The sequence below is a fragment of the Rhodamnia argentea genome, chromosome 1 (genome assembly GCF_020921035.1).
Source record: "Rhodamnia argentea isolate NSW1041297 chromosome 1, ASM2092103v1, whole genome shotgun sequence".
In the NCBI taxonomy this organism is placed as follows: domain Eukaryota; kingdom Viridiplantae; phylum Streptophyta; class Magnoliopsida; order Myrtales; family Myrtaceae; genus Rhodamnia; species Rhodamnia argentea.
Genome location: NC_063150.1, coordinates 5678231 through 5818572, shown reverse-complemented (window position 1 = coordinate 5818572; position 140342 = coordinate 5678231). Strand labels below are relative to the sequence as shown.

The window sequence follows — 140342 nt, the reverse complement described above, 5'->3', positions numbered from 1 at the left end:
AAAAAGGTGGAATCATCAGTAATCTAGGAATACAAGTATAACCCCTCATTTTCCCATTCGTGACCTCCGCCATGACAATTAACAATAAAGCTTACAAAGGACTAGGACATAAAGGTTCATAGGAAATATGGATCAACAATTTGTTTTGGCGTTTTCAGGATGAGTAGCTTTTTCTTCGATCATTACTTATGAATATCCTCCTTAAGTGCTTTGTAGAAAGCTGCACAGTTTCTTATTTTACTTCTAAGCAAAGTATGTTCAGTTGCTCTTATTTATTCATGACATTCTTTCTGGTTGCCATTTACAGAAACCTGGTGGCATAATCGCTCTTCTTGATGAAGCCTGGTGAGTAATATCATGGAAAAATATCCACTGCAACCATTTTATTATGCGCTGTGACATAGATCAATGTGGTAACGTGGAAGACTAGCAATCCTTGTTTAATTTTTTGACTCTTTCTGCGGTTTGAATGTGCAAAATTTGTATTTGTAGTATGTTTCCCAGATCAACGCATGAAACCTTTGCTCAGAAGCTTTATCAGACATTTAAGAACCATAAACGCTTCAGCAAGCCCAAATTGTCACAGACTGACTTTACAATTTGTCATTATGCTGGAGATGTGAGTATGGTCTATTCTTTGGTTTATTAGAGTAATATCTCTTTAAGTTGTAGAATCAGCAGAGAAAACTGAAAATTCATGGGACTTAAAGAACAGACATTGCTGATCTCATGTTGCAGGTAACCTATCAGACTGAACTTTTTTTGGACAAGAACAAAGACTATGTTATTGCAGAACATCAAGCGCTCCTGAGTGCTTCTCAATGTTCTTTTGTTTCTGGATTATTTCCACCTTTGGCTGAGGAGTCTTCCAATAAGTCAAAGTTCTCGTCAATAGGATCTCGATTCAAGGTTGATGTTTGCTTTATCTCTTATGCCTGATTGTGGACTTCATCGTTTGTTATGTCTTACTAATAGCGTCCTTATTGACTCATGCAGCAACAATTACAAGCATTGCTTGAAACTTTGAGTGCTACCGAGCCACATTATATACGATGTGTAAAGCCAAATAATCTTCTTAAGCCAGCCATTTTTGAGAGTAAAAATGTTCTACAGCAACTGCGTTGTGGGGTAGTACTTTTACTAGAATTCAGTTGCCTTGGCACAAGTTTAGTTGCCTCAAACTAATCTGCTGCTATTCTGAATTCTTTCCAACTATTTTTTCTCTCTCTCAATATTGCACTTTAGGGTGTTATGGAGGCCATTAGGATAAGTTGTGCTGGATATCCAACAAGACGGCCCTTTTTTGAATTTGTGGACCGATTTGGGATTCTTGCTCCTCAAGTTCTTGACCGCAGGTAACTTGAATCTTTTTGTAACTTGTTGTTTATGACTTATCACTGTGCCTCTTGAACTGATCTGTTAGCGGTGACAGTTCCGAAGAGGTTACCATCTGCAAGAGGCTTTTGGAGGAAGTGGGATTAAAGGGCTATCAGGTATGGAGTAATAGATATTCAAAATTGCTTCCAGAACTTGATGGCGCAGTGGAATGTTTCTTTACATTCTTGTTCAGGAGATCACATTCCCTTGAGGATTCTTTGCAGGATTTATTGCTTTCATCCTTGGTTTTCCCCTCTATGTGGTGTTCTCCTAAGACAGGATACTTGCTGATTTTTTTAGCCAAACTTAGAAACCTTTTGGCAATTTAATCTATACCAGCATGTATAAACAAAAGCTATGTTTTCATCTATCATTAGTGTTCAATTTCTTTTTTTATACAAACGTATGTCTTGTTCGGCATTGTGTCAAAAGAGTTGCATGAAGTGACCAGTGCTTCTTATTCTATTGAAATAGTACATGTATGCATTCTGTTCTTGTCTAAGCACGATGATGCTGCATCATCTGAGGTAATCATGCTTCCTTAGTGATTTTGCATAGTTTCTGTTATTCAGAGAGCAATCGTGTATATATAGATATAACACAAGAGAAATTAGGGAACAACAGAAGAGAGGCTGAATGGCAACCTGAGGAAAGTGGAGGCCATGTACGTGATGTAAAATTGGTATAAGCAGCAGCCTACATGTGTTTGCGTGACAAGTTATCATTATCATTCAAGTGACTGATGAGAGTCATTTGTCTTTTTGTGACTTTTTATTTCTCTAAGGACAACACAATGGCCTCACTCATGTAGATCAGTTTGCAGCCATAAATTAAGATCACTTACTATTTCTAATGGGGAAATGCGATGCGTCTCTTGCAATGATTTTTTATGCGCTGGATAAAAATTTGGGACGTGAACTAAGATATAATTTGCATTTGCAGATTGGTAAAACAAAAGTATTTCTCAGAGCTGGTCAAATGGCAGAATTAGATGCTAGTAGGACTGAGGTCTTAGGGAGATCGGCAAGTATCATTCAGAGACAAACGCGTTCTTATTTGGCAAGGCGAAGTTTTGTCTTGCTTCGAAAGTCTACGATGCTTATTCAAGCTGTTTGCCGAGGTATATGCTCAGTTGGTGTCAATAATTGTCTCTTTTACTTAGGGGAGTCTGTATTTCGGTCATGTCACATACTAAACATGGGAACTGGTTGAGTATTTGATGCCTGAAGTTTCTTCTTTTGCCAATTTCAGGACAACTTGCACGTCAAGCATATGAGAGTATGCGACGTGAAGCTGCTTGCCTCAGAATTCAGAAAGATTTGCGTATGCATATTGCTAGAAAAGCATACAAGGACTTGTATTCCTCAGCCATATGTATACAGACAGGCTTACGTGGGATGGCTTCTCGATGCGAGCTACGACTGAGAAAGCAAATCAAAGCTGCCATCGTTATTCAGGTAGGTGTCCATTTTTCATCCACAGGGGTTTGCAATCCTTTTGCCAGTCCAAGCTTTTGCTTCAACCAAGGAGTTCGGAGCAATTATTCTCTGTGCTACTATTCGTGTCATCTGTTTTCCTTGTAAAAGGTTTTAAATAATGATATATTTTTTTTTTGCTTAACCTACAGATCTATATGGTATGCCATACATCTCTTTTCTGTTTGATATAACTTTGGAAAAATCTCTCTGTTTTTTTTCCCAGAGTCATTGTCGCAAGTACTTGGCACGGGTCCAATATTTGGATACTAAAAAAGCAGCAATTACAACTCAGTGTGCATGGAGAAGGAAAGTTGCTCGTGGAGAACTGCGGAAGCTTAAGATGGTGATTTGTCTTCTTTCTTGTTGTGACCTTTTTCAGATCGTTTGGTACATTGTTAGTTGAAATCCAGTTAGACTTGTTCGTCTGATTGTAATATCTGTTGTATAAGTCATGATAGCAATTTTATTTTTGCCAATTGTCCACAAAAGAATATCGATACAGTGTAGTAAGTGCAATTTTTCAGGAAAAAAGGTACATTGAATTAGTAGGAAAATCTTATTTTGGAAGTTGATGAAAGAGATAGGCAGGAGTGGATAGAATGGTGGTATTTGTGTGGGAAAATAAATCACCAAGGATAGTGAAAAGTGTGCCAAATAATGACGTTATCACTTGCTTGTTCTGTTATCACTGTTGTATGTTTGACTTGTCAAATTCTTGGACTCATTTTCAATGTTGGACTTTTGATAAACAGTTGAAGTTGCCTTGCATTCCTTGCCTATGCTTCTTTTCTAGTTGTGTGGTCTTTCTGAAAATTTGGAGACCATGCCTGTCCTTTTCAGTCTAGTAATAGTTTCTTTCCTGTATTTACACAGGCCGCCAGGGAAACTGGAGCTCTTCAAGCCGCCAAAAATAAGTTAGAAAAGCAAGTGGAAGAACTTACGTGGAGATTACAACTGGAGAAACGCATGAGAGTAAGTTCCATGGCATTCTATGCTTAAGGTCTCTGTTAGCTATGGTATAACTTTTAGTTTTGGATTTTATTTGCTGAAATCAAGGTCCGATAGTGTTATTGCTGTTTCATTTGCGTGGAGAGCAAGGCTATACATGTGCCTCTCATTGATCGAAGGTCTTCCTTCACAGCATAAGGACTGGGTTTGGCTGTCTCATTTCAAATGCATGCGAGATTAAGGCCTTGGACAAATATAAGAGGCATCTCATAACCTTGGTGTGACTTGGCAATTTATTTAGCAAGAGGCCACTGAAAGTACTTGATTATTTTGTGAGTTTTAGTCATTGAAAAGTTACTTGATAACTAGTTAGTTATTTATTGCTACGTTTGGAAACTTTCATATCTTGTTGGTTTGCGGCTTAAAAACAGAGATATTTGTTGAGAAGCAGTAACAAGTTTCTCAGGCAATTATTCATGGCGTATACTTATCGTATAAGTTCTAAGGGTGTGCTTTTTTGGGGGAAAATTTCATGATAAAGGAAAGCATTTTTCAAGAAATCATATTTCAGGAAAAAGTTTTCCCCTTTTCAAGTTAGGGAATTCATTTTCCTAACTTTAAGCATGCCTAGTTTCTTTGACCGTAAGTGGTTTTTTGTCAATTGGTCATTTTCAGCAAACCAAACGCGTGAAAGTCCAGAAAGCTATTTTTCGGAAAATTCTTTCGCTCAAACAAACACTCCCTAATTTCTTATTCGTTTTGCTAAAATTTTGCAGGCTGATTTAGAAGAGTCAAAGAATCAAGAAAATGCAAAACTGCAGTCTGCTTTGAATGACATACAACTTCAATTCAAGCAAACCAAAGAGTTGCTTTTAAGGGAACAAGAGGCTGCCAAAAGAGCAGCAGAGATAGTACCTGTTATCCAGGAGGTTCCAGTCATTGATCATCCAATGATGGAGAAGCTTTCGAGTGAAAACGAAAAACTCAAGGTAAGATAGTTGGAGCAGTATCTGCATGTTCACCATCATCTACTTATGAGAGTCATAAAATGTTAATATGCTCGTAAGAGGTCCTATCTTTTATATAGGGAATTGCCTTTTCCATAAACTGCAGGGTTTGGTCAATTCTCTGGAAAAGAAAATTGATGATACTGAGAAAAAGTATGAGGAGACAAAAAAGATTAGTGAAGAAAGACTGAAGCAAGCTCTGGACGCAGAGTCAAAGATAGTTAAGATGAAGACGGATATGCAAAGGTTCTTTTCATCTTGCTTGCTATGGTTGCTATCCATGTTAAAAATGGATGATGCCATGTTAAACCAGTCAATTGGTTTCCAGTTTTCTTCTTTTTCCTCTTTAGGATTTCTCCTTAGTTCTCATGTCAGAGACATTTTCTTCTTCCTATCTGTAGGCTTGTCGAGAAAATCTCGGACATGGAATCTGAGAACCAAATACTTCGGCAACAAACATTGCTGAACTCACCTGTGAAAAAGCTGTCGGAGAACTCACCAGTGACATTATCTCAGGTTAACATGCATAACAAAATTTTGTGCATTGTGATTCTCTCTCTCTCTCTCTCTCTCTCACACACTGCGATCTTTAAATTGCAGATGTTGGAAAATGGCCACCATGTAATTGAGGAGGATGGAACAAATGTAATAAAGCTCAACTTTACCATCTCTACTCATTGTTCTGGATGTGCATAACTGTATCTCACTTGGTGTATCTGTTTTCAAAATCTTTATAAGCAGGAACCACAGAGTGCGACACCTGTGAAGAAGTATGGTACAGAATCGGACAGCAAATTTAGGAGATCCCATATTGAACGCCAACAGGTATGTTCCTGCGTAAATCAGGGCGTGCCTTTTCTGACGTTCCTTTCTTCCTGGTAAGCTTGTGTTTCTTTTTTGCTGATTTAATATCCTGAATTTGTAGGAGAACATCGATGCTCTTATTAACTGTGTTGTGAAGAACATTGGCTTCAGCCAGGGGAAGCCTATAGCAGCATTTACGATTTATAAGTCTCTACTCCACTGGAAGTCCTTTGAAGCTGAAAGGACTAGTGTATTTGATCGACTCATTCAGATGATTGGTTCTGCAATTGAGGTAATCCAAATGAAATCATCCATAACTGGGTCTCAGTAATGAGAATCCTCAAGGCAATCAACATAGCATAAGATTATCTCTCCGAGCCTTTCTAATGTACTTCGAAAATGTTATGAAAAACGCTACTTCATCTGTTCACGTTGGAAGTTACATCCGATGCATACACTATTTGTTTACTAGAAGATGCAATTAGTACTCTGCTAGCTTCATTCAATGCTGTTTTCACCAGTTCCGTTGATTTTCATTGACTTGTTTGTTGATTGCTTTTTTGAGTAAGTTTAGCTGGTGATTCTGCCTATTGTCCAGTTAGCTGAATTTTTTGCTCATATTAGTTGTTTTTTATTTTTTAAGTCAACTTTAAGTTCAAACTGTCATAATCGTCGTACATATATTATAAGGGTAGAAAATGATATGATTTTAGACCTATATCAATCTAAATTTACACTTTCTTTTGCCATGTAAATTCAGAAATCTAAATTTGGTTTGAGACTAAACAATTTAAATCACAGAGAGTACTGGTGAAATAAAAATTGTAAACAGGTCAGAAGTTTGAGTTAATGGAAACCTGCTATGAAAGAAAGAAATAACGAGAAGCTGTTGACAAATGCTTTATGTGAATGAAATTTTATTATGCACAAAGGAAATACTAATTTAGGTCATTCTTTGTTTTTTCCTAAATTTATCGTTTAAAGAAACTTCCGGGGATATATCATTATTAATCGATTTTGTATGACTATCTGATTTAAATTGATTTTTCTCTTTCATCTTCAGGAATTTTTAGAAATTAAGACAGCGACAATGTGTTTCTTATTTTTTTTTGAACTGGCAGAGCGAAGATAGCAATGATCATATGGCCTATTGGTTATCAAATACGTCCACACTGTTGTTCTTGCTCCAACGAAGTCTGAAGGCCGCTGGATCTACTAGTTCCACCAATCATCGGAAGCCTCCTGCTCCAACTTCGTTGTTTGGGAGGATGACCATGGTACGTGTTGGATTTCAAGCGCCCCATTAGTTTTTAAGTATTCTATAACATTGCGATGCATAGTTCTCTGAATCTCCATAATCTCCGTGTATTATTAAAAATCGGACATTTTATGCTCAGGGATTTCGTTCATCCCCTTCTTCTGCAAACCTTGCCGCTGCTGCAGCAGCTGCAACAGTGCGCCAAGTCGAGGCGAAATACCCAGCTTTGCTTTTTAAGCAACAGCTCACAGCTTACGTGGAGAAAATTTACGGAATTATTAGAGACAACTTGAAGAAAGACCTTGGGTCTTTACTTTCCCTTTGTATCCAGGTATATCCAAATGACTTCCTTGTTCCAATGTAAATCTTATTTAAGGCAAGATGGTCTTATGTACATTTGTGCTGCCTGGCTTCCTTTGCTGTTATGCATGCTTTTCTATGTTATTCCCTGCAGAAATAATTAACTGCTTCACAGTTTTTCACTCTTTTTGAAAGGATGATCCTTGCCCGTTCATATATTGCACTTATGATTAAGGTTTATTATGACAGCTAAGATTTGTTCGCTGGTCTCTGTTCATTAAAAAGCTCTTCCGTTTTATTCGGATGAGGAAGAGATAAAAAAACTAATTATCAGGCAATGCACCCCAGTTGAAGATTGTTGTAGATGAGAATGGATCATACCATACTCTTCTGTTATACTTCACTTATACAACCAGACTGCAATTGTTGTAACCTTTCGCATGTAGTTTGATTGTACAATTGCTTGATAGAATTTTACCATAGTTTGAGTTGGAATGACAAAATGCATATCACCACCGTGCAATACCAAACCAAATACGATGAGTAGTGGGGTCCTGAGCTTATCAATAGTTCAGTGGTTTTATGGTGAAGTGTTCAGTTGGATGCAGTTTGGTATTTTCGTAGGTGATTCCACTGATTTAATTTATGCCTTTAGCCAAATTTACTCAGGAAATTGGAATAGAGAAATTCATTCAAAACCTATGCTTACACAGGAATTTGTTCCCCTTATTTTTCGTAAAATGTTGCTTGCTTTATGTGTGTATACTCTCCTTTTCCTGAGAGGACTGTGTGAGTTGCTGAGCTTGCAAGCGTTGGAATCCTAAACTGGTCGCCATAAGTCCTCTGGTGGCCAAGATTTTTTTTTAGCTTTTACCTTTTCTTTTGCAACATTTTGCATTGTTGCCAGAGATGCATATATATATATATATATATATATATATATTAAGTATGTTTCTTGTATTCTGATTTATATTAACTGATGCTGACATATTCATGCTGCACTTTAGGCACCACGAACGTCTAAAGGAAGCGTACTGCGATCTGGACGGTCCTTTGGCAAGGATTCTCCTTTGGGTCACTGGCAGAGCATCATTGAGTGCTTGAACACTCTTCTCTGTACTCTGAAAGAGAATTTTGTATGTCACTTCATGTCCCGTTTACTGTTCTCTGCCACATGAAGTTTGGTGCACCTTTTTGTATGCTTATAATTTATTGCTTTTAGGTGCCTCCAATTCTGGTTCAAAAGATTTTCTCCCAGACATTTTCATATATCAACGTGCAACTATTCAATAGGTAAACTTTTTCCTTTCTCGTTTATTATTGGGGGATCAGGGGGTCCTAATCAGTGTACTTGGCCTATGAAATTTCAGTCTTCTTCTACGCCGTGAGTGTTGTACTTTTAGCAATGGGGAATATGTCAAAGCTGGATTAGCTGAGTTGGAGTTGTGGTGCTGCCAAGCAAAAGAAGAGGTAATTGTGTACCATTATTTTTTATTTTATTTTATTTTATCTTGCAATGAATTTTTTCATTGTCCTCTTTGTGAAGTTTTCTTTCTGTGTAAACTTACTAATTACAGTTTGGTATCACTAATTGCAGTATGCAGGCTCGTCCTGGGAAGAACTTAAACACATTAGACAGGCTGTAGGATTCTTGGTAACTTTCGATCTCTCTAAAACACATTTTTTATATGATCCATGTTATTGTCTTTCCTTTTGGGTTGTGTTGTTAACTTTCTGTGGAGAAGGCATGCTTGCTGTTTCTGGTTTAGGTTTAAAGACTTAAATAAAAAATGCCTAAACCATACTTGGACTTGCTTTCCAGTTGAGTCTGCAGAACTGACATAGCATCTGTTTTTTAACTTCCATTACCATGCATATCTACTTATAACGTCTGTCATTCTTGTTGAGGAATAAAATAATTATTAATGAAGTGTGAAGGGGAATCTCAGGTAGGTATTTTGTCATCCATGGATTGGCTCTGTCATCTAGATGTCTGTACTACTTGGTAATCATACTATTCTTTGGAGTACTCGTCTGCTTCTTTCTCATCTAATTATTTGCCTGCAATGCAACTTTATCCACAGGTTATACATCAGAAGTATAGGATTTCTTATGATGAAATCATCAACGATCTATGCCCGGTAACTCTCTCTCAACAACACGAACACAACCCCTAAACAAACCAAACACCCCCCCCCCCCAAAAAAAAAAAAAAAAAAAAAAGGCACGCTTCGTGAGCACGTGTGCCTTTGAATGTCCTGTGACTTCCAAGGCAAATTTATGGCAAATAACTGGAAAAACTTTGTTTGCCTTGATTAGAGTTGGTATATGAATTCCATAACCTGCAAAACTACTTGCATCCCTCGCTTGTCCTCTTTGCCGGGTTTTTCATATAGATAGTGCACACTCACTCGATCTCTCTTTAAATCTGTTGGTTCGCTGCTTGTTCAGGTGTTGAGTGTACAGCAGCTGTACAGAATATGTACACTTTACTGGGATGATAGCTACAATACCAAAAGCGTGTCTCCTGAAGTAAGTACTATCACGATGGGTTACATTTCGAATGCCATGTTGTAGTTCTTTAGCTAAACCCAAGAATCGCCTAATGTGTCATACAGGTAATTTCCAGCATGAGAGTACTGATGACCGAAGATTCCAACAGTGCCGTGAGCAGTTCGTTTTTGTTGGACGATAATTCTAGGTGAGATTGACTTCAGCACAATGTGCTCTCATTTCTATAAGTTCAATAAATTACAATTAATGCGGTTAAAGAAAGTTTTAAGAAACGACAGCCTCATTTCTGGATGTGAAAACATAAATTCAGAAGCTACCCTCCCTGTTAAAAAAGTAGCACGTCTCCTCCAATAGTGACAATTCCTTTTATTTTCTGCTTTCTAAATAAGCCATTGCTGTGGTCGACTAATTAATTCATTTAAATGCAGCATTCCTTTCTCGGTTGATGAACTTTCCAATGCACTCCAAGAAAAGGATTTCGAAGACGTGAAGCCTGCGGAGGAGCTTCTGGAAATTCCAGCCTTCCAATTTTTGCACCTGTAAAAGGATCCTCATAGCATTCATCCTTGGATTTTCTCGTCGGCATTCCATGGTGCTTTCAAAATATTCCGGCAAAGTAATGGCGATTGTAAATTTTTTTTTTTGTTCCTTATCTACTTTGGGGGCGTCTAATTCTTGCCCTGCATCATACCCTGCCGACATGTTATTTATTTATTTGTTAATTACATCCTACTTGTAAAATGTGCATAGTTGGAAAACGGCAGGGTTATAGTTTTTGATTGAGTTTGTTTTTGGTTTCCTTTTTTTTTCTTTTGGGGTATTTCCACCATTCTTGCTAGAAGTAATATGGCAAATTTGTATATGGGTCATTTGTTTGGTGGTTTGAGTAATTGCACTCTCCACCTAGACTTTGTTGTACCAAAGTTAAAGCACAAACCGAAGATATCAATGAGAATTTGGTTGTGGTTATGTTTTATTACAGCTACTTGCATTATACACAGCAATTAGAGATTATATATGAATTGTGATTGGCAGCGTGCGCGTGCACGCGCGAAATAGAGGATTTCATTCTCTTACACTAGTGAGATTGAATCGTGCCGACTTGAATCACTAGATTTCACAATCACAGATCTTCAACATTCAGAGGGGATATCGTTGAGCTCCATAATGGATATTGCCAAGAAATATCTCTATCTCTTCGGTCTCATGTACATTGTCCTTGGTTCCACTCTTTGATTGCAGCAGCTGGAATCGACTCTTGAAAGCCATTGAATGCTCGATTTTGCAAGCATCTAAAAGTCGAGATTCGAAAATAAATGACGCGTTTTCTACAATCCCACGAGGAATTCACATGGTCAGATTTGGAGCGGACGTGGAGGTGCTGATCAGGAAGCTATGGTTGGGGAACACGATCGGCTAGTTGGCGGCAATGACAACCTGTGCTCCGAGGTGACAACAACCGGGCAGTGGTTGAAGGCGATGAGGATTGACGGTCAAAGTTGTGGGCTTTCCAGTGGCCGGCGAGGCTATCCACCTTTTTTTTTTTTTTTTCCCACAAAGATAAGAATCCTATTCACCTTTATCTCACTACCGACATGTGAATTTTTTGATCCCGTAATATCATTTTTTCAACTAGTCATTTCCTATCTTGAGCAACAAAAACACCATATAGGATAAAATTTATTACATCCTGACTTTTATCCCGGTCACAAGATAGGTACACAATGTCTTTCGTGAGAGTAATAAATGCCTCATTTTGAAGCAAAGCCCAAACCAAATCCCTCCGACTAAGTAAAACCATTGTGCTTCCCATCCCACTCCAACATCACCAATACAAGTCTCTCACCAACGTCTTCGGGACCAGAATTTTTCATTAATCTTTAGGACCCCCAATGGACCACCCGCCCATGAAAAATTTGTCAAACCAGTACAACTGTGATCTCTCTTAAATCTTGAGGATCAATTTGCAACTCTCGCATGGTCCAACAGGCCACGACAGCCCGCCACCTGGCGCCGCGGCTGCTGGCCGACACGTGCGGGAGGTACGGATGAGTGGATAGGCCTTCGTGGTTGGGGAATGGGATTGGGCCTCGGATTTCGACGGGCCCCCACGTGGGAGCCCGTCGGTGTTCACCTGAACATTCTTCAACTTTGGTCCAGGGGGTTGGTGACTTCAATGGCTGTTTTTTTTATTCAATCGCTTTAGGTCCCCCACTCGTTGGGGCGCCAATGGATGCGTAGGAGACTGAATGCTTCTCAGCCACACACGAATTTGACAGTCTCATCAGTCGACCGTCTTCAAAATTCTCTTCTGGCCGACAATTTAAGGTGGGAAGAGCATGTTTCAAGGTAAAACTTGCAATCGGGCCGGTGAGAAACTTGTCCGATCCCAAATTTCAATGCATGAAGGGTTTGTTTCGGGTTATGATAAATTGAAAAACCTATTCAGACGGGGAGGTGAAACTTGAAACCTAGATCCTGTAGCAAGTTCTTGTGTTTTTCTTGATATATGTCTTCGCACAATCTTACGATATTTTATGACGTCCTATTATGAATATATAATTTGGAATCACTAGTCTAAGTTTTTATTTCCGGTCCCCGACCACCGTTCGTCGTCTGCTGCCCTCTGATTGCCAACCTCTAGTCCCCGGCTACGGGTCTCTAGTGCCCAAAGGTCGTTCCCCAGTCGTCGGCCATCTACTGGTTGCCGTTAGCCGGTCTTCGATCCTCGATCCCCAGCTGCCATTCGCCCGCCGCCAATCTTCGGTTGCCGTTCACGCGTTGCCGGTCGCCCAATTGTTGAAATTTTATGTTGTTATCAAATGAATTTCTGCTTTAGGAATAGAAATTTGTGTTGTTCTCAAATGCGTGTGTTTGCTCGAAACTTGTCCAAGCAAATAAAAATACAAAAATCTATTCGGGAAGAGAATGGTTGTCATTTGCATCCTAAAAATGACGATCCATTACAATTGTGGAATTAAGAATACAAGTGAAACTTAGATATAACTTGAAACGGACCCCTGGAGCTTGTAATAGCATAAGTCCAAGTTATTTATGGTACGTTTTAAGTTCTAAAAAATGAGGAACCCGTTACGATAGACAAGTTTCATATTCCGGATGAAATCTATACGGAACTCGAATGTGCTTATCATTTTTAACTTTGTCTCGTCTGCAATCGGGGCTTGGCAATTTCTATGAGTTTCTCCCTTTTCTTCACCGCGATAACGCGAGACTCGGATTTCCGCTCTTTCCTCCCCTTTCCCGAAAGGTGAGAGAGAGAGACGCCAATAGGCCTATAATCTCCCGGCGGGTGCTTCTTAGCTCCGGACGGCTCTGACGGATTGGGCTACGAAGATGAGAAAAAAGCTCGTCGACGTGGACATTTTACGAAAGGGATTCACGATGGAAAACGTTAAGCTCTTCTTGAAATCTGTGTGCCCCCGAATTCTCGATGTTAATTGTTCGATAGTCTTTCTCGCTCTTCAAATGCCACGTGGCCATCCCTAGCCAAGCAAGTCACGTGGAGATGGAGATTAATCTTGCGACTATTGAAAGGTTGATGGAAATTGATTGTCTTCGTTTCGCTATCTTTTTGGAACGGCTTCTTTCAAATTAAGACGACCGCAATGCAGCCAACCCAATCCCCAGATTGTATTCTCGGACTACTTAACTCAAGAGATAGAAAGTTGTCAGTGTTTATCAGAACTGGTCCTTAGTCGGGGTTTCCCGATTCTAGGGTGGGGATCGCTCACCCGGAAACAGATCACCCCTAGCTGAAGCTCATCCCATTTAGGAGCCCACAAAAAAAAAAAAAAAAAAAATTCATCCCATTGTATAAAACGAAATACAAAAGCGTACAAAATGACGCGGTCACTTCCACGAAAGTCGCATTCGTATCTCAGTCGGCACCAAAGTCATCAGACAAAAAAAGAAGTAATAAGAAAGACAAGTCACAGCCACATCATTCTCAAGATTTGTCTTCACTTGGGTCGATGGCGAAGCAGTGGGCGAGTCTCTCGCTCTCAAGTCCCCTTCGCACAGACCGGTGAGAGGAGGATTTCGAACGTATCTCTGTCTCCCTCTCTCTCTGATATTATCTCCGATCATCATCATCTTCTTGCTCGTGCAATGTGTGGTTACCATCCAAGATGAATGCGGCGGGAGCGAGTCGGACCGTTGAGTGAGTTGAACGAATGGGTGATGAAGAAGAAGTTTAAGTTGCATTTGATCTTCAGTTTGTGGTTGACTTTCAGAATGTATTATTGAGTGCGTCTTTGACTTCCCCATATATAATCCAGAGACGTTAGATGAAGATCTCCAGCAGCATCCGCCTCGACGTGCCCTGTTGTAGCAAGCAATTGCATGCATGCATGCATTCACCAGGGTTACATCGGCTCCTTTGGCACAAGTGGTACTTCTCGGAGATTTCGTCGGTCCTTCCTTGATTTTTGGACTTTGGGATCGTCCGATTTCGTGTACGTATGTGCTCATGAAAGCAATCTGTACTTGGGCGGTCCTAAGATCTTCGATATTAGGTAGGTGTTCGAATCGAAAATGTATACAAACCCTTTTGATCATTCTCTCTTTTTAAAGATAATATGGGGTACGATCCTAATCAATTTATTGTTTCGAGGGTAATTAGCACAGTAACCCGTCGTCATGAGTCCATATTGTAAATTCAAGCTCCTTAGGATAGGAATCCGACCCTCCACAAAAAAAAAAAAAAACCCAACCATGAAAAATAAAAATAAAAAATGTCATACACCCGCGTTCTTAACAAAAATGTGTCCAATTTCGAATGGAAGGAGAATTATATTAAAGTAGCTACAAATAATGTCATCGAAATCATCCAAGTTTTGACCTTGACACGCGTGCGCCCGCCTACGTGCACATTCGCCAAAGGTGGCGGTGGTCGTCTTGGCGGCAGTTGCCAGTGATGTTGCTAGAGTCGAGATAACAAGTTATGACAATCGATATGCAATCTTTATAAAAATTGAGGGTATTTTGACAAACACAATATGTTAAGGTAATTTTGCTTAATTGGACCATTTTCTTGTTTAGTCGCCGATATCTCAACTACTTAGGAGGGTTCAACAAATTGAACAATGAAAAACACCCTAAATGAAGAGGATCTTAATTTTTGTCACAAAGTATCCAATCAATCTAATATTCTGGTTTTTTTCTAGATGTTCACGTCGAGACAGAAAACTCTCATCCTCAAATGCAAAACTCGTCGTATTCTATTCTTTTCGGTTAAAATTAAGAGTAGAATTTCTTTGGCTTGATTAGCAATGATCACTGGCATCTGTTTCTGTTTGGCCGCGAATGAAAAAATTTGTGGAGATGCGTGTTGAACGCAAACCATGAGATTGCCATTAACGGCTTATAAAAGGTTCGGTGTTGACACCTAAATTGTTTGCCCGAATATCATTTTTTTTTTTTATGTTCTTTTATGTTTTTCCTCCATTCATACATTGAACTTTTCGGTCTTGCATCTTGTAAGTATTTAGTAGTGTTTCATTCTTGCTTATATGCAGTCCGAGCAGCGGGCAAGCGCTACCTAGCGAGAAGATTATCCATGCCCCGCTTAACAATCCGTTCAACCCCTTTGACGCCCAGCTCGGGAAGGTCGCTACAGTTGGTCAAGGGATGCAAATTTTAACTGTTGCACATGTTAGCTGTTTGGTTAATCAAACTTAAAGCGAAAAGCATCATTTGACCACATCAATTTGATTTCTTGCTAAAGTTTTTCTCATTCGTTACATTAATCTCACTCCAAGTCGCAATTGTCTCGTCTGCCATTTCCATGTGGTCCGATCTTGTTTATCCAATCTCTCTCTCTCTCTCTCTCTCTCTCTCTCTCTCTCTCTCTCGTTTGACTGGATATTCTGTGGTCAAACTTGCTCCATGAAGCTGAGTATCACATTATACAAAATGTGCACTAAACATGTGATCTCATTGAACTCCTGCAGTTTTTACAGTTGACAAAGTTATTCAGGCTTCTCATCCACATCATTAATATTAATAAGAAATGAGAAGAGACAGCAACATTAAATTTCTTGTCAATTAATTCCATAGAGTTGGAATAAGATATGGTCAAATTTTGTCAGCAGCGTGGCACAAGGTTTCCTCACGTTCATTACATCATTGCAATGAATGAGCAGCCGCTCAAATCACATGCTCACATAGGAAGATAAATCTGCAACGAGATGGAAATCTCTTTCAAACAAATAAAAAATTGAAACAAAAATCAAATAATTAACCATAATTCTAGTCTTGTCGTGCTATCATTTTCGTGACAGAATCGCTAACGTGGCACAGCCGGTGCTAACGTAGATAATTTTTAATAATATTTTTTAAAATCTTTAAAAAAATCCTAAACATATTGCAATTATGACAATTCAATCATAAACCTTTTACATTTGTATAAATTTAGTCCATCCGGCCACTTTTGACCGGGAATCCCTAACGAGGACAATTCTTAATAATATTTTAACGTTTTTTTTTTAATTTTTTACTTTTATTTATTTTTCTTTCTCTTTCTTTTTATTTTCTCCCCTTTCTTCTTCCTCGAGCAAGTCTTCGGCCTCGCCCAGCCAATTGTAATAGGTTTAGGACTGAATTAGCATAAATACAAAAGATTTAGGACTGAACTATAAAAAAAAATTACAACCGATTGAGCACAATTGCAATATGTTTAGGGCATTTTTGGTAATCCTCCATAGCCTTTTTTTGCATCTTATATGAAGTGAAGTCCATATAAAAGACATTATTTGCTGCAAGCAAGAATGCAGGTGGCTAAGGACACAACAAAATGTCCCTTGGTGAATTTAACATGCATCATGTACATATTTATTTGTTTATTTATTGAGATTATAGAGGTTCATGCTCTTGGGACACGATTCGCTTGAATGAACTCGAATTTAAAACAAGGCTTTCTTCTTCCGGGAAACGAGACTTCGGTCGTGGAAGCAATTGACCTAATTAGTTAATTAACCTATGTGACATCACTAATTCCTCACTCCACGATTGTGATAAATCCTCCGACCCCGGCAAAAACCGGCCTTAGGTAATGCCTCTCATGCGTGCCTAAACGCCTTAAACTCCAAGTCAACGCGTCGGTAAACATAGGGAAGAAGATATTAATACATCATTGTTAGTAAGTAAAATAAATTAAGGGTCTTGTTAATAAGTGCCGATAATAACTTAGAATTAAAACCGAGTAATTTTCAATATAGGTATGTCACGAATTTAAAAGAAAATAAGTTTCGGAACATGATCAATACTTTTGTCAAGCAACTTTCGGGCACACATTTTTAGGTAAAGTCTGTGAAATATTAAATCAATTTTCCTGGGAAAATAAACCATCAGACATTGGGCCCTAATCTCGTCTCAGTTTTCCGAGGTAAGTGACTCTTTGGGAAACGAAATGAAGGGAGGGGGGAAGCGGGAAAGAGAGAGAGAGGGACGACGCTTTTCTCATACGGCTGCTCCACATTTTCTCGGGAAAACTGAATGACGCGAAACGAGAATGTGCTCGTGGCTTGATGAAAATGTGGGCTGGTGCGTGAATCTTTTTCTTGGCCGAAAGAACAAGAACACCTAACAAAACATGTGTATTCCGAGACGCGTCATCGTTGTTTTCTTAAAACTCCATCATCTATTAATTAAATGCGCGTCATCCATAATGTCTTCGTGCATGGACCTAATCATTTTTAGAGCTCTGTTTGGTACTAATACCATTCTCTAGCAGTCCATTGTGATGAATTCCGCAGCGAAGTTTTTCTATTTTTACGAGAAAAGTCGCACACGATAATTCTCGACGCCGTACCCAATGTCCAGTCAAGTCCAATAAACATTCGAAAGACAGGAAAATTTAGTCAATTGATGCTCCGAAAATCTGTGGAGGCTTTTGTTGATGTGTTTTTTTTTTTTTTGGGCATATGTGACGCGAGCATGGTAATGTTCAACTTGTTAAAAAGTTCGATAAAGAAAGTTCATAGTTGAATTTTCTCGAGTTTTATTTTTCGAAAATATTATTCTTTTTTTATTATTAATTATTGCATGATGAGTGGTTAAGGAAACTCCCTAATATATCATCTTAATTGTGGGAAAAATCAAGTAATGGATGAGAAAATCTCTCTCTCGGTCCCCACTGGGATGTCGGAAGACTCAAATTTGCGTGTGGATGCGTGAAAATGCAAAGAATTCTGCTACCGCCACGGAAGGGCGGCACCTAGGATAAAGACAAGTCTACTTATTAAAATAAACTATTTTATTAGTTTGAGATGCACATTAAATTAAATTAAACTGAACAAAAAAGCTGCCAGGTGCAATGATCCTTCACGTGGTCTCTGGATGATCACTAGCTTATAATATAATCAAATAGATTAAGATGACTTCAGACAGGAATTAAATGCATCAAACTGAATTACCGACCTCATTAACAGAACATGGCCGTTGGAAGCTGGTCTACATTAATTAATGTCGGGAATGAAAATATTCACTAAGTTCATAACGTCATCCATATGATTATTCACGTCACGCACTCTCCCGTTAAGACACCCTTTGAAACAGTTATTTATTCATTCTTTTCTTAACCTTAGGAGAGGTTTTTGAAGGCACGGAGTGGAGCATCCACGATGCATCTTCAACGCTTTGAGTTTAGTGAGCTCGCATGATTCGACCGCGCTTATTCGATGGCCGAAAGCAAGGCGATTTTTGCCTTTGCACAACACTTAACATGGTTATTCCTTTCGGTATCTTAAAAAATATCAATCATCGATAAAAATCTAATTTTTGTATAATCAATAGTCGAAAGTTATCGAGACATCGAGAGAAGCATTGTGCAGGTGAAAGAACCTTGTATACGGTAGACATAATGTCAAACGATTCTCGTTCACAGCCGTTCGACCGATCAAATGATTAGAGAAGGAGTCAATCACACTAATTGTGACTAGCTAAGATTCTTATGCATAAGCTAGATTTCCACTCTCTCATGAGGTCTTTAGTGGAAGTGGAGGGACCATAATAGTTTCGGTTTGTTCACGATAACTTTCAGGGTAAGCATTCGCTTTACAAAGTTTGCAAGCAATTTTGAACTTATTTGGAGTTAGGATTCGACGGTGCGTTTATTTCATGAAAAACAAATGATTTGGAAACAACATTTTCTTGAAAAATAATTGTTTATGTTGCTTGAAATATATTGCCAATGTAAAATGTATTGACAACAATTTATATTTAAAAATTTTTGGCAAAAAGACACCTGGAATAACAATATTTTGTGTAGGTGCTCACTTTGGTGCCAATTTTTTTTTTTTATCACTTAAGTGCCAAATCAGAAAAAATAGCAATCACTTTAGTGCCAACAACGAGATGTTCTAGCCAAACAGTACATGTGGCATTATTTATTAATTTTTTAATATCATGTTGAATTTTTTTAAAAAAGTCAGTCCAAATGGCGTCCACATGGCAATTTTTCAAAAAAAAAATTGTCCTCGTGGAATAGTTTTTACAAAATAAGCTAAAATATTTTTTTAAAAAATAAATTAAATTTTAAAAAATGCTAAATAACTAAAAAATAAAAAAAAAAAGAGAGGAAAATGGTAGGTTGCAGCGGTGAGGGCTTGGACTTGTAAGCCCTCGCTGCAGCTGCCCACCATAGCTATAAATGAGTGGAGGATGGCTAACGGGGGTTACCGAGTGGGTGGTGGGGCCTCGCCCGGGTTGGCGGGGCTTTGCCTTTGCATATCTAGGCGAGGCTCAACGTCTCCTAATTTTGCAAGGTCTAGCCTCGCCGTGGCTAACCTTGCTTAGCCGAGACCGGGCATCACCCTTGCTAGGGTTGACGAGGCTTGGCCGTAGCTAAACCTCGCAGAACCGGGTGAGGTTGAGCCTTGCCCATATCTATGATGGCGAGGTGCCGCCGACCTCGGCGCGGCCTCACTTGCGTGAAGCAAGGGTTGCTAGCCATCTCCCACCCCTTCACCAGCCATCGTCGGTGATGGTAGGCAACAGCGGTGAGAGCTTCCAAGCCCTCGTGCTTGCAGCAACAAAACATTTTTTATTTTTTAGCTTATTTTTTAGTTTTTTTAATTTTTTAAAATTTTGGCTTTTTTTTTAATTGCTCACTTGGATCTTTCGGGCAAGCTATATAGATGCTACTTCAGATTTTCGGTGAAGTTCACAAGGATTGGCACTGAAATAACCGTTTTTCAAAAAAATTGCCATTGAAGTGATAAAAAAAATGTTGACACCAAGTGGGCGCCGTACACTCATATTGTCACGCTAAGTGTCCTTTTGTCAAAAATTTTCTTGGGTGATGAAATTGTCTTTTGTTAATTCATTCATTTTTATAAGCAATACAAACAATCATATTTAGGAAAATATTTTTCAAATCATTCATTTATCGCAAAACAAATGGAGGCTAGAATTGTTTTTTTTTATTGGGTGGAAAATGCCACAAGCGTCATAATTTTTATACGACACTCACTTTTATGTCATAATTTTTTAATCGATCAATTACGTGTCATAATTCTCTAAAAAAACATTCGTCACAAGTATCATGAAATGCTAGGATTTCCGGCAAGGGAAATCGCCGAATGTAACTCAAATTAGTGTTCTTAAAAAAATTAAGATACTCAAGTGATCCGTTGAAAAGTTATAACATCAAAATTAGCGTCATACAAAAATTATGGTTGTGATATTTTGTGGGGCCATTACTTCTTGTTCTAAGCTTTTACAATATTTGGCGGTTGCCCCACAAAATTTCACATGGTATCGTAGTAAGAGGTTTTGAGTTCAAATCTTTTCAGGCATCTATTTGCCTCATCAATAAAATATTTTCACGCTTAGTACTAAACAAAAAGACCATATTAAGCGTGAGGGGGAGTGTGAGGGTAATTAAAAATTACATTACGCCTTCATCTAACAGCTTAATTAGAACAGTTGGTTGTAGCCCCACCAAATTTCACATAATATCGGAACATGAAGTCATGAGTTTACTCTAGGCTGCTATTTGCCTCCCCAACTAAAAACATCTACGCTTAGGACCAGGGAAAAGACCAGACTAAGCGTGAATGGGAGTGTTCTAATATTTAAATTATAAATCGGGGTGTTATTGTATTTAAATTATAAATCACGCATTCGCCTAACAACTTAAACTTTTAGAACACGTAAGTATCTCTATATCTCTCAAAATCAAGTACCTGCTATGTTATGGAATCAAAGAAGTATAGAGTAGAATAAGTGAAATGAAAGAATACCCTACATTTTGGTAAGGCGTTTAATTACTACAATAATAAATGTATATGAATGAAAAATGCATGTCCACCCATAGGCTAAAATGGAATCGAAATCTCAAATAGAGATAACATGTTGGGTACAATATTCCAAAATCCATGAAATAAAGAAAAGGATAATTAGGGTTTTCCAAATAGGGAAGAGAGGTGTTGACACAAAATACTTAAAAATTACAAAATTTTACTAGCATAACTAGTAACTATGAAAATAACAACAAGTTATGGGCCACAAATTTTTAAAAGATTGTGGCTCATAATATGCTGTCAATCTTACAAGTAGAAAAAAAAATGTCACATAAGTGTATTCCAAAATTATATGAGTGTATAAACATGTTGCAATGTATGCCCTGGCTACTCCAAGAAAAGTTGAACTTGGCTAAGGAAACTTAGACTATGACTCTCTCTCTCTCTCTCTCTCTCTCTCTCTCTCTCTCTCTCTCTCTCTCTCTCTAAATAGGCTCAAGGTTAACGGATGGTGATCGGTGGTCGGGGTCAGAGCTAGCAACCCCCTCTGAGTGTTATTATAAGAGCCTCATACTTGTTTGGAATATTAGGTTTGAGCTATAGCTACTTTTCACCACCAATGGTCTGAAAATTCGAGATTGGCGAGCCTGTCATCGCAGCTCTCTAGTAGTCACGAAGAGAAAATCATGTTTAAATGGCTTGTGTGGGGCTGTATTTTCGTCCAAGCCTCCCGGATTGGAGGAAATTTCGTCCAACCGGGCACATGGAGGGCATTCATGAAAAGTTTGGTCATCCTCTTGTCACTCTTACTCGCATAACACTTCCTTAGTATCCTATTATGTCTTTGTCATTTGCCCTAAAAAGCAGCAAACTTCAATCACGTTCTTCGACTAAACGTAGAGCACATCAAACAGAAGTTAATATAAAGATACTCAAAGCAGAAACAGTTGTTTACTACTTCTTTTTTGTTTGTCTTATTCTTCTTTTTCCACGTATTCACTAAAGAGCAAGAGCAATATAATGAATATCTAGTTTAGTTTACCAAAGTTTGCATTTCGATCTCATTTCATTTTAGACTCTGTTTATTTCATAGAAAATGAATGAATTGAAAAACATTTCCCTAATAATGATCATATTTCTATCACTCGAAATAAATAATTAATGAAAAATATTTTCCTTATCGATAACAATTGTGTCTAAACATTTTTATAGACAATAAAAATATTTCACGTTCATTCATTTTTATAATCAATACAAGCGATCACTTTTTTAAAAAATATATTTTAAATCATTCCTACAAAACAAACAAAGCCTTGGCGCTTATTCATACTGACCATCCATCCATACTATGATAATGGCCACTTAGGCACCATGTTTTCTCATTATCCAAAATGCACAAGCAACAAACGTCAACTGAGCAGTTGACGTTTGTCATGTACATCAAATCCCTTCAAGTTACGGCACCTCTCACTTGCGAGGCTTAACCTCGTCAGATCTGGGTTGGCGCCCCATCACAATTGTAGTTCTTCGCGATTCCCATGGAAAGAGTGATTTAGATACATCCGTGCGGATTAGTCGAATCGAATCGAAACTCTCGGTATTATAAAGAAAAACAACACGGTGCACCAAATGATAATCACTTTCTGCTAAAAGTGAAAGTTGGCATCTGAGAGTTTCAGCCTAAAGCTAGCAATCATGCAGATTATAAAATCAAAGTACTTTCTCGAACTTTTCTCTTGCGCATGACTTAGAGAAACTCATTATAGATTTCACAAAAAAGGTTCCACATTACTTTCTTTAATTATTTATTAGTTGCACCAATCTATATATTATACAGTTATTATATATATCACAAAACGCGATTTTGCTTCGTAGGGGAGCAGGTACCGCCGACCACAGAAAGAGATAAAGGTTGGCCATCAAGGAAAGCCCTAGGACCTTGCCTTAAAGCAATTTGGGTAGAGGAAGAAAAAAATAAAGCAAAACAATAAAAATAAAAAGATAGACCAGAGTCACCAGACTATATCATTCTTGTATTGCATGGGCAAAAAGTAAGAGGACGATTCTCTCTCAACGAAGGGGAATGATGGTATGATGGGCCGAGAGCGATGAGAAAAATTACTATATTTACATATCTCGTTTGACTGCTGACGTGACGGATATAACTAACTGTATATAATAGTACATACAGACGTGGGATGCATTATTTTTAACTCGAATCGAATTTGTGTTTTGCTGCTCTTTGATGTAAACATGTATGTTCTATCTATTAGAGTGGGTATGAATTACAATACTTCCTTTATATATTGGTAATTTTAGTTCGTGCTTCCAGTACTTATGATTCGATTATTTATAACAATACTATAAATATCGATCGATGGGTTACAAAATATACGCATTACTAACACTCAGTTTAAGTTAAATTTGCATACGATTGAGGTCCATGACTTGTAACCTACCAATCAGATGCATATTAAGAGAAAGTTTTCTCCAATCATGCGCAAAAGATAATATAAATTCCTATCATAATTGTCAGTTATTCATATATTAATATCTTGTGTATCAGTCTCGTAGAGTCGGTAACGCGTGAGGTTTATATACTAAGAATAAAGGGACCGGCTTTAATCGATTTTTAGATAACCCAAGAGGGATATAACTAGCTATTCGAAAAGGAGAGATACTAGAAAATGTGATGCAAAGGGCATTCTCATCATTACGAAAAAAGCTTGAAAGCTTCCACGCAGAGCCTCCCAAGCTAGCTGTGTGGAGAAGTGCAAGGCTGGAGGGAGGCTGCAAGTGCAAGGAGGATGATTGAAAAGGGCACATACCACCACCATCATCAAGATCGTTTGCATGGGGAAGTGACTGAGTTCCACCAATCTCTCTCCTAACCATTTCTGTAATTTTCCATTTGTATCTTTGCCTCTCTCTTTTTTTATGTAAAAGTTGGCATGGAGTGAAAAGCAAGCTTGTGGAATCATAACCCTATCTTACTACTACAACATACCCAATACCTAAAACCCTAATAATATAATACAAGCCAAAGAGCCAATAACTCATCTCTCTCTCTCTCTCTCTCCACGAAAAGCAGAGACTCCACGAATGATCTCTAGGTTACATGCACATGCCTCCCTTTCCCTCCCTCTCCCTTCCCATGAAATTCCCCCTCAAAAGTACCAAACTTTGGCTGGGTGTGGGGCATGTACCCATCATATTTCCAACTCAAGAAAACTCTCTCTCGTCCATAGTATCGAAGTAGTACTTGGCATGGCCACATCTGAGAGTATCTCACCAAGTACAAGAAAGGCTGGTGTAATGGAGATTTATATTCCTAATTAATCTCCTAAGCATGATGATCGTCCGAGAGAAAGCTCCTGATCCCCCTTTTCAGATGATCCAAGGACACTTGTCGCGACGTGGGTCGATTTCCTTTGAATCCAATTGGAATGTAGCATCTTTCATGTAGCTTTCAGTTGGCGAAAACAAAAGGTTTAGGTTGTTTGCTTTTTATGGGGAGGTTCATGGTCCAAAACTTGGTAATCATACCCTATCATATTCCCCATTAGGATACTTAGTGGATTGCCTATGTAAGGCGCTATTAGAAGTTAACTAATGTCAATAGGCGGTGAGCCTCTCTTTTGTGTGGAAATAAAGTAGGGAATTTCCACTTCTAACTGCTGCTTATGACTTCTCCTCTAGATTTTGAAAAATGAAAAATATATCTTAGATTTCAAATGGTTATCGAAAAAGTTGTATGCGACTCTGCTTATCAATATTCAAAAGTTTGAAATGTCGCGTGTTAAATGAAAATTAAAGTGTCAATGCTGTAGAATTTTACTTAAAAACAATACCACACCGTGAACTTTTCGATTGAATCATCATTAATTGAGGCACATATATTATTGAGGTGTGGTTCATACTCCTTATTGACATGAAGCATGCGAAGTATTAATCAAGTTGTAGTGCTAAAAAAAGTTGAAAAACAAGCGAATAATTCATATTTTTTTCCAAGGTAGTGAGTGCAAAAACGTGTGAATGGTGTACAACTGAGTTGTGTCTACAGAAACATGTGAAGTATTCACCAAGTGAGAGAATGTTGGTGTGTGGTCCACACCCATCATCGATGGGAAGGCACGGGGAGTTCTACTCCACAGTGAGTGGGCGGGGATCCAAGGGGGCGTGGGGGCAACGCCCCCGAGCCATTATATATGGCTTTTATAGTTTGAGCCCATAATTTTCATTTGTAGTTTCTGCTTTGGTTCATGAATAACTACTACTATATAGTATCTATTTTTCTTGTAATTGAGGAATGTAATAAAGAGGTACATGGTGCTAATTATAGTGAAATCATCTGTTGGATGTTTTTTTAATTTAAGGGTGAACTAGATAAACTTTTTATCGATTTTCTTTTCTTGCTTTTATGCTTTACTTCATTTATATTTGTGCGCCGAATCCTAACAGATATGATGAGGATAATGAACACTGAAAATTAAAATACTGGAGATGAAATTAACTATTCTTACAGCAGAGAGGACACTGAGCTCGAAGAAGCAAAGGTAGCTCTAACGCTTAGAAAATTGGACGAAGCTCTGGCTGCTAATGAGTGCTAGCCTTTTTTCCCGCAGTAAAGCAGATTCTCTTCTCAATTGAAGCTGCGAGCAGAATCCAGCGAAACTTATAATCAGAATAAAATAATTTCGGAGAAATTTTGTGGGGTCGACACATGGCACTAGAAGGGTGTGAAACCGGGTTGGCGGAATGGGCTTTGTGGGCCTGACCCGGGCCCCACACGAGTCACAATCCCGAGGCTTTGAAGGCTCTCTGTGGGGGCTCTCCGGAAGTCAGAAATGCAACTTGGTTCAGTCCACGTGGGCTCATCGCCACTCCATCCGAGTCAGCAAATCCGCATGCCACGTGGACATCAAATTGCAGATATTTTCCTTTGGTCTTCTGCTAGCATGACAGTGTAACAGTGAAATGCTCAGCATAAGATCAGAGGTAGATCCATCTAAAATTGCAAAATATTTTTTGTCATTCATAACGCTTGTCGTTGAGATTGCACCGTTATACCGTTATACTGTCGGGTTTTCAAATTCATTTCCTTTGTTTTCGTTATTTGTTTGTTATGTTTTCCTTAGAAAAAAAGGAAAGAAGAGGAAATTTTCAGGGCCTTGTAAGAGTCATATGAGGAATGAGGGTTGGCTTTCCTAACTCCCTAATTCTGCCTTGCTTGACCATTTTTAGCAAAATTTGTGCATTAAAAGGACTTGTCTTCATTCTAGCAACACTTGTAGTTGGGACACTACTTTTGATTCTTGATGTTTCTCAGCAACTGAACATTCAGCAACTATAATTGGGGATAATTGGAGGTAAAGCTAAGATTTGTCACCCCAAAAATGATTTCTTGGATACTCTGAAGAAATCATTTTCCTATAGGAGTGACAAAATGTGATTTATTGTATACACTAACTGCAATAGGATGAGAAGATACCGAAGCTCGAGACACGGTGCGAACTGTGATGTCCCCGTCTTGCACATATCGGTTATGGTCGTCCATGTTTCGATGGAGCGTCTCGTGTACTAGAATGCTAATGCACCGAGCAGATGGACCAATGAGGTAACGCGCGAAGTCAGTCTTACAGGAGAATCAGATCGTGACCTGTATATGATGCACCTGTGTTTCTGAAAAGTTTTTGTAAAGGAATTGCTAAAGTTTCCATTCACATCCTCCTCTGATGATCATTATGGGACCTTTCCCGAGAAGAGAATAACCAAATATTCTAGTTCAAAATGCACATTTTCTTAAGCAGCATATGAACTTACGTGTTAGTGCCAAATAAAATAGTGGGTTGAAATGACTGAACAATAAAAATAACAAGAGAGAGAGAGAGAGAGAGAGAGAGACCCACTCCCAAGTGCTTTTCACTCCCCTTTAAGTCTCATCACATGGCAAACCTCAAGCCCAACCCCTATTTAAAGCCCCCATGATCACCGCCTCTTTTCTCCAATCCAAGTCACAAATCCTAAGTTCTTCAGAATTCCAAATTCAAGCTGCTCTCTCTCTCTCTCTCTCTCTCTCACACACACACACACACACACACACATCTTCATCAAACACCTTCAAGAAACTGCAATTCCCAGCATACCCACAATGGAAAATCTATTCCCTTTAGCGGACCGCGATGAGTCCTTCGCTCGGCGGTGCGTCTGGGTCAGTGGGCCTGTCATCGTCGGGGCTGGGCCTTCTGGCCTGGCCACGGCGGCCCTGCTCCGCGACCAGGGCGTCCCGTTCGTGGTGCTCGAGAAAACCGACTGCATTGCCTCGTTATGGCAAAAGCGCACCTACGACAGGCTCAAGCTCCACCTGCCTAAGCAGTTTTGCCAACTGCCGAAACTGCCGTTCCCTGAGGACTTTCCTGAGTACCCGACCAAGAGGCAGTTCATTGACTACCTCGAGGCGTACGCCAGGCGGTTCGACATAGACCCGCAGTTCAACGAGCGTGTGCAGTCCGCGAGGTACGATGAGACGAGCAGCCTGTGGCGTGTGCGGACTGTGTCCACGGTAGGGGGTGGCCGGGCCGAGGTCGAGTACATCTGCCGTTGGCTCGTCGTGGCCACGGGTGAGAACGCGGAGTGCGTGACGCCAGACTTTGAGGGCCTGGCGGAGTTTGGTGGGGATGTCATGCACGCCTGTGAGTACAAGTCCGGCGAGAAGTTTGCCGAGAAGAAGGTCCTGGTCGTGGGGTGTGGCAATTCCGGAATGGAAGTGTCTCTTGATCTGTGCAACCACAATGCATCGCCGTCCATGGTGGTTCGCGACTCGGTAAGCTACTACCACATGCTTGAGTTAGGATCACGTACTCTCAGATTTTTCTAAATTTCTAACTCTGAATCTCATGTTTCATGAACAGGTTCATGTTTTGCCAAGAGAAGTTCTAGGAAAATCCACATTTGAATTGGCTGTTCTGCTGATGAAATGGCTACCACTCTGGCTGGTTGATAAGCTGCTGCTTATCCTGGCTTGGTTGGTTATTGGCAACGTCCAAAAGTATGGGCTGACGAGGCCATCGGTGGGTCCAATGGAGCTCAAGAACACCAAGGGCAAGACCCCGGTTCTGGACATCGGCGCGCTAGCGAAGATCCGATCCATGGAAATCAAAGTCGTTCCCGGAATAAAGAAGTTCACGCGTAACCATGTCGAGCTTGTCAACGGCGAAAAGCATGAAGTCGACTCGGTGATTCTGGCCACAGGATACCGCAGCAATGTCCCTTCTTGGCTAAAGGTGAGAACAGCGCTCTTACTTCCTATACTGTAATCCTAAACCAGGCCAATAAAATTAAGTAGAAACTTCTTGAGAGACTTTAAGGAAATGAGGACTGATCAGGGTTATGGTCATGTGATGTGCAGGAAAACGAGTTCTTTTCCAAGGACGGCTTCCCGAAACCAACGTTCCCAAATGGCTGGAAGGGAAACTCGGGGCTATATGCAGTTGGGTTTACGAGGAGAGGGCTCTCCGGCGCGTCTTCGGACGCAGTTAAAATCGCGCAGGACATCGGCAAGGAGTGGAAGGAGGAGATGGGGCAGAAGAAAACGAGCACTCCTACCCACAGAAGATGCATCTCCCAATTCTGAACTGAAGGAACACTCAAAGACCCACCCACTTTTCGCATTATTCTCAGATGTACAAAATGAGTAGGGATGTTAACTTCTTTAGTTCAGTCTGAGAAACAAAAAAGAACAGACGTAGCACACGGACGAGCCCTCTCCGACCGGCCCAAGTTTTGGATCAGTTGGGCATTTTTGTAGCCGACGGGGATGACGAGGCTTCTTTTTTTTCCTCACTTTCGATCCGTTTTCGCCTTTTTTCCAGTTTTAGGACACAGCTCACTTACTCTGTATATTGTGTTTCAGCTAGTTGAATGAGAAAACGTCTTTCTTCTCGATCCATCTGTTTCTCTACAGTCTTCTCTTCTAATGCCACCATGAAAGGAACATAAGCGGGCCTTTTTCAGTTCATGGTCCAAAGAAGCAAAAAATTCTCTCATTGTGGGGCTCATCCAGTACAGATTGACAATGAATCCTAACGAAGTCGCAGTCAATCACTATCACTAGTCTCTGGGCAATATGTAGGGATCATATACTTGCATTCTGGTCATCATCGGAAGTTGCTCGCCGATTCTAGGAAACTCCAAATTTTTCGTCACATGGCTAATACTGAAAGGGGACAAAAGGGCGAAACTTTTCGCGGTTCTAAATGGTAACTTGTCGATAAAGCATTCCAGATTAAGTTATACAACTATCTACTCATTAACTAGTCAATTGATCCGCTTTTGTTGAACGAACAACCATGATTTTACTCTTGTGGAATGGCTTGATTTGAAGCTCTAACTGCTTTGGTTAACTTACACTTTGTCTTGTCATACTTGAACCAGTCGCTTTCTTGTTTGACGCAACGGTGGCTGCAGGTTTCTTTGTCCCCATGGACATTGCAGAATCTACCGAATCAAAATGCACGTCCACTCTGCTACAATAAATAGGTTGCAGCAATTGAACCCAAAGGCCTTCGCACAAGCAGACTGACTTGAACGAAAAGTTGCAGTACTAGCTTAAACCGGAAGTATAATTTAGATGAGCGTGTTCTATCGCGGTTGTGCTCTTCCGTGCTCGGAAATCAACAAATGCTCATATCTATTGATGATGTCCTCCATGGCGTGACACAACAAGCTTCGATGAGCATCAAAACAATGGTAATACACACCAAATAATTATCCTTGACAGCAGGGCCAGCTTTGCCTCTACCTGAAATCAGGACCAGGTCGGACTGTCCTTAGTAAAAAATCAAACCAGGCCAACCAAGATTTCACAGTGGGGTTGTGACAACTCCCAAAAGGATTGGTCGAGTGGTTAAATGTTTGATTTGGACACAGCATATTCTGTGTTCGAATCACAATATGTTTTCCACCTAAAATGATCTTGGGCTCGTGCCCATCACGTAAATGCACATGAATAAGGCGGTTTGTGTGCATTCATGGGGATAAATTAAGCCGAAAGTCCAGATAATTCAATGTTAACCCAAAAAAGACAAAGCTTTCCACTGTCAAATTTTGAAGCTTGTGGGTAGGATTCAGGAGAGTGGATGGAACATAACAAAGACCAAACAGCGACATAGCGACAGAAGAAGTGGAAGACAGAAGCCTCATAAGATTAGTTTTCAAATAGGAAGCGATCCCATTCTTCAATTCATTCTTATTTTTCAAACTCTCTGTGTTTATGTGGCTTCACAGAGACTTTGTTCCTCAGTATCCCTTCAAGATCTCCTTGGAACAGCCCACATGCACTCCATATGCTGCCCGCAGATTTGAAAAAACAAGTGATGGAAGGTAAAAAAAAAGGAAAGAGAAGAGAGACAAAACAAAGACAAAACGATACCAAGTCTACTGTCTCCATATGTCCCATTCTCTTGAACCAAAAAATCGGCGACCTCCAAAGTTTTTTCCTCAAAAATTGCAGGCAGACTGCCAATTTGCACTTGCAGCTCGTGTTGTGTCCTTTTGTCCTTTGTTTTTTTAGCACAGCTTACATGTTTCCAGACACCATATCCACTGTAGATGCAACTGAACACAACCTTCAGAGTCAGAGCACATTGTTTGGTTTCATTAACTGGTCACTATGAATCGATGAGTGACAACTTGGATGAATGGATAGAATGCAGACGCAGAGAACTCACCTGTTCAGCTCAGAGGATTTGCTTCAATTCCTTCACATAGACATTCCAGGATAACTTTGCCAAACAAGATCATGACCCCACATAGGCTTATTGAAATGGTACGTTGGTTTTGCTGGCAATTCCATTTCTCATGATTTCGACACGATTAGAGACATGGAAAATGAACGAGCGCGCGGTCTTTATACATTTCTTGTGCTTTCGGCATAGCTTGCGCCCGCTATCTCTATCCAACTGTTTTTAGCTCCCCACCTAGATGAACCTTACTCGTGCCGTCCACCGCGATAACTTTAGTTGATCACGCTGCCTTGCTGTGGCATGAAACCGACTAATAGCTTACATAGGACAGAGAGGCTCAGGTACACTTTCTTCAGTCCACACAGAGGAGGGAGTGAGGGAGGGAGAGAGAGAGAGCGGCATTATTGAGGACATTATCGCTGACACAAGAAACGTGTAGTCCAGTGACCATGGTATATGAGCCATCCTTCTGCAACAGCACAAGCAGCCCCAGGAACTGGGTCATGTCCGGAAGCATCTTAGAACAGATCATATCTGACTTCCAAGTCAGAAACCCTGTTGTCATTGCATCCTCAAACCACCAAACGAGCCGGCAATGGCTGAGCCATGGACAATGCGGTCAATAGAATCGATGGCGGACACTGCAGAAATGGATGTCACTTCCATAGTTCTAGGACACTTGGTTCCCACCAAATTAATACGGCTCGGGTTAAGCCCGTGTTTGGAAGATGGCTAAGCCTGTACAAAGGTTGGTTCATTTTCACGTCGATTGATATACCAAACTCGTGAACTCGATTTCAATATATCTAAATATGAGATACACCAAAATTGGTATACAAGAAATTTACACATCTTTTTTTTTTTGTTCGAATTTTTTTTACACATCTGTATAATTACAGCGTACGGTAATACTTACTAAGGTAATTATCGCGGATTACAGCCCATTGGACCAGAGAGGCTTTGGGCCCAACCTTGTATCTCCAAACTATTTGGTGTTGGGCTTAACCCAGAAAGACCAACCGTTCAATCGGTTGTGTAGTTGCACCACCGACTCTTCGCTTCAATCGAGCCGACCGAACTCGAGGAGCACAGAGGAGTCCGATTTCGATCACGGCAAGGCGACAATGTCGATCGCTACCCATCTTCCCAGATTCACCTCCATCGCTCTCGTCTCTCCTCACAAGACCCTCCTCGCCGCGTCTCTCGTCCCTCCCCACTCCGTTCACTTCTCGGTCGACCACGGTCGGGCTTCGGCCTTCAATGGGTCGCGAGCGCGGAGGGTGGCTTCCATTCAAGCGGCGTCTTCCGAGCCGTCTTCCTCGTCCCCGTCTTCGTTCGGGTCGCGGCTCGAGGAGACAGTGAGGAAGACCCTGGCTGAGAACGCCGTCGTAGTTTACTCTAAAACTTGGTGCTCGTGAGTATCGATGTCTTGCCCGCGATTGTATTCCTGTGGCTTTGTGAACTCGTTGAGAGAGAGAGAGAGAGATGGGTTGCGAATTTCGGGTGGTGAATTCGAAATTGAAATGGGTTTTGGTTTTTGGGTTGCCTTGAAGGTACTCGGCCGAGGTGAAATCGCTGTTCAAGAGGCTCGGTGTGGATCCTCTGGTAATTGAACTGGATGAATTAGGTTCGTCAACTTTGCCCTTTTCGTCCTTCAACATCGTATCTTAGTTTAGTGCATAGTTGCTGATTTGATTATGTGCGTCGGTCTGTTTGATGTTGCAGATGGCAGTTGTCTTCAAATGCCCCGAGTGTTTTTTCACTGTGACTTCATATGCCTATTTGCATTGATGTTCATACTAAGTTGTCTTCAAGAAGAGAATAGAAACTAGATTTTCTCATGATGTTGTAGGTGAGAGACATCATGGGAGGCTGTTGACATGCCATTTCAGTAATAGGAACAATTAAGTCACAGCTTGGTGCTGGAAAAGTTTGAATTTTTCTCTCTGTTTTTGGAGAAAGTGACTAGATAGATGCGTTCTCACCCGGGTAATTATAGTATCTCCGAGGCTTTTCTGTTTTTAGAACTAGACATGCGGAGCCCTTAGAAATTGACCCAAGAAAAAGGTACTCTTGACTAGTTCAGGCTTATCGGTTGAGAAGTATTTTAGTTTCTTTTTTTGTCAATATTGGGTGAGAACTTACGAAGCACAGGCTAAAACTTTTTTTGAATTCCATTTTGTTATATTACCATAGTTACGGTGTAAGGAGAGTCTAGCGCTAATGACTTCTCACATTTTCTACATGTGGATGATACACATCCCTTTGTAGTTTGGTTGGCTTTTTTCTGCTGCATTGGCTTTTCCTTTTATGATGATTCTGTCCAAGCTAATGCTTGCATGAAGCTGATGGTTTCAGTAAATGCGTTTTCCACACACAACTGTCCTAGCTGCCATGATAAGCATTGCATTCATAGTTCTTGTATTTCAAATCCAACTTTTGATGCTTGTACGGAGTACATGTTTCTCTTCAGCTGTCCCTGACAAAACATTTTTGTCTTTTTCTCGGAGAAGTGTCTTCCGTCTGTGGCTGATCAAATTTTTGCTTGATCCCAACACTATTTTGATATCATCAGGACCCCAGGGGCCACAACTGCAGAAGGCCTTGGAGAGGCTTACAGGGCAGCATACTGTTCCTAATGTTTTCATTGGTACGTAATGCTCCTCCACCAACTGTGGAGCAGTGAGACTCATTAAGTTCTCTTTAAAAACAAGAAATTTAGTCTGGGAGAGCTTCTTGACTGAACTTGGGAATGCAGTCACTGGCTATTACAAAGGAAAATCTCAACGGCTTGCTGTAGACTTGGCAATATGACTGCCAATGAGAATGGTCTGTCTCATAGTTTCTACCTCGTATGATGCGGAAAGATTTGACTGTCTCATGTCGTTTTTAGATTACTATCTTTTGTAGTTGGGAGATAGCCTGTTTGAAGTAGCCAAGACATGAATAAGTATATGCATTTACATATACACAAAATAGTATGATCGGAAGACAAAAGTCATCTCTTTATGCCATTCAACTTGTGAGCTTCAACAGATAGAGCTTCGAGCGTTCACAGTAATAAGCTTCTCATTACAGCGGCGACCTAAATTGAATTAGTAACTAGTTTGCTTAATTATAGGTCAGGGTGCCACTCAAGAAACTCATTTAAACACTATTGAGGAATGAACATAACTTTTTGTGTCCTGATGAAGTCTTTAATAATCTTACTGGTGTCGCGATCTTATTCTTCTTTATTAAGTGCTATTGAGATACTTTCTATCGTCATGTGCAGGGGGCAAACATATCGGTGGCTGTACAGGTATAACCCTTTCTAACCTTTGATTCCTTTGTTGCATGATGGTGCCTGGAGTTTAGTTTGTAAACCATCTTCTTTACCCAATTGTTGCTGTCTTCTCTCTAATTTCTAGTGATGTTCTTGTCGTGATGTCCATAAAACTTTTTATTAGATGTTATGGTTGCCTTCTCATTTATTTGTCTTTTTCCATCCTTCATTCTATGGAAATTGCTTAGACATTCGTAATCTTTGGGATTTTTTTGAGTCAGCAAAGTAATTCCTGAGTGTTCGGTCAAACATGAATAAGTTGATTGAATTAATGCTTGACCAAATTCCGTAGCATCTTTCGATGGTCAGGCAAATTTTACTATCGATATGGCACATAAATTTAGCAGGGAGTTGATTTCTCTGCTATTTCCTTGTTGTGATGCAGATACTGTGAAATTACATCGCAACGGAGAACTTGAACCTCTGTTGTCAGAGGCTAATGCTAAGAGCTAGCCTGCTTGATTATTCTTTCTGGAGAGATTCAACTCCCAGGGACAGGCTGTGGAAGACATTGTGTCATTAGTTTTGATCGATTTCTGATTGTCTCTCATCTACTTTTGTGCCGAAATGTCTATTATGTAGTGCTGAGGCTTGTTATTGCATGCGTACTGGATGCAAATTATCCGGTCATGCCAGCTCCGAGACGCTTAACCAAGCAGTGAATGGGGGTTTTTGTGTGACCAAAGGTGTACTGAAGATTAGAGTTGATATGGTTAAATTCTGAGACTGACCGTCCACTGGCGTTCTTTTTTGTTCACATTCTTGTTGATTGAATGGTACCAATTAACATCCTTGGCCGCTGCCAAAGTGCGGACGTGCAAGATAGCGGTGATTTCTTTGTTTTGGCTAGTTGCCACTCCATTTCCGGAACTGTGGACCCTCGATTTGCCTGAATTGGTTGTCTTGTGGTTCCTCATTTTGCTGCAAAACCTTCCCCCCATCTCTCTCTCTCTCTCTCGATCGACCGGGGCAGAGCTCTGCTTGCTACAGCATTGGCTCATAGCTTAATCACAACCACTCGAGGTCGACCAATCAGCTGGCCGAAATCTTGCTGGCAATTCCCCACGGCCCAAAATGACGCAGAGAGAGAGAGAGAGAGAGACCGGGGGGAGGGGGTGGGGGGGGAGGGGGAGGAGCAATGGGACGACATCGACTGAGTGGAGCAATGAAGCACAAGAAGTTGATTGGGGTGGGCGGGGGGGAGGGGGAGGAGCAATGGGACGACATCGACTGAGTGGAGCAATGAAGCACAAGAAGTTGATGCTGGCCATGGTGGAGCATTTAGATTGCTGAAGTTGTAGACTGGCCATGGCGGAGCAATCACCTAAACTAGAGCCTACAAGCATACCGAATGCCAAAATCTTGCTCTAATTCTAAACCAATACTGCTATGTGTATTAGGGGTGTGCAACTGGACCGGGTTTACCCGGAACCCGGATCGTCCCACTCGAAAAATAGGGTCGGGAATCGGTTTTTGCTCAAACCAGTCCGGGTTTCGGTTCCAAGTTTTGGGAACCGATTGAAACCGGTCCAGTTCCCGGTTCTAGGTGAAAGGGGTGTGCAACCGGACCGGGTTTACCCGGAACCCGGATCGGCCCACTCGAAAAATAGGGTCAGGAATTGGTTTTTGCTCAAACCGGTCCGGGTTTCGGTTCCAAGTTTTGGGAACTGATTGAAACCGGTCCAGTTCCCGGTTCTAGGTGAAAACCCACCTGGACTGGTTTTTAGTTACTTAAAAAAAAAAAAAAAAACCGTAATGTAGTGTCCAAATAACTATGATTTTGGTTTTATGCTCGTGGTGTTTGAGTTTTTATGGTGCTGGTTCATGCGCACTTAATGTGGTGTCTTTTAGCATGTTATTTGGATCCTACAATTTCAGTTCTTTTTTAATGGGTACAACGAAAATTGAAGTGTGATAGAAAGACTTGCACTATGTTAATTCAACGTTTTGGAGGATCATTGTTGCTTTTGGTGGATTACAACTTTAATTTTTTATATCGGGGTTTGTTGCTTTTGGTGGATCATACTATTATTTATTATTTTTTTTTTGGATTGTTGCTTTTGGTGTATTATAATTTTTGTTGCTCATTTCATCAATGCTCATATTATTTTGATGGAAAAAAAAAAAAAAAACAGGTTTTCGGGTAGATCCCGAAATCGGACTAAAAAATATAGTTGGTTCCAAAACAGGTTCCAAGACAAACATGGTCGGTTCTCGGTTCCAAAAATTGAAAACCGGTTATAACAAGGTCGGTTTCGGGGTCTAGGTCCGGACCCGGCCCACCTGGCCATGCTCACCCCTAATGTGTATGGTCAAGAGGTCAACCTCAACAAGCCGGGTCTCTTTATGGGGCCAAACTGCCCACAACAGTTACAAGAGAGCCTTGCAAACACTTTGAGAGCTACAGTGATGGGTAAAGCTGGAAAATACCTAGGAATACCATCCGATTGGGGGAATAAAAAAAACATATGTTCTCTTGGATCTCTGCAAAGGGTGAACATGAAATTGGAACGCTGGAAGGAGAATACGATTTCGAAGGCAGGGTAAGAGGTTTTAATTAAAATTGTGGTGCAAGCAATTCCTCGATATGCCATATCGATTTTTAAAATCCCGATATCCATATGTAAATAGTGAATTCAAAATTGGATTGCACTGGCGAAGATGGGAAGTTTTAACATCGAAGGAGGATAATTGGGGCTTGGGATTTAAAGTTCTCATTGCCTTTAACAAGGCAATGTTAGGCAAACGGGCGTGGAAACTAACTCGGAATCAAGAATCTCTATGGAGTAGAATACTTAAAGGGTTATATTTCCCAAATAGATCATTTTTACATGCTGACAGAGGCCCTAGACCATTCTCTTAAAGTATTTTATGTGGCGGAGAAACCATCTCGGACTCGGTGAAGTGGTCGATAGGCAATAGTTAGAATGTCGGCATTCGAGAGAATCACCGGCTCGGAAGAGGCATTATTGGGGGTCCGGCAAACAAGCAAGACCCTTCGAAATTTGCAAATCTTATGTCAAAGCAAGATGCTGAGTGGGAAGAAAGAACTCTTATACTTTTGTTTGAAGAGAAGCTTGTTAAGGAAATCCTGTCCATCCCACTAAATCAAACTCTCGAGAAAGATAAACTAATCTGGACTGAGAAGATAACATGGACATTTACTGTCAAAAGCGCATATAATGTACTCAGGGACAAAGAACCGAAACCCACATCAGATCAAGTCTCCACCTCTTTGCGAAGAACTATAATGAAATATGCGCGGTCAACTAATCTCTGTTGAATTTGAAGAGGAAAAAGAAAGGAAGGAAAAAAAAAAAAAATAGAGGGAGTCGGAAAGAGCTATCTATATACATGTCAAGCGTGGCAGCATGCTGGTCATTCGTGAACACCCGCCAGTCCCCCACATTTCTGTTTTTCTTAACAGGAAAAACGCAGGTCGCGAAGAAAATCAGAAAAAAGATTGTTTTTTTACTTTGTTGAAGTGATGGAGGTGGGAGAGTAGCCATGGCCATGGCTTCTGTTTCTCTTCACATTCATGGGCTCTCCGAGTTCCGGCGCTGGGCTCGCGATGTCACATGCCGTTCCCGAGACGCGCCTCCGTCGCTCTTCGCCGGAGCATTCCACGTCCGACTCCCCGCCTCCGCTGGGCGAGCTACGGGTCGCCGTTTCGTCACCTGCTTCGCCTCCAACAAACCCTCCCCGTCCCCCACCTCCTCCTCCCCTGCTGAAGCCAGGCTAGTCGTTGTACTCTCTTAAATTATCGTTAGTTTGCTTTCTCTTAAGTGGGGAGCGGTGATGTTTCTGGAGCTGGTGTCTGATTGCTGAAGTTGTAGGCTCTAGATTAGGCGGATTTCTGTTGAGGGGATGCATTGGATTTTGTTGATTGTAGGTTCGGATATATTTTCATAGTATGCAATACAGCTTGGAATGGTGTGCCAGTTAAGGTAAGCTGGTGTGGGGGGACAGAGGACTGCTTTATTGTTCATGGTAAACTGGAGAAGCAAAGCTGAACGATAGCCTCCAGTGGTGTCAATAGATGAATTCTATCATGTAGAGTTGGGTGTCAACGTGTTGCAGATTTAACTTTTGGAGAGTTTAGAGGATAGATGGGCACCAAATGTTTTCGGCAATTAAATACTGCCATTTTTGGCAGTATTTAATCTCAGTCAAAGCCTAGTTATGTTCGTTGGGAATCCAAATTTGCCTAGGGAAAGAGTCCGCTTCGTTTAGAATCTAATAGCACTGTCGTATTTGTGAAAAGGTTCTTGGTGCACTTGCAAACTTACAGTTGGTAAACTAAATTCTTTGATCATGGTGGTTGTTCTTTGATGTGACAAATATAGGGAATTGGGTTTAGCTGGTTGAATTTTCAGGTTTTAAATTTTCTTGAATGGCAAATCTAAAGATCTGAATTGCTGCATTACAGCAGCTAGTCGTTTTCCTTAGGCAGATAATATGCCGCTTTGTCCAGGTTCAGCATTTAAATGAGTGAAATCTTTGTGGTCACATGCGAGTGTCTATAATATCAATTGCTTGGAAGGGTCACCGGTACTATTAGAATGTCAAACTATATATAATGCCTGAATCTTGTTCTTTGTACATTATCTTGTCTCGTTAGTTAAATGCAATGTCCCCTCAATCGAATGCGACCAAGGAATTGGTCTATTGGCTTGCCAACTCTAGTGATTCCTCCTGACAAATAGTATTGCCTTCCTATCTAAGCACATACTCATATACATTTGGATTCGTGGAGTTAGCTATTTCATTTCAGATGCTCTTAGGTCATACTCGAGTACTTCCCTATTTGAGGTTTTCCTAATTGGTTTCGCACAATTCCAAAAGTACTAGCACAAAAGGAAAATATGTTGTTCGTATATTTGCATTTAATTCATATGGGTTATGTCTGTTGTCTGATGCAAAATATGTTCTATTCAGCTGAAAGGAGTTGTACGCTTGAAAGATTTAAAATCTGGCCAGTTGCTTCATCATCTCTTCTTTGCAGCAAGTTTCTTGACGTGATGCCTTCTCCATCAGTTTCTGCTTTGTAAGTCTCGCCACCTGGTACTCATAATTTGGTATTTGGTTTGTTTTCAGTTCAACAGCCAAGATTAGGAGTGAGGTCCTGTCTCCGTTCCGGACTGTGCGGATGTTCTTCTACCTTTCTTTCATTGCCAGTGGTGCTCTTGGAGGTTTGATTGCCATTACACAACTGATTGCTGCTCTGACAAACTCCACTAAAGCTGATGCAGTACCTGACATTGTCAAAGGTCTTCTCATAGACGTTGGGGCAGTTTCTATATTTGCATTTCTCTATTATCAGGAGAACAATGCAAAGAATGCACAGGTTGCTAGACTCACTAGAGAGGAAGGCCTTTCAAATCTGAAGCTACGTGTAGATGAAAGGAGAATCATTTCTCTAAGCTCTTTGAGAGGACTTGCTCGTCTTGTGATCTGTGCTGGCCCAGCTTCCTTTATTACAGAGTCCTTTAAGCTTAGTGAACCTTATACTGAGAGTCTCTTGGATCGAGGGGTGCTTGTAGTGCCTTTTGCCACAGATGGAAATTCACCTACTTTTGAGTTTGACGAGAGTGAGGAGATGAAAGAGATTACCAACAAAAGGAAGAAGCTTTGGCAGTTATCTCCTGTTTATGTCTCTGAGTGGACCAAGTAAGAGTATGATTTGGGTAAACATAAAAGAAAGTGTCACTACTCTCCGTTCCTCCCCCGGTCTCTGCCTATATCTCTCTGACTTCTTATATTCATTGATCCACAGGTGGTTAGATGATCAGAAGAAACTTGCTGGTGTTTCTCCTGATTCTCCAGTGTAAGTGGAGTCATGTTAATCAACAATTATTTTCTGATAGATTCAATAAGTATATAAGGTGACCTCAATTTGTGCAAAGCTTGCAACCAAGCCTTAGCGTTTATTCTGTTCTTTATTTTTCTCCATGTTTAATTATGTGAATTTTGCATAGTCAAATTGTTAAAGCTTGTTAAGGTTTGAAGTAGAAGATTCTGGTAAAGGAGGCATCTCATGTAGATTCACCGTATCAAGTGGCATGCATGCTTCACAGATAGTTGATCTACTTCAGAGAGTAAAAATTTTTAAACATCTGTGTGCTCATGTTCCTTTTGCAGGTATTTATCTCTACGCATGGATGGTCGTGTTCGCGGTAGTGGTGTTGGTTACCCTCCTTGGAATGCCTTTGTTGTCCAGCTCCCTCCTGTTAAGGGTATATGGTCTGGACTACTTGATGGCATGGACGGAAGGGTTCTTTAGCATGCATAGCAATGACAGATTCTTTTGTAGTTGAAGGATACTTTCCGTTTTGACGCTATAATTCCTTCCAACTCCAACTCTTCATACTGCATACATCAGGCGAGGTGATGAAGGTAGATAATAAGTGACACTAATCTCTGCGTTTAAACCTCAGCCAGTGTATCACACATTTGTGCAGCTATAAGTTTGCCTGTTCTGTTCGCGCTGCAAAATTGAGGCTGCCTCAAGAACATTTATAGAACAGACGATAGATGAATGAAGATCGTTCTTTTGCATGCTGGCTTGTTGTTCTCCCTCTCTTAGCATGTAATCGTGTATATTTACGAACTAATATCACAGTTTTTGCATCTTATATTGATGGGCATTGTTTAATTTATCTGTTGTACGAATATAATTCTCTTGATACCTATAGAATCTGTGTAATTTGTAATTTCCACATGGGAACAATTTCTCTCTGTTTCCTCATACAAGTTTTCTTCTACCAATTTCTGTTGATCTTTGTTTGCTTTATGTTGACAATTAGGTTAAGACAGTTTAGTTGTCCAAGGCCTGTTCTTTCTTAGATACTTACATGCCCCTTCATAAATCAAATTGAATTAGCGGATTTACATGGTCCTCTGAGATGCTAGAATATTGTTCCATCCTTTGGTCCGATTCTAAAATCATGGAACTTTTAGATTACATTTCCAGACTAGTACATGTAAACTCCTCTTAATTATGCTTTACCTCAATGACTTGTCTTCAATCAGTAGAATTTTCTTGGAGAGTACCGTCTAAAACTAAAGATGTGCTATAGTACCACAAGATCGCTGTTCACAGATTGAGTATATAGTCTAGGTAAATTTATTCAAGATGGTATTCTATTCTGTCTTTAACTTCAATGCCTCAAATTCAGTGATTTAAGACTATTATGGACTGATTTCCTGGGAAATGAAGTTGCTGAATATAAAATCCTTTATAATTTAACCTTCGGTCCCTTTAAGAAATGCCGTAGATTTGGGAGCTTGTGTCTTGAAATGTGGCTGATGGAGATGACTTATACTTAGCCAAGCTGCTATCCCTGCTTCTCTGCCATTAAGAATAACCTTCTCCAATTTGACTTGTTGATTGGTACTTGCTCTTTTCTAGATGTCAGTAGTCACTCACACAAGCTCTTCGTTCACTTAGGCCTCGGGTGAGGCGAACATTCCATATACGACTGTATTTCTAGCCATGCGTATTAACCAAGGAACTTGGAGCACATGGCGGTATCATATGATTGTCTGAAATTTACATGATTTTTCTTTAATCCATTTTCTGTTAGAAGAATGAACTGAACGCATCTTCATTGTGTTGGACGATTTAAGTAAAGATCATTCATCCTATGTACCTGATTGACATAGTTCACTGATATCTGCGTGACTAACTAGAGGAGGGAAAGGTTGCTTGTCACCACAGAAACTCAACGAGGAAGATTTGAAGCTTTGGTTTATGCTACCTAAGTGTTGTACATGCCATTTCAAGTTACTGACTGTCTGCACCTTGAGTTTTGACAGAGCAGGGAAAAAAGCTGGGACAACTGAAGAGAGGAGGGCATTGAGAAAATTCTAAGTTCTACATGCTACACCACGAGTACAAGGGTAAACCCGGCATGTGTTGAATTCCGAAGTGGTATGTCCATCATGTGGTTTCGCATTTGAAGTTGAACTCTTGCGAAGGAGAAAAATGATCATGTAAGGAAATGCTTGGGCATATGGTACAGACTACAGGACAAGTTGGGGAGACTGAAAATAGTTTGCAAGAACCACAACTGCAGCGACCTCATTGCTCATTAAATTTCTTGGATCTCATCCAATGCATAGTTGTTTGTAGATACATTTGCATAATTGACCTTGTTGAAACGAACCACGACCGGATAGCGTGTCTTCGGGTCCTGCTCGGATGAAACCGATATAGAAAATCAACAAAGTGGGTAATGGCGAAAGAAGATGCAGTAATGGGGATGATGAAGATGGATGTTACCTGGTCAACAGCAACTACAGAGCCAATTCCATTGTACCAGTATGACTCCTTCCTGAGAATCTTCACCTGTGGATGAAAATATGCGAAAGAAATGTTGAACTTGTCCTCGGAATAGCAGTAAAGTTTACTCTCTTATTTTTTCACGATGACTAGATACTTTCAAAAGCTGGAAATTTAATGCTTCTCTTATAGAATAGATGCAGAAGTGAGTATCTCCACCGACCATGTCAGTTATTAATGCTAGTTTTACTTCAACCAATATAGCGTACTCGTTTGCTCTTCGATCATCATTGATTCCCTTGGAGGATACACTTGAAGAATTAACTGAAAGAGTCTACTTTGTAATTTGTAATCAATACATAACCATGTGCTTTTTATATTAGTGATTTCAGGGAACAGAGCATGCTTGTACCTTGACTCAATCGTAGAATTGAATTGTAAGACTCACCTTGGTTCCTCTCTTGGGTCCAATTGGGGGCGGCTTGGCCTTTGGAGCTTCCACTGCTGCTGGAGCCGCAGTGGTTGTGGCCGGAGCCGCCCCTTCTTCCGCCGCTCTCACCACAAGCCTAGAAGGGTTATTGTTCTTTGCAAAGAAGACCATGTTGCTCTTAGCGGATGAGTTGCCATTGGTTGGGGTGTTGGGTGTGAGTACAAACCCAGAAGCAGCCGAAGCCATGCTGCAGCTAGCCATCCCTGTGCACGTGGGTATCTCTCTCACTCTCTTTATCTATCTTTCTCTGTGTGGCTGTCTCTGTCTGGATCAGGAGTTTGAGAAAACAAACGGCCGAGTAACAGAGGACCAAGATTGAGAAGGCTTTGAATGAAGTGGGGCTCGTGTGATCTTTGGGAAGAGAGAGAAACATCTCATCTTTTGATGATTCTCTTACCAAAATCTTTGCGGCCACTGGGGTTGTGCCACGTAGGCACCGTATCCTCTTTCTGTGGATAACATTGTTTCTAATCAGCCTTTGCACATCTGTGTCCACACATGCAAACAAGAGAGCTAATAAGTTCTTCGTGTCCCTAGTTCTGGAGGGATGGAGCTTACAAGATGAGCAGGGATGATAATCACATAACTTCTGTTGGTTCCATTGACTTAGTATCTTCTTTAACACAGTTTAATATAGGTTTCATCATTATGTCTAGAATCACCGTGTGGGTGTGGATTAAACTTTTGTTGGCCCGATAGTTTAATCGGGCCTCGGCCCACTTGTGATTTAATCGGACATTGCTCGGCGCGCACGCTCGGAACGGATCTGTACAGTGAGAACATCGATCTCGGGCCTTAAGCCAATCTGGCCGAGTTAATTTGCAATTTCTTCGACGCAAAATATCGGGCATATTGTAGCTTGTTTAGTCTTTCTACCGAAGTGTCAAACGCAATCCCAAGATGTGGCCGACCCGGGTCATGCGAGCCCGCATTTTGCATTCACTTTGACCTTTGGAGTAGCTCAACCACTCCACAGTTATCTTCACAACCCCATTAGTTAAAAATCGTGTGGTCGCGAGCCGTTTTCTTTTTCATTTAATTTTCGAGCAAAGCTGACATTAGCTATGAGAAGAAAATATATTTAATGACTGTTAAATTCTTTTTAATGACAAGTTAATCCAAGAAATTTGAGCTTATATACGCTGCAAAAAAGTCATCAATGACCCCGTTTCTTGGTGCTGCTTCGTCGTGCATGTGGGAATGCTTCCTGTCGTTCTCCCTCGTCAAACGAAGGATTTGACATAACAACGAAAGAGCCTCCTTAAACAAATTTCTATAAATTAGAGAGGAATGATTTAAGATTATTAGTGCGAGAAAATGGCAACATAATTTGTGGATTCTTGTCGTTCCGGGGATAAGGATTCTCGATGGGCTGAGGCTTTTGTCGTTTTGGTGGGGGGGGAGTAGCGTCGCGCGACTAGGAGGGAGGCCTAGGCTTTTGTCGTTTTGGTCGCCCACATAAGACAAAGCCGAGCAAAACGACAAAGCGCTTGGACATAAAACTAGTACGAAACTGCACGTCGTGCGTGGACGAGGAGTTGAGTTGTTAAGGATGTTTTAATAAGTTAAGTTAAATTAATTAATTGTTGGGGGTGGCTGCATTAGCTTGAGTTTGACGATGGATCGTGTGCGTTTTTTTTTTTTTAGGAAACATAAATAGTTTAAAAAATATTTTGATTATTTATAAAAATAATTCGACATAAGAGAAATTTACGGTGTCGTTGTCTGTTTTTTTGCACGACTCGATATTCTTCAGTAAATAATTGCAGGTTGAGTGGGTGAATGACGTCGAGTAAATAGGGTAAAAAGCTGGGGGAACGAAAAAGCGAAAATACAATAATTGTGCCTTTTACGCAAGTTGGACGTCGAGTCAGTGGACAAAAAGCAACACTCTTTCTTCTCTCTCTCTCTCTCTCTCTCTCTCTCTCCGCATCTGCATCCACCCGAAACGCAGTGCGCAGCAGATTGCAGCGGATCTCGGAAGCTGGTTCGGCTCCGCTCCGGCCGCATCCCCGCCGGGATGTCCTGTTCCGGCCACCGGAATCCACCGCTCCCTCTCTCAAGGTCTCTCTCTCTCTCTGTGGATAAAAAGTAGCTTCTCCATGCTGACGACCTCTATACCTTTCGATGCATTCCCGATCTCGCTTTTTTACCCCCTAAAAGCTGTCGTCTCCTTTCCCTGCGGCTGAATCTCTCTCTCTCTCTCTCTCTCTCTCTCTCTCTCTCTCTCTCGCTCTGCAGGCATTTGTATGATTTGTGGCTCAGTATGCGTATTGCTGGAACTGCAGTTTTTTTTTTCCAGTTGATTTTTTAGTACTCTTCTTCATGATTTACTTACTTTAGTTAGTTCCACCTGCCTGAGTCCCTTTCTTTGGCCTTGCCCTTTTTAATTTACAATGCAGGCGTGTGTCTTGACTTTATCTAACTTTACTGGCTGTGGCTGTTACTGTGTATTTTGACTTTGGCGAGGATTTTTGGGTTTAGGTCGAAATCTGCTGTTTTTTACACTGATTGCGTTGAATTTGGGGCTTTTGAGCGTCGTCCAGTGATGAAGGCAATGACCCTAGTGCTGGATAAGAGGCTTTCCCTGTTTTCTAAGTCAAGTAAACTGAAATGAATTTAGGTACTTTGAGGTTCTAATTGGGAAATGAAAGGTTTGTGTTAGTCTTTCTTGAATTGAAGCTGCTAGGAATTTGTCCAGGGCAAAATGCTGACTCTGTTGTGGTAGTACCCGAGATATGTTGAACATTTTAAAGCATGGATCGTCTCTATTTTCCCTATCGTCTCTTGTTACCAAGATAGGCCTTTGCTTGCTGGCCAAACAAAAAAAAAAAAAAAAAAAAAAAAAAGGGGAAAAAGTAATCTCTTTTACTGGGCCTCGCACTTTTGCAAATTTTCCTGTCTCTATTTTGAGGATCGCTGGAGTTGCCATTCTCCCAAGTTGAATACCTGTTTCTCCTGTCCCTTTTTTCTTTAATTGAGCGTCAATTCTCCATCCCATCGACCGTCAGCTTTGCTTTGACTTGCCTATGAAGCCGATCTTTCCCCTCTTCCTTTATCTCAGCACTCTTTCTGTGATTTTGGTCCATTTCATTCAATGGGTCATTTTGATTTGAATCCCTTCTTTCTTACACGATGATGTCACAGGCGCTGAAATGGATAGAGCTCGGAATAACAAAGCTCAAGGCACTGAGAGATTAGTTCCAGGATGCCTGGGAAGAATGGTGAACCTTTTTGATTTAAGCACGGGAGCAGCTTCGAAGAAGCTTCTCACATATAAACCACATTTTGATGGTGGGCATTGCACCTCTTGGCCTTTGTCAGATACTTATTGTGCTTTAGAACTTCAAGCACTGCCAATAATTGTGCTTCACTTAATCTCTGATTTTGTTGGATAGTTTTCCATCAGTACGAGTTTATTTTAGCTAGAATCATCTTTTTTTTTTTTGGCTTGAGTGAATTTTAATTTGTTTAAGTACTCTCTCATAAACCATAACATTACCTCCCTTCTAATGATTCTCTTTGTCTGTTGTATACATTACAGATTCTTCTATTTATACTTATCAACTCATGATTCACCCCTTTCTTGTTTTTTCCCCTTTGGTGGCTTCAATTAGGTGTTAAAGTTGGTAGATGCCTACTTCACGCCCCTTATTTTTGCTCACAGCCAAGTTCACATAGATTCCATCTAATCTGTCGTCTTCTGTCATGTTCATCCTTTCTGCTTTTCGTCTAATCTGTATCTTGGTAGATAACCATGTTTGACATAGAGTTGTCACTTTGCAGATCCTTCACTCACAAGGAGTCAACCAGATGTGCCAAGAATGTTAAGTCCATCTCGTCGAAATGACATGGAGGACAAAATGGTAACATGTTCAAATTTATTTTAGTTAGTTCGATTAGTATAATCTGATAGTAGAGATGGAAGATTATTCCCCCACTGCACCTGAAAAGGGAAAATAAAACATGCAACATACTCAGATGCATGTTCCACTCTTCATGTAGAGAGAGTAAGGCAACACCTTCCCCCAAAAACCAACCAACACAAAAGAAAAGAAAAGATGCAACATACACAACAAAGTATCCAAAATTATGTCCTTACTGATCCTGCATTTTCTGGGACTGCAGATCATCTCGAACTCGAGGAGAAGTTCACCTAACAAACAACCAAACTCCACGCCCATGAAGATGTTAATTGCACAAGAAATGTCTCGAGAAATGGAGTCTAAGCATTGTTCACCTAATGTGGTGGCGAAGTTGATGGGCCTTGATGGCCTTCCACGTCAAAATCCTGATTTACTTGCAGATGTAAGCCCGTTGAGAAACTACTCGTCACCTTGTTTAATTCCACAAGAAATACCATATCAAAGTTGGCTGCAAGAAGATACATTTGTGCACGAGCAGGATGCATCTTTTAAATGCCGAGAAATCGATGATTACAAAGACATTTTTGAAGTAGAAAAGATATCTCAGAAGACAAATTCTGCAAGAGAAATGTCACCACATATGGGAAAGTATGGTGGAAAAGGAAGAGAGAAGAGAAGGATGGTCATTCAGCAGAAGTTCATGGAAGCAAAATGCCAAGCAACTGACGAAAAACTTAACCAGTCGAAAGAGTTGCAAGATGCATTGGAGGTTTTGAATTCCAAGAGAGTGTTTTTGCTTGAATTTATTAAGGAACCCAATAATCTCTTTTCGAAGCATCTCCAGGAATTGGAGTCTACTTGTGCCCCTTCTGAGACAAAGCGCATCACTGTTCTTAGACCATCTAAGATGGTTGACAATGAGAAATATCCCATGACGAGAAAGAAGAATGAACATCTGGCAAAGAGAGCTGAGGTTTCCCAAGAGATTAGATGGGGTAAAAGTAGATCTGTTGGTTCCCCCGATTATGTCAGTCATAATGGCGCTGACCATGGTTCTCAACCAACTCGAATCGTGGTTTTGAAGCCTAGTCTTGGCCAAACTCATGAAATTGAGTCTACATCGCCATCTTCCATGATACCAAAAAAGTTGCCTGGCGAGAATTTCTTTGAGGAAGCTGAAGATGGTGATGTGCAATTATCAAGAGAAGTGGCCAAGGAGGTTACTCATAATGTCCGTGAAAGTATGAAGGGACACCGTAGAGATGAAACACTGCTATCTTCTGTTTTCTCGAATGGCTATAGTGGTGATGGCAGTTCATTTAATAAATCGGAATATGAGTTTCCACAACAGAATTGCAGTGATTCAGAAGTCTTGTCACCTGCTTCGAGGCATTCTTGGGACGGCATCAATAGGTATGATAGCCCCCTTTCGGCTTCTTCGTTGAGTTGTGCATCTTACTCGCCCGAATCAACAGTTTCAAGAGAAGCAAAAAAACGTCTCTCTGAAAGGTTTATGGCATCTAATAAGAATACTCGTGAAGAAAGACATATTCACAAAACCTCTGGCACCTTGGGTGAGATGCTTGCGCTTTCTGACACAAAGATGTCAACTAGAAGAGAGGAAGACGGCAACAATATTGAGCGGGAACCAAGGATGTCAGCTTCCTGCTTAAGGAATAAGTCGTCTGAAATCGAAGAAGTTGCCGAGTCACCAAAGAGTCTTCTGAGATCAAAATCTCTCCCTGTATCCTCAATGTTGTACAGTGATGCAATCAGAACTCGAACTTCAGATCCTGAGGCATCCAAAATGCATGTTCACAAGGAATCTAAGGAAAAAGGTCTGAGTTTGTCGTTCAAGGGAAGGGTTTCCAATTTTTTCTTATCTAGGAGGACAAGATTGGGCAAAGAAAAATCTGGTAAATGTGAATCTGCTGATGATTCTTGTGGTGTAAATGGTCCAGAATCTTCTATCTGTCCTCGTAGCAAGTCCAGCACCCATGCTTCTCAATATTTTGAAGAGAATCAAATTGAAGCTTCTGAAAATTCCGCTCGACGTGGACTTCTGAACAAAACTACTCGTCCCATGCAAACAGTGCAAAACGAAAACAGTATCTCTGAAGAGGTAGTTTAATTTTCCGTATTTGAGGGTAACTTAAGGTTTGCTTCAAATTTGACATTTATCTGCAGATTTTAAGTTCTATGCTGTATTTGCTTCAAATGAATGGTGATGTCTTCTATGTATGCGTCACACTCTAAGTAAAACCTTTAAACTGGCAATATTGCTCCTCTTGATAACTAATTAGTCTATAGGGTAACTTCTCATAGCCATGTCTTTGCTTTGTGTCTGGGTCCTCTGGCTTGTTCATATAAGAGCTTCCTATGGAATTTCGATGCTTTTGTTGAGATCACCCTAAGTTTTGTTGAATTGCGGTTATCAATTTGGTTGGACATTCGACTGCAGGTGGCTTATAACATGGTCGTGCTTTTTTACAACGTTTGCTTATCTTTGGGCTTTGAGCCAGACTCTGATCTGACGGATTGCACATCTTTTCTGCAGGTTGGATTGCCTGTATCAAAGCCTGTTCTGGGAAGTGTTGGTGAGAACCAGGACCAGCCAAGCCCAATATCAGTTTTAGAGCCATCTTTTGAAGAAGATGCTAGTATAATTTATGAATATCCTGGTAATGTAGCTTAAATTCTGTACAGATATACTAAAAGCATATAAGTAAAAAATTACTTATAATGTAGTCCCCCTGTGTTCTAATATTATTTCTCATTTATAACAGGGAAACAACTGCCGGTCCAGTCTCTTAAGTCTAATTTGATTGACAAGTCACCTCCTATTGGATCTATAGCCCGGTCTCTTTCCTGGGGAGATTATCCAGAAAGAGCATTTCTTTGTCTGTCAAAACCCTCCACGACTTATTCTGGTTCCAAGGAGGAAGAGGAAGATTGTTTCGGCTTCATTGAAAAGCTGTTAACTATACCTAGCCTAGATGGCACAGGGGAATCCTACTCCCATGTTTCAAGTTGGCATTCACCTCATAGCCCATTGGATCCATCACTGAGGGAAAAGTATGCAGATGTGGACAACGACGAACCTTTAAATGAGGCTAAGAGAAGGCAAAGAAGATCGAACAGGAAGCTCATATATGACTGTGTCAATGCAGCGATTGTAGACATTGCTGGCTTCGGGCCAGGGGAGTGCCTAGTAGACAGGTTCTGTTGTGGGCCTGGAGATTTGCTCATGGAGGAGAAATCATCTATCACGGCTGACATAATTTGGAGCCAGATTAAGGAGTGGTTTACTAAGGTCCGGAGTGTGTCCGGAGACGATGAGGACCACAACTGCGCGGTTGTGGAGAGTGCTGTGAAGGAAGAGTTTGTCGGGAAAGGTCGGCTTGGACTTTTCAGATTGGAAGTCGATAATTTAGGGAGGGACATAGAAGGGGCATTGCTGGAAGTGCTTGTGGCTGAGGCTCTTTCTGATTTGGTAGTTAGTGTCTGTTGAGTCTTTCATTCTCTTTTAAAAGTTAAGATTGGTGGGTAGCTCCAATGGCTTGAGCGTTCTGATATCTAACTGCGGCAGTCCTCGTTGGCCAATATGATTTATTTGATGGTGCAAATGTTTCGGTTAAGTCTGTATCCGACCATATGCCTACTTGCAAATATCAGCTTTTGGTGTGTCGGATACGAGAGACGGATACGGGCTTGCCTGAATTGCTGTGCTTTGTTTGCTCCCAACTGAACTGGGCTTCACAACACAAGCATTGAAGTCAAGAACAGATTATATTTGTCTCCTGCTTGTCTCAAGATCTTATATATCTATACACACGCATCTATATTGGGGATATGTTAGTCACTGGAATAAATCACATTTAACATTTGTGCTAAATGCTCGCTTAGATGAGGGTTAGTTTACCCGGTTGTTGTCTGGCAGTAATTCCCAGAGGAGGAAGTGAGTCCGTCGGTCAATGCTGGTTGGTAGCCTAAGATTAGAGGTGTCAAATGGGTGGATCGGACCGGGTTTGGGTTAGGTCGAATATGATTGGACCCATATTGATCCATTTAATCCGTTTTGACCTATTTTTACACAGTATAAATTTAATGATCCATACTTGACCAGGCCCATCCCCAACTCGTACCCAACCCATATTTCTTAAAAATTTCTATATTTAACTACATCATTAATACTTGTTCTAATAATTTGATAAAAAATAATATTGCTAAACACTTTTATGAAATACAAATTTAGTAAAATTTTAATTTTTTAAAGATAATTTTAATTTTAATTTTAATTTCTTTATTTTTTTTTCTTTTTTATTTTCTTTATTTTTTCCTTCTCCCTCCTCCGTCTGTAACTCGTCCCTTGACACCTAGCTTGTTATACTCCCCGTTCAACAAGAAGCTCTTCAAAGATGGCCAGTAGCAGAACACAAGCCGTTGCTCAATGGCCAGTGCCCACGTCCCTCACGCCGACTCATCCGCTTCCTAGCTCTCGACCCGCCTCACCATCTCATCGTTCATCCATCGAAGCACGCAGATCTTCATGCAACCCTGTGAAAGGAGGAGCCGCGACAAGTGCCCAAGGTTACAGCTTGTAGTGGCGTATAGATTTAGTACAGATTGGAGGCAGGAGTGCTGCGACGACGGATCGGCCGCCATCTTCTGGTGGTTTGATAATGCAGAGTGTTGATCGACCACGACGTCGCTGCCTTTGGCTCCAGAAGCGAAGATCTTCGTCTCGGGATCCTCGATGGGGAGGTCGAGGTTAATCGTACGGACGATGGGGGTGAATGTGGGCACGGTGGAAAGGGTGGCGTTAGGGTTTTTGCGGCGGTAGATATGGTCATGACGAGCGAGCGGACGGAGAAGAGAGAGGGACGTTCGTGAGAAATGAAAGAGACGAAGAGACTCACCTGTTTTGCTGGGCTAAATGGATCAAATATGGGTCAGAAGCAAACCCATTTTTGACTTGTTTTTCAGGTTTTCAATTTTTTATTAACCCACTTTAGCCCATTTTATAAAAAACGAGTTACCCATAAAGTATTGGGCCTCTCAAAACTAGGTTACAAAATGGGTACATGACCCATTTTGCCGGCTCTACCTAAGATGTGTACAAACAAAATTTGTTAAACATGAATTTATTAAGGTGAATGTCTTCTTTTAGTTGGATATCACAGATCTCTTCAGATTAAGGTCATATGGTAAGAGAAGAAATAAATATCGAGGATTCTAATAAATTACTTGAAATCGAGAAAATTCCAAAGTTCGTAAAAGATTCTAGATGAAAATTCAGTACATTGAACGGCGTGCGCAATGCAAAATGAGAAGGAAGAGCTCCAAATTATCATAACGATGGCCCCCACACTACCGACCGAATCGACATGTCAAATCTATCCAGAGCCACATGCTGACAAGGTATTGCCATCCCTCGGTACCTGCTGGGGTGACGGTCCATCCACCTTCTTGGAGGATATTTGTTTGCCAACAACAACATGGTAAACACAAAGACAGTAGGCAAAGGAACCAATGCCTAAAAAAACCAAGCGCCTTCCTGCTTCTTTGAATTTGCATCTCATGGATTCAGTCAAGTCACGATCTGCCTTGCGAATGGTAGCAACAGCTTCCATAATCTGAACATCGAGAATACATTTGGCTCAATTTCTCCAAATATAGAGCTTTATGGGAACTAGCAAATAAAATGGTCCAGAGAATTTGTCCCACTTTCCCGGGGAGGATAGAATGAGAACTTCACCAGTAGCTTCTCCAAGGTGGAATCCACCTCGTAGAAGGCAGAGAAATGCATCAAGCTCCCTTCCGAAACAAGGGTTTAGGGAAAAAGAAGGTTTCTGGCACAAGGGAGGAAGACTTGAGTCAACTTTTGAGTCCAATTATAAATCCTCATCTCCTATTAATACACGGACTCGAAGTTACTTAAACACTCAGGTTCAACTATATCACTTGTCTTAGTTGATCAGCCATACTATTACTTAAACTCTGTATGGAGCAATTTCAGGTGGGATTCAGATTCCTTACGACCGAGGAAGAACTTGTCAGTCATCACTTGACGAGCAAGGTACAAGGAAACATCGATAATTGCATCATCCCCGAGCTCGGGGATATCTATGCATTGGATCCTCGGGATTTACCTAGACTATATCCATGTGAATTTCATGCGCCTACTGTTTTTCTCTTTGACTTAGGCATGTGTTGTGTTTATTTGGGACATCGTAACAGTAATTATACATAGACAATAGGCATGTTGTTCATACACTATTTGCATTTATAATGTCTTGATAAGTTGTCCCAAGTCTTTGGCCATGTGTGAGTGGAGGAATATCGAATGTTCCATCAGATGGGTGGAACTGGTCCTTCTTCTGCCCTTCTCCTTACGTAGGCCAGAATAGCGAGCGCGTTATAAGGAAGACAAGGAGTGGTCAATGGAAGATCACTTGCCAGAGGGATGACATAAGAGCTCGACACACCGAGGTTTTAATAGGCAGCATGAGGATTTTGGTCTTTTACAAAGGTCGCGCCAAGACCGGATGGGTCATGCACGAATACCGCCTAAATCACGAACTTCTTAATGGATGCTCCTCAACCCTCCAGGTCCTCCATTTGAACTATCTAAGATTTCTCTTGTATTTTTCATGTGCGATAGTGCATTAGGCCAGCCGAAGAAAGTAGGATAATGGTTGTTTTGAGCTGTAATGTAATATCAGTAGCGCTCAACAGAATGAGCCAATTAACGTGGGTTGGTCCACTGGAACAACAGAGGACACAGATCAGGAGGTAAATAACTAAAGGGACGAAACCGCTTTTCTGGGTTTTGCTTCCCTAGTCTCACCTGTTTCGATCATACTGATGCTCCATCATGCACTGAGCATTAGCTGATTTCCGAGTAATTTGAGTCTTTTAACACGATTTTTTTTTCCCGACATCAGTCGTCGTTTCAAGCAACTATGGAATCTCTCCCTCCATATCAGACGCTCGACAACAACCTACCGGACTACGACTCGTATACCTCTTTCAATCTGCAGCACTACGCATACAGCGATAAGCCAGGTAGGGCGCACGTAGTAACTTCGGGTGCAAAATGATGTTTTTTATCAGTTGGTGAAACGCAAACAATCCTCATTAAACTGATGATCACCACGTTTTGTATAGAGCAATGATTTCTGGTGAGCCTTGGAACGTGAAGAATTACCGGCTTCGCTGGATATTGTTTTAGAAAATGAGTCAAGACTCTCCTCTCGAGCTCTTTAACATGGCAGAGTTTCCATGTGCTGTATTGAGTGTGTGTGAGAGCGTGCGCTTGTATATGTTTCAATTGTTGTACTGCGTATTCTGTAATGGGCTTGTGCCAATTAAATAGTTGGACTAAATTGCTGGTATGAAACTTCAGTTGATCGCGACATCGATCTTCCATTGCAACTGTTCGGGCATTTTCTGGCGATCCATGTCGGACTACGTTATATGTACTAGTTCGACTAGACACCTGGACGCTTTTTCTAAGCCGATTGGCCTAGCAATCTGGAAATATCCATCCATCAACATGTTGCAAAAGCTAATAATGTACTCACGCGCATTGACATCATTGCTCAAAGTATGCATTGACGTAAGTTCCCTAAAATTTTCTTCACTGAGGAAACACTTGAGCACCTTCACATCGTGGCCTTCTGCTTACATGCATGAGATTCTGGAGTTTTTTCTCCACAAAGAAATTGGAAGATTGTTCTATACGCTTTTTCCCAATCTTTTTAACCAGATAGCTACTATTAACAAAGTTAAATACGCGCAATGGACTTCGAAGAAGCTGTCGAAACCGTCGTCGTCTTGAGCTTACAGGAGCTTGCCTTGTTAAACAAGGCTAAAGAAAATTACTTGTTCTTTTCGTTTATGAACCGACCCAGTTTGGAAGTGTTTGGAGTCTACCCTCTCAACAAAAAGCCAAGCGAATGCATTGAGCAAGAAGCAACCTAGTAGTAGGACCAGCAATTGGGTCTCAATCAACTCAACTTCCAGAGGAAGTTAGTCAGACTTGAGAAACAAGTTGAAGGGAAAAAGAAAAAAAAAAGCAGGTGGAATCCAGCAAAAGGCCAGACAAGACAGGCATGACTCCAATTCAACGCGAGTGCAGTGTAAATTCCCATCTCTCTTCTCTCATAGATGTGGATACCAAAGCTCTCGTGCCAAAGTTCAGAAACTTCATCTCTTCTGTGTTTCTGGCACTGGGAACAGGAGGTAGGAACACCATACAATAAAGCTGTGGAGTCTTCGCCATGGGAGTTCGGAGCCGAAGGCCGCTATGGAAGAACTCGTCAATCATTACTTGAAACTGAAAGAACGTGCTGTGTATCGGCGGCCCGGTAACTCCCGGTGTTTTATGGAAACACGCGAGCACGGGTCATGCACGAATATCACCTAAAGCCGTTCGTCTGTCTTATGCTTCAGGAGGCCAGGTAATCGTTTTATTTTTCATCTTCCTTCTTAGTTCTGTTCTTGTACCCGTACAGTCCATGTTTTTTCACCAGTATTGAATTGCTCAGCTCCCAATGAGGACATTAGATTCTTGATCCTCACCACCTGAGCTTCACTGGGTAGAAAACACATTAGTTGTTGGCGATATTCGATGGTTAACAGTAGCGACAGCATAAGAAATTGATTTCTATGCCCTTCTTGGCTTTGTGGGCCAAGGTATAGACATTGAGTTCGTGATAATCAGATATCGCACTTTGTTGACCCTCTGCTGATTAAGATACAGTCGACGTGCATCTCAGCTCTGCGAGGAATCATTTGTTGGTGCCTTTTGCTACTGTCTCATAATAACTGATGTTGGGTTCTTCTTAAATCCTGAACAGAGAATTTGTTCTTGACCTGCTGAAAGGAATACAAGATGAGAAGGCTGATAATTGTGCCCATAGATATATGAGATGCCTCGACCAAGGCGGTTCTAAATTTTTCATGATGCATCAAAGGAGTCGATCCATGCTTCTCTAATACGTGATTGAAGATATGTCAACAAGGCGATCCAAGCACCGGAGACACTTGCGAAGTGCTACTTCGTTTCCACATGCCTATTGCGGAGCACAATGAGCATTCTGATAGAGTAAAAAAAACCTTCTTCCGTGTCAAGAGGGCATCTTCCCAGTTTTTTTTTATCTATGCTATTTATCACTCATCGATTATCTACCTGAATTAGCCCACAGTCTGCTAATCGATGTTTCATCTCCTCCAAGGATTATAAAGAAAGCATATATAAATCACAAGGTTCTAAGCTCAAACATTGATAAATGAAGACCCTTTTGCGAAATCACAGAATCAATCATATGTTCTTGGATGCTCATCTTTATTACCACAGTATGCCATAGTACCTTCTTTTCATCCCCTTTAAGCCATGAATATGCCTTATATTAGACTGATGACATATCAGACTAAATATGGTGCAGTCCTTGTGCTTTGCACTCGTTTTAGTAATGTCTGTTGCGTAGTATGTCTGCAATGTCCGGCAGAACCTTGACTTTACATTGCAATGCGACAGTGTCTGCAAAGTTGTGGGCATAGAACATCCCGACATCCGTCATATCCTCAACTTGACACTTCCAAATCGTGGTCGCTCAAAGGAGTAGTATCCAATGTCTGCAATGTTTTGGGCATAGAACATCCCGACGTCCGTCGTAACCTCAACTTGACACTCCCAAATCGTGATCGCTCAAAGGAGTAGTATCCTCCAAGCAGAGAGCGCCCTCCATGGGATTTTGAGCGAATAACAAGCCATAGAAGAGGAGGCGGAGCAGCCTCCTAACATCCTGCAGCCTTCAAAATGGAAGTTTCCTACTTCTAGAGTCGACAGCTGAGTGCGAGTTTATGATTCCTCTTTCTTGTCCTGCTCACTGTATTGTTGGATGCAATCTAAACCTTGTTTGCTTGGATGCTGCCGATGCAATGGATTGACGACGTACCTTGTGCTAAAAGAAAAGGCTCATATGCAACCCCAGCTTCGGTCTGGACTTATTCAAGATATTGTTTAAACATGGTGGCGGGCAAAGCAATGTCTAATTAGATCGTTGTGACCATGTACCACCTAGGCACTAAAGATCGTAACATCTCACAAAGATCCAAATTTTGGAAAAATCCAATAAATTCTCTCCCATCGATATGCACTTTTGTCACGCTCTGAAGCAACATCAAGCTCCCAAAAATGTAATCTGAAAGTAGGCTCGATCCATTGAGGCGAGAATCGAATGTTTCAAAGTTTATCAGCACCGTGAATCGGCTAAGCCCCGAACATGAGGGATGAGAGAGTTGATCCCATTGAAGGAACTTAAACACAGATAAATTTCCTTCAATCAAATAGACTTGTTCATGAGGAGAAATTTTCATTGCTGAATGGGCCTAAACCCTAACACAAAAGAAATAAGCAAAACATCATCCTCCACTTATATTTTCGTGCTAACTGCTACAACGAAGCACGTGAACTAATCTAATTGGATTAGGGATTAGAAATTTATTGAAAAACGAAATATAATGATTTTAAAAAATATATTTTATTAAAATCACATTGTCGAAGATTTTAATCTATAAAGACATAACAGAAAAATAAACGACAGCCCTAGATCTTTGACGAGTAGAATCGAAGTTTCTTTAGAAGGTCGACTCCAATCTCTCGTTTCTCCTCCGTTAAACAAATCATATGTTATAACCTCCTTAAATATTAAGACCAACAAAAACATAACTCTATAATGGAATTAAATCACGATAATATCTCCACCATTTTTTGGTGGTATCTATCACGATAATGCAAGGGGAACAATGGACACACAAATAAAAATAAAACAAGAACGATGAAATCCAATTCGGTGATATTGAATAATCTTTTGCTTAATAAAGAAGAATAATTCATAGAACTTATTAGGAAAGTGAAAGGGATGATAAAAGAGGTAAATTTTATAGAGTTCGGGATAACTCCAAACATATTAAATTAAAAAAAGAAACCAAAAAAATTTGGACCATTTCTCGATTTGTGCGTGTCATCCTTGCGCAGGGGCCATGCTAATCTTCTCTGTATCGTTCCAATTTTATCGGATGTCTCCGAAGAGACAATCTCTCTCGTCTCCCCTCGGAATATAAACTAAGGTGTGTGCGTGTTCATGTTCGATGTGGGACTCGTCCTAGCTTCTATATGTAAAATCGTGGGCCATTGGAGCTTTCACGAATTGTGTATTCATATTGGGGCCCACATTAATACACCCAAAGTTATTACATGTGGTCCAAGTAGCTTTTGCATTTAAAAAAAGATTCGACTTTGGCGTTGGGCTTAGCCCAACAAATAATCGAATTAAAAAAAAGGAAGATTCCAACTTAAATTGGACAATAAAATGCGAGGATTATTTGCTTGCAAACGGACATATGTAATCGCTTGGATAAGTTCGCCTTTCAGGTGCACTTGGATTTTAACTGTTTGATTTATTGCCATAAATGCATGGACTCTTAGACTTATTGCATGTTAGGAAATTAAGTCAACCTTGTTTTGCTTGGATGTTGCTGATGCAACGGCTTGACGACGGTACCTTGCGCACAAAGAAAAGGCTCGTATGCAACCCCCGTTTAAACATGTTGGTGGGCAAAGCAATGTCCAATTAGATCGTTGTAACCATGGACCGCCTAGGCACTAAGGATCACAACATCTCACAAAGATCCTAATCTTGGGAAAATCGAACAAGTTCTCTCCCATCGATACGCACTTTCGTCGCTCTCCGAAGCAACATCGAGCTCCTAGACACGTAATGCGAAAGTAAACTCGATACGTTTAGAAAAGAATCGGGATGTTTCGAAGTTTATCATCGTCATTCTTTAGCTAGCCCCGAACATGAGGGATGGGAGTGTTCATCCCATTGAAGGAACTCAAGCACGGATAAATTCCCTTCAATGAAACAGACTTGCTCGTGAGGTGAAGCTTTCAATGCTGAATGGGCCTAAACCCCGACTTAAAACGAAATAAGCAAACATAATCCTCCACTTACGTTTTTTTCGTGCTCACTGCTACAACAAAGCAAGTGAACTAATCTAATTGGATTAGAGATCAGAAAATCATTGAAACCAATGTAGAGATTCAAAATAATATTTTGATTAAAAACGCATTTTCGAAATGTTAATCTACAAAGATATGACGGGAAAATAAATGACAACCCTAGATCTCTAGTGAGAAGAGTCGAAGTTTCTTTAGAAGGTCGACTCCAGTCCCTCGTTATAACCTCCTTAAATATTAAGACCAATAAAAATGTAACTAGAATTAAACAAGTCATATGTTATAACCTCCTTTTACTTTTCTAATCAGTTCTATAATATCACGATCGTGCAAGGGAAACAATGGATACGCAAACAAAAATAAAACAAGAATGATGAAATCCAATTCCGTGATATTGGATAATCTTTTGATGTTCATTGAAGCTTAATAACTAAGAATAATCTGTAAAACTAATTAGAAAAGTGAAAGGGATGGCAACAACTGTATATGCATCAGATGAAAGGGATGGCAAAGAGGTAAATTTCAGAAATTCCGGATAACTCCTTTTTTATGCAAAATAAAAAAAAAATACACTAAGAAAGTATAAAAAAATTTGGACAATTTCTCGATTTGTGCGTGTCATCCTTGCGCAGGGGCCATGCTAATCTTCTCTGTATCGTTCCAATTTTATCGGATGTCTCCGAAAAGACAATCTCTCTTGTCTTCCCTGAGAATATAAACTAAGGTGTGTCCGTATTCATGTTCGATGTGGGACTCGTCCTAGCTTCTATATGTAAAATCGTGGGCCATTGGAGCTTTCACGAATTGTGTATTCATATTGGGGCCCACATTAATACACCCATAGTTAGGACATGTGGTCCAAGTAGCTTTTGCACTTAAAAAATGATTTGACTTTGGCGTTGGGAATAGCCCAACAAATAATCGAATTGAAAAATAGGAAGATTTGTTGCTATCAACATAAATTGAACAATAAAATGTAAGGATTATTTCCTTGTAAGCAGAGATATCTAATCGCTTGGATAAGTTTACCATTTTGGTATCCTTGGATTTAAGTGTTTGATTTATTACCATAAATGCATGGACTCTTAGACTTTGTTTGTTTCGCGAAAAACGAATGATTTGAAAAATATTTTTCAGAAAATGATTGTTTGTATCACTTAAAATAATTAGTCAATGAAAAATATTTTCATTGTTTACGACAATTTAAGTTATATATTTTCGTAAATAATGAAAATATTTTGTGTTCATTCATTTTCATAAGCGATACAAACGATAGCATTTTGAAAAATATTTTTTAAATCATTCAGTTTTTCGCGAAACAAATGGAGTCTTAGACTTGCCTGTTAGAAAATAAAGTCAACCATGTGTTGTGTGAATAGTTTTCTTTATGAAAGAAAACATAAGAGGTTACGAGTAATGGACTTTAATCGAGCTTTTTATGTAAATTTTTGTGATAAATTTACATTTCGTTAGTTTCCCTTAAATTGGATGAATACCATCAAAAACTCCAAACCGGTACATCAGTCAACTACCACGTGTCATCAAACTCAGCAATTTGATGGTAAAATTTAATGAAAACTAACGAAGCGTACATTTGTCATAGGTGTACCGATTTAGGATTTTTAATGATCAAAAGATTAGTTTGTGATAAATTTATCACATGTGTATTAATTTAAGATTTTTCGTGGTATTGACTCTTTTTTTTTTTTATAGTTTTCTTCTTTTTTCCAAAACTCATGCCTTCTCACTCTCTTATTATCAAACTTTTGATACCCTCGCGGGCCATGCCTTTTCATGGATGCTGTACCCACGACACCACTCTCTCCAATTGAATTCTCCACGACGAAGACAATTTTTAAAACATCTATGAAGCATCCGAAGAGACAAGTGATGATCAAACACTTTTGTCGTTTCTTTGCTAATTTCAACTCTCTCTCTCTCTCTCCTTTATAACTCTGAGGCAATAATTAATCAGCTATCTGGAGAACAACCGTCATGGCAACTCACCGCCATGGCCCTTAAAGCCGAGCTCCCTCACGTAGGAATCGAACTCATAACCATCGGCTCCTAAATAGAAAAATATGAAAACATTCTGGCAATTGGGTCAATTATTGTGGGTATTTCAAATCTCTCTTTATTTTGAAGAGGTCATGCAAGAGGAAAAAATGAAAAATTTCCCGGATGAAGAGATAAAAGAGTGACGGAGAATTATGATACTCGATTAGGATTTTGCAAATTTTGCTAAGGATCGCAATGCGCAAGCCTTTCCGCATGAAGGGCTTAATAAGGAAGAATAATCTATAGAACCGATTAGAAAAGCGAAAGGGATGACGATGAGTACACATGCATAAGGTACAAGGGATGGCGAAGCGGTAAAAATTTTAAAATTCGGGATAATTCCAAAACTTACAAAAAAAAAAAATTAACTGCCGTAAAAATTTTAAAATTCGGGATAATTCCAAAACTTACAAAAAACAATAAACTAGGAAAGAACAAAAACTGGATAATTCCCAAACTTACAAAAAAAATAAACTAAGAAAGAGTAAAAAAATTTGGACCATTTCTCGATTTGTGCGTGTCATCCTTGCGCAGGGGCCATGCTAATCTTCTCTGTATCGTTCCAATTTTATCGGATGTCTCCGAAGAGACAACCTCTCTTGTCTCCCCCGAGAATATAAACTGAGGTGTGTGCGTGTTCATGGTCGATGTGGGACTCGTCCTAGCTTCTATATGTAAAAAGCTGGGCCATCCAAGCTTTCCTGAATTTCTTTATTCGTATGGGGTCCACATTAATACACCCAAAGTTAGGACATGTGGTCCAAGTAGCTTTTGCATTTAAAAAAAAGATTTGACTTTAGCGTTGGGCTTGGCCCAACAAATAATCGAATTAAAAAAAATAGGAAGATTCTTTGCTATCAACGCAAATACAGTAAAATGCGGGGATTATTTGCTTGCAAACAGACAAATGGTTTGCAAAAGCAACGCGACCTCGTACGTCTCACTTGTACTTGGCTCCTAACCGGCTTAGTATAGATGTAATAATTAATGAACGAGAGGAATGATCATCTTGCATGTGATTGAAACACATTGACAATTAATTTCCACTGGATGAATACAATGAAGAGGGAAACTTATCAAAAAAAGTTTTAAACCTATTACACTTGTACCAATTTGGTTTTAAACATTTGAACTTGGCCAATTTACTCCTATTCCTTTTGACTATTTGTCAATCCAATTCTAAACCTTACAATTGTGCTAATTTAGTCATAAACCTTTAGATGATTTGTTAATTTAGCTCTTCCAACTAATTTCGGCTGGAAATCGTCGATGTGACGGTTTAGTCAATGCCAGCCATCTTACATGGTACTTCCATTGATATCTTGAAAATTTTTTGTCTTTAACTTTTTTTGCAATTTTTATTATCTTTTCCTTTTTCTTCTTTCCTTTCTCTTCACTCTATCTAATCCTCGCTCTTCTCTCACATTGTTTTGAACCCAAGCTCTCATTCGTTTCGTTTCGTTTTTTATTTTGTACCACGACACCACTCTCTCCAATTAAATTCTCCCGGATGAAGAAATTCTTTAAAACATGTATGATGCAATCGAAGAGACAAGTGATGATTAAGCACTTGATTGTTTCTTTGCTAATTTCGAATCTCTCTTTTATCCCTTTATAACCAGAGGCATTACCATGATTAAACAGCTATCTGGAGGGGGACCTGACATGGCAACTCGCTACCGTGGCCCTAAACTTAAAGCTGAGTTCTCTGGTGCAGGAATCGAACTCACAATCATGGGTTCCTAAATCAAAAGACACGAAAGTGTTCTTGCAATTGGGTCAATCACTGTGGATTTTTCGAATCTCTTTTTATTTTGAAGAGGTCATGTAAGAGGAAAAAGTAAGAACTGTCGCTGACGAAGAGATAAGAGAGCGGCCGAGAACAACGATACTTGATTGGGATTTAGCAAATCTTGCCAAGGATGCCAATGTGCACGCCTTTCCGCATGAAGTGGGTTTTCAAGGAGAAGAAGAATCCGAAAAGATACAAGTTGAGAGGCTCGAAAGCGAGATTGGTTGTCAAAGGCAATGGCCAATGGCCCGGGATCGACTACCGCGAGGGTTTGGCATCGGTTTAGCAACCTTAAAATCGATCATTCCACTTGCAGCTCAACATAAGATGATTTATCACACGGATGTAAAATGGGCATTCTTGTTAGGCATCTTAAATATACGAGAATTCCAATGTCGGGCAACGAACAGGATACGTAAGTAAGAAAGCGTTTAAAACTAGGAAGCACGGTCGTATTTCCAGGCCACTACTTTTCGTTTCTTCCTCCGGAGATGTTCTTGAAGATCATCCAGTGGATCATACTGCACAAGTAGATAAATTCACCATGATGAAGAAGAAAAATAGCAAAAGGACATAAATAATGAATTCACTAATATATGCATTCTTAAATTGCATTATTTTTTCTCTATGCGCGTAGGACATAGGAAGAGGACTGGTCATGGAGAGGTGGCCATTCCCTAACAATTTTTGTGGGCAGAGGACATAGAAGTTGCCTGTCTACTGTGAAACATGCCTTTGATCTGCAGAATTGCTGTTGCAATAGAAAAAGAAGTGAAGGAAACGAATTCCTATTTCTAAATGAAGAATGTGCGGAAAACATGTCCAAAGGAATCAAACTCGAACTACCGATCGTTAATGAATACATCACATTTTGGGACGTACCGTAATTGCCACAGATTAAGTATCCTTGCTATCTCGAGAGGTCTCTTGCTTCGATCAAGCATTGGAGAGTTGAGAGGAAAATGTTGATGTTTTTCTTTGTGTTCTTTTGTTTATGTCGATACCAAAATTGACAGACCGAACGAGAGAGAAATCGTGGACATATAAAAAATGTGATAATATCACATTTCAAATTGTTGATAACTGCCAAGCAGTTATCGATTGTGGGTAGGGGTTGTGGTTGCCTGCATGGGCAGACCACTATAATCCCCATGAAACCCAACAAGAAGCAATTTTAAAGATATCACAATCAAAAGATCTAATGAGCATGTGTCTAAGGATATTCTGCACGCGACTCCTACGCTTCATGAATCACTAAATGAGAGTAGATCCTCGCTTCTCCGTAAGTAGCAACCATTCAATTGCGAAGGAGATGTCAGTTTGCAAATGCAAAGTGCTAGTTACTTCGAGTTTATGCTTTTAGCAATTATTTACCTCTCTTGAGCATGCACTAAGTTAGTGTTGACGGTTGCGTTTATTTGAATCAGGTCGGGTTGCGTTTGCTTCTCCGCCCAATTAGCTCCAACATTGTTGTCGGGACTGCATGGTGCGTGCTCTCTCTTTGGTTTTGCTGAACGTAGCGATCACTCGCATCTACTGTCGACACGTAAGTGAAGATTTATGCCTAGAACCTGTTCTATTTGAATTTTGTTGGAGTTGTTAAGCATTTAGCCTGCCATTCTTGGAAACATTGATTGGAGTCTTTGACAACAACCATATGTTATGTGGTTGTGGAAATTCTTCGGTTGAGTAATAAAGCTCAGATGTTTCCCCCCCTTACAAATGTTAATTTCCCCAAGGGTGATGTCACTGATCTAGCTGCAAGTTCAAACAATGCACTGGTGGCATCTACTTCAAATGATTTCGTTATTCGAGTAGTAAGAAAGAATGGCTTCTTTAAAGTAGGACTTCCACCGGAGCCGTTAAGTGAAAAGTGCCGTGTTTACGGAGCTATGTAATTAGCAAGTTATATGGCTTTAACAGGATGTAAGATTTCATCTTACCCTTATATCCTTGTCTTTATTTGTAAAGCACTTTCGACCTTCACTTTGTTACTTTTTGATAGGCTAAAGTACACTACAAGTGTCAAAACTTGTGTACGGCGCTCACTTTAGCGCTAAAACTTTCAAAACGATCACTTAAGTGTCAATTTTTTTTAAAAAAACGATCACTTCAGTACTAACTCCGATTTGAGCTAACGTGGTTCGTCGGAAATCCGACATGGCCTATTTTTTTTTATTGATATTTGAGCTGACGTGGCTCATTGGAGTTGGTACTAAAGTAAGTGTTTTTCAAAAAAATTGACATTTAAGTGATTGTTTTTAAAAAAAAATTGGTACTTGTAGTGTACTTAAGCCTTTTTTGATGAGTCGTGAGCGGATTAATCTTTTGTAAGTTTCTGGTTTGTTGAATGGAATGGACTCAACTTCTAAAATCTCTTATAAGCAACATTTGAAACACCCCCCCTGCCCAAAAAAAAAAAAACTAACAGAGAGAGACCTAAAATGAGGAGTGAGAAACTGAACATCATTGGTGACATTGTCGCCACGGATTTGCACAGGCTACCACCACGGATCGGTCAACTTCTGCGAAGAGCTTTCCTGTAAATATAGCCATTGCTTCGGTGGTTCTATGAAGAAAAATGCCTTCTTTATTTGGACAGACATTGTCCCATCTTGCTGATATTAGTTGTGTAGAACAGAGTGCTTTTGTTAGGGGCCGTCAAATTCAAAATAATATACTCATTGTTCCGGAGGTGTTGCACCATCTCAGAGTTCTTGCAAGCAAGAAGAAGTTCCAAGCTGTGTTGAAGCTTGATACGCAAAAAGCGTATGATAGAAGAAAGCGGGACATTTAGAAGCTTGATTGGCGAATTGGGTAAATTGGGTGATGCAATGTGTCGCTACTGTTTCCTTTGGTGCAAAATTTAATGGGGAAACATTGCCCTATTTCAAACCTTCAGGAGGTATTCTCTAGGGAAATTCAATTTGTCCATGCTCGTTCATCTTGGTGGCAAATGTGTCGTCGTTTATGATTGAACGAGCTCTTGAAGATGGCACATTCCAGGGAATTAAGCTAACTAGATCTTGTCCCGTTTTGTCTCACCTTCTCTTTGCGGATGATTCAGTATTTTCCTTGGATGGAAAGATCAGTAAGTGCCAAAATATTACAGATATCTTGAATCGGTATTGTTTTGCTTATGGTCAGGCAATCGATTTGAATAAATTGGGAGTGTCCTTTTTTTTTTTTTTTTAAGTAAGGGTGTCCATTGAGCTTGAGAAATAGTATGGCAAACAATACGAGTTATTATTTTTAGAAAAATATTTTCCAAATTACCCATTTTTTGCGGAAAAAAAAAATTTGAGGGTTACTGTTGTCCTTTGTTTTCCTTTTCATTTATTTGCTTTTTTTTTTTTACCAGACTGAGCTCCTTCTCTTCACTCTATCTGATCCTTGATCTTCTCTCACATTTCTCTGATCCCAAGCTCTTTTTTCGTTTAGTTTTGGTTTGTTCTTTTTCCCTTTGCACTCTTCGTTTTTTTATTGGAGAACTTATGCCTCCGCTTTTTTTTTTCGTGAAAAATAACTTTCCGAATAACGTTTTTCGAATTTTTCGGCGTTTGATTTGCAAAAAATGAGCTAACCTAGGAAAATATTTTCTATCTATGGAAAAAAAAAAGGGTTAATACCATGAAAAATCCTAAACCGGTACATTTGTGACAAATTTACCCTAAAATATTTTTTTGACCACGAAAAACCCCAAACTGGTACACTTATGACAAATTTACCCCAAACTATTTTTTTGACCACCAAAAACCCTAAACTGGTATATACGTGACAAATTTACCATAAACTAATTCTTTTGACCACGAAATATCCCAAACTAGTACACCTGTGACAAATTTACTTGCAGTTAAATTGATTTAATATCACGAAAAATCTCAAATTGATAAAGTCGTGACAAACAGAGGGTCAAAACTCCATATTAGTATACCCGTCAATCGTCACGTGTCACCAAATTAGAAATTTGACAGTTAAATTTAACGAAAATTAACGAAGGGTAAATTTGTCACGGGTATACCAGGTTGGGGTTTTATGTGGTCAAAAAATAATTTGGGGTAAATTTATCACAAGTGTACCAGGTTGGGGTTTTTCGTGGTATTAACCCAAAAAAAAAAGCCTTTCAAAAGTGAGGAATTTTCTCTTCTCTTTCACACTTCCTTTCTTTATAATTATCTTTTTAACTTTCTTTTCATTATATTTTTTAAAAATTCAAAAATTTTATTTTTTTCTTTTCTTTTTCTTTTCTCCTTCTTCCTCCTTCCTCCTTCCTCCACACACCCCTCTTCTTCTGTCGACCGCAGACCGTAGCGACGGCCGGTCCCTCATCAATTGTCCATGACATAGGCTGTCGAGCCACGAGCTCGCCAAATCCAGGCCCTCCATTAGCTCGTCGAGTGTGCGTTTCATCTCCGCCGCATGGCAACCTTTCGATGACTGAAGAAGTCGATGTTGCGAAAACCCTAGACCGGCGAGGCTCGAGCTCCCCGGTATCTGCGATCTCGAGCCATGACGCGGGTCGACAAGCCACGAGCTTGCCAGATCCAAGCCTCGTCCATTAGCTTGTCGAGTGCGCGCTTCATCTCCGTCGCATGGTGACCTTTCAACTACTGAAGAAGAGGTGCTGCGAAAACCCTAGACCGGCAAGGCTCGAGCTCGCCGGCCCCGACGGAGCTCGAGGGCACCCGGATCTGTTGATCTTGAGGAAATATTTTTCGGGTCTTTTTCATAATTTAGCCAAACATCTGGAAACATTGTCATTTTCCTAAAAAATGATTTTTTAAAAAATAATTTTTAAAAATCTCACATTTTTCGTGAAACAAACATAATCTCGATCACTTCTCATCAAACTTCGATACCCTCGCGTGCCACGCGCTCGCGCTCCTTTCAAACTCGGCTCTCTTTTCCAAAACCATTAAAAAAGGGCCCCCGTCTTTGACTCTTCTCCTTTATTTAAGTAGACAATGGATGTCCTTTGGAAAATTCGTGGATATTGTGCCACAGTATCTATGAACATTTATGAGGCAACCGAAGAGACAAGTGATAATTAAACACTTCGTCGCCTCTTTGCTAAGTTCGAATCTCTCTGTTTTATTTTTAACTCGGAGATATCACCGTCATTAGCCACCTATTTAGAGGGAAACTGACTTTACAACTCAACGCCATGGCCCCCAACAACCCGCTTGGATCACCTGCCATAAAGACAGGTGACATATCCCCATCCCCACTCTCCATAATACTTTCTCCATATTTTCCCCCTATAAAAAGGGGATGGAGGGTGGGGATCCAATGTATCCTGTGCCTTTATGGCAGGGGATCCGGATCCCGAACGGTCCGGGATCGGCTACAACAAGGGGTTTTGCTTTGATCGTTCACTTGGCAACTATTAAATTGACCATTCTACGTGCAGCTCAACATAAGCCGATGATTTATCAAATGAACGTGAAATCGGCTTTCCCGTTAGGCATCTTAAATATACAAGAACTGAAATGTCGGGCCGACAAATGGATAATACTGCATGTGCAGATAAATTCACCGTGAAGGAAAAAAAAAATTAAAAGAGATAAATAATGAAATCATTAATATATCTATCCATAAATTGCATTATTTTACTCTGTGCGCGTAGGGCATAGGAGGAGGACTGGCAGAGATGAAGGTGGTTCGCTTGCATGCATATTAAATGAAGGTTGTCTCCAGCAACGTAATTTACTCTGACGATATTATTAATTGGCCGACATATGGGTTGGGTTTTGGCGAGCCATTTCCCAGCAAGTGCAGCATACACAATACATGTCAAGTAATCAGCTTGTACGTTATTTCAAAAAGTTTATTTTTAAACGTCCCTTCTGTTAATGGTTTCATTCTAGTCGAAAAAATTACCGCAAAAATCCTAAACTTATTATGCGCATGATAATTTAATCCTAAATCTTTTACATTTTTACTAAGTCAATCCATTTAGTCGGTCGGTGCTAACGTGGCACTCCGGTGCTAACGTGAACTTTTTTAAATATTATTTTAATATCTTAATATTTGCCGATCCTAAGTGTGGAGGAAAAAAAAACTAAAGAAAAGAAAACATAAAAGAAAAACATCATAAAAATTTCAAAAAATTACCAACATATTAAAAAAAAAAGTATAAGCTAGCACCGACTGGCCAAATAGACTGAATTAGCACAAATACAAAAAGTTTAAAACTAAATTGACAAAAAAAGAGATTTAGAACTGAATTGACATAATTACAATAGGTTTAGGGCTTTTTTGGTAATTCTCCTTATTCTAGTTATGAACATTATGACGTCGTAGAATAATATCTTGAAGGGAGGAGTTAAGTTTCTTGGGTTCCATTCGTTTCGGATTGGAATGATGATCATATCGGACCGACCTAGGACATAGTATCTGAGCTTCGTAGCTATACCCCGGTTTAACTATCTCCCTCCATTTAAATGGGTGATGGCAAAGTTGGTGGGGAAATAATTCAAAAGAGAAAGCTCGTCCATCGATTTGTATGTTATATGCACGTAGACATGGCCAAAATGGAATCGGAGCCTGGAACCGGCCCGTTAACCGGGCCCACGGTTCTGATTCCATAATTGTCGGAACCGGCCCGAAAGAAAAGAGCCGTTGGGCTTAGGAACCAACGGTTCCGAACCGGAACCGGCCACGTCTATATCACGTACACGTATTACTTCAATTCGAAGCCGGTGCAGTCACCTGGGTTATGAATGAGACGCAGCCCGCGAGAGGACATGTGAGCTGCTGAGGTTGTTTCAAATAATATGAATGGGGATTTTTTTTTTCTATAAGTAGTGCTTGGACTTGTCGTTCACAACAGGAAAGCTTGAGCACGAAGTCGTGCAAGCTAGTTTTAGGGTTTCGCCAGATAAGTGTAAGCAATAGTTTCATGGCATGGCTAGCCATGCATGACTGATCGTTGACTTGCGATAAGCTGATGAAATAGCATTTTTTTTTTTTTTTGTCTCACTCCTCTCTTCCATGCCCATGAGTGTGTGGTGCTCACGGTCACGGGGATTGAACCCAGGACCTGATACACTCCGGCCCATCCCCCAATCCCTTTACTAGCAAGTGCCGCATGTCTGTTGGCAATTTAATGGCATTCGAAGGTCTGAACTCATGGCGTGTTCTATTTGCTGCATTTGGAGTCTAGAAATCGATATCTTCATATTTTTCTAGGTGGTCCATCTTCATGTCTAGGAAGGCAAGTGTTGGGGTGTTGAGTGCAAGAAAGGGAAACCTACCGTGATGTTTAAATTGGTTGTGTGGTTAACTTTATCATGCATAGGAAAGCCAGAATGAGGAACACTCTTGAGGAACATTTTCTTTTTTTTTTTGGTGTAAAATGTAAGTATTATAGAGTAGACGTAACACAACAGCTTATGGGCATCCCCCAACATTAAAAATAGAGCTAATAGTTCACAAAGATGGAGGTATGGATTCTCCATATAGTAGCCAGTATGATATTTGTATGAGAATATCTCATTTTTTGGTTGAGTAAAGCTTTGCCTCTTACATTTTTATGCGCCTTAGCCAAGATAATGGGGATGTCAATTGATTTGTTCTAAAACCGTCTACGGTTGCACTCCATCCAAATGCAATATATGGTTGCTAGGAAAGATACCTTGAGGAGTCTTACGGCCTTACCCTTTGTTGCCCTAATCATCCATGGAAGTTCCTCATTCCATCCTTCTAATGAGGAAAAACGAGGAACTTCAATGGTTGATGAACATTATAATGTTGTTGATAGCTTTGACAATCTCTTTGATAGTCTCCAGCAAAATGTTTGCTATAAGCTATCTTCTGCAGATTTCAGTAAATGTATGTATAGGAAAGAGAATGCAATAAGAAGTACGCAGAAATTGGGGGAGTGATGGTAGAGTAATCTTGATGACAATTTGAAACTTAAGTTCCATGGGCTCGTAGCTAACTGGCTAGACTAATCCCCCTGCATGTTTTATTCTCAATGTGTACTAACTTATCCACTAATAAACATACGATGAAAGTTACAGACACATTACACTTTTCTCTTTCTGAGAATAAAGTCCTTCGCGCTTTTAAGTCCTGCCACATGCACCTTCACTCAAGTATCATATCTCCAAACCTACCTGATAAATGGACATCACCTAGCTCTAGCCTCTAGCTAGTATGTTATTTCCTATCGCTGGATGAATCACTCTTCCCAAATGTTTAAACCATTAGAGACGGACCAACAATGTATTTATAACACATGATTTAACACTTCTCCTAGTGCGTAGACGGTTGAACATGAAAATAGGCAAAATAACGAATATAACCTACATGAGAGAATTGAGAAAGAGCGTCAAGATTCGAATCCTTCACTTATGATGTCATATCATATAATCTTTTTTATATATATAAAATGTCAAGAGACGAACAAAGGATGAACTCATAGCATATGACTTAGAATTTAGGAGGGTCCTAAGAGATTGAGCCGACTAAGGACAAAGAGGAACGAAGTTTGGTGGTTTCATTTAATTTGAGAATGGAGCAACCTGCAAGTGACATTGTGGAATAGTGATTTGATAGTTTCTCCGTCCTCACAGTCTCAATCATGATAAGGACATATGCTATGCTACTTTCTTACTTTCCGGATGGAGAAGGATAGGTCGGAGGGTCATTTGCCTATGCGAACGTACCGATGATGCAGTAATGTCAGAACCATAAATAATCTGTAAAATTAGTTGTTCAATACGTTCTTTTTAATTATTGTGTTTTGTTCTACGTGTGCTGTAACGACCAGGTCTATGAGAGAGGGGAGTGGTCGCCAAAGCTCCGGGTAGACTTTTAGGATGACTTAAGAGGTAAGAATGAATCGATTTACACATCAAATAAGGGGAGAGCATGTCTAAAATATATATGCGAAGTTTGGAATTAACTCATGAAAATATCTTTTGACATAATGGCAAATTTATTTTGAAACTCTAAAGTGTACTATCTCAAATGACAAAACCGTGAGACTTAATATGGGATAGGTCAAGACGGACAATACCTCAAATAAATTTATCCAAGGATGTCACATGTGCACTGTTATTTTCATTCTTGTTCCTATTTTTAACCCAGTTGCCTAAATCTACAGTGATGAGTACATGTCAACTGTTAAGATAACTCCGCAAGCCCTCATTTTACCTGGGACAACACCTGCACATGCTCCCCCGTTGATAAGCATTAAGCATTAGTCTCTTCATGCTGTTGCTCCAATCCTTCCGCGTCTTCTCTTGCCTAAATGATTAATTGATTATGGTATCATGTGCACATATGTCGCCTTTTCCCATGTTAAAATTATCAGATCGAAGTGATATCCTTTACTCGGGAGTTTCGGTTTCGAGTCAGTAGATTCGGAGCTTGATCCACATTAGCCGACATCTCTTCGACGCGCCGTGCAATTTGAAATATTTCCCCATAATGATACCGGCTTAATGACCAAATGCTTTTCATATATCAACCGAATTTGAGCAACATGGCAAGAGAAAGCCCACCTAACAATCCTGCTCTTTCCTCCCAAGAATTCGAACCCATGAGCATGAAGTTGTGCCCACATCCTCCCACATGCCTGCAACCCATGACGGTGTGGACTACCCATGGAAACTGAGACCTTACAATCAAGCTATGGGATTTTGAGGAGAGAAATTTTCACAGGTCATCTTCCATTCAATGCAGGGCGTGCCTTTTTGGGCACTTTTTAGGTGGTGATCTTGGGCCATTTTCATTTAGTGCTGGTCCCATTCACTGTGGTGTGTTCTTATCTTTGGAGCCGGTCGAAGTTGATCGAGTCAACTCCTCCATTAGCGAGCCGAAAGATAAAAGATTATTTAGGCCGTTTCGTCACTTCCTGGGCAACAACAGGAAGTAAACTGTCGTACACTACCTCTCTGATACGATCCTTCAATACGATGAATATTCAGGAGAGTTGGAGATTAGGGTTTCCCTGTTCAATAATTTCCTTGTCTTGACTTGTCACATGCATCTTCCATCTTGGTGTTCTCTGACCACATTTTAGTGTATAAATTATCTATTGGCTCAAATCATCTAGACCCAAAAGCAGAATCGAATTGGATTGAAACATGACGTCGGCACCGTTAGCCTCCCGTCGGAATCAATAAAAGTCGGTATTTTCCTCCAATCATGTTTTGAAGAGAGGAATTTCCTTCGACCGAGCATGTCGTCTTGTTCAGGGTTTTCGCTTGGTTGCTAACATGGAGGTGATGCTTTGCTATGTCCTACAGAACAATAAATCATTTGTCTATGGTCCTACCATATGTTATTGGAGAGAAATTGTGTCTGATCGTGTGTTGATCCCAGCTACATGACAGCCCAAAAGATTGAGGAGACTAGAGCTGGCACGATATTAGTAGGCTCCGTACGTTGGTGACGTCAAATTTTTGTCGGTTTATTCCAAGATTAAATGTAAATTATGTGTTTGCAGCCTATGAGGAGACAAAGCGAAGTTTGATCCTTTAATCATATTTCATTAATCGAGCTAAATCCACAAGTTTATTTTATTTGATTTTATGTAATTATAATTTGAATGATCGAAATCGCCCATGCATGTCAATTCACAATATATATATATATATATATAAAATATTTGAAATAAATCTATTATAAATTCGAGTTCTGGACGTCGACTGACAATGGACCTAATAATAATTTTTGTTCTATAAATGGACTGGATGTTTAGTCATGGGGACGTGTCATTTGCACATGCACTCGGTCCGGCCAAGAAGATATATATTTCTGCGAAATAAGGGGAACCAAAAGAAAAAAAGAGAGAAAAGATTTTGTTGCCTTTTAATTACAGTGCCCTAAACAACCCCTTTGCCTCGTGGTCGGTCATCTATGATAATTACTATATAACTATGTGGAAGCTGCTAGCCTAGCATTACCGTCGATTATTTCTGATCACGCGATTTTCCAATTAAAGAGTTATTTATGTAAAAAAATGCGGTGATGATGTGTGAATATACGGTTGAGATTGTCTTGTTCCTCACAATACTGTCTGGGAAACATTTCCATAATTATAATGAGCCCTAACTTTCAATATGGGCTTTAGAAAGACCCATTTTCCTGCCATTAATGGTCAAAGATCGAGAAGCCTCCCAGAAAATATAAACCAAGACAAAATTGAATAAAGCTTTGCTTAAAAATCACATGATGATCAGATGGATCCTCCATAATCGGTAAAACCCTATAAAACCCCATGCACGCTTTCCTTCTCTTTCTCTCACACAGACACCAGAAAGAGAGAGAGAGAGAGAGAACTAAGTCCCCTTCCATGTCATCCTCCGTTATGTCTAGCCCTCGGCTTCGTTCGGTGATTGCTTCCCTGGCCATACTATACCTGAGCATTGCAGAGCCGCCACCTCGAGCGGAGGCAGCTCGAGCTTTCTTCGTGTTCGGGGACTCTCTCGTCGACAACGGCAACAACAACTACCTGGCCACCACCGCCCGCGCTGACTCCCCGCCGTACGGGATCGATTACCCGACCCACCGGCCAACCGGCCGCTTCTCCAACGGCCTCAACTTACCGGACATCATCAGTATGCCGATTTCTGTCTACTCTGTCACTATTGCTTCATGCTCCTAGATTTATGTAGTGTGGGGTTCTCCCCATTTTTTTTTGCAATGGCATGCATACTTACCAATAGCAAATCTAGTATGGGTTTCATGGTTACTAATTAGGTTCACCAAACAAAGTGTACTTGTTATTAGATTTGGACGGTCAATGAGAAGTTGTTATTGTCACTCAATAAAAGAAGCTTAAAGAGATTTGCTCTAGTTTCTTAAATGTGGTTCCTCAAAACAATGTGACAATTAGTTTGATCACAATAATCAATGAGAACTTGTGATGCCAATTAATAAAAGAGAAGCTCAAAGGAGAATATTTTCTTACTACATAATGACATAATTCCAAGTTTAATCATTGTTATGCTTGTCTAGTAATTTGACATGTAAGCAAATGGGATGTGTGTTCAGGTGAGCAGATGGGTTCAGAGGCAACGCTGCCGTACTTGAGCCCGGAGCTCACCGGAGAGAAGCTACTTGTCGGCGCCAACTTCGCGTCCGCCGGGATCGGGATCCTCAATGACACGGGCGTCCAGTTTGTATGGTTCTTTCTATCCCTAAAAGCAAAAGATCTTGGTCATGTGATGTTTCACCTAAGTTTTGCATTCTCTGTTTCTCTCTCTCCCCCTCCTTTTCCAGCATAACCAATTAATGAAGCAGTCCCCACAAGAAGAAGCAGGTAGACCTCCATTAAGATGGAGATCCAAAAATGGAACATAAAACTGTAGACGTTGATGAGGGTTTTAACGTATATGGACACTGGACAGTCAAATCATGAAACTATTTGTAATGGCGTAAATGAAGATGGATCGTACTGAAATTTGAAACCCCATAGTAGGGGCGTAGAGTGTTATATTGGGTGGTCAACAAGCTTTAATTTTAGATGTTGATGCCTGCAACTAACTCATTAGGAAACATTTAATGGCTGAAAGCAACATGATCATCATTATATAGGCCTATTATCATGAAGTGTTTCCTCAAGTCATAAGTTGAGAATGCAATGCCATTAGGGCACGAAAATAAATTCCGATTCAAAACCCGTTGTGCGAAAATTAATTCACGATACTATTATCAATAGTATCGCTAAAGAATAAGTGACAATGTGCAACAAGGATACATATAGTGCTCCCATGTACCTCACTTCCCCTTTTGAGTTCTCTGCCGGTGGGATCGGAGATAATGAAGATCGGTAATGTGAGAATTCGAACATCGCTATCTATATCTCATGCAAGACATATGTCAAAAAACAACCGAGAACGATCGATTGAAAAACGCCGGTTGGGGCCGTGATTGACTGGCACTTGGTGTTTGGTCAATTTTAGAAAAATATGTATTATAATTTATGAAATGCAATACAAAATTATTGTATTTCGCCAGTTGAGTTAGGTATTGCAATTTTTTCCTATCCGCCTTTTCGCCACCGCCAACTTTGTCCGCAAAAGATATGGATGAATTTGGAACTCACGATCTCATGTGATGCTTAATGTTGTCGGCTAATTGAAGCTAACGACTGATTTTTGAAATACTAAACTGTGATGTTCTTGTTGCAGTTCACCATCATAAGGATGTTCCAGCAGTTCGCGAATTTCCAACAGTACCAAGTGAGGCTGAGCGCGCTGATCGGAGCCGAGCAGGCGCAGCAGCGGGTGAACCAGGCGCTGGTGCTGATGACCCTCGGCGGCAACGACTTCGTCAACAACTACTTCCTCACCCCCTTCTCCCCGAGGCGGCGCCAGTTCTCCATCCAAGCCTTCTCCGACTACCTCATCTCCGAGTTCAGAAATATCCTCCGGGTAAATTCACCAGTCAATTAGTTATTCCTCTCTTCATCCTCTTCGATGATTTAGTGATCACCCTTAATGAAATTTCTTGGCCGAGTCATAGTAGGAGATGACAAATATTTGTGCTTAATGGGACACTAACATTTGCAGAGACTGTACGACTTGGGAGCCCGCCGAGTGCTGGTCACGGGGACCGGGCCGTTGGGCTGTGTTCCAGCCCAGTTAGCTTCGCAAGGAAGCCGGAATGGCGAGTGCGTGCCGGAGCCCCAGCGAGCCGCCGCCATATTCAACCCGGCGCTCGGCCGGATGCTCCAAGGACTGAACCAGGAGCTCGGATCTGACGTCTTTGTCATGGCCAACGCTTTCCAGATGAACATGGACTTCATCAACAACCCTCAACAATTTGGTTTTGCCTCCCTCCATACTCTAAATCTTTTACGACTCCTTAATCAGTTCGCGGCTTATTCATTCATGTGCCGCTAATCCTTAAGTTTCGGATCAGGTTTCGTTACGTCGAAAGTGGCGTGCTGCGGACAAGGGCCTTACAACGGGCTGGGAATATGTAACGTCCTCTCGAACCTGTGCCCCAACCGGAACATCTACGCATTCTGGGACCCATTCCACCCGACCGAGCGCGCGAACCGGATCATCGTCCGACAGATCATGACCGGCTCGACCGATTACATGAACCCCATGAACCTGAGCACCATTATGGCCTTGGACTCCAAGATCTGATTAAGTGAAGTCTCTCATCTAGTGATAATTACTTAGTTCGGAGCAATCAGACGACTCTCAAGTGTTTCATTCGAGTGTTTACCCATCAAATGTCAAGGTTAACGTTGTTTGTTGTGGTCCCGCTTTTATGTTGTCCTAAATTTGCCTCTCTTTCTAATGAGGCATTATACTGTAGCCTGTATTCGGAAGCATTATACTATACAATGCCCAGCTAATGTGGGATTATTCAGCTTCCTTACCATATATACAGTATCTGAGTCGAGATGATGGGAAAGCAAGTTAAAGCTTGCTCCATTCTTTATCATCAATATGTTCATCCTTGGAACTTGAATTGCTGAAAATGATAAAAGGATAGTGTACCAATTCCTGAAAGTGGGGATCCCCAAACTGATATGTTAGATGTCATTTCTGAATATTTATTTATGCAATTAAGTTCTTGAACTTGCTCGATTTGCACAATATTAGTTCTTTCGTGTGATAATTGGAAGCAAATGCTGATGTGGCAACTAGACGGAACGATTTTGATTCTTCCGTTCCCTAAAACAAAAAAGAATGAGAAACCTATTTAGTTAGTGCATAATTATGGCCCTAAAATTTTCTAATTATGTTCCCGAGAACAGTTTTGGAGTATAAACAAGAATTAAAAAAAGTTGATTTTCCGTTCCATAATCACTTTTGAAAAACAAGACGAATAAAGTGAGAAGGTTGTAACTTTGTTACGCCCTCTGTCGATCATTGCTGGTCACCGGAGAAAAAGGAAAATAAAAATAAAATACAAATACTTTTAAAAAAATAAAAAATAATAATTTTTTAGTAATAAAAAAATAATTTTTGAGAATAATGGAATAATAAAATAAAATAATATATTTTATAAAAATAATAATAATTATTTTTAAAATAAAAATAAAAATTTGAAAAGAAATTAAAAAATTTTCTCTAGATTTGTATTGCATTCTTAACAAATTATAAGAAATAAATATGCCATGATTTGGTTAAACATAGAATTGTTTAAGTAATACGAGTCGGATCGAGCATGAGTCTGGTTATATATAGAAGTGTTTGAGGAAAAATTTGTGGCAAAATTTCAAGTGCAAATTGCCTATTAAGCTTATGTTCTTTCTTATGGATCTTGCATATATTTTTATGCTCCACAAAATAAATAGACTAATTATGGATTATGCACAATATGTTTTCATTTTATTAGTGATGCTATATAGATTGATTTTGTAGTGCCAAGAGGTAATTGGGAGGAAGAACTGTTCCTAAGAATAGAAATTCCGTATAGTTATCAAATAGAAATTTTATGCGATTACCAAACGCGTTTTAATTCTTTAAAACTCGTGCGGGGAACAGAATCAAAATAAATCAACTCTGATTAGAATCACTTTTTCGGATCAGAATCGTTGTCATGCGAGCCCTAAGTGCTTACATTGATGGTTGTGTGTTGCCAATGTGGATTTTACAGATTTTGAAGATATTTAAAGAAAATAGACCTAAAGGTTTCTGAGAGATGAAAATCGAAAAATAAAATAAGAGAAAAACCATCTTTAGTTTACTCCAGCAAACAAATAGAGGGCATAATTAAATTGGTTTTATTCTCAGAACACAAATCAAATCGTCTCAGAAATTAAGATTGAAGATTTTACCAAATAAAAAACAAAAGAATAATAGCATAAATAGTTCCTTCACTATAGCTCAACGTGAAATGCCATCCATGAACTTTCAATTTACTCAATGTAGTCTATGAATCTTAGCTTGATATTCAATATAGTCTCTAAACTTTCGACATATTTAATGTGGTCCTCGTAGTATATGAAAATGTTCAATGTATCTCTTCAATTAGTTTAAAATCAAGAATAACATTGAATATTTTCAAATAGTCCAATGACTAAATCGAATATGTATTAAAAGTTCAAGATCCACAATAAATAAATTAAAAATTCATGGATCATATTATATATTAAGTTAAAGTTCATGAATTATATTAAATAAATTAAAAGTATCACATTGACTTGACTATTGAATCACAGTTTATGGATGATTGTGTCATTTTCCTAAAACCAAAAATTAAACTTTGAGCAAGAGCTCAACCTTTTTTTTTTTAGTGTTAATACCATGAAAAACCCCAAATTGATACATCTATGATAAATTTATCCCAAATTAATTTTTTCACTACGAAAAATCTTAAACTAGTACACGTGTAACAAATTTACCCCAAACTATTTTTTTGACCATAAAAAATCATAAACTGGTATATTTGTGACAAATTTACTTTAAACTAATTTTTTTAACCACAAAAAATCCCAAACTGATACGCCTATGACAAATTTACTTTCCATAAAATTGAGTTAATACCACGAAAAATTTCAAATTGATACACTTGTGACAAACAGAGGGTAAAAATCATAAACTGGTATACCCATTAATTATCACTTGTCATTCAACTCAATAATTTGACGATTAGATTTAACTAAAATTAACGTAAGGTAAATTTGTCACGGGTGTATTAGTTTGGGGTAAATTTGTCACAAGTGTACAGTTTGAAATATTTCGTGATATTAACCTTTTTTTTTTTTTTTTTAACGCTGCCCCAAGACGAAGACAAGTCGGGCCCGTAAAATTCACCCAAGCAGACGCCCGATTCCCTCCTCCTCGCCAGCTCCTTCGTTTCCCTCGAGCTCCAGCAGTCAAATCTCCACTCGCCTTCCTCCTCTTCGCCTCATCCCGAGGATCGATCTCCACCTTCTTCACGCCTGAAGCCATCGGTCATGAAGTTAGCTCCGTCTCTCGTCTCTCTCTCCTTGGAAGCGGTTCAAAACGAGCTTCTTCGAGGTAGTCTTCTCTTGCGATTCGGCAACCGCAGCTTCTGCCTGTCACTAACATTGAGGATTTTTCCTCCTTTTGATTCTGTGATTTCGCCACGAAAATCTCAGGGTACGATGTTCTGCCGGACGTCTACGAGCTTCCGGCGCACTTGTTCGACGCCCTGGTGGCTCGGTTGCCGCCGTTGAGCTTGCACAAGCTGCAAAACGAGATGTGAGTGGACTCGTCCTGTTTGCTCTGAGTCATTTCTTGGAGTCAATTTGTTTTGTGATGCCTATATCTGATAGTGTGTGTGATGTTTGGTTAGCGCATTTTTCCTTGAATTGAGGAGACTAACTAGTAACTACTGTGTGGTCGAGTAGGAAGTATGCAATCATTTGCCGCTGGCGCTTTTGATTACGAGATATCTGTCTGTTAATTTCTCGAGTCTTTCACCAATGGTGTTTTTCCTTTTCGACCGACCCTCTGTTTTACAAGTTGGCTCAAAGTTTTCTTTGAGCAGGCCAAAATGGAAGCGGGATGAGTATGATGCGGATGAGTGCTTCACAAATGGTAGAAAACGCACAAGGTTTGTAAGTCTGTCGTGCCTCAGTTTGAGTTTTATTAGAGAACGTTCATTGTTCGAGAGAAGATCTTTAATACGAGTTTATTATAATAGGCATGGAAGCTTCAACGATGCATGGAGGTCATTGTTTAAGCAGCGGTGGGCGGAGCTCGTTGACCAGATGGAACCAGCTGATTGGCAACAGGCATATTGGGAGGTGCACTTGCAGAAGTATGATGAATAGTTTTAAAATAGACGTTGGCTAATATTTTTCTTCCATCATTGTTCTGATTCTATTGTTCTTCTTGTTGCAAATCAGTTGCATAGATGACGCAGCGGAGGTTGCATTGCTTCCATCCTTCGATGTGAAATTAGGCGAAATAAGAATTTCGGGTAGATTTCCTAAGGTCCTTCGTTGAATTTCTCAATATTTCTTGTCAAACACAAAGCTCTAAAAATGAGAACATGAGTATGAGACAGGCTTTGATACATTATTCACAATGATACGTATCGGCCATCCATTAAAACTCTTTTTCTTGGCAGTATTTGTTTTCTTCTATATGGTTTCTTTGTTTTTCACAGATGCCATGTTGAAATTTATTGGTTATGAGTGGCAAAATGATTCTTCTACCTCCAAGTTCTCAAAGCTATATCAGCATTGCAAGCGTTTTGGACACTACATGAGGTAATTTCGTATAGATATGTGTCGGCATGATAGTATCACCTTTCTTATATAAGTGGCATGCTGCCGACTTCTCCTTCAGATTCTGTACTGGAATGTATAGTCAAATTGTTTTCCAGTGGAAGTGAGAAACTGTGTCTCTGTTTTATTGTTTTGTTGTTCTGCAGATCTCTGAGACTTCAAAATGTGCTATGCATTGAAGAAACTTGCGTAAGCTACTCCAAGATGTTATTCTTTTGTTTTGCTATCACTTTGAAAATCTGCCCTGTTGTGTAGGTAGATCTGCAAAGCATATGGAAGAGAATAGATTCCCGCACTAAACACGGGGTTTACATAAATATTATACTGCACTTACCATTGCTAACTGAATGCAATGCAGAGAAGCTAGATAACCTTTTATTGTTATGCATGAATTCGGTTGATGCTATGTTTGGTCTTTTTTTAATGTGGTCTGGGCAGATAAAAAATTGTTCTATGCATGCTCTATCTTTTTAAACTCCGGAATGTGTGTGAATCCAAAATGATTTTGGCCTGAATACATCCCAATTGCAAAGCAGTAAGCATCTGCAGTGAGTCAATAAATGGTGGTCTAGTGGCCAAAGTGTTGAAAAAATAAATGGTTGATATAATTTCGGTTTTTCTCTTTTTCAGCATCTGTTGAAGAATTCTAGATTGGAAAGCTTGGTACTTCGGTGGATCAGGACGAAGGATCATGTAAGTTACCCTTCCCTCCATTTCCCCTCTCCATACATGACTAAGGGCGGACACATCCATGGCCACCCACACGGTCTTAGAAATCCTTATGAGAAGAGCAGAGAATGGGAGACACAGTTAATATTTAAGTAGAAGGTAGTGCAAGGCTGGGATGCTGGAAAACCTTTTCGCATCTCTTTTGCTGATGATTTGGAAGTAAGCCAATTGAGATACCATGGCTAGGGAAGTAGTCATAGTCATTAAACATCATGACACTTTTTCAAATATAGATTTTTAAGCTCCTCTTTATGCTTTCAATTTCCGGTAGATTGCTTAATAAGGGCCTATTCGGGAGGATTTCACTCCTAGTCTCTACTTTGGACTATTAATCCAAATTTTGTTTGACAACAGAAGTCAATCAAAAAATATAATATATCATAACATAACACGGTTTGATCTGAACTTCCATTGTTTCTTTTGTGGTATTGTCGAAGCCACAATGTTATCAAATGTAAGCATAATACTTTCCCAACACTAATTTTACGAAAGGCCATTGCTAAAGCTAACAGTCACATTTTATGGTTAAAGCCTAAGAAAGCCATTATGCTTTCTTTAACTACCTGCTTCTAGATTGACCATCTCTTCACTCTCTCAAGCAGCTGCGCAATTAAGCCAGTGTAACTGAAGATTGAATATTTAAACTCTGCAACAATCTCATGGCATGATAGAGAGAGAATCTGCCTATTATTATTAGCTGTCAGTGCATTATTTTGCACAATCCACTGTTTTTGTTTCGTTGTGTTTACTTCTTGTAGGAGGAGCACGAGTAACAGACTATTGATGATATCAGCTATGATGGTAATAAAAAAATGAGAAGATTCTATTGAGATACTCCCAGGAGAAGCAGTGTAGATCTGCACTTTCTGCCAAAAGTGCTTCCTTGTGTTACCTGTACCATGTTCACCAGGAGAGAGTCTGGGGAACTGGCCAATGGGGTCAAACCAAGTTGTATAAATCAAGTATAGATGGCATAAAGTTCACTTGCACTTCTTAGCAGCTGATTACAAACAAAGACAGAATTTGACATGAACATGGGTAGTTGGGCTTAAATATAGGGAGTGCATGTGAGATGATGTCCAGAGTCAGGACTAAAACACTTGGATATCTTTCCTTTGGCCAAATACCAGAAAAAAGCATGAACTTATAGCCTCAGGACAAAAATAACCCCACTTTCCAGATGATCCGAAGAAAAGCACGAACTTTAGCTCGCGGGCAAAAAATATCCACGAACTTGTACCCTCAGGACAGAAATGATGCAGTGTAAGTTGGGTTTTGATCAAGTCTTTTTGGATAATAGAGAGACAGAATAAGTTTAGATGAAATTCGAGTTTACAAAGTCCCTAAGATTTTGCCTAAAATTGATATTGCAAATTAGGATTTTAGATCATTGTTTTTGAGCTAATTTGTGGAGTTTAAGCAAAATTATGAAGTTTAATTAGTGTTTCAAGTTTGCAATTTAGAGATTCAAATCATTGATTCCACAGCGAATCAAGCAAATAATTCTTGAATCGCATCAAAATGGCATCATTTTGGCTCGGCTGACATGTCATGTCACTGCCATTAGCCCCCTCAGATGCCAATATTCTTGGGACTGAAAAGTCAACTGTGGATAACGAAACTTCATGCTTTTCTTTGGGTTGATTAAAATGTTTGTTCTTGTCCTAGGTGTACACTCGTGGATATTTTTGTCCCTCGAGCAAAGTTCATTTTTTTTTTCTGGTCATTTCAAAAGTGGGGTTATTTTCCTCGAGGCTTCTAACTTATAACTGTTGCGTCCTTAGAGCATTTCTCTTACTGGAATGATGTATGTCAATTTCTGTCCACATTAAGCAAAATAGGTACCTTTTAGGGAATTTTCCGGTGGAGCATAAATGTTAGCCATAATACCATTTCTTTCACTTTGCTTCTGACCATGGACAAATAAATCAACTAAGCATTCTGCACATATTAATTAAATGCTTTGCCCTTATATTTCTGATATGAAAGTTTGTAAAATACGATTCTGCAGGTCCGTGCCTTATGCCAACTTCTGCTCCAGAATCGTGAAACATTAACATCACTTGAATTTATTCACTGCAAGCTTCCTTCAACTTTCGTCAATGCAATTTGTGCTTCTCTTCATGTTAAGGGTATGCAATCTCATGGAATAAAGCAGTTCTCTGTTCATGCGTCAAGCTTTCTCGACAGTAATACGGTCTTACCTTCTGAATTCTCGTCGTTTCTTTCATCTGGAAGGTAATTTTTGTTTGTGCTATTACCCGCTTCTGATTTCACATTATCTTACTTAGTCTCACATCAATTGCACACTTTTACATTACGGACACTGTTGTGTTCTGATTTTATTAAGCTCTATAAAGTAAAGATTTAAAAAATCCCCAAGAAGTTGTGAAACCGCATAGTACAAGAAATACCCGAGTATTCACTGTGGATGAATAACAACTGCATGCAGCATGATTTTCACGGCATAATAACTAAGAACTACATACTAAGTGCCTGAATCCAATATTGTTCCAAACCCTTTTTTGGTTCTTTCCTGGTGGGTGGGGGCAAAGTTGTCATTAATTTAGGAGCAGGAGCACATAATAGCATAAAACTGTTCCGTGAATTGAGGCTCAAGAAAAAGTATTCCAAGTTCTGAAAGTCACAAACTCATAAGTGCATAACGATAGACGAGGCAGATACTGTTCTGTCAGATGCTTAGTGATTGTTCGTGTCACCCAATAAATTTCACCCCTTGATTCCTGGCTTTGCTTTTGAAACTTTTGCTTTCAGGTGCTTGTATTCACTGAGATTTTGTGACGTCCGCCTGGACAGAAACTTTGCTGAGTTGGTATTTAATACACTTCTTGATGCTTCGTCTGACCTATCCATCCTCGATCTCTCTGACAATGAGGTGCATAGTTCACAAATTCTTCTTTCTGTTGTTTTTGTTTTTTAGGAAAAACACTAACTTCAAGATCAAATGTACTTTCCTTGCAGATAGCAGGATGGCTGTCTAGTTTCACCTGGAAATACAAAGGTAGCGCAATCTTATCTACAGGAGCTGCCAAATCATTGGCTTCATTACGCGTGCTCAATCTGAGGTATCACCCATTTTTCTTACTGGGATACAACATATGTTGAGCGGCAGAGACTAGGATGCAGAATAAATGGTTTTGGATAAACACCTGTACCCTTTTGTATTATTTTCCTCCTTGAGCTTGGGTTTAGCAGAGTGGATTTGGTGATTAATGGCTGCGATAAAGTCCTGGACAACGTATTCTTGTTGCAATTAATTGTAATATCAGTATCCTTGCATTCAGGGGAAATAATCTTCACAAAGAAGATGCAGACAATCTTAGACATGCTCTTGTTCACATGCCTGCCTTGCGGACACTGGATTTAAGTGAGAATCCTATTGGTGATGCTGGGCTTAGGTCAGTACAAGTGTTACTTCTTTACAAATAGCTAGTACTTCCTTTTGTTTATAGTATCTTGCCCTGCAGGCATCTACTTCCCTTTTTGGTCGAGGCATCTGGAAAAGGCTTTCCCTTGGCTGACTTGAGTCTGGAAAACTGCGAGCTTTCATCTAATGGGGTTATTGAATTCTTAAATACTCTATCCACCTTAGATAAATCACTTAGTTCTCTCTCTATTTCAGATAACAGGCTTGGCAGGTCCTTCCTCTAGCCTTACAACTACTCTTCATTCCTGGAGCTTATTCATTCTGGTTTATTGAATTTGGTCCTACGTCTCTTCAGCCATGTAGCAGAAGCCTTGGTAAAGTTAATGGGGACATCGGTTCAAGTACTTAACATAGGTGGTGTTGGATTGGGTTCTTCTGGCTTTCGAGAGCTACAGAAAGTGATGTCCAATTCTTTGAAGCTTGTCAAGATTGATATAAGGTTAACATTGAGCATGGGCTTTTTATTCAGCCTCTCTTATAGGACACTCACTATATTTAATTTAATTTGCTTGGTACAGTAAAAATCGCGGAGGGATCGAATCTGCCAAATTTTTGTCAAAGCTTATTGAATGCGCGCCAGAGCTTGTTGCAGTCAGTGCTGCATATAATCTTATGCCTCCAGAGTCCCTCACTGTCATATGCTCAGCATTGGAAGTTGCGAAAGGTATTTTCCTTTTTTTGGTTGAATTGAAAGGTATTTTCATTCCAGACATACCTTGTAAGTTCTTGAGTTGGTTCAATCGTCTTTTGGCTTATGTTGAGATTTTCGCTTGAGATGTAGACAGCCACGGATATAATTAGTGGCCATGTTTATCGTTATGAAGTGTTTGACATCCTTTGCTTTTCTGGCGACTCTGATTGTTGAAGCAATCTTCTTAGGTGGAAATCTTGTAGAGATGAGACACTCTGAATTTTTCACTCTAGTGAACTAGTGGTTAAATTTTAGCAATCACATGCTAAATTATGCCTTATACACTGTCTTATTCAACTTGTGTTATGTATTGTCTTTAATCTAATGTCTGTTCATATGTGGTGATATGATGACTTCACCATACACTTGCGACATAGGTAATCTTGGGCTCTTGGACTTGAGAGGAAATAATTTGGACAAACTTACCAATGATGCTAGCATACTTGTTGATCTTCAACGGGATGGAAAACTGAGTATAGTTTTTGAATCGTCACCGACACTAGATGCCCCTTATGATGATGAACCTTGACACTTTTGCTGTCTTGGGGCATTCGGAATGTGCAAGATCTTGTGATTCCACACAATTTGGTCTTGAAGATGAAACCTTTTCTCATTTCACGCCCTGCCAAATGTGACAATTGGGTAAAGAACTCCATGCATGTGTGATTAGTTTCTGTACTGGGCTTTTGCTTGTGATTCTATCTGCTATCCATGTGTCTATCTTTCCTTTCAGGTACTTTTGATTGCAGTTGAGAGTATATTGGTCTTCATAGACTGGGAGGTTACGAGTCTTGTCGACTGGCATTGTCGTTTAGTGCTGTACAGAGCCTTTTAAACTTACACCGTGTTTTTCCGGCCAATACCAGATTCTGGCAATTTTTTCTTCACTTATGGAGTATGATTAGCCTACGTGCATGTACAATCTCACCGGCATACATGCTTCTTCTTCAACCGTGAGTTGTAGCTGGACTATCTTAGCTTTGACCATCTTATCTGCTGTGGGAATATCTTTGGCACTTCTAACTCGGGATCTAGCAGGCGCCGATATGAAAACGCCGTCCAATTGCACTAATCCTGTAAGATTTCTCGATCAAGAATTGTCTGGCCTTCAGTGAACCCTTTGGAGTAGCCCAGTAGGAATCTCTTTCTGCTTTTAACAAATGTTATTACATTGGCCAACCATCGATTTGGTTTTTTTTTTTTTTTCAAAATCAGCCAACCTGTAAAGATCAACCTATTTCTTTCTCTACACAGTTTAGAAATTAAAAAAAGAATAAGAAAATTTGTTAAACGTCAGAATAGCAAAGGCCAGCATGATGAAGCAAAAGCGAAAGTGCGCATAAGCTCTCGCTCCCTTTTCTCCCTTTTGCCTTGAGCTTGTGTCCAAAAGGCAGTAGTTGGGATGGCTTTGTTATCAAGTTAAGGCCTCCTTTTGTTTATGATTCTCCAGCGAATGATCGCCCTCGTTCGATCCTTATCCTCTCTCCCCCAATCCCTCTCCCCGGCCCGTCACATAACATAATTCATGCAGTGACCCGTGAACTAACCTTCTTAGTTATTATAATCTGGTGCCGCATGTTTGTCACCATGATTAGGTTTATGCGCCATTTTTCGTCGTCCATTCGACTCCGATCCAAAGCGTCCCGGTCCCTTTTCTTCTTCTGATGGAGATGGCGACATAAATTAGGTACCATTCTTGTTAACCCCTCCTTTATTGTTAGCTGAGATTATCCATCTATGTCCAGATGAATTTTTGCCATCTTGCCTAATGATTCTATAAATGCAGCATTTGATCCCTTAAGATCTCAACTTCTCTGGAATTGATGATTAGAGTTTGGAAGCCATTTCCACACATACGAGTACTCCATTTTTTATTTTGCACTGCCTTGATAATCACGAGCTTACCTCATATGGTATACAAATGTTGCCATGTTTAATTTTTGAGTGGTGTCATTTAGGAAATTAATATTGAACCTGGTGATTTTGATTGACCTACCGATTGATTGACTGATCTAATAACAAACCCAAACAAAATTAGATTGGAAATACGTAGTTCGAAATTCATCATGAAATTTCTGCCGAATTAGGTCTTTTTTTTATGGATATGGTGCGGATTTAATTTTGTTTTTGCCTCACTGTGGGTAGATCCATTCAACGCGCTGTTCCGTAGTACCGCCGCTACCGCACCATCGCGTCCTAGTCGGTCGGGTCACCCAGACCCACCTCGCGCACGTGCTGAACCCGACGAGGTCGCCTTGGTCGGACTGACTGTGACTGACAGGGTCGCGCAGTGGCACATTTCGTAAATCATTCCCATGTCGGGGGCAATTTTATCCGCCCTCCCTCTCTTGCAGACACACACTGTCACACAGTCTCTGTCGCTGCTCCAAAGTAAGCGTCAGCGTCACTCAGAAAACTACTTTTTTTTCCTCCACTGTAACACTCGCCACCATCTCAAAACACCCCCCCCTTCTCTCTCTCTCTCTCTCTCTCTCTCCATCGGAGAACTCTGAACCAACAACCTCCGCTCGATCTGCTTTCTCTCTCCTCGTCGTACGGATCCCCACCGTCTTCTCCGGCGAAATGGAGGAGGCCTTGGAGCTCGCGCGCGCCAAGGACACGAAGGAGCGCTTGGCCGCCGTGGAGAGGCTCTACCAGCTCCTCGAGGCCTCCAGGAAGAGCCTCTCCGTCCCCGAGACGGCGTCACTCGTCGACTGCTGCTTGGATCTCCTCAAGGACAACAACTTCAGGGTTTGCGAGGGCTCGCTCCAGGCTCTGGCCTCCGCGGCCGTCCTCTCCGGCGAGCACTTGAAGCTGCACTTGAATGCGCTCGTCCCCACCGTCGTCGAGCGCCTCGGAGACGGCAAACAGCCTGTGAGGGATGCCGCCCGGAGGCTGCTGCTCACTCTCATGGAGGTAATTGTTCCGTTCGTTCGCTCGCGTGTGTGCTGTATCAAATGTGAGGCGGTGATGGGGGATGCGTGTGTGTTTGTTTTGTTGGAATGGTGATTGCTGGAGTGAAGATTCTGTGAAAATTCGGCAGGTTTTGGAGTGCGCAGTAATTTCTCGATTGAGGAAAAAAAATTCTTTGAAGTTCTCCCCTATTTTCTAAAATGTTGGTTCGTTCGTTAACAATCAGATGCCAATGGTGGATCTCCGTGCTGCTGATATTTGAGAATTATTGTTATCGTATTAGAAGTTTTAATTTGTAGCTTTGTGGAGTGGAGCTTTTAACTTTAAATATCGTGTCTGTGACCCTTGCTCACTCTCTTCTTTATGGCTGTTTAATAACCTGAAATGAAGTCAATGTACAAATCAAGTTTAGTTGACTTAGTTCTTAGACAGTTCAGATGTTTCAGGGTTTAATTTTGACCCAATTTTGCCTTTGGAGCTTCTTTTTAACTCTTTTGCGGTGTTTATTTTTTCCCTGTAAAGAGAGGATTTTTAAAGAATTTTTTAGGAGCACTGGGAGATCATTAGATGGGGATTCAAAGCAATCATCATGCGTTACTTCAGCTTCAATCTATGCAAAGAATGGAAACGACCTGTATACTTTTCAGGGTTCCTATGCCTGAATAGGATTTGCCAGGAGGAAACTTGAAACTGAGAACTGGTTCAGTTGGTTTTCAGTTAACCAATTTGTTTCTTATTATGTTCATGTTAATTCGAATGGGTTAATTAAATATCATTTCCTTTGCCCACTTCATCTATCATCCCTATTTCATGTGATATATATGTTGCAACAAAAATGACTCAATTTAGGCTAAACTGCTTAGATCTAATTTGTGCAGTTTCTATGACTGAAAACCTTAGATTAGCTGTGCCTGGTTTTTTGCTGACTACCAGCTTAAACCAGGGCGAAACAGATAGGACAACAAAGTATTTTTTCTAGCTCTTTTTTTTTTTTCTAAATTCTAGGAAATGAAAAGTGAAGTTCTTCCTTATTGTAGGAAATGCAAGGGAACTTTAATATTTCTTTCCTTCTTCCTAGTAAAATTTTTCATGTTCTGGTGCCTTTTAAACTCTAGTGATGTTTCACTTGTTTTTCTAGGTTTTGTCAAACTTGATCTTGGTTTTGCGTTTCCTGCAGGTTTCTTCGCCAACAATAATTGTTGAAAGGGCTGGGTCTTTTGCTTGGACTCACAAAAATTGGAGAGTCAGAGAAGAGTTTGCTCGGACTGTGACTTCTGCAATTGGTCTCTTTTCATCTACAGAGCTTCCTCTTCAGCGGGCCATCCTTCCGCCGGTATGCCCTTTGACTTGACTTAGTTGGAGAGTACTGAGATTTTTTCCTCCAAAATGGATTTGTTAATGCTTCCTTTCATTTCTAGATTTTGCAAATGTTGAACGACTCAAATCATGGTGTTAGAGAAGCAGCTATATCATGCATTGAGGTCAGTGGCATCCTTGACACATTACTCCCTCAAGCCTTGTAAGACCTTTATGTGGAGTTATCTTAATTTGCTAAGGAATCTCCTGTTTGACGTTATATTTCATTGTGTTTCTTGTGTAAAGTTGTTTATGGAAAGCATCATATAGTTCAAACTTCATACAATTAATGATTTTTGGTAGTTGTGGGAGTAAATTAGTGTGATTGGTAAACAGAAAATACTAAAACCAAGGTGTTTGCACGGAAAAATTCCTTATCTTGTAAATCCTTTGCTTCGGCCAGCTGTAATAGAGCGGATTCCATTTCACAGAACAGTAGTTGGATTTGCATTTGAATTATAATATTTTGTTGCCAAACTCAGTGATACGTTCATCACATCAACAAGCCTCAAATTGCTTGATCTCTGTCATAAGTAACCTCTACTGTGATGGCAACAATTTTTTCTTTTTCTGACATTAAGGAGAGACACACAATGCATCCGCTCTGGATGTTCCGTTCACCCAGAAGTTGTTTAATGATAAGAGAGGCTCTATCTGTATTACTTTGGTTTGGCTCGTATTATTATTAGATACCTGGTCAGTGCTTGTAGGTTTGCTCAAGGATCAAAATCGGTGTTGAATCACAAGTGAATGACAGTAGTCAAGACTCCTCTACCATGAAAGCTCACAATTGGTCATTAAACATATTGTTTTTCAATTTATAATCATCTCTTCTGTGATCCTGTGAGTAATGGTTCCTTTCTAAAATAAAGCCTGGTGCTGTTTGACATATTTTCTAATTCTTTGATATGAGAAGCAAAAGCTAAGTTTCAGCAGCTGTGATACTTGTTTTCTGATGTCACTGTCCAAAAGATAATTGATCCAACTTTTATTGAAAGGTTATATGGTTGTGTTTCACTTATAAGATGGGTGAGCCATGCTAGGGAAGCAGCATGCTTTGCCTGTTGAACTTGAAATGGCAGTTCTCTCTTCAGCTTTTTGATTTGGCTTTTAGCTGGTTGCTGGACCACATTCACTGAGAAGGCTGTTTTTTTTCCTCTGTTTCCAGGAGATGTATACACAGGCTGGGTCTCAGTTTCGTGATGAGCTTCAAAGGCATCATCTCCCTTCAGCAATGGTGAGTATGTGCGTGTTCTAATAAACAGGTTCTATCATTCTGCTGTCAATTGTGAACATTCTGATGAAGTGCACAAAAATTTGAGGGTTCCGATCTTTTCTTTTATGTGATTGGGTAACCCGTATTTTTGCTTTTCAGAGAAAGGAACTCTTTGCTGCCTCCTGATAAAAATTATGATTGCAGGTGAAAGAGATCAATGCAAGATTAGAGAAGCTCGAACCACAAATTCGTAGTTCAAATGGACTTACGGGTAATTTTGCTGCCATAGATACAAAGCCTACAAGTCATAACCCTAAACGAAATAGTCCCAGGGCAAAGAGTTCTACCAGGGATATGTCTCTATTCGGAGGTTAGCATCTTCACTATAATCCTTTCCAGCTATCTTTAAATAAAGTATATATATATTATAGTCCCCAAAGATATCTTTTCACCAAATATAAGGTAGAAGTAGAATGCTCTTCCATTCGATTGAATAATTTTTTTTGCCCTTTCCTTGAGAGGGGGTGGGGGTTGGATGTATTATGTTTTGACATTTTATTGGGAAAGTCAAGTGTATTTGTTAATATTGATGGACTTGTTCTTTGTGTTGTTCTGTACTTCTTTCTTCCAGTCCTACTCTGACCACGAAGCATTCAACAAAATTTGTAAGATGTGCTTCAGTTTAATGTTTCGGTGTTATCTTTTCTGTTCGGTGCAGCTGAAGGTGATGTCACCGTAAAACCTGTAGAACCAATTACAGTATACTCAGACAAAGAGCTGATAAGGGAATTTGAGAAGATTGCTTCTACCCTTGTGCCGGATAAAGATTGGTCAGTTCGCATTGCTGCCATGCAGAAAATCGAAGCACTAGTTCTTGGAGGTTTTTACTCGCCCCCTCTCTCACTCATGTGATTATTTCATTCTCAAAGACTTGAAATTTTATGTTAGTTTTTCAAAGAAACAGGTCTAGTTGCCACATTAGAAGTAGAACCCGTGCTTGCAACCTTGCTTGAAATGTTAGATCCATGCCAAATGTGACTGAGATGGGTATAGATCTGGTGGCACAGTGGTACCTCCTAAAAGGGTGCTTCAGATTTTTAAACGTGTTTAGTGAACACCTCAGAGCCAATGTTGCCCCCTCTTAGCTTCAGGGTGCTACAGTTTTAGGACATGTTTTCAAATGCATGCGCTGCACATCAGACTTCATTGCACAGCAACAACAGTAGTTGACAGATTCTATAACAATTCCCAAAAGAACTTATAAGTTTCCCTGTGAATATTTAGATGTCTGTTTGGATAATCTTTATCGAGATAAAACTGATTTAATCAACAATGTATTGGTGCAACCTTAGTTTAGTGTTATAACTCACAAATCTTAATACTGTATACACGTGTTCTTGTCCTATCCACTAGTTACCAATTTCAATGTTTTTATCATCTAAATCTTTCTTGTCCTTGACTTTGCTCATGAGTGCAACTATAGTGGTGGTATTATTTGCTGAGGCCTTATTAATGTACCATTTATCTTATCTACTGGCCTTTTCGCATCCAAAGCCATAGTAGTGGTGGTATTATTTGCTGAGGCCTTACAAACCATGTTTTAATGCTGAGTCTTTTTGTTATCATACCGTTACCAGGTGCTGCTGACTCCCCATGTTTCAAGGGACTTTTGAAGCAACTTGTGGGCCCTCTGAGCACACAATTGTCTGACAGAAGGTCCAGCATAGTGAAGCAGGTGCAACTTCATGGCTCAGTGCCTCCCTTTTTGTTTGTATTTTGCTTTTCTACCGTTGGTTCTCGAACTGTGCAATTAGAGGGCCCCAAGGCTGGTTCATGACTGGCGGATTGGCAAGCAGACTTGCTTTGGCTTTGATCTTAAGTTGGCCACCGAGGCGGCCCTTAATCTTGAAATTAAATCTGGGTAGAAAAAGGGACAAAGGCATTGTTTTTATTGAGATCTCCTACCTTAAATCCCATTCCTGTCTCTGTGTCATGTTTATAATAACCAATGACAGATTTACTTGGCATTTTTTTCTCCACATCTGTTGCTTGTAAAGCTTCTTACTTCTTCTATACTGTGGATTAAGGAAATAGTTGCCACAAATCTCTAGTGGTTGCCAACTTGCCAGAGCTTCACTTACATGTGCCAAGCAAACTGTTACTTTTCAGATTCATCAATTATTGGAGTTTAGCTAGTCTTGCCCCTGAAAACATGGGTAAAACAAGAGGACCTTATTTTGCTAGATCCCTAGTAAATTTTTTTCTGTAATCAAACATCCTAGCAAGTAATGAATATTAGTCTCTAGAAAAAATGTACTGTTTATTAGCCTCTATGGTTGTATTGTGTGCTTTGAAGGCTGGTTCTACTTTGCTAGATCACTAGTAAAATTGCTTCTCTGATCAAACATTGCTGCAAGTAATGTATTAAGTCTTCATAAAAAAAGACACTCTGTATAAGCCGCTTTTTGGTTGTGTTATGTGCTTTGAAGGCTTGCCACCTGCTATGCTTTTTATCCAAGGAGCTCCTGGGAGATTTTGAAGCGTGTGCCGAGTTGTTCATTCCAGTACACACTAAACTCTCTTTAATTTTGGTCTTTTCATTTTGACTCTACGTTTATTGATAATGTGTTATTCCCATCAGGTTCTTTTCAAGCTAGTTGTGATCACTGTCCTTGTTATTGCAGAGTCTGCTGATAATTGTATAAAAACGGTAAATCAACTCATCAGCATGTTTAAAAAAATTCTGATATTACTTCTAACTCAATAATTTTTCACAGTGAATGCTTTTACCTACAGATGTTGCGTAACTGCAAGGTTTCACGTGTGCTTCCTCGCTTAGCCGACGGTGCAAAGAATGACCGAAATGCAGTACTTCGTGCAAGGTGCTAAAAAACTCTCTATGTTAAGTGACTTTTTCTCATTGAACTCATTAGTGGCAGGCAACAATGCATATTGTTCTGTGCCCAATACAATTGTTACCTTTTTTACATTGTTTCTTTTACATTCGTTGAATGTCAGGTGTTGCGAGTATGCATTGTTGATATTGGAACAATGGCCTGATGCGCCAGAAATACATCGATCTGCTGATCTTTTTGAGGATCTTATAAGATGTTGTGTCGCCGATGCAATGAGTGAGGTAAAGCTTTTTGAATATCATTATGTATTTGAGCTTTTTCATTTCAGTTAAAATGTTAATTGATGTTTTAAATTTAATAGGTTCGATCCACAGCCAGGTTGTGCTACAGAATGTTTTCAAAAACTTGGCCAGAGCGCTCCCGCCGCCTGTTTTTATCTTTTGATCCTGTGATTCAGAGGGTAAATGCTTCTTATGAACATGGGTATCCTTGGCCTTTGTGTACCCTTTTTCCTCCATTTAGCTTTCTTTTAACCCTCCTTTGCAGATACTAAATGAAGAAGATGGTGGCTTGCACAGGCGACATGCTTCTCCTTCGATTCGTGAGAGAAGTGCACATATGTCGTCCGCTCATACCTCTGCTCATACAAGTTTACCTGGATATGGAACTTCTGCTATTGTTGCAATGGATAAAACGTCTAGTTTGTCCTCAGGGACTTCTCTTTCTTCAGGGCTGCTTTTGTCACAAACAAAAGCAGCTGGTAAAGGTGCTGAGCGTAGTCTTGAAAGTGTGTTACATTCAAGCAAAGAGAAGGTCAGTGCCATTGAAAGCATGCTTAGAGGCTTGGATGTATCTGATAAGCGCAATCCTTCTGCTCTTCGTTCATCTAGTCTGGATTTAGGTAAAGATGGACTCGAGTTATTTCTTCCCATCTTTTGAAGTAAATATTCTTAGTTTTTGGATGGATACTCTTGATGATTTGTAAGCAGTTGAAGTTGTCTCGTGTTGCCCCTAGTGCAGGAGTTGACCATCCCTCTTCTCGTGATCCGCCATCTCCACATGCAATTCCGGCTTCTAACCAGAGCTCTTTAGCCTCAGATTCATCTGCATCTGTTATCGGCAGGGGTAGCAACCGAAATGGTGGCTTGGGTTTATCCGATATCATTTCTCAAATTCAAGCTTCCAAGGATTCTGTCAAGTCATCCTATCGTGGTAATGCGGTAACTGAGACTTTGTCAGCATTTTCTGCCTATTCAGCAAGGAGAACTTCAGAGAAGCTGCATGAAAGGAGTTCAGTTGAGGAGAAAAGCGACATTAGGGAAGCTAGGCGATTGACAAATCTGCACATGGAGAGGCAATATATGGACACACCACACAGAGATGGAAGTTTAAGGGATTTACAGAGCAGTCATGTCCCCAACTTCCAGAGACCGCTTTCGAGAAAGGCTGTGGTGGGAAGAATGACTGCAAGCAGGAGGAGAAGCTTTGATGATAGCCAGCTAGCACTGAGTGATTTATCAAGTTATGTGGATGGTCCAGCATCTCTCAGCGATGCTCTTAGCGAGGGTCTTAGTCCAAGTTCTGACTGGTCTGCTAGAGTTGCTGCTTTTAGTTATATAAAGTCTCTGCTGCAGCAAGGACCAAGAGGTATTCAAGAAGTTATCCAAAACTTTGAGAAGGTCATGAAGCTATTTTTCCAGCATTTGGATGATCCACACCATAAAGTTGCACAGGCAGCTCTTTCCACTCTTGCTGACATCATTAAATCGTGCCGCAAACCCTTTGAGAGTTACATGGAAAGGATCGTACCACATGTTTTTTCGCGTTTAATTGACCCAAAAGAGTTAGTTCGGCAGCCTTGCTCAGCAACTCTAGAAATTTTGAGTAAATCATACAGTACAGATTCTCTACTACCTGCTTTGCTTCGATCACTCGATGAACAACGCTCTCCCAAGGCAAAATTGGCAGTGATAGAATTTGCCATCAATTCTTTTAACAAGCATGTGGCGAACTCTGAAGGTTCTGGTAATATTGGTATATTAAAACTATGGCTTGCTAAGTTGATTCCCCTAGCGCATGATAAAAATACAAAGCTCAAGGAAGCAGCTATTTCTTGTCTCATATCAATTTACTCCCACTATGATTCGACTGCATTTCTCAATTTTATCCTAAGTTTGTCTGTTGAGGAACAGAATTCCTTGAGACGAGCTCTTAAACAGTATACTCCTCGTATTGAAGTTGATCTGATGAACTATTTGCAAAGCAAGAGAGAGCGACAGCGTTCCAAGTCTGGTTATGATCCTTCTGATGTTGTCGGCTCATCATCTGAAGAAGGATATATTGGTCAGCAAAGGACGGCTAGTTTCTTTGGCAGGTATTCTGCTGGTTCCCTAGACAGTAATGGGGGCAGAAAGTGGAGTTCTATGCAAGATTCGTCCCTTCCTACTGGTGGGATTCATGTAGCATCTAATGAAACTCGTGATGACTTGTACCGTGACTTCTCTGATTCCAAGTCTGAAGATCTGAGCTGCACAATAAATCTCACTGACAATAATGTAGTTTCCCAGACTGGTCGGATTGAACATGTGTCTACCATGAGTCTGGAGGGCTTGTCCAGTCCCCAGGTGGACATCAATGTTATGAGCAGTTCTGACCTTGGAGCTGCTGAAAACTGCAGTCCTGATGGTGAGGCTTCAGCTGAGGTTGACCTTGACAATCGCAATTTTTCAGCTTCTAAGGGTAATGCATTGACAGATGAGCCGAGTATTCCCCAAATTCTACACATGGTAAGATATCATGTGGCTTGTAATGCTAACATGGTTGACTTTTTTAAAACAGTGCGATTAGAAGTGTGAAAAACAAATTCATTGAGGTTAATGAATCTAGAATCGTTCTTTTGTAGATCGGTAATGCCAATGATGATCTTTCATCTTCAAATAGAAGATCTGGACTTCAGCAACTAATTGCAATATCTCAGGCCAGTGATATTTCTATTTGGACAAAGGTATGCAATGACAAACCTCAGTCTCCCCCTTCTTTGCGAGCCTTATGCCTTGAATGTTCTTCCTTGTGCAGTACCCTAACATGGCATTGTAGTGATGTAGAAACTTGGTGCCAATTCTGTTACATTTTCTATGAAGTTTATATGATGCATGTCATTTATCAAAACTATGTAAAATGGTGTTAATTGAGAAAAGACCACTGGTTAAAGGGCAACTATTTCTTATTCGTTGAAAAAGACAATCTTGTTCGTTTTGGCCAGCTGATGATCCTGAACTTACGTACTCGTTATGTGTCAACCCAACAAAGTGTATCCGTTAGCTTTTCTTTCCTTGAAGTGGAATCTACCATTTTCCAGAAGTTATTAGGTCATATTTTTCTCTATTTATGTTAGTGGTTGAAGTTTTTTCCTTCGGGGAGGAGGACCTCATTTGTGAGTGTGTGGTTAGATTAATGTTGCAGCATGTTAGTCTCTATGATGACTTACGGTTACGTGGCTTTTATGCAGTATTTCAATCAAATTTTGACAATTGTACTTGAGGTGTTGGATGATTCTGACTCCCTCATCCGTGAACTTGGTCTTTTGTTGATCACTGAAATGCTCCAGAATCAGGTGCGTTGTGTATCATTTTGCTTTTAAAAATGTACCGTGCCTGTTAATTTTTGTTGAAACATTTCTTTTCACAGATGCTTGCATTTGTTTTTCTCATGCGTTGCATAATTTATATCTGGGGTAAATTCTACATTTCTCTTATGGTTCCAGAAAGACATGATGGAAGAGTCTATCGAGATTGTAATTGAAAAGCTGCTTCACGCTAATAAGGATGACGTGGCCAAGGTAATTTCTTTGACTAGTCTTTTCGACCATATATCTTTATAGTTCTGTTTGTATACATATATCTGGTGTCATTAGCTTTGTTTGTATCCACCTTTTATATTTTGTTTTTCCTCTTTTAGGTTTCAAATGAAGCTGAGCATTGCTTATCTGTCGTATTGTCCAAGTATGATCCCTTCAGATGTCTAAGTGTACGTCCCCTCCCCCTCCCTCCCTTCCTCCCTCTCTCTCTCTCTCTCTCTCTCTCTCTCTCATGCGCACGTTCACATTCAAATTCTGGTGCTCTTTTTTTTTTTTTTTTTCAGAAAAGTGGAGGTTGCTAGTGACTAATTTTTTAATTTGTTGGTGATATGATTTTTTGATGAGCAGGTTATTGTTCCATTGTTGGTCACTGAAGATGAGAAAATGCTTGTTACTTGCATAAATTGTTTGACAAAGGTACCTTGCTTTCTACTCTCAATCCGACTTTATATAGTACCTCCTCTCCTAAGCACCCCACCAACCTCCCAAGGAAGAGTAGACGAAAGAAACAAAGAATATAAGCAGAATTATTTGCTTATTGAATAGGATAATGTCGACACATGCTTATTATGCTGTCACCTGGGCTTATGTTGTTTCCTTCTATTGTAGCAACTCGTTGCAAAGTACATGTTCTTTTGGATGGTTACTTATGAAACAAACTTATCAATTGTAGACGTAATTAGGATTTAGGAGCAGTTATGATGTCCACAGACTGCTGGAACAGGTTCTTCCTTTGACTTTTTTTACCATCAGGGACTTTCTATGGCAATTTTGATCATCTATATTGTTTTCGAAGCATATTCACGTGAAAAAAGTGTATATGCTTCATCTTCAAAGTTGTCACTGGTTACTATTGCTTCAGTTTGACTAACTAGCAATTTAGTCATGTCAACTACCATGATAATCTCTAGACTGAGTGCCTTCTAAAGCTGTTTATATAGTCTTCCACCCTTGGATGGTCTTAGGCTGTACATTATCAAGATCCTTTCGTTCGGCCTAAAGGTCATCTTGTCTTTCGAAATGGGCCCTCTCCTTACATTTCGAAGACATTTAGCTTCCAATGCTCCTTAATTCTTATCTGATGGAAAACTTCCTCTTGTATATTCAGCTTGTGGGACGGCTATCACAAGAGGAGCTGATGGCCCAGTTACCATCATTTTTGCCTGCTCTTTTTGAAGCATTTGGGAACCAGAGTGCTGACGTTCGCAAGGTAGCATTTGTAATGCTTTTATGACTGTGTCTCTTAATACTGGGATAGTGGCTATTAAGATCGGTAGAAAGGAAAAATTAAGCATTGGATCTAGAGGGTCTCATCATTATTTGGCAAATATGTGGATTGGGAAGGATGAAAATAATCCGCAAATCCATATGCCTTGATTCTGAGCAACTGCGTCTAGGCTTGACTCATCTCTCTAGGATTGTATTCGAGTCTGTGATAGGTATAATCTCTGTGATCTGTAGCAGGAGTGAAGATCCTACTTCGAGCTTTTGCACTGTAATATGTGCTTCCAAATGTTTGCCTTCCTGCGAGTTTATGCTGTGTTGGTCCTTACTAATCTTGATGAATGTTATAGTTCTTGTAGATTATTGCTCTTTTTTGCTTGATGTGGAAGGGCACAGAATAAATATGGTGTTAAGTCAATTTCGGACACTGTTATATAAATATTTTTTATCATCATGACATCTCTAAGGTAGATGGTGTTTTGATTCTTTTTTCTCATTCCCATGCATTTTTTCACATAATTGAAGTTGTTGAGTAGATCACAACCTTCTACCGTAGCACTGTGTTTTACAATCTAAGCTTGGTTTTGTTTTCTATTGGTGCAGACTGTAGTTTTCTGTCTGGTAGATATATATATCATGCTTGGGAAGGCATTCTTGCCATACTTGGAAGGCCTCAACAGTACGCAATTGCGCTTGGTGACTATCTATGCTAATCGTATATCGCAAGCCAGGATGGGTACTGCAATAGACACTAATCATGTTTAGCTCTTTTTCCTTCTTTGGGTGGGAAAGACAGTGACCATGAGGTTCTATGGTTCATTGTCGTGTATTTTGTAAATTTGTGTGAAATGGGTTTTAGGTATATATATATTTTCGTACATATTGCTTTTGCTTTTGATATGTTTGGTTTCTTGTGAGTGATTGATTATGGTGGGAGAGAATTGTAATTTTTATTTGGAGAGCGACACTCGAAACATGAAAAATAAACGTGATTTTGGAGGAAATTGTTTCTACACCTATCTCCTGCCATGGATCTTTGTTTCTCGAGGGCTCTCCATGCAGCTCTGAGTTTAAGTTCTGGATTTGGACGTCGGCATTCGAACATAGTAACGGATAGAAGTTCTCTGATGTGGTTGCTTATTTATATCACTGAGGACATGTCATTTTAAATTCTATGCTGTTGCCATTTTCTGTCATTTGACAAGCGGAGGCTGCATAAAAGTCAAGTACTTCCAGTCCATGACTAGCTTAACAGACTCTTCATAAGATAAGGTCCTTCTCTGTCTTTTCTCTTTGGAGGCAAAGCATCGTTGGTAATGCTAAGCTAATCGTGGAGCTTTACACTAGTTGTGCCAACATCCCGACCTTTGCCCTTTGTTGTTCTTTGCACCAGTATAAAATCCTTCTTGAAGACTTTCTATGTTGGTGATTTGAGTTTCCCCGTGACGTTCAGGGGTCATCATGAACGCCAAACAGTCTGCAGCCTAAGGTTAAACACGACAAGGGTTCTGTGAATAAGCATTCTTTGTTTCCCATTGAGAAAATGGCTGTCTCTGAGTCCGCTAAATTCTTTGTTTGAGCCCTATCCTGCATTAACCCAAAAAAGATGAAATATTATGTTGTTCTACGTGTTGGGAGAATGCAGCGATACCTTTACTCGCCAAGTCAACATATTCAGTTGGATTCACCTTCATTCAAGAACTTAAACCTATGAGTTATGGGCCAATTAAATATATTAATTGTTGCACACCATATCAATTTTTTGATGTGGGACTTTTCTGACGCAATTTACACGCGTGTCCCGACACTACGTGGCTGATCAAAGAAGGACTTTTAGGAGCTTTGCCTCTCCATGAGAACCGAAAATAAGATTTTAGTACTAAATTTTTCAACTCAGTCTCAAAACCTATTAGTGAAAATGGCAAATAAGAACCAACCTTTCGTCTTAGTCCCTAAAATTTTCATAAACTGGATAAATCAGATGTTTCTCATCTTGTTATATAGTTCAAACAAATTTCCCAACACAAATCTAGACCACACATTCTATAATCATTTTATATATATATATTGCAATTTTGCTAGTTAATGCTGCGCAACCATGTGAATTTATGCAAATAAATGCATATGAGAACTCAAAAGACGATATATCCAAGTGCCAGTAGCTCAATGGACTAAAAGCATTGTTCCTTTCAGCACATAATGCTGCCAAAGAAAAAGAAAGGGAACCGCGAAGAAGAAGAATGAACGACCCACATTAGAATATCACAAGTGATGAAAAGGGTCAGTAAATTGTACGTAAGCCGCGCTCCACGTTCAGTTCATGTAACCCAAGTTCATTGTTCAGAAGAAATTAAAACAGAAAAAGAAAAAACTATAATCCTCCCGTCCGAGCTCTAAGATAGAAAATGGTGTGTTGGTTCACCCATAGTAATGTGGTGTATCGACGGGGTTTCAGATTTCAGACACATGACTATAATACTTCTATGGAATGTTCTGAGTCTTGACCTTATCTTATGTTACAGCAGAAAGGTCAAATAAACACCTTTCAGACATATAATCCTGTGTGTTTATTTCAAATACCACCAGTCTCCACAAAGTTAGCAACTACTGAACAGTAAAGTTCATAAGCCGACCGATGTTTTCCTCCTTGTTTTAAAAATCACTTGTGTACTGTCAATGAACAATAGTCTCCTTTTTGAGGTTTGTGACAGGGCTGAAAGAGATTTTAGGAAGAGAACAAGAGGAAAAAGAAGTTCTACACAACACAGCATGCATAGTCCTGATTTAGACATCAGAAATATGAATAGGCCAAAGTAAAAGCACAATCCACACTGCAAGAAGTCCCACTTAACGATTTATTTGCAACATGCAATCCATTAGGCAGATCACTTACAACAACCGATCCGTGTTGGTTCATCTTACGCATGCGTATTGGTAGCAAGACTTTCTTCAGCATTGGAAGTTAGCTCACTGGATAATCACGTGGATTCATGGAGCTCTTTTCGTTCATTTAGACTAAAAGTTATCCAAGAAGCTGAGTGAAATTTCGACATGTAGAAAAGTGAAGTAGGTTGAGGTTTCGAAACCATCTGATGGTCTAGCATAGATAGATATTATCTGATTTAACGTAGGGGTACACTAAGCAGACGAGATTCATGAACTAATCATAAAGGCTTTAAGAAAGCATGTGAAGAAAATGGTCGTCATGACCTTTCGAATGTCTACTCTTTAATCTGGCTACAATACGAGGTCATTCGCTTTGGTTAATATCTCAGTATATGGAAATAGAATTTGCCTCATCTGACAAGCTATAGATGTGCTCTAACTAGTACTTAAGCTGTCGAATATTTGTCAAAATAATCACAAACATGCAAGAAAAACTGTCCTCAGATAGTATCTTTGGTGCAAGTGTTCAGTGACTGAAGCTCAACAAAAAGGACCCCCTTTTTTTGAAATCAACAAGAAAGGCACTTGAATTATCAATACATTGAAAGTCATGAATTTCAACTAAACATGTTACTCCTGAAGTCTAATAAATCATAAATCACTTTCTTAGACAATGCCTTACAATACTTTCCATAGGAGCATCAACTTCTAATTATCCTCAGATTGTATAGCCTGAACCGTCTGCAGTGAAAGTCAAATTTCCACACAAGAAGAGGTTGAAATCTGCCGCAATGCATACATCATGCAAAAAAATCCGGGATACTGCTCCAACACAAGTTATGCGTCAGGCGCATCTTGAGGAGTAGTCCTATGGCACTTTAATAGATTCTGTACATGTTCCTTTTTCCTTTTCTTTTACTTCTTTTTGATGCATCTCCTGAAGAATTATTCTGTGAGATGGAAATGCTTGACCTTAGATCTATTGAGCTCATGCCGGGAGATGTCTAGAGTACTTTTTTCAGTAGATGTTAAGTGGTCACTATAACTTATATTGGAGCAACAATTGATGCATAACCTTTTTTTGAAAATTTTCTTTTATGTTGTTTCATCAACTCATTCCAGTTTAACTGCACCTGGGAAAAGAAGATCATGGCACGCAGTCGAGTTTGTGTGGCAGGAAGAAATGCAAGAGCGAACAGGTGATCGCCTGAGGACGGAGGTCGCCATGGAATTCCCGAGCTGGTTCTCAGGAACAGGTTAACTGCTCTTGTGGTTGATCCAGTAACTACCTGCTGAGTTACAGAGAGGCAATTGCTGGAATTACTCGGTGTCCCAGCAGCGGCAGTCAACAACTGGGAGGACGCACTCCATCAAATCATTTTGGGGGAAAATTATGACTTGATTGTTGTCGACAGGCGTATGCCTGAAATGAATGCTGTTGTGGTAAGAATGTGACCGAATCAGTAACTACTGACCTTTTCAGTTTCCTTAGTACCAAACCAATTGTTTACCGGCAAGTACATGCTGATCTTTTAAGATTCTAAGAGATCCATGTACCGACAATTTGATTGTTCTAGGAACTTCTTAAACTTGACAAAACTAGATCAACTGATGTAAGCTGAACAAGAGCCAAACTCCTCCCCGTACATTATTTTTTTTTTTTTATGCACAATGTAATGTAAAAACAAGAGAAAACAACAACATCGGATAGGCAATCAGACTGAAGTTGAACAAAGATCAGTTTTATGAAGGTTATACTTTTGAAATTTAAGTTCCACTTACCAATTCAGCTGTAAGTTTCCCCTTTCATCTTTGTTTTCACTTCACATATGCTGAGGCATCTAAGCCTGCACCAATATGTTCTTGTGGCAGACTGTAAGGCAACTCGGGGAGATTGGCATGATGATTGATGTGACATCTGGCTCCATCGGAACTGACAGAACAGAAATGACGAATGAAGGAGCCAACGGCTGCTTCAAGAAGCCTCTGTGTCCAAACATTTTGGCTTAAGCCTGGCCAGGATTGATGGCCGGAGGACCCGTTAATGGGTGTCTGACTAACAAGTCTGGGGGCTCCATCGCCCTTGTGCTTTCTCTGAAGTTATGAACTAAGAGTTAGTCTTAAAAGTCAGCATTGGGGTAGTCACAAGACCTTTATGCGTCAGGGTCATTGTTCGTGTCCATATCAGGTTATGAAATATAGGAGTCTGCATTTTGATATCTCTCCATTTCTGTCCGATTTATACTTTGCATTGCCGTCCCAAATGCTTTCCATTAATTCACCCATTAACTCGGTGCCTACAAACTTTCAGTTCATTCACCGAGTGGACTTATCTCAAGATAAACTTTTAAAGCGACAATTTTATTTAGTTCTTGTAGGCATCATAGATATTTTCATGCAATTTTGTGGAAAACTCGACAAGAAATGGTCAGGTCCGTTTGTGAGAATTATTAGACAAGTTTTCCTTTCTGCCAAAACTCGACATATCACAATTCTGGTTGGTCAAGCACTGAAATAGCAACGGAAGAGCAGTTATGCTACACCAAGTGAGCTCACTATTCCTACATGTTCTGCGCCCAAGGAATATGTTTCTTTCGTCCTGCATAGCCGGCATGAGTACTTGAACGGCCTCTTTGAAATTTCAACTTTAACAACTCAATGAAATAGGACTCACCTTGTACTCAACTCCTGCTAAAAATTTAACGTTTTAGTTGCACACTTCACATAGGACATGTGAGGAGCATATGACATAACGTACCGATATATCCACTCTATTTCCAATCAGGCACCTTCAGATGCACATTAGATCTCTAGGAGTATGTCTACAACAAGAGCCTCATAATGCATCGTCAAAAACTAATCAAAACGACTTAGCTTGAATAGTGATTAAGGAAATCCTTTCTGCCACAAACTTGTATTAAATACAAAAGTGGAGGCTAATTCTTGGAAATTTTAGCACATAATTATCCTGTCTATCCAGTCCATAAATTTAGTGGAAACTAAATCTAAAGAGAATCTATTCATACAAGGTTAACCTCTCTTGCTGATTGTTAATTTCTTATATATTGAATGAAGAAAATTCATCTAGAAGACATTCTTCAGAGGTCACATTTTTCTTCTGTGAGCCTGACATATAAATTCCCTTCACTTGATTCTAAAATTTATGACAGGGTTAATGTGAAAACCGAGTGACTTAAATCAAAAGTTCTAAATTTCAATGGTCTTGCATTCATCGTGTCTTATTTTAGTCGCTTCTTTCCTAATTTAAGCTCATGCTCTTAAAGGTTGACCTCATATATAACATCATGGGAAACTTTGACTTGGCTTCATAAAAGCTTTATGAAATGTATTTGAGGAACAGCAACTTGTCGCAATGATGCCGTAATTTGGGTCGACTGTGAACTTAGGCTATCTAAAATGTTCTATTTCGGTGCGGTAGAGTTAACATCCATTGGGAATTCACTTATGCAATTGTTAGAGATTGCATCTTGTAGACCTTATCCACCTAATTATCCTCAAATTAGTATATCAGGGATCGAGCAAAAGCAAGAAATGTATTGAACTTACAAGCCAAGAATGTGTGGATGTTGTGAGGCATAAATATCTGAATAGAAAGATGACTCTTTTTCTGTCTATATTTATCATGCTTTTCTTTGAAAGGTAACAGATCGAGTATGTATTTGAAAACGACATGTCACCTATGTAATGCTTTCGCAAGGTATATCATGAAGTTGCCTCTGAAAGAACAACTTGGTTGATGTCTGTTTCCATATAGGAAAATCAATGGCAAATCAATGAGTTCTTAGAAAGAGAGGATTCAAGAGGATGCTGGTGCAGAATTAATGCATCAGCTGAAGTGTGATTTCTGCCCATTTCTGGCTGAAGTCAACACTCATTTCGACCCAAAAAAACCGCTTCTTAATGAGTATTACCAGAAGTGGAAACTATCCGATTCTTGGAGTTCATGATGTCCAACAAAATCCAAGTGATTTCATGATGTTTGGTTCTCTTCCTCGCTTTAATTTCAACCCTCCACACAGAGGCCTTTATATAGGATACCCATTAGTTTGACAGTGACAAACTCTCTAGTACATTACAACCACTGAAGTACCTATCAAGAGGCTTGAAGCCGAGAAGAGAGAAGAAACTCCAGTATATAGATACATAGAAAGGGAATGCCAAAAGGTCAATTTCTTGGAGTCCCTAGCCTGAATGGTGAGGTCACTGCACTCGTGGTTGACGACGACAAGGTGAGCCAAATGATTCACCACCAGCTCCTGAAAATCCTTGGAATCGAGAACCATGTTGTTGGAAACGTGAAAGAAGCTGTTGAGATCCACTCTTCGGGAAAGAAATTCATCCTCATTCTCATGGATAGGGACAGGCCTGTCATGAACGGCATAGAGGTACTGTCAACTTTCTATGACTTGGAGCTAGATAAAGCCAAAGTTTGAAGCAAGAGCCATTGATTTTTTCGACAGTTAGGGAGATATTTTTAACTTTCTTCTTTTAACGGGCGACGAAGAAACTGCGAGATATGGGCGTTAGGAGCACGATATCTGGTGTTTCATCTCACTCATTGTCCGAAGAGAGGCAAGAATTCATTGATGCAGGTCTTGATGACTATCATGAGAAGCCTTTGACAAATGCTCCTCTCTGTTGTCGGAAAGATCAAGTACAAGGCGTGAAACTTCGTGGCGTTGCTGATCAACCATTGTTCCTTCGAGATGCTGCTGTCGTTAGATAGGGTGTTCTGCATGAGAAAATGTAGCATTTTTTTCCCTCTTTATGAGTCTTCCTGAAGTTTTCTTCTCTGCTCTCTCTCCTGCTAAGAGAGCATGATCATGACTAAATCAAATGCTAGGGATATTAAAGCTTTGCACTAGCATTTCGTTCGTCCACCAAGTGCACTTAAGTTTGACAGCTACAGCTGCAATTTTGCTTAAGTTCTTGTAGGCAATATGGATTTTTTCATGCAACTTCCTGGAAAACTTGACGAAGAACAATGACATCCGTTTGTGAGAATTGTTCATCAGACACCCATTCTTAGGCAAGTTTTCCTTTCTGTCAAAACTCGACATATCACATTCTGGTTGGTCAAGCGCTGTAATAGCAAAAGAAGAACGAGCAATGAATTTGTTTTTTCCTCTCTTTCTGATGGATAACTAGAATATAGAATGGTACAGGACAGTGAGCTCAAAGGTCTTGTATGTTCTGATGAGTAGCATCAAGAGGCCGCTGCACCTAGAAACTTTGCTGCGATTCTGGCTAAGATTGACAGCCAGCTGAACCGTTAAGGGGTGTTTGATGAGCAATTCTGGGGCTCCTCTGTCCTCAGTGTCTCTGAAGTTACGTGCTAAGAGTCAGTCTCAGTAATAAGCAATTACAACACCATTATGCATCAGGGTCCGTGTCAGTTTAAGAAGTAAGGATTCCCCTTTTTTACATCTCTCCATTTCTATCTGATTTCAACTTTATATTGCCGTTTCAAACACGACTTTTTGTTAATTCGCCAGCAAAGTTGGTGCCTACAGACTCACCTTTCATTTGCCGAGTGCGCTTAAGTTGGACTGGAACAGCTGCATCCTGACTAACTTCATGCAGGCATTACAGATCTTTTCATGCGACTTCCTGGAAAACTGGAGTACCCGTTTTGTCAAAACTCGACATGTCACACCCTGTTTGGTCAGGAAGTGAGATTATGGAGCACCTGACAAAATTTTTTGAGCTCAATGTCCCCGCATGTTCTGTGCTCAAGGAAAAGATTTGTTTCATCCTGCGTAACCACCACGAGTACTAGAACAGTTGAACGGCCTCGTTGCAAATTTATTTGAAATAATTCCCCCTCAACTTTAACAACTCAAGGAAATAAGACTGGCCTTCTACTCTTCGCCTGCTATATATTTATAATTCAGTTTCATACTTCATATACGACAAGTGAGGAATGATGTGAGACAATGTACCGGCATATCTTCTCTATTTCTGATCAGATACCTTCAGATGCACATCATATATCTCTAGGAGCTCAATGTATTGTCCAATTCTACGATTTTGAACCCAAAATGCAAGTTTCCATCTAATAGCAACCACTGAAATTAATGCCACCTGCTTGTATCTCAAATATGGAGAAGTTATTGTCACTCAGTATATCGCTAATATTACCAGGACTAAGCCAATTATAATTCAGAACCAATCTGGTTGCGTGTATAATAGGTGAGAAGTGATAAGCAGTTTTAAGTGCAACTAAAATACCCTTAACATTCCAAAGCAGAAAATTTTGGATTATATTTCCTAATAAAAAGCCGTTAGAAGATGCTTCAAAAAGGCTGATTACTTAAAACTGTTCCTTTCGTTTTTGATCGGTGCTGATTACTTTCGCCTGAATAAATGCAATATTCAAGCTAGATTTTCATTTTGTTGGTGTTTAAGTAAATTCTTTTCTCTGCAATTTGAGAATTAAGTATAAGAATGGAGACTTAACTCTTGGAAAATTTTAGCCTATATTTAGGCTGTCTATGCAGTTCAAAAATTTAGTGGAAACTAAATCTACTAGAGAATCTATACGTGTAAGATGAAAAGTCTTGACAATAGGCTGTTCATTTCATATGCATTGAATGAAGAAAAGATCTCCAAAATGCATTCATGAAATGTCATTTCCTTTTATCATTTCTTCATCCAGAGAAAGAAAGATATTATTTCAAGGATCATATCCTTCTTGTATTAAACATGCACTCTCTGAACCTGCTTCTAAAATAAATTCCAGGATATGAATGATGCCAGACTAGACACACATGTTGCATTTCAACTGTCTTTAGTTCATTGTGTCTTCATTTTAAGGTTGACCTCACATCATAATAATCCAAAAATTTGATTCGGTTTCGTATGAACTTTGTGGATGGTAACTTTGTAACTGCTACATGCCGCAGCGATGCCATAATTTAGGTTAAGAGTGAAATTATGTCATCTAAACATTTCTATTTCCGAACAGTGGAGTTAACATCTTTCGGCATTCACTAATACAGTCAAAAAGATTACATTTTTATGGATCTCATATAATCTAACTATTTCGGATCTCTTAAGAACTTTCTCCAATTTTACATGTGGTTTTTGATACTTGTTTCCAAACTATACAGAAGCACCAAAATCTCGAGGAAGCAATTTCTGATCGAATCAAAGCAAGTGTAGGAATATCTTAATGAACCTACAAGCCTAGAATATTCTGATGTGGTGGGGCAAAAAGGAAAACTGCAAAGACAGATGATCATTTTCTGCATATATTACAAAATCTGATCATTTATTTCTTTCAAAGGTAACATATCATGTATGTATTTGAAAACGATACCCTGCACATGTAATTGTAAACATTTACACAAACAACTCGGTACACGTTTCCATTCATAAAAGTAGGAACGGACTGTCGAATCGACGAGTTCATAGAAAGAGGGATTTCTAAGAGGATGCCAATCAACTGAACTGCGATTTCTGTCCATTTCTAGCTGAAATTGACATTCGTTGGTCAACAAGGAAAAGCTGCTTATTAATGAATATAAGCCTGAAATGGAAAAGATCCAATTCATGGATTTCATGACAAAATCCAAGTGATTTCATCATATCTGGTTCTCTTCCTCACCAATTAATCTCAGCCGGCCTCCCACAGCCTTTTTATAGGCCCCCCTTCTGTTTGATATGAAGAACTCATCAGTTATTACAACCACTGCAGTACATAGAGTTAATCCTGACGTCCGATACAGCAATCCATAGAAAGAGAATGCTGACAAGTCAATCGCACGGTGTCTCTAGCCCAAAGAGCGAGGTCACTGCGCTTGTAGTCGATGACGACAAGGTTAGCCAAATGATTCACCACCAGCTGCTGAACATCCTTGGAATCGAGAATGATGTCGTTGTGGACGGGAAACAAGCTGTTGACATCCACCTATCTGGCAAGAAATTTGACCTCATTCTCATGGATAGGGACATGCCTGTCATGAATGGCATAGAGGTACTATTGACTTTCCTGTGGTCTAACTAAGAGCTAGAGAAAACCTAAGCTTGAAGAAAGGAAAAAGCCATTGGAAATTAATGTTCTGTTTTTTGACAGGCAACAAAGAAACTCCGAGATATGGGCATTAGGAGCACCATTGCAGGCGTTTCGTCTCACTCATCCTCAAAAGAAAAACAAGAATTCATCGAAGCGGGTCTTGATGTCTATCATGAGAAGCCTTTGTCAGCTGCTAAGCTCCTCTCTGTTGTCAGTAAGATGAAGCACACGGCATAGGGTGAACTTGTGCGGCAGTACCAAATCAACCATTGTTCCTTTGAGATGTTGATAATGTCACCTTGAATGTACTGCATAAGAAAGTGTAGCATTTTTTTTTTCCTTCTATGGTTCTAACTTTATAGGCATGCTGAAGTTTTCCTTTTTTTGCTCTGCCTTTCCTGTAAGAGAGCATGATCCTCACTTATCACATGCTAATGCTTTGTAAAACTTATAACAAATCTTAAATAGATGTTCAAATAAGTTGAAACCAGATACAAAGTGGTCAGCTCACCTGAATGACCGATGTCCCTGAACTTGTCAGATTGCTTAGTCAGTAAGTCTAACTAAATTTAAAGTTCTTCCATCAGGATTGTTCTTTTACAAAGTGACATGATATCAGTTCTTCACATGATAGTGCAAGATAATGAGACTTGATTTGATTACGAGAATCCTAATGGGAAAGGGAATGGCAATAGGTCTCTGGATGATTCCTCATCTTTGTTTGGTGAACTCGAAGAACTTGAAAAGAATGGCTTCATAAGAAAATGTTGTTAGAAGATGCTTCAAAAAAGCTGATTACTTAAAACTGTTCCTTTCATTTTTGATCGGTGCTGATTACTTTCGCCAGAATAAATTCAATAATTAAGCAAGATTTTCGTTTTGTCGATGTTCAAGTAAATCCTTTTCTCCGCAATTTGAGAATTAAGTATAAGAATGGAGGCTAACTCTTGGAAAATTTCAGCCTATAATTAGGCTGTCTATGCGGTTCAAAAATTTAGCAGAAACTAAATCTACTAGAGAATCTATTCATGTAAGATTGAAGTCCTAACAATATGTTGTTCATTTCATATGTATTGAAAGAAGTTAAGGTTACCAAAATGCATTCATGAAATGTCATTTCCTTTTATCATTTCGTCATCCAGTAAAAGAAAGACATTCTTTCAAGGACCATATCTTTCTTCTGTTAAACATGCACTCTCTGCACCAAAACTAAATTCCAGGATATGAAACATGTCAGACTAGACATACAAGTTGCATTTCAAATTTCTTGAGTTCATTGAGTCTTCATTTTAAGCTCGACCTCACAACATAACAATCCGAAAATTGGATTCGGCTTTGTATGAGCTTTATGGATGGTAACTTCGCAACTGCTACATGCCGCAGCGATGCCGTCATTTAGGTTGAGACTGAAATTATCTCATCTAAACATTTCTATTTCCGAGCAGTGGAGTTAACATCTTTCGACATTCCCTAATGCTGTCATAGGAAATTACATTCTTACGGATCTCATATAATCTAACTATCTTAGATCTCTTAGGAATTTTCTCCAATTTTACCTGTGTTTCTGATACTTGTTTCCAAAATATACAGAAGCACCAAAATTAGCCTCTGAAGAACAACTCGGTGTACGTTTCCATTCATAAAAGTAGGAACAGAATGTTGAATCGATGAGTTCATAGAAAGAGGGATTTCTAAGAGGATGCAAATCAACTGACGTGCAATTTCTGTCCATCTCTATTCCAGCTGAATTCGACATTCATTGCTTAACAAGAAAAAGCTGCTTATTAATGAGTAAAACCCAGAAATGGAAAAGATCCAATTCATGGATTTCATGAGAAAATCCAAGTGATTTTTATCATATCTGGTTCTCTTCCTCACTAATTAATCTCAACCGACCTCACACACCGGCCTTTTTGTAGGCCCCCTTTTTGTTTGATATGAAGAACTCATTAGTCAATACAACCACTGCAGTATATAGAGCTAATCCTGAGGTCCGGTACCGCGGCTCATAGAAAGAGAATGCCGACAAGTCAATTGCATGGTGACTCTAGCCCAAAGGGAAGGTCACTGCGCTTGTGGTCGATGACGACACTGTTAGCCAAATTATTCACCACCAGCTCCTCAATATCCTTCATATCGAGAAAGATGTCGTCGTGAACAGGAAATAAGCAGTTGACATCCACGTATCTGGCAAGAAATTTGACCTCATTCTCATGGATAGGGACATGCCCGTCACGAATGGCATAGAGGTACCATTGACTTTCCTGTGGTCTAACTAAGAGCTAGAGAAAACCTAAGCTTGAAGTAAGGAAAAAGCCATTGAAATTAATGTTCTGATTTTTGACGACAACAAAGAAAATGCGAGATATGGGCATTAGAAGCACCATTGCAGGCGTTTTGTCTCACTCATCCTCGAAAGAAAAACAAGAATTCATCGAAGCAGGTCTTGATGTCTATCATGAGAAGCCTTTATCAGCTGCTAAGCTCCTCTATGTTGTCAGTAAGATCAAGCACAAGGCATAGCGTGAACTTGCGCGGCAGTACCAAATCAACCGCTTCTTCATTTTAGATGTTAATGATGTCAGCTTGAAAGTACTGCATAAGAAAGCGTAGCATTTTTTTTTTTTTTCCCTTCTCGTATGGTTCGATGAAGAACTTTATAGGCATGCTGAAGTTTCCTTTTTGGCTCTGCCTCTCCTGTAAGAGAGCTAGATCATGACTCGTCACATGCTAATGCTTTGTAATAAAACTTACAACAAATCTTAGAGAGATGTGCAAATAAGTCCAAACCAGATACAAAGTGGTTAGCTCATTAGAATGACCAATGTCTATGAACTTGTCAGATTGCTTAGTCAATAAAAGTTCTTCCATCAGGATTGTTCTTTTCTAAGTGACATGATATCAGATAATGAGACTCGATTCGATTGTGGGATTCCTAGTTTTGTAGTGTACTCGTGTGACGGATTTGACACGACCAATGAGCTATGGACATGAGTCCTTGGTGGTTGACGGAGGGCGGGTCACACCGCATGCCTTAACCTGTTGTATGCTGGTGTATGTCGAATCCTCCATCAGAGCTTGGGCTGCCTTCAAAAGGACCAGATTGAACTTCAACATGTACGACGATACTTCTTGCAAAAAATGGGCGTCCCGAGAATTTATTTTCTGAAAAAAAATTAAAAGCAAGATTCTATGATGTCCATATGTTGTATGTACACCAGGATCTGTCACTACAAATCTCCTCTAAATTTGATTCTATTATTGACAACAGCCAACTTAAGTTGGATGAGATTTCATTGGCGGAAAGTACATAAAAGGAAATTTTTTGAACAAACAAAATCTGAGAAAAGGAGAATGGTGAGGGAAATTAACTATTTTCCGAATCTTTAATTAGTCTAGGATTCGACCCAAAAGAATAATAATTAGTCTAGGATTTATGAGTTGTTTATTTTTGTTGGAATGCACTAATCAGAGGTAGTCCCAGTTCAGGTTTTCCTAGTGGTGGGAGACTCTTCTGCCATAAGTACCTCCATTTTCTACCAAGTAATACCCATCTGACTTATCCAATGTGGTTATTTCGTACCCCTTTTTTCTTTTTGTATGGATGATGAGGTCCCCTATGTATAGAGCCAATTCCACTAGAATCCGAGCCTTTACAGAGAAGATTCATATTTTTCCAGGAGATTTGAGGAGATCAATTCACGGCTGCAAGTAATCCTTTAGACTAGATTGAACACGGTAAGATGGCTCACTTGGTTCACTACGCACCTTTTTCAGATCACGCTCTTGCAATGTCCGGGAATAACTGATTTGGCCGACTCAATGCATTACCATAGTAAATGTACTGGTCGTTGGTATTTGGCTCAATCCTTTTGTACTCCAATGGTTAATTTATTTGGACATCTTAACTATTCAAAGACGAGAAGCCAGAAAAAAAAAATCATTAGGGCTCAAGAATGAAACAACACAACCGAGAATCAAGGTGTTCTGACTCTCCTTTCCTTATAACTAGATTCTTGAAGCTCCACCAAAGAGTCTGATCTGGCTGGTGGCCAATACCATTCATCTCCTCAAATTACTGAAGCAACCTTTGCATGTAAATCAATCGCAGAGTCATAGATTACTCTGTTAAAAAAAGCTTCAACAAGCACTCCAAAAGGGTGCCATTCATGAGACCATGATGAGGTACTTTTTCCGTCATCAGTCAAGCACTTAACATGAGATTCAAAAGCTTCCTAGCATTCAGAAACTCTCTCCAAGCACAAGCGGAATCAGCCTTAGGAGGAACTCCCTGTATGGAAACCTGTTTCAACAAGCACAAACGATAAAATGAACCCAAGCTGGCCATATAGAGCCTAACTGCGTCATAAACTTCCATAAGTCCATCGAAACACATGCTTCACAGAGAGTTGTCCTTTAATAAAATCACTCATTTCAACTGAATCATCAGTACGATCATTAGTTACCATGTTAGAACCAAACTGATTGGTAACCAAAAATCTAATCCATGCACGTAGACTTACTAACTGCATGAACCGTAAATGAATGTCTAATATCGTGTGCTTAATGGACAGCATCAGTGAGTGTAGTACGGTTCTTGTTTAGAAGAGCGAACGTCTCTGCAGTAACATAGATTTGAGTCTTCTCTAGGAAAAGGAGTGCGCTTCAGTTAGACTGAAACAGCAGCATTTTTGTTAAGTTCTTGTAGGCATTACATAAATTCCAATGCAGTTTCCTGGAAAGCTCGACAAAACTATGAGGTTTGTTTGGGAAAATTATTAGACAAGTTTCCCTTTAAGCCAAAACTTGACATATTGCATTCTGGTTGGTCAAGCATTGGGATAGCAAAAGAAGAGTCCGATAGTAAAATTGTACACCACAATGAACTCAAAGTTCCTGGATGTTCTGGGCTCAAGGAACATATTTGTTCATCCTTCTTAGCCAGCACCAGTACTCTAATGGCCTCATCGCAAATTTTCTCAGCATAATTGCCCGTCAACTTTAACATCTCAGGAAAATAGGACTCACCTTATACTTCACTCCTGCTGAGAATAGTGTTCAGTTGTATATTTTCATGTATGGAATGTTAGAAAAACATACAGGCATGTCCACTCTATTTTCAATCAGACACCTTTAGGTGAGATACGAGGGAATGGACGTATACATCAAGGTGGTTGCTTTCTCAAATTAAAATCACTGTCCGAAACTCAAGAAAATGGAATGTGAAGCTTAGAAGTTTACAGAGGATAAATTCAGGAGGCCATCTTCCATCGATTGAAAGATATAGCATTACCTTGAACAATCCATCCACTAACAGAGGAAGTGGTCAAGACTGACCTAGAACTACCCCATCTCGCGATCACCAAAACAACGCATGTGCGCAACAGACAAAACCTGCTGGTGATGGCTGAAGTTGAGTGTGATGCTGGAGATGATCGGTGAAGAAAGAGGGAGGAGGAAAAAAAGAGCAAACAAACGAGAAATTAAAAACACTAGCCCTCTTCAAAGAGCAACAGAAAAATCAAAATAGAATCTATCACGTCATAGTGTGATTCCATGCCTGAGGAAGTTCGCTCCTTGGTGAATTGGACACTTGCAATTGTCCTGCATTACAGTGCTCTTCATAGATGCAAAATTCAGCATCGTGTGGAATAAAATTTGAGACATTCTTCTATGAGTATAACCAAGCTCTGTAAGGTCATGACAATTATGGAGTGTCAGATATTAGTGTGCATGAATGAGGCTCTAAAGGCTAAACATGTGGGTGCCCTTCTCCACTCATGCTTAGCCTGTTTCTTATGCAGTAATATCTTTGAAGTCTATTTGTTCTTGAAAGTTGCTTGTTCTGACATTAAGATATCCAAGGACAGAAGTCCCCCGTTTAGTAACCTTTAAAGCTATAGCCAGAAAAGTAATTATTGTATAGAATGACTTACAAGTCATGTTGCTCAACCATTCCTGTTTACTCCTGACCCTATACTCACTGGACAAACATATTGAATTTAACAAATATATTCAAAAGAATGGCTTTGTTAGTCGATTTCAAATTACCTAGGCATGAAAGATGTTGATGTCACCTTGCTCCACTGATTATTTGGAGCATGTCTTTTCCTCTTACAAAGAAAAATGCAAAGAAAAATTATAGTTGCATTTATTTACAAAGTGTAGACAGTATTGGATAAAAAAAATCCTGGAAGTACTAATAAAGCTGAAATCCCCAATTCCCAATCTAAACCCACTAAATGTCCAATAGACTAGATTAATCCAGCTCATTACCGATTCAAAGCTTGCAACTTGCAGCTACGCCATCTTCCTCAACCCGTGAAATGTCCAAACCCTAATCCTTCATGATATACATAAAGCAAGCAAAGTATCAGTATGTAGAGTCAGTATCAAAGACGAACATTCCATATTCAATTAAGCATAACATGTGCCGATATCTTTCAAGCACAAGTCCTTACCAAGCGCATCCACGTAATCCCAAACTACGTGAAGAAGTTGTAAACAACATAACCAATGCTAGCTGTTGACATCAAAGAGAATGCCCATAACCTTAATTCCTTTCCCGCAAATCCTTAAGGCCTTGTGTACATTATGTACTTCATCACAAAATTCAAATATCTTACGTATCCTATCCTTGTCGAATTTGGCAAAGCCAAATTTCATTGAAAATAAATTATCGTCCTGCATCGAACGTAGCAAAATAAATACAAACATGAATAGAAGAAATGTCAAAATGCGATGAGGGAATACCTGAGATTTTTAAAGTTCACGCTCATATTCATTCCGTAATTCTTTAGTCTACGAAACACAAATAGTGCAAGGAGGTGAGTGTCACAATCAACAAGTTTGCACCATGTAATGCATTAACAAGGTAGAATTTTACTTGCTGAATTACTGACTTTTGAACCAATGAATCAACCATATCCGCGATCCTACCTCCAAATCTTTTATTATTTCCACCATCACCTCGGCTTGTACACTCGTAAGCCTTCTCCAACCATAATTTTTATGTGTAGTGAAATTGAATAAAATAAGTCAAACATGAGATCTATTTGAGCATTGAAAGCGCATCCAACTTCGAGCTCATCAAAGCAAACAAAGAAGAATACTCTTATCAATGAGTCAGCTTGGGTAATTCATCTTTCGCCTCTGATTCTCCATGTTCTCATTGACTTGATGGATTTTCATTGAATCGTTAAATCTCATGTTTGACTTATGTTATTATTCAATTTCACTAGACAGATAAAAAAAAAAAAAACATGGTTGGAGAAGGCTTTACAAGTGTACAAGCTGAAGTGGTGTTGAAAATAATAAAAGCTTTGAAGGGTAGTATCACGGATATAGGTGATGCCACGGATATGATGGATATGTTTGACTCATTGAACCAATAAATCAACCATATCCACGATACTACCTCTAAAGCTTTTATTATTACCGCCATCTTATACACTTCTAAGCCTTCTCCACCTTGATGCCAACTTGAAGCACGCGTTTACATGCGGACATTCTGCAACAAAAGAGAGTTTAATTAATCAAGCAAATTACATTCGGTCAATAAATCAATAAATATAAGCTTTCGGAATTGCTTTCATAAAGCATTCCGAAAACCATTCACAAATAATCAACTAATGCTATTTGATAACATACTTTACGATTTCAAATAACCAAAACCAGAAGGCTTAATGCAACAAACACACTGTAAACATGAGTTTTTCCTTTTGAAAGAAATCTAAAACCATATCATGCCTCTTTCATAACTCATAACATATCTAACTCGTGCCTAACTCATCAGTCTGCTTCAAAATGTGAAAGGATTCTTCAAACGATGCAGAGGGATGAAGCGAACTACTAATTAGAACAGAAAGGAGCCGTGATTTCTTTTTTTTCTTCTTGCCTCTCTCATTTTTCTCTTTCGTTTCTGCTCTCCCTCTCCCCTTGTTCACGTTCTTTGTGCATGTGTTGTGGGCCTTCTAGTGACGGGCGATGACGGTGAGTAAGTGGTTGGAGTGGGTGGTCGACCTTAGCCATTTTGCTATTAGGTCAGCTTCATATTCGAATACGGCCTTAAGAGTTCATGTGCCTAAAGCCATAGGTCACAAAGAGCAATTCTCGTCTCTGTGAAACCTATCAAACACAACATCCTCTCTTTACATGACAAGGTGATAGACATATAATGCGTACGAAACCGAAGCAGTTAAACAACACTGTTTAATTCAAAGTCCAGCAGCCCTCCAATCATTCAACCAAACGAGTTCCCGAAATTCCTAACAGACACGAGACAAAGGAGCGACGCAGACGAGTTACTCACCTAGACGAAAATCGCTGCCACCAGAACCGCCGGATTGCACTTCAGGTTCTAACGCCACCCTTCTGGCAAGAGAAGATTGCTTCATCGCCAGCCACCGCCGGAGATGCCTTGCACCGCTTGACAGCAGGTACAGCGGGAGGAGGGAATTGAGAGAGACAGGGCTCAAGAAGTGGCGACCAAAGGGGTTATCGCCTATGAAGCACCGACACGTTGAGTAGCTCACCGTGTCGGTGTCGGACACGGACACGCGTCCAACACTCGGTCAACATGTGTCGGAGGTCCAACTCGTGGTCAACGCCAAGGACACGCCCGGGACACGCGAGCCGGTGAGGAAAGAGGGCAGAGGAAGCACAAATCTGGAGGTTGAGAAGGGGGAAAAGGTTGCTCCATATATTCTTATGGGTTGGCAATTGCACTAAGCTTGTCATGCTAGCTTCATACATATCAAGCTTGTCATGCCCCGATCCCCCGGCCCGCAACATCCCTACCAAACTCGTCTCAAGTCGCGAAGGATAGCGTCCCGGGTACACTATCGACCTACAAAATTACGGCGCATACGGAACGTTCAACTCTCCCAAATAACAAGATCAGCGGGATAGAACAAGAGGAAAATTAACAGTCATTTCACAAAAACAATTTCATTCATAAGGCAAGAGCAAATGAATTTTAACCCCTCTGAGCTATAGTAAACATATACAACCCCATACTTTGGGACGGCTCACTAAGACCTCAAAAAGACACACGATCGGATAGGGTTGAACCCTCATCTATTCCAAAAAATCCTACAACGACCCTTGCCTTAATTTTCACGTGCTCCATCACCGCCTGAAAATGGGTAACAACGACGGGGTGAGAAATTAATCTCGGTGAGTCAACGTCTAAGCCCGACTAGGGCATTAATTCGCTTAGAGCTCCTAACAAGCGATCACCTCAACACGTAACGGATATTTCAACCACATGCAAGCTTACCATCCAGGCCACACATAATGTGATGCAGATTTGACTCAACGATCAACCAACCAAACCAATCAACCCATTGGCAAAGCATCACAGCACTTGTATGCACAGGACACCACACGTAGTCCATTTATTGTCAGAACCGACACGTAGGTCCAGCACACTTGTCGGTTGATGCTCTCCTGGCGGGACCGGGCATCGTCCATTACTTCCGACAACGGCTTCTGATAGTCCATGTGACTCCGCTTGACCAACCAAAAGACAATGATTGTCAACACGACACTGAGCTAACAATAATCCTTAAAAGGCTTCGGCCCATCACAAGCTGCGACCAACAAACGAACAACTAGAAGATAATGGTCGACACTCATCCAGCAACCGGAAGACAATGATTTCCAGGACCAACTAACCGGAAGACAATGGTTGTCGGAATTATCCCATTATGTGACCACTCAAGCACTTCGACAACTAGTCGGTTGATGCTCTCCTGGCAGGACCAGGCATAGTCCATTACTTCCAACAACGGCTTCTGATAGTCCATGTGACTCTGTTTGACCAACCAAAAGACAATGATTGTCGACACGACACAGAGCTAACAAGAATCCTTAAAAGGCTTCGGCCCATCACAAGCCGTGACTAACAAACGAACAACTAGAAGATAATGGTCGACACTCATCCAGAAACCAGAAGACAATGATTGCCAGGACCAACTAACCGTAAGACAATGGTTGTCGGAATTATCCCATTATGTGACCACTCAAGCACTTCGACAACTAGCGAGTTCATTTCTTGGAATTAGGTCAAATGCTCATATTCGCATGTTCAAATATTTGGCCCAAGGCCATTTTCATGCAAAATCATGCAATTTGATCTCATACATGGTCACATGAATGCGCAATTATATTGACCGACAAATCAAGCAATTTGTGGCGATTAACCTCTAATCGGAGCCCCACGGCAATCAACAGCCAATTCTGGCATTCACGACCAACAATTCATGAATCAATAGTCAATTGCAGCCACTCAATTATTAATTCCAATTTCAACTTAAATTGACCGTCAATCGCGCGCTCGTCTCTGACCTATTGCTCGCTCGCGATCAATCAACACAATCAGTCAAATCAATTAGTTCTACTTACCAATTAGCCACGGACAACCTAGCTAATTGACTAATCTTAACTAATTACGGTCATTTAGCCTAAACCATGTTTCTATCTAGCTCGACCATAATTAATCTACTTAAACACTCTAATTAGCTAATTAAATTAATTCTAAACGCAATTAGCGTCCTAACAAGACTTAGGGGCTAACTCACAATTTTAATTAGCTCGGGTAGGGGCTAACTCACAATTTTAATTAGCTCGGGTAGTCTCGACTCCGGCGGCGACAACACGAACTCGGCTCGGCCCACGGTGACAACTAATGGCGACTTGCGGCCCAAATCGAGCTTCGGGACTCCAACTCGATCAAAGATGACTTGAAACACTTGGCGACACCTTGGGACAGTGACACGAGGCTCGAGGTTGGCGATCGGTGGCCGGAACAGTGGCGGCCGGTGGTGAATAGGGGCGTGGCCGGAGCTGGCGAAAACGGGCTGTTTTGGGGGGTTTTGGGTGATTCAAGGCCGGGGAAAGGTTCGGCCAACGTTGGGGGGTCTTCGGGGTGGCCCGAGGTGGTTCTGGAGGTGAGGACGGATACCCGGAGGCAGCCAAATCACAGCTGGACGAAAACCGTGCCCAAAAACAAGGGCGGCGATTCGAACACCGGGAAGCCGATCGGGGCTTAATCCGAGCTTCATAGGCGGCGGCTGGCCTCCGATTTCCTTAAGGGATGGTGAAGGGTCGATGGTGGTTGCTCGGGGTGGTCGGCGACCCGTGGAGCTGGGCGGAGCAGCGGCTATAGCTGCAGCGGCTCGTGCGACGAAAAACAGGGCATGCGGATTCGAGGTCCGATCCGAGGCTATTCGATGGGGTACAGGCGGTAGGATGAGGTTGAGGGGGCTGTGGGGAGGGCGAAGGACCACGGCGCGGCCGCTGGAGGCGGTCCGGAGCGGCGTGAGGTGGCTAAGCAATCCCAATAGCCCACCGAAGCAGAAACAAGGCATGCCGACCGAGGGGGCTGTTTTCGAGGTCCGGCGGTGGCTAAGGTGGTGGCGGAGCGACGCCGGAGAAGGCTAAAGGAGGGGGAAGGCTGTTCGGTGAGGGGGGTGGTCTCGCGCGAGTAACGGGGGAGGTGCAGATGGAGGGAGAGAGAGAGAGAGAGAGAGAGAGAGAGAGAGAGAGAGAGAGAGAGAGAGACTTTGACTGGGTTTGACCGGTGGTTGGGAGAATTAACGGCAAGTGGGGCCCACAAGATATTTTAAATATCTTGTCTTTTAGTGCATTATTGGAGGGCAATTTGGTAATCTGATAAATCGGGATTGAACGGATTTTTGGCTCAATTGATTGGAAATAAAATTTGAATTTAATGGGCTACGCTCGGTCAGAAAAAAGCTTAGGCGCGAGGATTAAAAATCCTAAGTTGCGGCGACCGAGATTTCAAGACCTAATCGAAACCGAACGACATTTCGGGAATCGTCCAAAATTCGTCCCTACTGGAATTCAATAATAATTCTTCCTTTTATTGAATTCGGACAATTTACTGATTCTGGATTTTCAGGGCGTCACAACTCTCCCCACTTTAGGAAATTTCGTCCCCGAAATTACAATACGATTACAACTCTTCAAAAAGATAAGGGTAGCTACTTTTCATAACTTCATCGTTCTCCCATGTAGCTCCTTCGGTTCCATGGTATTGCCAAACCACCTCGACCAACTAAATCGTCATCCTCCGGAGCACTTGCTCTTTCCTATCCACGATCCTAACTAGACGTTCCATGTATGCAGCTCACTCATCTAGCTCAATTTCTTCATAACTCAGCACATGACCGGGGTCCGGTTCGTACTTTTTTAATATCGACATGTGGAATACATTATGTACTTGAGCCGATTTCGGTGGTAACGCAAGACGATATACTATATTTCTAATCCTTTCCAAAATCTCGAAAGGCCCAACATATCTAGGACTCAACTTTCCTTTCTTGCCGAAACAAGATGTCCCTCTTATAGGTGACACATTCGGAAAAACATGATCACCCACTTGGAATTCTAGAGGTCTACGCCTCCTATCTGCATAGCTCTTACGGCGACTCCGTGCGGTCCTTTGGCAACTCTGAGTAGTGCTCGGTCTAGCTCCGATAACCTTGATAGCTTCCATAGACTACTCTACCAATTCGGGACTAGTGATTTTCCTTTCACCCACTTCATCCCAACATATCGGCGTTCTACACGCTCGACCATACAACGCTTCAAATGGTGCCATCTTAATACTCTGCTGAAAACCGTTGTTGTAGGCGAACTCAACCAAATGCAACCGCTCTTCCCAACCGCCCTTGAAGTCCAAGACACATGCTCTCAACATGTCCTCTAGAGTCCATACCGTCCTTTCGGACTAACCATATATCTACGGGTGATAGGCCGTCTTGAACTACAATTTTGTTCCTAAAGCAATCTGCAGACTTTTCTAAAATGTGGCGGTGAACTTGGGATCACGATCCGAGGTGATCGTCACCGGCACTCCATGCGGTCTCACGATGTGCCTTACATAGAAATCTGCATATCTGTCCAAAACGAAGTCTTTTCTTATTGGAATGAAGTGCGCCGACTTCGTCAATCTGTCGACTACAACCCGGATTGCATCGTGTCCTCTTCGACTTCTTGGCAATCCCATCACAAAATCTATCGTGATATGCTCCCATTTCCATTCCGGGATTTCCAAAGGCTGCAACAATCCTCCAGGCTTATAGTGTTGCGTCTTGACCCGCCGACAAGTCAAACACTTAGCCACATGCTTGACTATATCTGCTTTCATGTCATTCCACCAATAGTGTTGCTTCAGATTCTAATACATCTGTGTACACCCGGATGGATGCTATAATCGCTACGATGTATCTTCGATAAGATATCATCCCTTAGACTTTCATCGATTGGCACAACTAGACGTCCTCTAAACTTCAGTATCCCATTCTCGGCCACTTGAAAAGCGACCCTTCACTTAGCCGAGTCTTCTTCAAGGATCTTTTGAATAGTGGGGTCCGTCGACTGTAGGGTTTTAATTCTCACTTGCACTTCTAGCTTGATTCTCAATGTAGCCACTAGACTTGACAGACGATTTAAAGTCTAAGTCTCTCACTTGCTCAAGCAGACGCCATTCATGCACACGTAATTGAGCAATCGCCGATGTTCTACTCATGGCATCTACAACCTTATTCGCCTTGCCCGGATGATATAGGGTCTCATAATCATAATCTTTGAGCAGCTCCATCCATCGACGCCGGCTCATGTTTAACTCCTTTTGAGAGAACAGTACTTCGAGACTTTGATGATCGGTATATACTTGAAAACTTTCTCCTATCAGATAATGCCTCCCGATCTTCAAGGCGAACACGACCGCAGCTAACTCCAGGTCATGCGTTGGATAGTTCAACTCATGAGGTCTCAATCGGCGAGATGCATACGCTACTACCCTTCCATATTGCATCGAACACAAACCCGGACCTACGAGGGACGCTTCACTATCGATCTCGAACCTTCCAGGACCGGACGGAATTGTCAACACGAGAGCCGTAGTCGGCATATACTTAAGCTCTTGAAAACTACGCTCGCACTTGTCTGTCCATTCATACTTCACATCCTTTTTTAGCAACTTAGTCATAGGCAAGGCTATAATTGAGAACTTCTCCACGAATCGTCTATAGTAGCCTGTCAAACCCAAAAAGTTTCTCATCTCCGTTTCTTGTCGTCGGTCTTGGCCGTTCATGATTGCCTTAATCTTGGACGGATCCATAGCAATTCCCACGCCAGAAATCACGTGGCCTAAGAACACCACACGAGCCAACCAAAACTCACATTTACTAAGCTTGGCAAAAAGTTGATGCATCCTTAGAGTCTCCAACACTATCATTAGGTGTTGTTCATGGACCTCAAAACTCTTCGAGTATACCAGGAAATCGTCTATGAACACTATGACGAATCTATTCAAGTACTCCTTGAACACCCCGTTCATCGGATCCATAAAAGCAGCAGGAGCATTCGTCGGATCAAACGGTATCACAGTGAACTCATAGTGTCCATAACGCGTCCTAAATGCCGTCTTCGGTATATCTTCTTTCCTAATCCTCAACCGATGGTATCCCGTTCGCGAGTCAATCTTAGAAAACACCGATGCTCCCCGCAGTTGGTCGAACGGATCTTCAATCCTAGGCAGTGGGTACTTGTTCTTAACCGTTACTTGATTCAGCTGCCTGTAGTCTATACACAACCTCATAGACCCATCCTTCTTCTTAACGAATAACACTAGCGCTCCTCAAGGTGATGCACTAGGGCAAATGAACCCTTTATCCAATAATTCTTGCATCCGAACCTTGAGTTCCTTCAACTCTGACAATGTCATCCTATACGACGCCTTAGAGATCGGTTACGTCCCCGGAGCTAACTCAATCACGAACTCTATTTCTCTTTCCGACGGTAGTCTAGGCAGTTCTTCGGGAAAAACGTCTAGAAACTCACATACTACAAGAATATCCTCCAACTTAGTTTCCCCAACGGACGTATATACTACTGCAGCCAAATAACCTTGGCAACCACTTTCCAACAACCGAGTCGCTTCAAGCGACGAGATTACTACGATCGAGGTTCCTTCTTGATTCCTCACAAATTCAAAATTGACCTCATCCAACGACCTAAATTGAATCGCCTTACTATAACAGTCCATCGTGGCTCTTTGCTTTGTTAACCAGTCCATGCTCATAATTAGATCAAACTCGTACATCTCCAAGACAACAAGATTTATCTCACTCTCATGACCATCTACCACTACTCTACAACCAGGATAGCCTACGGTAGCTACCACACTATCTTTTAAAGGTGTAGACACCTTGACAACCACATCTAATGGAACCACATTTAAATAGACAGTCTAACAAATTGATCCGCAACAAAAGAATGCGCAGCACTAGGATCAAATAAAGCATAAGCTACACTATATTGTAGAAGGACCGTACCTATGACGGTCGGGGAATCTTTCACCTCTTCCCGGGTGATCGCAAATACTTGTCCTTGCTCTTGAGGTCTGTTTTGGTAATTCGGTGGCGCGATCCTTCCAACTTGGCCTCCCAACGGCCCGGCTTGTTGCCTCTGCAAGCGGTCCCTCACAAGATGGCCCTACTGGCCACATCCAAAGCAGGCTCCATACATCGAACACGGAGTAGACCCATGCCTCCGGTTACACAGGTGGCAGACATCATCTCGGTGAGGTATCGGCTTAATAATCGCTCCTCGATGATTAGGCGAGATGTTGAATCTGTTACATTGCATTGGCCTCTTTCCTTGCCGCTTGTCAAACCTACTCGAGGGTGCGAACCGTGATCCGAAGGCGGCGACCCTTTCGGTCAGATCCTGCTCTACCATTTAAGCTCTCTCGTAGAGGTCATTGTAGTCCTTCAAGTTGAATGGCACTAGCACACTCCCGATCTCGGGCTTCCACCCATCTCCGAACCTTTTGGCTCTATCCATAAGGTCTTCAACAAATCTCGGGGTGTACGTAGATAGTTCAGCAAATTTGGCCTCGTCTTGATCAACTGTCATCTAACTCTGGCGCAAACGAAAGAACTCTGCCATCTTTTGCTCTCTCGCGATATTCAAGAAGTATTTTCCTTTAAAGGCCTCTACGAAGGCATCCCACGGCGAGACCATACCCTCGGGAAAGACTATGTCCTTCGAAACTCTCCACCATGTACTTGCATTTCTTTGCAACCGGTACATGATCAGAGTGACCTTATCCTCATTGGTACATCTCGACAGGTAAAATGGTTTTTCCAGCTCCTCGATCCACGAAGTGGCAGTTTCGGGATCTCCACTCCTAGAGAACTTGGGTGGTTTCAACTTAAGAAATTGTTCCACCAACCTTTGGGCCGGACACCCAATATTTGCAGCTCCAGCTGGTTAATTCAAAGGTGGGGCTTCAGAAGCGGCGGCGGCAACAGCGTTCTAATTCCTTACTTGCTGCCCCATAAGGTCTCCAATTGCTCCTAGTGCTTGGAGGATTCTCGCCATAGTCGGCTCTTGTCCAACCGGCTCAGAAGCGCGTGGCGCTCTATCTTCCTCAAGTATTTTCTCAATCAGCCTAACATACCTAATTCGGGGTCCTCGAAGTGCTCTCTTATCGCGTTCGCTCATTTCGCGGGTAAATTACGGAGTCCCGAACACCCCATAGCAAGTGCGGTCAAAAGGCGGCCCCACAACCCAAAGCGCAGATATCGGTAATCACATGCATAACGTTTATTAACCTACCGACCCTCGTCTACTCCCAAAAATCCTACAATGACCCTTGCCTTAATTTCCATGGGCTCCATCACCGCTCGAAAATGGGTAACAACGACGAGGTGAGAAATTAATCTCGGTGAGTCAATGCCTAAGCCTGGCTAGGGCGTTGATTCGCTCAGAGCTCCTAACAAGCGATCACCTCAACACAGAGCAGATATTTCAACCACATGTAAGCTTACTCTCTAGGCCACACATAATGCGATGCAGACTTGACTCAACAATCAACCAACCAAACCAACCAACCCATTGGCAAAGCATCACAGCACTTGCAAATACAGGACACCACACGCAGTCTATTTATTATCAGAACCGACCCGTAAGTTTAGCACACTAGTCGGTTGGTGCTCTCCCGACAGGACCAAACATCGGGACCAAATATCGTCCCTTACTTCCGACGACGGCTTCTGATAGTCCATGTGACTCCCCTCGACCAACCGTAAGACAATGATTGTCGACACGATATGAAGCTAATAAGAATCCTTAAAAGGTTTCGGCCCATCACAAGCTGCGACCAGCAAACGAACAGCCAGAAGACAATGGTCGACGAGCATCCAGAACCGAGAAGACAATGATTGCTAGGACCGACCAACCAAAAGACCATGGTTGTCGGAATTATCCCATTATGTGACCACTCAAACACTTTGACAACCAAACGGTTCATTTCTTGGAATTAGGTCGAATGTTCATACTCGCATATTTAAATACTTGGCTCAAGGTTATTTTCATGCAAAATCATGCAATTTGATCTCATACGTGGTCACATGAATGTATAATACTGCCCGACAAATCAAGTAATTTGGGGCGATTAACTTCTAATCGGACCCCCACGGCGATCAACAATCAATTCCGGCATTCACAGCCAATAATTCATGAATCAATTAGTCAATTGTAGCCAATCAATTATTAATTTCAATTTCAATTTCAATTGACCGTCAATAGCGCGCTCGTCTCTGACCTATCGCTCGCTCGCGATCAATCAACACAATTAGTCAAATCAATCGGTTCTACTCACTAATTAGCCGTAGACAACCTAGCTAATTGACTAATCTTAACTAATTACGGTCATTTAGCCTAAATCATGTTTCTATCTATTCCGACCGTAATTAATCTATCTAAACACCCTAATTAGCTAATTAAACTAATTACGAACGCAATTAGCATCCTAACCAAAAGTTGGGGGCTAACTCACAATTTTAATTAGCTTGGGTGGTCTCGACTTGGGCGGCAACGACACGAACTCAAACCAGCCCACGGCGACTCGTAGCCCAAATCAAGCTTCGGGCTCCAACTCGGTCAAGGATAGCTCGAAAGACTTGGCGATACCTCGGGATAGCGGCACGAGGCTCGGGGGTAGCGGTCGGAATAGTGGCGGCCGGGGGTGAACAGCGACGGTGCAGAACAGGGGCGCAACTAGAGCGGGGGAAAATGGGCTATTTTGGGGGGTTTTGGGTGGTTCAAGGCCGGGGAAAGGTTTGGCTAATGTTGGGGGGTCTTCGGGGTGGCCGGAGGTGGCGCTGGAGGCGGCCGAATCACGGCCGGCTTAATCCGAGCTTTACGGGCGGCGGCTGGCTTCCGATGGCCTTAGGGGACGGTGAAGGGTTGCTGGTGGTTGCTCGGGGTAGTTGGCGATCGAGTTTGACTTTGACTGGGTTTGACTAGTGGTTAGGAGAATTAATGGCAAGTGGGACCCATAAGATATTTTAAATATCTTGTCTTTTAGTGCATTATTGGAGGGCAATTTGGTAATATGATAAATCGGGACTGAACGGATGTTTGGCTCAACCGATTGGGAATAAAATTTGAATTTTTATGGGCTAGGCTCGGTCCGAAAAAAGCTTAGGCACGAGGATTAAAAATCCTAAGTCGCGGCAATTGAGGTTTCAAGGCCTAATTGAAATCGAACGACATTTCGGAATCGTCCAAAATTCGTCCCTTAATTCCTTACGATCCAAAATTTTCCCAACTAGAATTCAATAATAATTCTTCCTTTTATTGAATTCGCGCAATTTACTGATTCTGAATTTCCAGTGGGTCACAGAGCTCTAAGCTAAATCTTGCGGGAGGAAGAATGCTCGCCCCGCTTTCTCGTTTTTCTACCATCCCGCAATGCACCGCTTCTGGGTTGAAGCCGTGGGGTTATCCCACATCGATTGTGTTGTGGAAGGGGTTAGTGGTCGGTTTATAAGTATGAGGGAAAGTCTTGTCTTTTAAGCTAGCTTTTGGGATGAGAGAGACTATCTCCCCCTCATACATCGGGCCTTGGGTCGGAGGCAACGACAACCCATATCTCTCCCATGTAATTGTTGGGTTCGGATTTGTTAGTAACTCGGGCTCTGATACCGGTGTCCGAATAGATACGCCTTTGGTGGACGCGAAAATTTCTCCACATTGTCTCCAATTGCAAATGGATACTTTATTCCGGAGCGTGAGAATGAACAATGGTAATTCAGCTGCGGGAGCTGGAAAGTTAAGTTCTTTACACATTCACGGAGTCTTAAAGACAAATACTGCAATTTGACTTACTAGTATCTCGGGTCCGTTTGCATGCAAATCATGTAGTGACGGCAGGTTGTGCCGCAACTTATTTTTCCTTGCTGCAACTTTGGTGATAATGATGTTGTGGAACAAGCGAGGGACTCATTGTTGGTGGAATTGGACATGTTGAAAGGTATGCTTGAGAAAGCTTTTTTGGTGCATGAGGATAATGAAGTCAATGGTCCTCACTAGGAAATGTATTCTAAACCCGAGTTTTTCCTTTTTTGGTTCTCTCTAATTAAGCTTGGTTTTGCTTCTGTATAGAGCTTTTTATATATATAGTCATCGCTTTGCCTAAGTTTTAACTTTTGATGGTTAGCACTAGACGTGGCCGGTTTCGGTTCTGGATTTGGAACAGCCGGTTTCGGGCCGGTTCCGATTCCTAGGCCCAGCAGCTCTTTTTCCCCGGGCCTCCTCCCTTTTTTTAAAAAAAAAAAAACGGGTCAGAACCGGCTGTTCCGAGCGGGTTCCGACAATTTAGAAACCGGAACCGGCCCTTGAGGGCTGGTTCGGGACTGGTCAACGGGCCGGTTCCGGGCCCACGGTTCCATCCGGCCATGTCTAGTTATAACTACCTATTAGCCGTTAGCTAGGTCTTCACCCCAAATTGATTCAAGATGTTCAGCTCATGATCAATGAACTTAGAAACGTAGCTGCTCTCTAGGAGGAACTGTGGATAACGCACTTCATGATCTTCACTCAGGTACTCTTGCTTTACCGGACGAGGCATTTGTCATCTTTGATCGTGTAGCAAGTCCAGTTTTTTCATCCTTTTGGCATGTTGAGATTTTGAGGGGCTGAATTTCTTTCCTTTATTCCTTTTTATTCTCTTTTTAGGCATCCATTACTATGATTCCTATCCAAACCTCACACCCGGATTGAATTTTAAATGGGTTTCTATCTTTCATATAATCGCTATTATGCCACCCTTTCACTAGTTTGAGGCTATCCAAAAAATTTCTCAACCAGCCGAGCAACTATTGGAAGTTGAAATGGAGCAGGGAACTATCATTGAACTAAATCAGAATTACTTTGTTAAGGTAGTCGTCATCACTGAGCAGCAGTTGTCTGTTGAAGAAGCGTCTCTTAAGCGTGGGGATCATCTCTTCTGGGAAGAGGCCGAAGAATTAGCATCTCAGGAAGAATCTTGTTGGGCCCAACTTGACCAACTCGACCAATCCTGGAACCAGAGGGACAAATGTACTCCTCCTCCCATTGAGAGAGAAACGGATATTGAAAGTCTCTTGAGTTCTTGTCGACTTCATTTTCAGTCTTTAATGAATGCTGAAGAGGAAGTAGACTTGCATATGAGCTAGAATCGCTGGACAAAGTTCTGCCTTCGGTTGGTGCTTGTTCTATGCATGCAGGCATCTGGGCTCCTAATTTAGCAGATTGTATAAGTTCTGGGCAAGCGTTATCTGAAAAGGTCTAAAAGTCTGGTCGGTTTGGGAAGAAAATGCTTACTTTATTTGGAAAATGTGTTCTGGATTCATTTCTTGATGTATGCACACATGAGGTGGCTTTGTCTATGGACCAAAAGTAAGGTTTTGACCAGCTTTTCAATGCTATGAGGAAAAAGCTTGTGCCCCAGCTCGAGAAACCTATTGGTCATTACCTGAAAGATAGTGTGTGCTGCCTATATTGACGTCATGGTTAGAGAAAACAAACGATTACTCAAAGCAATTGAACAGATCGAGGAAGGAATTAGTCTTTGAGCAGTTGCACATAGGCCTTGGGGTTGTTAAAAAAATTCCAGCTTATGGTTAAAGAATACTGCCATGACCGCGAAACTGCTCTTGCTGCAAGCTCGGCTGCATCCCTTAAAAAAAGGCAGGTACATGAGCTCAAAGAGGATGCAAAGGAGTGCTTGCAGATTGTTCAGATGGAATGGATGCATGACGATCTGTTGACACCCTCACATAATATCCGGATCACATTGCATAAATTGCTATTCAGTGGTGACAACCTCAAACAATTATTCTAAATCTGAACAGGCAAAGACTATTCGAAGCAATGCAATCTTCTGCATCCAGAATAGCTCAGTATTGAGGGCCTGCAAGCTGTTGAAAGAACTTCTGTCGCTGCAGCAGGACAGCTGAAGAGGGCAATGGGATGGGCGTGTGGAGGTAACTGTTAGTTGATTTCGAGTTATGTAGGCATGAAATATGTTGATGTCATGCTGCTTCACTAACTATTTGGAGCATGTCTTTTCCTCTTACGAAGGAAAAAGCAAATGCAAATTGTAGTTGCATTTTATTTTTTCAGGTTTATATGAACTTTGACTAGGGTACCTGGTCTCCTTTAGGGAATCAGTTGCTTCATTTCAAGCAAGTTGTTAATGAGATTATGAGCTTATTGAGTCTCCACTGTGCTAAAACAATCAGAGCTTGTTAACCGGTTAGCCAAATCAGTTGAGGGATTTTAACAATAAAAGATGTCAGCTCAAAGGTATTTCCCAGTAGGGGTTGATACGACTATTACAACATAAGTATGGCAAAGGGTACATGATGAATATTAGCATTTCATTTTCGAGAACGCTATTTAAACGATAGAGAGACTTGTGCTCCTGATTTCCAGCCAATGAAATTTCCCTGTGTATTGCATCTGTAGCTGACCATAACTTATTGCTCTATTAAAATTCCAGACATCTTCTCAATTCTACATGTGGCTACTGATCCTTGTTTTTATCTTCATACTTTGGCAGTAACTCTGGATGGACACGATGTACAGAGTCTAAGGAAAGGAAGCCACTTCAATGCACCATTCTCTGTTGAAAGGCCTTACGAAGGTTTTTCTTGACATCCTGTGCTTTGATTTTTCATTTTACTTTTTTTTCTCCAAGACTTGAGAACAGTATATTTTAATGATGAATTGACTTGTCTTTTCGCGCTGTTCTTATTATCCTGTGGGGGGACAGACCAATGAAATCCTTCTGCCACTGGAATCATTTACGTCCAAAAAATGTAACTGCTATGACTGACGCTATAGCAATGGAAAGAGTGAGCAAAATGGAAACATCGCCCATTCATGGACAATCGAAATATCGGTCCTATAGTAAAAGAGTTGGGGAAGCTTGTCAAGCCTTGAAGCCATTGTTACCAGCACTTTTATCGTCGATGAAGGAACTTTTCTGTCTCTTGATCAAGCATGTGTGGACTGCAAGTCTTCGTGCGGGAAATCTCAATAAGGTGAAGTTTCTTTCACCAGCTAGGTTTGTGACCTTGTCAACTCTTTCGCTGCCATTCATTGCAATTACCACTCAACCTAAGTAAGCGTCAACTTGCAATCTCTCTAGGCTCTCGAAGGTGCAGGAGACAGCCAAGAAGAAAGGTAACCCGGAATTGATTTGTCAAGGCCAGATTTTTTGGGCAATGCCTCTTCCTTCAATCACAGGGAGGGAGAACTATCAGCACCAGATGAGGAAACCATCCAGGATTTTGTGAGCCTTGCTGAGCTTTCTTTGCAAGATAAAGGATGGGTATCTTCGCCAGACAGCATTTGCACTAGCAGTTTGGGATCCAGTGTTTCCTCACCTGAAGCAAGTATTGCAGATAGTTTAAATGACCTGGAAGAAGAAATTAATTCGAATTGCAGAGATGATGGGCTACATGTACAGACCCTTCATCCCAAAGTGATCCCCAAAAGATCACTGATACACATGAAGGGGCCCAAGATAGCAGTGTTAATGTAATGCCAGTTACAAGTGGGACAACTGAGCATCCAAATGAAGGGGCATCTACAAGGGATCATGAATAAAATTTCCCTGTTTAAACCTCAGACACCTAGAATCGGGAAATATTGGGATATATAGGCGAAAATAAGATCCCCTCACCCAAGAATATGATTGATGTTGGACAGACGGAATCTCCTAATCCTAATGGCCATGCTGGCGGTCGAGTTTCCAGGGGTTAGTATTGCATTTTTGTGCTCTCAACTTTTTGTTTGATGTCTTTACAATTATTTTCAAGCTCCTTACCTCTTATGAGTCCTTTCCGTTCAGCCACTCCTAATTGCGACTTGGGGACTAAAAGGCATAAAGTCTGAGTATTTTCTTTTCGTAACTTTTAATAACAGTCTTTAACAAGAGCTGAATTGAAACCCGGATCCGGATCTCAGCCTTTCAGAAGGATATTCATTTCCTCAACAGTTCAATTACAGTTTTGTTTTCACACATCTTCTCGTGGTTAGCAACAACAATTCTGGTGAGTTGGAAAGATTGCAATATACATTTTCAACCTGTCTTTTGTTTTAACCAAGAGGTTTTGGCACATGCAAGTACATAGCGGTGAAAGGGAGGGGGTTCCTTTTCACCCGCCTTCTTTGGCAAACAGGAGAATTTTCTTATATGAAAATTGTGGTGGAAAAGAGTTGGATGCTAGCGGGTTGCAACTTTCCCAAGAAGATAGCGATACAGGCTCATACTAGCTCACAAAAGTTGCAATATTTATCACTTGGCCTTGTTCCATGATTCATTGCTTTGTCCAATGTTCTAATCAGCTCAATTTGTTCTTTCATTTCTGGGATATGTTTATCTGATATTATTTATCTGCTTCTCTGTTATTGGCTCTTGAGGCTCATACATAGCAAGAAGTACGTATCATCTTTGTCTCAAAACCTTATGTTCTACATTCTCCATCATCTATCGGTGAAGATGCTTACGCATTGTCGGTATTTGAGGCGCATGGAGATGAGACTAGATGGCCGAGATATTGGTGAAAACATGTAAATTTTTTGTTTATTCTTCTTATGTTGTGTCGATCTCGTATTAATGGCTACATGTCTTATTCTCGGAGAAGTAAGCACGGCGGAGCAGGTGGGATTACCTTATCAATCAAGGTACTAGCGCGGACAACCTTTGCAACATGTATGAAGGGTGAACACCGTGGATTTGAGTTTTTGACAACAGCAAGTCGGAGGGAATTTGGGAGCTGCATTCTCAAAACATCTCACGGTGCAATGTGCAGCACACTGCAGTTGCATGCAAATTCCAAATGCTGAAGTCAATGGAGCCAAAATGGATGGATTCGAGCAACGCTGCGAATACGCAAAGGGTGTGTTAATGGGCGGGTCAAACTTGCATCTAATCTCGCTGGGTAAGGTAAGTGAGTTGCCGCATACTGATTGCCAAGTCAATTTGGCAATTTGGTTTGGGCTTTAGACTTGGACTATAATATCTTCTCATTTTTGGGTTTTGGAATTACCTCCGTGTATGCTTCACTTCCGAAGTATATAACCAGAAACGAGCTTCTTCTATTGACTAGCAGCGTTGATTGTTGTCGAGTTTTCTTACTTTATGGTTCCTTGAAATTACAAGTAGATGGAATGTCCATCAAATGTACAACATAGTCCACGGCTCCACGTGTGCCACGTTTCCAAGATGATGAATCTCATTTTCGGCATATTGGAGGATGTCCCTTCCAACATTTTGTGCCATTTTCCAGACTCTTACTCGTGTGATTTCAAAAGTTTTAAACAGTGGATTGGAGAGATAACATCTGAGCCAGTGGGTCGCTGCAAATGCGCGTATCCTACTACCCCTAGGTAGTCCCCGATTGAAGCGGGTTCACTTTTCTCGTGGATTAAACGATCTCAATGGGTTGGGACTAGACACAAGCACAAATATAGTGCCAAAAAATTTTCTGCGTTAATTTGAACATACCTTGCTAGTAAGTGCAATCAGATTTCATTTTGCCCTTGAAAAGACACTCCATTGGGCGAGTAACTGCCGATCCATGACCCAAAACTATAGACTAAATGTTCGTCATTGTTGAATATTAGTGGGCCATAGTAAACTAGTAGCATCGATTTCAAGATAAGAAGGTATCAGATTTCTTAACCCAACAAGTGAACTCAACTGCAATATCGCCCTCAACATTGGATTGGAATTTCTTACAGCTCAGAAATAAAATTTCTCCAATATCAAGAATGATTTGTGAAATGGTAACAAGAGCCAAAAACATAAATATGTTATCAACATCTACGCTCGGGTTCTACGTAAATGTTTTTGACTTGGCATTCACTTGTATCTGCCCCAAGATGAACCAAGCCTTTATTTCAGATTATTCTCGAATTATATCATTCACCTTGTTCCTCACGTTTCAACACTATTCATGATCTCCGAAGCACGCCAGTTATTTGTTCCCACGCAAAACCAGACTTTTCTATGGCCTTCTACTTGTCATTCTCCCTTCCTTTATTAGTACCCATTTGCTTCTCTTCTGATATCCATGCACCAACATCAGTAAAGATCCAAACTTTCGAGCCCATTTCAATCAACAAGTGTTCCTTTGTTAAAATTTCTGCAACGGTGGGGATGTGGGAGAATTAGCTAGGAAAGCTGAGAGAGAAGGCTTCATTGAGGAAGTTAATCTTGCACAAACCAAAACATGAACGGGAAGTTGCCAACGAAGGAGGTAAAGTTGCAAAGAAGAAAGACAAGGAAGAATGCAAAGGCGTCTGCCCAGGGATCCTCTCTGTTTGCTTATGGAGTTAATTGTTCAGATGTCTTCTCCTGTAAATGGATTATATTTAGAAAAGTTCATGTTATGCGCCAATCAACACGCTTTGCAACTTTCGCGTGGCTCGCTCTCGATTATTGCAATTAAATATCATGTATAACAATAACTTGCCAAATCAAATCACCAGACAGATGATGATGAAATGGTAATTCCAGGACTCTTTCATTATACTATGAGGCACCAGAGTTAGAATTTGAATCAGCACTTCTACTGAAATATGAACCCTGTTTCCATAGTCAAATATAGAAAACGATATGGTTCCCTTTTTTTCATCCGAAGAACATCTGAAGGGAAGAGTCGTATTTCATTCTACATCTAAATCAGTAAATCCTCTTAATGCATCGTAAGGAAGAATGAAAAATCAAAGCCTTTGTGAGTATATATTGACTAGAAGGAAAGCTGGCTTACAACGAATAAGGAACTGTTCAAAATTCACTAAGCACTGTGTGAGTGTATACATAGACAGAGAGAGAGAGAGCCATGAAAATTTTTATGAATGGCATTGTTCGATGCACAATGACTGAAGTCCAGAACATAACTATTGCTTGATTGGGTTTCCTGTAAGAGATTCATTAGGTGCATCACATGTCCCGGATATGAAACAATCTTCTCTTGCACAAGGCAAGATATCACATATTTTCTCATTTGAGGTGATGTAAGAAATGCATTTAGCTCAATCTCTCTGCTGTTACTACTTACTGACACTACAACTCAAAGAAACCTCCAACCTGCCAAATGACCCTTAGCTTACTGCCAAAACAACAAACATTTTTCTATAGAAAGTGCAAAGCATCATACCTACAGCAGATAGCAATAATCTTGATGGGCCACCACATTAAATTTCCAGCCACCCGGCACGGATGACGCTATGCCTATCACACTGATCACCACATTGCAGATTATTTAACTCCCATTTTAATTTTAAAGTTCATAAAAGATTCCAAATGAAGATTCAATACATTTAACGGTTACTACCGAACTGAACAAGTTACTGAGAATCTTCTGCTCATGATAAAATTGCGCAATGAAACATGAAAAGTAAGAGCTCCAAATTATCATAACGAAGGCCCCCACACTACTGACCGAATCAACATGTCAAATCTATCCAGAGCCACATGCTGGCATGGTATTGCCATCCCTCGGTACCTGCTGGGGTGACGGTTGTCAAATCTATCCAGAGACGGTTGTCAAATCTATCCAGAGCCACATGCTGGCACGGTATTGCCATCCCTCGGTACCTGCTGGGGTGACGGTTGATCAACCTTCTTGGAGGATATTTGTTTGCCAACAACACAGGAAACACCAAGACAGTAGGCAAAGGTACAAGTGCCTAAAATAGCCAAGCGCCTTCCTGCTTCTTTGAATTTGGCTCTCGTGGATTCAGTCAAGTCACGATCTGCCTTTTGAATAGTAGCAAAAGCTTCCACAATATCAGCACCGAGAATAGATTTCCCATTCTTATGTCCTATATCACCAAGAAATTTCTTAGCCGCACGTTCCTGCATCAAATTTTACAACAAGTTAGTCAAGGCAGGAAACACTTTACATTTGAACATAGCAGTACTCATGCTATGTGATGCCACCATAAATGATAGCATTTGAATCTCACAAGAATTCAAAAATTCAACCAAGAGTGAAAACATAAACTACCACAGTGTCCACCTGAGGAGAGCGCGTCCCAGGCCAAGAAAAGTCTTTGGGGGATGATGAGCTCTTAAATGCTCGAAAGCTCAAGCGACAATTGTCCGCCTTGATCCCCACATGAAGCACGCGTTTAAATGCGGACAACATTCTGGATGGAAAGGCAAGAAAGTTCAATTCATTACAATCCAAAAGGCTAGTCAATATAAGATATCTCAATGGCTTTCATAAAGCATTCCGGAAGAAGTTCGCAAATAATCAACTAAAGCAATTTGATAACATAGTTTAGCACTTCAAATAACCAAAACCGATCAGGCTTTATGCAACATAAAAATATCAGACCATGTGATGCTCCTTTCACAAATACAGTAATCCGTTTCTTGTGCCCTGACTCATCAGTCTGTGAAACAATGCCTAAGTTAATTACAATCCATAAGGCTAGTCAGTATGGCTTTCATACAGCATTCTGGAAGAAATTCACAAATAATCAACGAATGCGATTTGATAACATAGTTTACCACTTCGAATAACCAAAACCGAACAGGATTTAAGCAACAAACACGCTGCGAACAGAAATATCAAACCATGCGATGCCTCTTTCACAAATAAAATAATCCGTTTCTCTTGCCCTAACTCATCAGTCTGTGAAACGATGCCTAACTCATCACCGATCGGCCGAAGCCACCTTTGTGTCGCATTTCCCTCTCAGCTACAGAGCCAATTTCATCGAAGCCTTCGATGAAATCAGCTCTGTAGCTGAGAGGGAAATGTGCTACAGAGGGAAATGCGCTACAGAGGGAAATGCGACACAGAGGTGGCTTCGTCCCTCTTTTGTTTTTTTTTTTTTTTTTTTCTGCTTATTCCCCATTCAGGCCGTGAGGGTGAGGGGAAGCGTGAGGATATGGGTCGTTCATGGGCCTTAAGCCCACCAGAGCGGTAATTGGAAAATGCCTTTGTTTTTTTTTTCGGATCACTAGAAAAAATGCCTTTGTTCACGGAGCTATTTAATGAGCAACTTATGCGGCGGCCTTCGAAAAGGGAATTAAGAGGATGTAAGGTTTAATCCAACCCTTGATATGGGGTGGGTTATGCACATTAGAAATAGTTTCTATTTCTCAGAATTTAAAAGGAAAGAATCCAGTAATTTTATCAAGAAATTGGATTGCTTGTCAATGATGCCCTCATGTTAACGTTGATCGAAGTAGCTACTTATGCTATATCAGCGCCCCGTGTTTTTTATTGACCTACTTCGTTCCATGAGTTGAATTAGATTGAAATTGCTTTGATTTTAGTTACGATGTTCCTCCCCGTATGACGTGGAATTAAATTGATTATTTAATGTAGTCGAACCGCATGTTGCTTTAGGAAACAGTTCATAGATCGGACAAAATAGGGCAAATTACACCACAAGTTTTTTGTGTAAATGTAATCGGGTAAGTGCAATCGAGCCCGAAACCTTTCAATTGGTTCAATTATGTCATAAGCCTTTTCAGAGATTAAGTCCTGGAAATTGCGATTGAAGGATGCCAACTGGGTGATTATTGAGAACCACGGTGGCAATTTTAGGCATTGTTCATTTGGGAGCATTGCTCTTGGAGCACCTAATAAAAATCACAAGGAGAGGGTTGGGGTGGGGATTGGTCTGAATAGAGCATGGATTAAATGTTATCCTCGTTCATTTAAAATGAACACATGCCATTAATAGGATGGTCTTATATTCATCTAAATTGTTACAATCCTGTTAATACATTTTCTTATGGCAAATATTGAACAGTCGTTTATGTTTGCATACTTCTATCACATGGTTTGGATAGTTAGATCGGAAGAAGCATTCTCATTGAATCGTCAGATTATGTAAATTGTCGAAAAATATATTCCTAGATAATTTAGCATAAAACATTACTGAAATACTTGCAGGTCTATGGTAGTACGAATTGGAACTTGCAATTTCACAGAAAATGCACATTATTGGGAGCTTCAAGAAGCAGAGACACTGCAAAGCCTTTAAAAATAGTGAAATTGCAACTTCACTTTGAAGGATAGATGATTCTTCAAACCAAACTTTTGGCAAAACATCAGTAGCGTCTTTGGTTGTTTTGGGACTTCATTGACACATGATATGCTGCCGTAGGTGTTCGGCTTGTGGAAGCGGGTTTTCCGAGTGGGCAGGTTGGGGCATGTGAAATAGAAACAGGATCCGAACCTAACGAGAGCAAAAAGAGAGCTGTGTTTAGTGATCATGAGCTGGCACCCCCTCAGTGCCACTTGCGAATATAGGCTAAAGAACTAAATGACAAAATAATGAAAAAAGATACAAAACATACTAACTACTAGACGAAAATACAGTAATCAAAAGGGCAATGTTCAGTGATTGAAGGAGATAGTCACAAGCCCTACCTTCTGTTAGCATAAGACTAGAGTGAGAAGAGATTCAGTTGCTTTTGAGCTAGTCTTGTACGCATGACTGTCCTGTGCCCTAAAGGCCAAGTCCATGAAGCACATGTAACGGGAAAGCTCTCTCTTCTTTCTTTTTATGCCTAACTCATTGGTTAGCTCAGCTCGGATGTGAAGGTCTGTTCAAAATGCATTTATTCCTTGCTTGAGTTATAACCTCCTTCTCTTGTGGCTTAATCCCCATTAGATCGTTTGCTGGCCGAGTTAATTTGCACCTTGCAAGAGTGAGTGAAGTCCTTTTACTGTACTTGTTTAGGAAAGCTGGCGTAAGGAGCTTAAATTCATTCAAAATATCTTTGGCTCTCTATTGGAGACATGGATTAAGTCTTTACTGCTTTCCTGCTGTATCATAATGGCAGCCCAACCTTAAGTTTGTTGGTTCTCTTAATCTGTTGTAACTGATTTAAGGCCGATAATTAGTCTTGCCATCATAGCTGGATGACACTTGAGCTTCGGCCACGGCGCCTAACTCCCCTCCATTTCATGTTTTTCAAATTGTGAAACTGCTTATGAGTATGGTTGACATGTAGATTTACTAAAGAACGCTGGTTCATTTTTGTACTTGATCTT

At 40.5% G+C, this 140342-nt stretch overlaps 11 protein-coding genes, 2 long non-coding RNA genes and 3 other non-coding genes across 20 annotated transcripts in view; 11 read left to right on the top strand and 5 right to left on the bottom strand.

Annotated features, from left to right (window-relative positions):
- Positions 1-10665, top strand: part of LOC115754555 (myosin-6-like) — a 19013-nt gene extending 8348 nt beyond the window's left edge. For both annotated transcript variants that reach the window (XM_030693610.2, XM_030693609.1), the window contains 26 exons: positions 308-345; positions 493-619; positions 739-909; positions 997-1128; positions 1246-1355; positions 1433-1493; positions 2320-2497; positions 2629-2834; positions 3079-3198; positions 3729-3827; positions 4580-4792; positions 4917-5056; positions 5212-5326; positions 5411-5455; positions 5552-5635; positions 5736-5906; positions 6736-6891; positions 7012-7203; positions 8180-8308; positions 8395-8465; positions 8543-8642; positions 8770-8826; positions 9257-9313; positions 9624-9704; positions 9791-9873; positions 10115-10665. In XM_030693610.2, coding sequence (XP_030549470.1) covers positions 308-345; positions 493-619; positions 739-909; positions 997-1128; positions 1246-1355; positions 1433-1493; positions 2320-2497; positions 2629-2834; positions 3079-3198; positions 3729-3827; positions 4580-4792; positions 4917-5056; positions 5212-5326; positions 5411-5455; positions 5552-5635; positions 5736-5906; positions 6736-6891; positions 7012-7203; positions 8180-8308; positions 8395-8465; positions 8543-8642; positions 8770-8826; positions 9257-9313; positions 9624-9704; positions 9791-9873; positions 10115-10229 — 3051 coding nt within the window. In that variant the 3' untranslated portion in view covers positions 10230-10665. The remainder of the gene's footprint in view (positions 1-307; positions 346-492; positions 620-738; positions 910-996; positions 1129-1245; positions 1356-1432; positions 1494-2319; positions 2498-2628; positions 2835-3078; positions 3199-3728; positions 3828-4579; positions 4793-4916; positions 5057-5211; positions 5327-5410; positions 5456-5551; positions 5636-5735; positions 5907-6735; positions 6892-7011; positions 7204-8179; positions 8309-8394; positions 8466-8542; positions 8643-8769; positions 8827-9256; positions 9314-9623; positions 9705-9790; positions 9874-10114) is intronic.
- Positions 10666-27061: 16396 nt separating this feature from the next.
- LOC115754563 (probable indole-3-pyruvate monooxygenase YUCCA5) lies at positions 27062-28755 on the top strand. Its single transcript, XM_030693617.2, has 3 exons — positions 27062-27773; positions 27862-28233; positions 28359-28755. Exons 1-3 carry the CDS (start codon positions 27102-27104, stop codon positions 28581-28583), a joined length of 1269 nt encoding a protein of 422 aa, XP_030549477.1. The 5' UTR covers positions 27062-27101; the 3' UTR covers positions 28584-28755.
- A 2951-nt stretch (positions 28756-31706) lies between these two features.
- LOC115754537 (glutaredoxin-C5, chloroplastic) lies at positions 31707-34594 on the top strand. 2 transcript variants are annotated; one of them, XM_030693578.2, is made up of 5 exons: positions 31713-32107; positions 32247-32320; positions 33269-33343; positions 33968-33994; positions 34404-34594. In XM_030693578.2, the coding sequence occupies exons 1-5, from the start codon at positions 31818-31820 to the stop codon at positions 34469-34471; spliced, it is 534 nt and encodes a 177-aa protein (XP_030549438.1). In that variant the 5' UTR covers positions 31713-31817; the 3' UTR covers positions 34472-34594. The 2 variants fall into 2 exon arrangements, with proteins under 2 accessions (XP_048127514.1, XP_030549438.1); XM_048271557.1 differs by lacking the exon at positions 32247-32320 and having other exon boundaries at positions 31707-32107; positions 33207-33343.
- Positions 34595-38947: 4353 nt separating this feature from the next.
- LOC115754536 (protein LOW PSII ACCUMULATION 1, chloroplastic) lies at positions 38948-40579 on the top strand (the record flags this gene model as incomplete). The annotated part of the gene is made up of 4 exons (XM_048274613.1): positions 38948-39036; positions 39116-39688; positions 39795-39845; positions 40160-40579. Coding segments are annotated over 4 exons (855 nt in total), but the record flags the coding sequence as incomplete, so codon positions are not given.
- A 1024-nt stretch (positions 40580-41603) lies between these two features.
- On the bottom strand, positions 41604-45009 carry LOC115754538 (photosystem I reaction center subunit IV A, chloroplastic). Its single transcript, XM_030693581.2, has 5 exons — positions 44986-45009; positions 42751-43016; positions 42303-42368; positions 42091-42213; positions 41604-41859 (listed from the first exon to the last, which is right to left on the bottom strand). Exons 2-4 carry the CDS (start codon positions 42991-42993, stop codon positions 42112-42114), a joined length of 411 nt encoding a protein of 136 aa, XP_030549441.1. The 5' UTR covers positions 42994-43016; positions 44986-45009; the 3' UTR covers positions 41604-41859; positions 42091-42111.
- Positions 44677-50356, top strand: LOC115754534. Its single transcript, XM_030693576.2, has 6 exons — positions 44677-44856; positions 45940-46086; positions 46579-46658; positions 46921-48780; positions 49216-49339; positions 49445-50356. Exons 2-6 carry the CDS (start codon positions 45948-45950, stop codon positions 50167-50169), a joined length of 2928 nt encoding a protein of 975 aa, XP_030549436.1. The 5' UTR covers positions 44677-44856; positions 45940-45947; the 3' UTR covers positions 50170-50356.
- A 3069-nt stretch (positions 50357-53425) lies between these two features.
- On the top strand, positions 53426-54172 carry LOC125313855. Its single transcript, XR_007197532.1, has 3 exons — positions 53426-53453; positions 53606-53726; positions 53829-54172. It is a non-coding gene; the product is annotated as an uncharacterized LOC125313855 (long non-coding RNA).
- Positions 54173-57659: 3487 nt separating this feature from the next.
- LOC115754602 lies at positions 57660-57762 on the bottom strand. Its single transcript, XR_004017011.1, has one exon. It is a non-coding gene; the product is annotated as a U6 spliceosomal RNA (small nuclear RNA).
- A 1513-nt stretch (positions 57763-59275) lies between these two features.
- On the bottom strand, positions 59276-59378 carry LOC115754603. Its single transcript, XR_004017012.1, has one exon. It is a non-coding gene; the product is annotated as a U6 spliceosomal RNA (small nuclear RNA).
- A 1857-nt stretch (positions 59379-61235) lies between these two features.
- On the bottom strand, positions 61236-61338 carry LOC115754600. Its single transcript, XR_004017010.1, has one exon. It is a non-coding gene; the product is annotated as a U6 spliceosomal RNA (small nuclear RNA).
- Positions 61236-75951, bottom strand: LOC125312869. The gene is made up of 3 exons (XR_007196932.1): positions 75941-75951; positions 63322-63327; positions 61236-61345 (listed from the first exon to the last, which is right to left on the bottom strand). It is a non-coding gene; the product is annotated as an uncharacterized LOC125312869 (long non-coding RNA).
- On the top strand, positions 73776-76813 carry LOC115754533 (GDSL esterase/lipase At4g28780). Its single transcript, XM_030693575.2, has 5 exons — positions 73776-74112; positions 74549-74676; positions 75688-75930; positions 76069-76324; positions 76421-76813. The coding sequence occupies exons 1-5, from the start codon at positions 73848-73850 to the stop codon at positions 76651-76653; spliced, it is 1125 nt and encodes a 374-aa protein (XP_030549435.1). The 5' UTR covers positions 73776-73847; the 3' UTR covers positions 76654-76813.
- Positions 76814-79362: 2549 nt separating this feature from the next.
- LOC115754532 (ribonuclease inhibitor) lies at positions 79363-86766 on the top strand. Of its 3 annotated transcripts, XR_004016998.2 has the most exons (17): positions 79363-79485; positions 79587-79689; positions 79979-80044; positions 80135-80251; positions 80340-80413; positions 80603-80705; positions 80870-80912; positions 81354-81416; positions 83464-83690; positions 84228-84348; positions 84435-84538; positions 84758-84871; positions 84941-85111; positions 85196-85339; positions 85419-85564; positions 85969-86233; positions 86325-86766. XR_004016998.2 is itself a non-coding variant. In XM_030693574.2 (16 exons), exons 1-16 carry the CDS (start codon positions 79422-79424, stop codon positions 86118-86120), a joined length of 1692 nt encoding a protein of 563 aa, XP_030549434.1. In that variant the 5' UTR covers positions 79363-79421; the 3' UTR covers positions 86121-86766. The 3 variants fall into 3 exon arrangements, 2 of the variants coding, with proteins under 2 accessions (XP_030549434.1, XP_030549433.1); XM_030693574.2 differs by having other exon boundaries at positions 83584-83690; positions 85969-86766; XM_030693573.2 differs by having other exon boundaries at positions 85969-86766.
- Positions 86767-87992: 1226 nt separating this feature from the next.
- LOC115754531 (CLIP-associated protein-like) lies at positions 87993-100028 on the top strand. Its single transcript, XM_030693572.2, has 21 exons — positions 87993-88507; positions 89682-89837; positions 89923-89985; positions 91029-91097; positions 91281-91446; positions 91795-91956; positions 92714-92811; positions 93566-93640; positions 93718-93786; positions 93873-93958; positions 94095-94212; positions 94293-94391; positions 94478-94832; positions 94952-96717; positions 96834-96935; positions 97440-97544; positions 97695-97769; positions 97889-97957; positions 98136-98204; positions 98896-98997; positions 99615-100028. Exons 1-21 carry the CDS (start codon positions 88175-88177, stop codon positions 99774-99776), a joined length of 4299 nt encoding a protein of 1432 aa, XP_030549432.1. The 5' UTR covers positions 87993-88174; the 3' UTR covers positions 99777-100028.
- Positions 100029-106072: 6044 nt separating this feature from the next.
- Positions 106073-106644, top strand: LOC115754559 (two-component response regulator 24-like). The gene is made up of 2 exons (XM_030693613.1): positions 106073-106303; positions 106423-106644. Exons 1-2 carry the CDS (start codon positions 106073-106075, stop codon positions 106642-106644), a joined length of 453 nt encoding a protein of 150 aa, XP_030549473.1.
- A 2983-nt stretch (positions 106645-109627) lies between these two features.
- LOC115754558 (two-component response regulator 24-like) lies at positions 109628-110172 on the top strand. The gene is made up of 2 exons (XM_030693612.2): positions 109628-109896; positions 109996-110172. The coding sequence occupies exons 1-2, from the start codon at positions 109666-109668 to the stop codon at positions 110170-110172; spliced, it is 408 nt and encodes a 135-aa protein (XP_030549472.1). The 5' UTR covers positions 109628-109665.
- The last annotated feature ends 30170 nt before the right edge of the window (positions 110173-140342 follow it).

Excerpts from the sequence above, each read along its gene's own strand:
- LOC115754563 (XM_030693617.2), top strand. The coding sequence starts at position 27,102 with ATGGAAAATCTATTCCCTTTAGCGGACCGCGATGAGTCCTTCGCTCGG. Across the intron at positions 27,774-27,861 it reads CCATGGTGGTTCGCGACTCG|GTTCATGTTTTGCCAAGAGA; the intron begins GTAAGCTACTAC and ends TTTCATGAACAG. Across the intron at positions 28,234-28,358 it reads ATGTCCCTTCTTGGCTAAAG|GAAAACGAGTTCTTTTCCAA; the intron begins GTGAGAACAGCG and ends TGTGATGTGCAG.
- LOC115754537 (XM_030693578.2), top strand. The coding sequence starts at position 31,818 with ATGTCGATCGCTACCCATCTTCCCAGATTCACCTCCATCGCTCTCGTC. Across the intron at positions 33,344-33,967 it reads TGTTCCTAATGTTTTCATTG|GGGGCAAACATATCGGTGGC; the intron begins GTACGTAATGCT and ends CGTCATGTGCAG. Across the intron at positions 33,995-34,403 it reads ACATATCGGTGGCTGTACAG|ATACTGTGAAATTACATCGC; the intron begins GTATAACCCTTT and ends GTTGTGATGCAG.
- LOC115754538 (XM_030693581.2), bottom strand. The coding sequence starts at position 42,993 with ATGGCTAGCTGCAGCATGGCTTCGGCTGCTTCTGGGTTTGTACTCACA. Across the intron at positions 42,369-42,750 it reads GACCCAAGAGAGGAACCAAG|GTGAAGATTCTCAGGAAGGA; the intron begins GTGAGTCTTACA and ends TTTCATCCACAG. Across the intron at positions 42,214-42,302 it reads CTGTAGTTGCTGTTGACCAG|GACCCGAAGACACGCTATCC; the intron begins GTAACATCCATC and ends TCATCCGAGCAG.
- LOC115754534 (XM_030693576.2), top strand. The coding sequence starts at position 45,948 with ATGGATAGAGCTCGGAATAACAAAGCTCAAGGCACTGAGAGATTAGTT. Across the intron at positions 46,659-46,920 it reads ATGACATGGAGGACAAAATG|ATCATCTCGAACTCGAGGAG; the intron begins GTAACATGTTCA and ends CTGGGACTGCAG. Across the intron at positions 48,781-49,215 it reads AAAACAGTATCTCTGAAGAG|GTTGGATTGCCTGTATCAAA; the intron begins GTAGTTTAATTT and ends TCTTTTCTGCAG.
- LOC115754533 (XM_030693575.2), top strand. The coding sequence starts at position 73,848 with ATGTCATCCTCCGTTATGTCTAGCCCTCGGCTTCGTTCGGTGATTGCT. Across the intron at positions 74,113-74,548 it reads CAACTTACCGGACATCATCA|GTGAGCAGATGGGTTCAGAG; the intron begins GTATGCCGATTT and ends ATGTGTGTTCAG. Across the intron at positions 74,677-75,687 it reads ATGACACGGGCGTCCAGTTT|TTCACCATCATAAGGATGTT; the intron begins GTATGGTTCTTT and ends TTCTTGTTGCAG.
- LOC115754532 (XM_030693573.2), top strand. The coding sequence starts at position 79,422 with ATGAAGTTAGCTCCGTCTCTCGTCTCTCTCTCCTTGGAAGCGGTTCAA. Across the intron at positions 84,349-84,434 it reads TCGATCTCTCTGACAATGAG|ATAGCAGGATGGCTGTCTAG; the intron begins GTGCATAGTTCA and ends CTTTCCTTGCAG. Across the intron at positions 85,340-85,418 it reads CTTGTCAAGATTGATATAAG|TAAAAATCGCGGAGGGATCG; the intron begins GTTAACATTGAG and ends TGCTTGGTACAG.
- LOC115754531 (XM_030693572.2), top strand. The coding sequence starts at position 88,175 with ATGGAGGAGGCCTTGGAGCTCGCGCGCGCCAAGGACACGAAGGAGCGC. Across the intron at positions 91,957-92,713 it reads CGAAGCACTAGTTCTTGGAG|GTGCTGCTGACTCCCCATGT; the intron begins GTTTTTACTCGC and ends TACCGTTACCAG. Across the intron at positions 98,998-99,614 it reads AGAGTGCTGACGTTCGCAAG|ACTGTAGTTTTCTGTCTGGT; the intron begins GTAGCATTTGTA and ends CTATTGGTGCAG.
- LOC115754559 (XM_030693613.1), top strand. The coding sequence starts at position 106,073 with ATGCCAAAAGGTCAATTTCTTGGAGTCCCTAGCCTGAATGGTGAGGTC. Across the intron at positions 106,304-106,422 it reads CTGTCATGAACGGCATAGAG|AAACTGCGAGATATGGGCGT; the intron begins GTACTGTCAACT and ends CGGGCGACGAAG.
- LOC115754558 (XM_030693612.2), top strand. The coding sequence starts at position 109,666 with ATGCTGACAAGTCAATCGCACGGTGTCTCTAGCCCAAAGAGCGAGGTC. Across the intron at positions 109,897-109,995 it reads CTGTCATGAATGGCATAGAG|GCAACAAAGAAACTCCGAGA; the intron begins GTACTATTGACT and ends GTTTTTTGACAG.